At 43.4% G+C, this 143,207-nt stretch overlaps 5 protein-coding genes and 1 pseudogene across 11 annotated transcripts; 4 read left to right on the top strand and 2 right to left on the bottom strand.

Moving 5' to 3' along the window:
• Window positions 1-8,569: 8,569 nt before the first annotated feature.
• Window positions 8,570-52,977, top strand: Neurl4 (neuralized E3 ubiquitin protein ligase 4). Its single transcript, XM_084599199.1, has 26 exons — window positions 8,570-8,779; window positions 13,812-14,160; window positions 15,081-15,304; window positions 15,985-16,096; window positions 19,422-19,510; window positions 20,284-20,500; window positions 21,318-21,417; window positions 22,151-22,418; window positions 22,913-23,075; window positions 23,644-23,922; window positions 26,440-26,518; window positions 27,043-27,212; window positions 28,646-28,792; window positions 29,615-29,754; window positions 30,716-30,919; window positions 31,687-31,785; window positions 33,542-33,655; window positions 35,750-35,917; window positions 38,587-38,745; window positions 39,361-39,540; window positions 41,424-41,499; window positions 42,375-42,486; window positions 44,014-44,148; window positions 46,389-46,504; window positions 47,421-47,550; window positions 48,215-52,977. The coding sequence occupies exons 1-26, from the start codon at window positions 8,612-8,614 to the stop codon at window positions 48,468-48,470; spliced, it is 4,254 nt and encodes a 1,417-aa protein (XP_084455325.1). The 5' UTR covers window positions 8,570-8,611; the 3' UTR covers window positions 48,471-52,977.
• Window positions 52,978-53,139: 162 nt separating this feature from the next.
• LOC146197394 (GPN-loop GTPase 3) lies at window positions 53,140-54,618 on the bottom strand. Its single transcript, XM_084599198.1, has one exon. The coding sequence runs from the start codon at window positions 54,465-54,467 to the stop codon at window positions 53,637-53,639; it is 831 nt and encodes a 276-aa protein (XP_084455324.1). The 5' UTR covers window positions 54,468-54,618; the 3' UTR covers window positions 53,140-53,636.
• A 1,395-nt stretch (window positions 54,619-56,013) lies between these two features.
• On the top strand, window positions 56,014-73,254 carry DMAP1 (DNA methyltransferase 1 associated protein 1). Of its 2 annotated transcripts, none has more exons than XM_084599196.1 (12): window positions 56,014-56,186; window positions 56,926-57,023; window positions 58,206-58,303; window positions 59,425-59,545; window positions 62,392-62,466; window positions 65,058-65,267; window positions 65,981-66,100; window positions 66,539-66,730; window positions 67,803-67,871; window positions 69,317-69,389; window positions 72,301-72,644; window positions 73,119-73,254. In XM_084599196.1, exons 2-12 carry the CDS (start codon window positions 56,934-56,936, stop codon window positions 73,176-73,178), a joined length of 1,452 nt encoding a protein of 483 aa, XP_084455322.1. In that variant the 5' UTR covers window positions 56,014-56,186; window positions 56,926-56,933; the 3' UTR covers window positions 73,179-73,254. The 2 variants fall into 2 exon arrangements, with proteins under 2 accessions (XP_084455322.1, XP_084455323.1); XM_084599197.1 differs by having other exon boundaries at window positions 56,033-56,061.
• A 1,391-nt stretch (window positions 73,255-74,645) lies between these two features.
• On the bottom strand, window positions 74,646-91,936 carry LOC146197396 (solute carrier family 35 member E2A-like). 3 transcript variants are annotated; one of them, XM_084599201.1, is made up of 8 exons: window positions 91,716-91,936; window positions 91,390-91,418; window positions 89,649-89,969; window positions 88,109-88,232; window positions 85,332-85,580; window positions 84,145-84,198; window positions 83,351-83,554; window positions 74,646-80,952 (listed from the first exon to the last, which is right to left on the bottom strand). In XM_084599201.1, the coding sequence occupies exons 2-8, from the start codon at window positions 91,415-91,417 to the stop codon at window positions 80,748-80,750; spliced, it is 1,185 nt and encodes a 394-aa protein (XP_084455327.1). In that variant the 5' UTR covers window position 91,418; window positions 91,716-91,936; the 3' UTR covers window positions 74,646-80,747. The 3 variants fall into 3 exon arrangements, with proteins under 3 accessions (XP_084455327.1, XP_084455328.1, XP_084455326.1); XM_084599202.1 differs by lacking the exon at window positions 91,390-91,418 and having other exon boundaries at window positions 91,716-91,935; XM_084599200.1 differs by lacking the exon at window positions 91,716-91,936 and having other exon boundaries at window positions 91,390-91,692.
• A 197-nt stretch (window positions 91,937-92,133) lies between these two features.
• On the top strand, window positions 92,134-129,432 carry LOC146197397 (aminopeptidase NAALADL1-like). 3 transcript variants are annotated; one of them, XR_014706195.1, is made up of 21 exons: window positions 92,134-92,278; window positions 93,826-93,975; window positions 94,793-94,994; window positions 97,081-97,271; window positions 100,828-100,968; window positions 101,448-101,574; window positions 103,906-104,028; window positions 106,772-106,949; window positions 107,514-107,613; window positions 107,692-107,784; window positions 109,076-109,161; window positions 110,166-110,285; window positions 110,724-110,806; window positions 110,886-110,949; window positions 111,885-112,050; window positions 113,422-113,515; window positions 117,748-117,991; window positions 120,027-120,108; window positions 121,615-121,710; window positions 125,144-127,978; window positions 128,032-129,432. XR_014706195.1 is itself a non-coding variant. In XM_084599203.1 (20 exons), the coding sequence occupies exons 2-20, from the start codon at window positions 93,944-93,946 to the stop codon at window positions 125,352-125,354; spliced, it is 2,433 nt and encodes an 810-aa protein (XP_084455329.1). In that variant the 5' UTR covers window positions 92,134-92,278; window positions 93,826-93,943; the 3' UTR covers window positions 125,355-129,432. The 3 variants fall into 3 exon arrangements, 2 of the variants coding, with proteins under 2 accessions (XP_084455329.1, XP_084455330.1); XM_084599203.1 differs by having other exon boundaries at window positions 125,144-129,432; XM_084599204.1 differs by lacking the exon at window positions 93,826-93,975 and having other exon boundaries at window positions 125,144-129,432.
• A 4,093-nt stretch (window positions 129,433-133,525) lies between these two features.
• On the top strand, window positions 133,526-135,716 carry LOC146197398 (selenoprotein M-like; annotated as a pseudogene). The gene is made up of 4 exons (XR_014706196.1): window positions 133,526-133,784; window positions 133,907-133,977; window positions 134,084-134,162; window positions 134,808-135,716. The product of XR_014706196.1 is annotated as a selenoprotein M-like (transcript).
• Window positions 135,717-143,207: the final 7,491 nt, after the last annotated feature.

A 143,207-nucleotide genomic window follows, 5' to 3' on the forward strand; every position in this document is an offset into this window, starting at 1 on the left:
TAAAAAAAATGAAAACTAAGCGAAAAAAAAATAGTGCACCTCTAGCGCGATTCGAACTTGGTACCTCTTACTCCGTAGCTTTCTACGCTAACCACTCGGCCACTCGGGAACTGGTGACGTTGGTACCGTATTTGCTTCTTATGTCTGGACTGCATTCATAAGATTGAGACTTAATGTTTCGAAGCATGTTTCGAAGTGTACAGGCCATTGCGGCTGCTCTAACAATTACAACTTCTTGACCATTAGAACTTGCATCTAATGTTCTGGATACCTATGCGTACTATTTTGTCCACTGGAGTCATTTTAACATGTCGAGTTTGGCATCGCTGGCAAATTTATCAGCGCTGGCTCTTCGGTGGTTGCTACCTTGGGCGTAATTTTCGCTGAACACGGAGCTGTAGCACGAACCTTTAAGGAAAAAAAGTGCGACCAAGCTTCAATACCGGCAAGCGCAGCAGCGCCAACACTATTTTACTGGTAACTAAATCTTATTTGTATCTAAACATTTCGGGAAGCGATGCGATGACTGAGGGCTCGGCTAATCTATACGCAGAGCAAGAAAGGAGCTCGAAAGCTTAAGAAACACGCAAAATATCATGCATTATAAAGAAGGCATTGCTTCTCGTGCCCTGGTCGCGCACATGCTCCCAGGACGGTCCAGTTCCGAGTCAACGAACGGCTCGGGTTACGTCCGCGCGTCGTCGTCGGCGCAGGCCTCTCCAAAACGGCCTGCTCGCAGGTGCGAGGAGGCATTGGAAATGGAGCGGCCTTGCGTCCGTTTGCTTGGAGGCGGTGTGGCAGTGCGTCGGTTCGCGTACACAACAATATCCTTGCCCGTAACACCCTCAAGCATATTGTCCAACCACAGCACCCATTCGCTTGGCAAGAAGTGATTTGCAATGGCACAAACACCCAAGACTCCGGGTGTAAGCGTGTTTTGAATAAAACAAATGTCCAAAAAGTTGTTTTTGTTTTTACAGTGCATGCTAAACAGGAATGAAAACATCGTAAAAAATATACATTCGCTTAGTGATGTATAATTTCCCTCATTTGAGAAAGTCAATGCATTTCTACATTAGCTCCTATACAAAAATACTGTTGTGTTTTCCAAGTACAAAACTTCTTGCGTAATCTCAAATGAAAGTCTGTTGCGGATCTCATGTTAAAACACATAAAAATTGTTTCTTAGGCAACATCCTACATATGCTAATCAGAAATGAAAACATAGGGCTCTGAAAGTGTGCAGTTAACAAAGAAATAATATATATTCACTTAGTGATGTATACATTTCCTCATTTGAGAAAGTCAATGTATTTCCACATTAGATCCTACCCAAAAATACTGTTGCGTTTTCCAAGCGCAAAACTTCATGTGTGATCTCAAAGGAAAGTCTGCCGCGGATATGATGTTAAAACACATCTAATCTTGAATCTCCTTTGAGTGGTTGATGACTCATCAAAAACACATTACTTGGGTAACAGAAATTCAATATCCATTTTTGTAAGGGTAGAGGTAGTAGTGAAACTTTTTCACACCGAAAATTAGGGCGAGTGCCTCTTTCTCAATTTGGCTGTGGCTAGCCTCTGCCTTAGTCAATGTTCTTGATGCGTATGCTATTGGCTTGCACATACCATTTGGTAGGACGTGAGAGAGCACGGCTCCGATGCCGTATGCTGATGCGTCGCAAGACAGCTGTAGTGGCAATCCAGGCTCGTAGTGGGTAAGCACGGGTGGCATGGACAGCAACTTCTTAACTTCAACGAAGGCGTCCTCGCATTCCCTGCTCCACACCCAGGGCACATCACTGCGTAAAAGCCTGTTGAGCGGTGCGATTACACTGGATAGGTTCGGAATGAACTTTCCATAGTAGTTAACTAGGCCAAGCAGGGACCGCAGCTGATGCTTGTCATTTGGCCTCGGTGCCTTTGAAATAGCTGCCACTTTGTCATCGGCTGGACGCACGCCATCAGCGCTTACAATGTGACCGAGGTACTGAAGCTGGTCCTTAAAGAACCGACATTTAGGAGTCTTCACCTTGACGCCTCTTTCTGACAAGCGTTTCAGAACAGCTTCGAGGTTACGCAGGTGCTCTTCATCAGTCTTTCCCGTTACGAGGATATCATCAATGTAACATGCAACCCCTTCGAGTACTTTGAGCATGTTATCCATTATCCTTTGAAAGATAGCAGGAGCTGATGCTATGCCAAAAGGTAGGCGGTTGACGACGTACAACCCTTTGTGTGTATTTAGCGTCAAGTATTCTTTCGACCGTTCGTCCATTTCTACCTGCTGGTATCCTCTGTTGAGGTCAAGTTTCGAGAACTTCTTTCCTCCCGCAAGGATTGCAAAAAGCTCGTCTGCTCTTGGAAGCGGATAATGCTCAGTGTCTAGAATTGGATTCAGGGTGACCTTGTAGTCACCGCACAGTCTTATCGAGCCATCAGCTTTAATGACCGGCACAACCGGCGTAGCAAACTTGCTGCTAGCCACTGGTGAGATAACGCCAAGCTTTTCTAGCTTCACAAGTTCCTGTTCTACTGCCGGACGTAATGCGAATGGCACAGTCCTTGCCTTCAAAAATCTAGGCTCTTGATTGTCTCTGAAATAAAGAGTAGCTTTCTCACCATTTATCTTGCCCAAGTCTTCGCTGAACAGTTGCGTGTACTTTCGTAGCAAAGCCTGAAGTTTCTCCGACGACTCTTCGGTCGCACAAGGCAAACTCCTAACGGCGTTCAGCTCCCAGATACGGCTCCAGTCAAACCGAATCTTTTGTAGCCACTCCCGTCCCAGAAGTGAGTGTCCGTCTTGTGGCACCACGTAGAGCGGTAGGCGCTGCTTTTGGCCGTTCGTTTCCACGTTGACTTCAAGCACTCCAATGGGCTTGATTACTTCACCCGTGTACGTGCGTAGTCGAAGACTGGTTCGTTGCGGGTGCAAATCTGGAAAAAGCCTCCTGCAGTGGTTGCGTGAAATTATCGAGACAGCAGCTCCGGTGTCCAGCTCCATCTGTAACGGTACACTGTTAACTTTGACTGTCACCATAAAAGGCACTGCACGTGTGTCTAAAGTAACGTCATTCAGAGCAAGTTTTGTTTGCCTGTTGAATGAGCTTACTCTGAGCGTTTTCACACGTCGCGGACTACTTGTGCAAACTCGTTGAATGTGTCCCTTCTTTTGGCACTTATAACAAGTTGCTTGCGAATGCGGACAAGATGCTGCTCCGTGCTTGGGTGAACCACATCGATAGCATGCTACCGTCTTCGCTTCGGGAGTTGGCCTTGAGCTAGGCATTTTGTGTATATCGGCATTCCTTTCGTGCACTACGTGCGCTTCTGTCGCATTTCGCACTGCTGCTTCAAAAGACAAGGCACGCTCGACAGCTTTTTGGAAAGTTAGGGCATTATCTTCGGCAAATAAATGCCGTTGGATGTCGACGCGCTGCAACCCAGAGACAAATCGGTCGCGCAGTGACTGATCCAAGAACTCGTCAAAATCGCATGTCTGAGCAAGGTGTCTTATCTCGGCCACGAACTCTGATATGGTTTCAGTTTCTTTCTGTGACCGGCGGTGAAATTTTGCTCTTTCGCCGATGACCGACGGCTTCGGAGACAAGTGATTGCGAAGTAGCGTTATGAGCGTTGCATAGGGCTTAGACGAGGGCTTATCCGGAATAGTCAGTGACTTGAGAAGTGCGTAAGTTTGCGGTCCGATGAAACTCAGGAGCACGTCTACTTTTAAGTCTTCCGGAACCTTGTTAGCACGCAAATATGCTTCTAAACGCTCTTCATACGAAAGCCAATCAGTCGTAGAATCATCAAAATGCTCAACTTGCCCGAAAGTAGACATGGCGAAGGCGTTCCCGTTGCTCTAGATGCTACAGTTCTTGGTCTTGTGCCGAAAGTCTTCAGTGGGCGTAACACCGGCCCAGATTCGCCATCCTCGTCGCCATTATGTCGTGTTTTAGGCAAGACAACTGAGGGAGCATAGCTCAGACAGGAACGGCTTTATTCCGTCATAACGGAAGCGAAAGAAATGCGCTGCGGTGGCTGGCGCAGCATCTCTTTCTCTATGGGCGCAGCGCGCTTTAATAAGCCACCTTATCACAGTGGCAAGGGTGAGCGGAGAGAGCGTGGCTGAGGCGAGGTAGTTCCGCAGCTTTGATAACACTTCGCGATACCACAGCACCTTAACAGGCGCGTGACCCACGCGCCTGCAACTGCGTCATGTCACGTGGTCTCATGACGTCACGTGCACTCTCGGCCAATCGGCGAATTTTATGGCCGGACGCCACCGCTTTTCTCCGGTGCGATTTGTTATGATGCCAAACGCCGTTTGCCACGTCGGTGTGAAAAAGGCGGAGAATCCGGTCACCCGGTGCTTTCTGCACTCGTACAGAATCCCATCAAGCGATATCCAGAGTTAATTTCTTCTTGTAGCGTTCTGAGCAAGAATAATTACCTAAGTTGCAGCGCTCTAAAGCACGCATGTTGGTTAACCAGCTTCCGTGGTCCCGAAGCAATAAAGCCACAACAGCCGACACGTACATTGCTCGTGTGTATATGTGAGCAGCGGAATTTTACGCGTGCGCAGCACCGAGGCGGACGCGTCGCGCACGCCACATGGTGCCAGGCAGTACAGGCTCCAGGTCGTTCTATCACCTAAAGCGGATTATTATACTACATATAGCGTAAGGCGCCCTCAGTCCAGATTTCATGCACGGGAGCGCGAACACAGTTCCGCAAGAAGGCTCTACTCCGCACGCCTGTATGGCATGAACACAGTTACGCACGTGTGTATCCTCCGTATAAACCAACGCGCGAGAGCGGGAAGGGATTAAAGGCAATGCGTGGCTCACGCCAGCGAGGCATAAAACCTCCGTTATATGCATGCAGGGACTTGGGTACTCTTCTCCCTCAAAACGGTGCACCGTTGCGGAATATATAGTGTAATTCGCGCCACCAGGCCAGGAAGCATTCGCGCGTGTATACTATACGGCTCTTTACCGGCTATTTTTATACGAATTCGGCTCCTTAATGGTTGACGAAATCTCTGCTTTCTACAATTCTGCACATTATCTTACAGTCGATCAGGCCGAGTACTGCACGATCGAGCACGCTTCCATATCTTGTGTAATAGCTAACGTTTCAAAGCGTATGCTTTGCGTAAGCTCCGCAGAAAACCAAGGGGTTTCTTTCTTTGTTTATTTCTAGGATGTAGGAGGTCTAGGATGTATTGCAAATTGTCTGTAAAATTGTGACTTTATTACCCACTCCTGTATAAGCCTGTCAAAAGGCTTACAATATCAATAAATAAAATAAAATAAATTTGTTTGTTTGTTTGTTTCTTTGCTTGTTTGCTTGTTTGTTTAGACGACCGCTTCCTCTAAAGCTGAAGTTCTAGTCGGAGCGCAGGACTGCTACGATAATTCAAAAGAAAAAAAAAAAATCGGGGGATATTTGATGTATATTACAAGGGCATGAGGCGATAGCGTTAATATGGTTCCCTTCAGCCCCTCGGGCTATATCACTTAGCAAGCACGGATACCTTTTTTGTTTTTATTTTGTTTATCACAAGACACACAAGGACTAATTAAGCATGTGGAAACAGTGGAGGTAGTGTCCACGCGCTTAAGCACGGAGTGTCAGCAGGCACAATTCCTCGCACGCTCAAGGTTTTAATGGTTTTAAGGCGAAAGCCTGTCTAGGCTCATGGTCATAATCTCGCATTCGCGAGATTACACGAGATATGTCCAGAGATGCATGTTCAGGAGATTCCCCGAGGTGTGTCCGCGAGCCGTCGCAATAGGTTCTGACATCGAGATAATTTCTATTTTCGGCTGTTTAGGCCTGTAGTCCCTATAAAAATCCCCGTTTGGTCACGTGTAAGTCAATTCAGTCTCGCATTTCGAGGAGAGGAGTCCTGAGATGCCGCTGTAGCTGACAAGGAAACCAAAAAAAAAAAGAAAGAAATGAAATTATAACGAATATACAGTACACAGACACGCAGTATAGAGGAAGATGTAGGAAGAGAATAAGGAGGAAAGGCTTTCACCATTGAGCTCGTAAGCGAATTTATAGGCACGATCCTGTATATTTTCCTTTTTGTTTTTACATTTTTGGCCCCATTGTCGTACGCCTCGGTGCCTGATGATTTGGGCATGCAGGAGGAAACTGTGTTGCGAGGCGCACATAGAGGTAGCATCAGGCCAACAGTTTCAACCCTTCTTCGCACTCTCTATGCATGAACGAACACGTTTAAAATAAGTTTCAGAAGAATCTCGCAGACTACTGTCAACGCGTTCAAAGCTATCGGTATTATCCGCTAAGTCGTGCTGTTTGGTTCATGCTGGAAAGGAACGACGAACTTGAACAGTCCTGACAGACTGGACGGGAAAGAAGAGAGGGACTGAGTGACTGAATGATTGGTTCGGTTTGGTTCATGGAATTTAACGTCCCAAAGCGATTTAGCGAACGAATGATTGATCTATAATTATCATGCAAATTAAGGGAGTGAGCGAGTGGGCCAACGATGAGTTCCGGAATGTGCAGAAGAGTCTACGAGTGGACGAAGCGAAGCGCTTAGCTAACGAATGTACAGGGTGATCCACTTCTAGGTATAACACGGTCACTGCGTTCAAAGCAGCATTGCGTCGGATGGAGGCGCTTATCGAAGCAAAGCGATATATGAACATTGAGACGCGGAGGTGATACTTCGCATGGCCTGCCGACTAGCATTATGGAATGGCCGGGTCGGACGCAATGATGCTTTGAAAGCAGTAGCCGTGTTACAGCTAGAAGTGGATCACCCTGTACAAGAGTGAGAGATTGAGTGAATGTTTGGCTTAGCAAGTGTACCAAAGGGTAAATGAGCGATTTAATAACTTCGAATTTAGTTAGCGAGTACACAAGAGAGTGATCGAGTAGTTGGTGAGGGGGTGGGCGAACGAGTAATCGTGTCGCTGAGGAAGTGATCGCCTGATTGAGTCCTTATTTGAGCATGTCAGTGGCTGAACGAGCGTGAGAGCCACCGATCAACTACAGAGCATAAAACTTCGACAAACATGATTGAGCGGCCAGCAATTAAATGACCAGCCATGTCAGCCAATCCGGTGTGTCTGTAGATTATATATTGCTGCGAACCATTGGAAGCTTTATTTATTTCTTTCAACATCCGCCAGCACGCGGCCTTATCACTGTGATTGTAACGCATGAAACGACCTTAATTGTTTCCAGCTCCTGCCAACTGAGCCGCGGCTCCGACCGCGCCATGCCGACCGCTTGAGTTGGTAGCCCAGCTCTCACCCTATAGTGTCACGTGGGGTGTGACGTCACAGCATCACGTGGGTAAGACGTGGCTACCGCCGTGCTACGCTGAAGGCTCGGAACCTAGAGTAGTGTTGCTTTCGCAATAAAAGTATGTCGTTGCGAGACTGAAGAGCATGAAGGGTGATGCGAACGGGGCTCGATAAAGCTTCGCGTCAAACTCTTAAAGGCGAAGCTTAAGCGCTCTCAAATTTTTTTCTTTTAGAGTCTCAGTCCTGACCCTATTCGAGTAAAATAACCCCGCGCTATGCCTTTTTGTTCGGTGACAACCTCACGGGTTGTCGTAAAATTCTCATTTGAAATGTATTTCAACGTTCGAAAGATGAAGGGCACAACTATGCGCACTGAAAAGTGAGATGAAAACTCTCTACACACCTAGAATTGTTTGCAAGTGGCTGTGGCAGTCATGCCCGTATACAGGTGCCCTTGTAAAATGGAGCACGCAAGAGCGATTCAATAATTTATCAGCGCAACGCTCAGGCAACGGATGCTCATGAAAAATTCGGCGATGTTGCAAATGACGCATTCGACTTAAATCCCTTTGATAATCACCAAGGCTTAATCCGGCCTATCAGACTTTTGATATAAGGTAAGGATATATCAATTAAGGTAGCCAGAAATTGAAGCGAAGAGGGTGGGTGCTTTGAGGGTCGCGGTCGTTTTTGGTATCCATATCAGAATAAAAAAAAAAAAAAAGCACGAATTAAAGGGGTACTTTCAAAACACAAGCGGAAGTAAATGCCTCGTAGGATGTATTTAGGAAATCGCTGGAAGCGTAGCAAATTTTACACAGCTCGCAATTAAGCTCCGTTTTACACGTATATGGCACCTGTACAATTTCGTAGAACCGAAGACGGCACGTGTCTGAGGCTTGTTACTTCACTTACAACGAAGCAGAGATGATCGCATATTTTTAATTTTATATTTATAAAGTGCACAGACGATATAGAAACTATAGGCACTATAGCCGCTGTTGGCTGAAATCGCTGTTTGCTGCGCGGGAAAAAGTCTCCTGCTCATGCGTGTGTAAAATTTGAACGTTGACGACAAAGCCGGGAAGGCTATGTTGTTTAAAAAGAAAGAAGGCATCAGTCACTTTGACGGATGGACGATCTTGTGACCGACAGCCAGACAGCTTCCTCGAGCAGGCTTTAATGGTTTGACGTTTGACGTTGCCGCGCTTCCGCTTGTAGTTGCAGCGTGCGTCGTCAATGTTGTGATGGCAGCACCGACGTTACGCAGGCGTGCGCCATCTTGGGAGGAAAAAAGACGCCGATGGCAGCTACACTATGGCACCCAATTCATTTCACCAGAAAAAAGGCTATTTAGTAGTAACTAGCAACGAAAACCGCACTGCACAGCGGATCCATCCGCACCAGGAGTTCAATAATGGCATTGTTATGAGCGCTCAACCCCTCCGGGATAATCAGCTGTTCGAAGTCAGGATCGACAAGAAGGTAAGCGCCCCTCTCGAGTGTTGCTCTTCACAGCAGCAGCAGTCTGTCTACGGCGATGGCCTGTGAAGTAAATACCAAAAAGCTTGTAATTTATGTTGCGTTTGAGCCCGGCATTTCCTCCTAGCTACTTACAACGGCCTTAATGAGCAGAGGCGACCAAACAGGTAGTACCATTTGAAACTGCTTGCCGCTTCTTTTCCCCAGACTTGAGTAGGAAACTTCGCCTCGATCACATCACATTTCGTTAAACACTTTATTGTAATTTCTTGCAGTGGCATTCTTTTCTTTCTTTTCTTTTTTTGCGCTGTTGTCTGCCACATATCCTACGACATTACCCACACGATTAGGCATTGCCTGCTGCGCAGCGACCAACGAGACCTTGCTTTTCGAAACTAAAAGCGTTGATGGTGTTACCGGTTTCGATCGCGCCGGGTAATTTGTTTTACTGTATTTCGTTGTACATTTCACCTTGATACCGCTGCTTAAACGAAGCGGCTGTGATTAGGTAAAGAGACATAAGCTGCGTGTAGAGCGATTGGGATTTCGTTACGAGAATTTATTGTAGATGCGGTTTGGAAAAACCAGCGCGCTCTGCACTGTCGGCGGCGTCTTATCGCATGCCGCTTTTCAGCGTCAACAGCCGTGCTGTTTTTTTTTTTCTTTTTTTTTTCCAGGTCGGCGTCACATGTGCTCCTTTAGTTGTTTAATTTGCCTGTTAAGAGAGTTTTCAGCAGGAGAATAAATTGTACATCAACGTCGGCAGCGCCATTATTCGTTCTATCTGCATAGTTCGTAACCCAGGCGAAAATCCTAACTGGTCTAACTGGTTTAAGGAACAAATTTCCAGTTCATCCCAGTTGGTTCCCACAATGGATCCCCAACTAGAATTCAACTGAGAATTTGTTCCTTAAACCAGTTAGACCAGTTAAGATTTTCACCTGGGAAACGTTTAGAGGTGTTTGAATAAGTATTTGGTAAGAGTTGTTCGCATTCCGTAACAGCACATGGATTATGTCATGGCCACTACCGGGGTGAACATTGACAAGGGTAGCCACCAGTGGTGAAGAAATGTAGACAAAATTTTTTGATCAGGGCCTTTTCTTTTTTTCCTTTTTTTTTTTTTTGGGGGGGGGGGGGGGGATTTTACTTGAGATGGTGTAAACCTCCTATATATCAAAACTGTAAAGCTGTGCCCAACACTTTAGCCACTGGACAACCAGAGTGGTTTGCTGGCTAAACTGCTATTGAAGAAGCATTATATTGAGCATCTGCACCAGTGTGATGGTGCTCGTGATAAAAAATTTCAGATGTGGAACTAACGTATGGCTTGTAGAGTTTTTTCAAATATGCTGCTGTTATTCGTATAACGGTTAATGTAGCACTGCATATTGCACCCAACTTCATCAAGAGGATTGAAATGAAATATGTAGGAAGCAAATATAAATGTGTCGGCATATGCATAAAATTTGCAGTTACGGACCGGCGACTTTGTGAGTATGGTGGCCATCAGCCATAACATTTGCACCAATATTAATAGTAGTGGGAAGAAAGAAGGCATCTACTCGCTGAAACATGACTCAATAGATTACTTATTTTTGTTTTGTTCATTGAGCATTTGTGGCTTGTTTGTTTAGGTGAGTGAGTTAAAGAAACCGAGGACAAACTAGCTGAAGGTATTATAGATGCCTAACTAGGGCTCGTCCTGCATCAAGTCCCTCAGCAGTGCAATAGCAACATTTCTACAATTCTGCCTACAAGCCCTCAACAGTAAGAAGATAAAACAATGAAAAACATGAACTGCAAGTCAAAACTTGAAAAGATTACAGGGGATAATGATTCACAGGTATATGTGACATAATATAAAATAAACGATAGTCGACACAGAAGCAGATGTACGGCATTAATAAACTGTATGATGTACAACGATGAGTGAGGGGACTCATACAGCTAGAGACCAGAATAAATAGAAAAGAGAAGTGAATTTGTGTGTGAGAGAGGGTGAACTTTATTTAGTCCTTGAAATTTAGGTGGGTGGTTGGCCCAAGTCCAGGAAACCAGCATTGAAGAAGCAGCTCTCTGTAGTTTTGTCCTGTCAGCTGTTGCTGATAGGGAAGACCTGTGTGAGTCATCTTCTGGGTCACCTTCTCTTCTTATTATGCATGGCTGATTTCTACATATGAGTATCGTTCGAGTTGTTCGGAGCAGTTCCAGATCATGTGAAGCAGGTACTGTCAGTTTTGTTGTGCTTTTGGCGATGTGTCAGAAACTGCAGACCTGGAATTCAAGTCAGTTTACATTTTGTGTGTGTGTGTGTGCGTGCGTGCTTGTGTGTGCCTGTGCGTGCATTCATGCATGTTTTCAAGTGTTAATTCTAGGACTGAATGCTGAAAGTTTAATTAATAACATTGAAATTCTGGAACCACACACAAGCTATACTAAAATCGAGTGTTCTGACTGCCTATATACTGCTTATATGCATCGCTAATTTCTTCTTTTGCCTTTTCTGAATTGTGAACAATTTGTCAATAGAAAAGTTGGACAGGAGCTTACTATTAGATAGGTTTTTATGGCACGAAATGGTTCCCTCTGCTGCATATAAAGCTTTTTTCTGTTTTATGCTGGTCGTTGTCCTGCATGCTAGCAAGCTGTAATATGTAGACATAGTAAAAAAGGAAAGCAAGTTATTAATTTGTAATCTTATCTGTTCTGTTGAGAGAGGGCTAAATCTGTTAAATAATGCCACCGGTCAGGTGATCTTTGTACTGTTGTGTTGAGTAGATGAACAAAGATTTTTTTTCAGACAAAAATTCAGCATTCTTATTGAATATTCATGAGTAAGATGAGCACCATCATAAATAAAGGAATTTTTTTGCACCTTAATGTTTCTTGTCCTGAATAAAATGTACTTTTTTGCCACATGTACTGCATCCTTTGAAAAGCAAAATAAGAAATGAAGTGCACCACTCCTATTTTCTCAGGTTCAAATTTTTTTAAAATCATATTAGATTGAAAATACAGTCGTCCGTAGCTACCAAAATATTAGCTGCAGCAATGGCATTTAAAAAGTCACGCTGGTTTTGTCATTACTTGGATATGCTACAACGAGGAGCAAAGGTGTGAAAAATGCCCTTACTGCAAAAATAAATGTGATATGAAACAAGTAAATTATTTTCACAGTGAAAGCATGTAGTCATGTGCCTTCTGATAATTTAAATATTATGCTTCTTTATTGTGATACACTTCCTAGGCTTTGTAAAACTTAGCATGCCTGCATCAAAATCAAGACAGGTAATTGGTTCCAGTGTAGTCCAGTAACTTGGACTGGGTTATAATAATGATGCAACCAAGGCCTCACCATTCTGCTCTCTTATATGCTTGCATGTTGAATACTGTCATAAAAGCGAACTTAAGGAGCATTGTAGATATTTGAGGGGTACCTCTTACTGGAAAAAAAAAAAAATGGGGGGGGGGGGGGGGATTAGTACGCATGGCTTTAACTTGGTGATACAAACGAAAGCTCTGATAGTAGCCTCAATATCCCCATCAATACAACTTTTCAATTGCCTTTTTTTTTTTTTTTTCATATTGTATAAATTACAGGAATTGTGGGCACCTGAACGGGGCTCTAAGGGAAGGGAGAAAGGTGGTAGTGAAAGTGAAAAGAGAGAAAGTGCCTTAATGGTAGGGTTACACATCAAAGGACACCTCTCAGTTGCGCCTTCATCGAAAACACAGCCGCCAGCAATTGTATTCAAACCCGGGTACTCCGGAGCAGTAGTTTCGTGTCTTAACCATTGGTTTCTTCCTCCATGGCCACTGCAGCGGGGCACACATTTTTTTTCTCTAAGCTAGGTTTTGGGGAAACGAAGGCACAGTATACGTTTTGGTGAATACCTACACTATGGAGGGGAAACGGAGGCGTCCCTTTGCTGAAAGATCCCCAGGTGGTCGAAATTACTGAGAGACGCTGCATGAGAGTTGTGGCAGCCCTCTACTGGGGCACCCCTTTCTCTCTTTCCACTTTCATTCTCACCTTCCGCCCTTCCTCTACTGGGTGGTTCAGGGGTCCACAATACAAGTGTGACAGATACTATGCCTTTCCTTTCCTGTGAACCAATTATTATTATTATTATTATTATTATTAATAATAATAATAATAATCAGGTGAAGATCACGCAACCTTTCTGAAGGTCAATCAGCTGGTTGTTTTAGGGAAAGGAAGGCACAGCATATTTATAGCCACACTTTGTCCTGTGGCTCTTTCAAGGTCAGTGGCTATTCCAAGCTGACATTGTGTGTTGGTTTATAGGAATGGAAAGGCACAGTATTGGTCACATTTTTGTCCGAGGTCAAGCGGAAACCTATGCTGACCTTGACCAGAGATGGCGCTTTCGCTTCAAAATACAAAACAAGGAGGTGGCAGTATTGAGGAGGAGGGGGAAAGGGTTATAGATCGGCAGGGCTTAAATGAGAAAGCAAGGTGGGCTGCAGCAATCATACAGGTCAGAATCATGGATGTAACTGTACAAGATGTAATGGTGTGCGCTCATGATCCGCCACTTCTAATGATACAAGGCATCGTAAAATATGTTTATCTATTATAGTTCAGATTGCACTCGTGAATTCTTCTGCATCTGTGTTCTATCAAAAATCACCGTCATACTGCTAAATGTTCCTGTAGTTATTGAATTAACCCTTAGCAATCATTCTCAAACTGGGTTCAATCACCAAGTGCCAAATTTAGTGCATGCCGTAGCCTTCCCCCTTCCTGCCTTTCCCCGTTTTTCATCTGTTCACATTATTTTTGTCTTGACCATAATGTAGTTTTTCTATAGCAATCTGCTTTATTCTATAGCCATTAATTGTTATTGGATTTAGACATTTATGGAGAGTCTTTTCTTTTTGTTTCTTGTTCTTTTATTGTGTGCATGTTGGGGGAGGAAAAGACAGCCCTTTTTGAGAGTTGTTTAGACTCATCCAAGGCTAAAAATATTGAGGACCCTTAACCCATAATCTTGTGCTCTTCGCGCAGGTGTCAACATGGAGTGGCTCCATCGAGATTGGCGTGACAGCTCTGGACCCCGGCACGCTAACGTTTCCATCGAGTGCCACCAACCTGCGTGAGGGCTCCTGGGTCATGTCTGGCACGGGCGTGCTCCAGGATGGCAAGACACTGGTCGAAGAGTATGGCACCGACCTTGACCAGCTAGGCGAGGGTGACCGTGTTGGTGTCATGCGCACCTCGAGTGGCGAGCTCAAATTTTTTGTCAACGGCCGCAGCCAGGGCGTAGCTGCAAGCCAAATCCCTCCACAAGTGTATGCAGTGGTTGACCTGTATGGAAAGTGTGCCCAGGTGTCCATCGTAGATAGCATAGATTCACGTGAGTTGTCTGGAGAGCTCCATGTCGCACCTCTTATATTATTTTTTTTATTGCCTTTGGTGTTATTTCCTATAGCATGCCACTGATTCACTGAAATGAAACATGAACGCCACCTGTGAACAGAGTACGATTTTTTGCCTGTCTATGTTCACCTGTTGTGATTCATGCTTTTACAGAGAGGTTCTTAATTTTGTGTGTTTACAAGCTAGTCAAATGATAGTGTCATGCTACACACTGAGGGAACTGCAGACAACAGTGTTAGTGTTTGAATTCATCTTGGTAGAACGGTTGGCATTCAAGAAACTTTTTCATTTCCTCTATAAGGTAGCTAGATTCCAGGCCTCACATTACAGCTTAGAGTGAACAGCTTTATTTGGGTGTATAACCTCTTAAATTTTTCCATTGCTCAGCACGCTGGAGAAAGATGCAAGAGCACTGAATTTTGCAACATTTCGTGTGACGTTGCCACTTGGGTGTTTGTTTACTTTGCTTACTTGAACATTGGAGGGAAATCAAGTGAGATCTTGTAGAGCAGATGGTCTCAAGATGGTGAGGGTACTGCTGAAACCTGTTGTGTGAGTGCCTGCTGTTCCCTCTCCTGTACCGTCCTTGTGCTTAAAGTTAAGGTTATCTGTACGCTGTTGATTTTCACCGAAGGTGGCCAACCTGAAAACTGCCAAGCGTATAGTTGAGTGTAGGAAACTGACTGGAAACATTCATCTGGCTGTTTGGAACCTAACTGCAATCTTACCTGCTGTTGTGTCTGCACTGGTCAACTAAGCAACTGTAGAATAAATGCTCAACCTTGCCCTTGTACAAAGTTAGTTTTTGACATTCAGAAATGAAATCACACCAGCCTTACAATGTGGTGTCTACTTTGTCATAAATTTTCCTCCCTTCTCTTCTTTCCTTCCTTGTAGCTGAGCCAATCAGTGACAATATTAGTTGTGAAAACATAGCTAGTCTGGGAGCAGCTGCCCGGCCACCGCCAACAGACGATCCGCTCCGGTTTCACACACGGTGCGGAACATTGGTCGAGCTTTCCAATGGCAATCGAACAGCGGAACGGCGGCGGCCTGCTGATGAATTTAACAATGGGGTCGTCATGACTCACAGGTCACTGAGGGACGACGAGTGGTTTGAGGTAAGCTGGAGCATCTTCATATCTCTGAGCAGCATCCTTACTGGCCACCTCACGCAGTATTGTTAATCGCTACTTTCACCTGGGGGCCAATCATTATTCCTCTCAGTGTCACCAAGAGGGAGGAGTATGTTTAGTAAAAAAGGTAGATAGGTTAGGTTAAGTGATGCTGATCTGGCCTGCTACTCTGCACTGCATGCGGAAAGGGTTTTCTTCAGGTTTCTTTTATTTAATAGACCATCATTACTGTTGGTTATAGAAAAAACATAAATGTCATAAAATAGAGCAAACAAAATTAATTGGGTATGTAGCAACTAGCTTTATAGCCATGCTTGTGGGCTTCAAAGATTCCCAGTTTTTGTTTTAAAGCTGAAACTCAGTCTGTATACAGCGTATTGTTGTCTTCATATTAAAAACTGAAGTTTTCTTCCTTTTTCCTTGCACAAATAATGAAGGTTATTTTTGTCATTGTTTTCTTTACAGGTAAAATAATTTTATGCTTTAAGTGTGCCACCTGTTTTGATTTTTAAACTGTGAACCACCAAGTCCACCCCTACATACTTAGTATTTTTGTTGTGGGGTCTCTTGTCAACTGTAGCAGTGATCTTTCCTTTCCCTGATTTCGCTCGAAGGTCCTGTGTTTAAACATTTCTTACTTCAAGCAGTTGCTTTCTTCTGTGCAGCTTCGAATTGACGAGCTGGTGAACAAGTGGTCAGGCTCCATTGAGCTCGGCGTCACTACCCACAGTCCCGACACTCTCGAGTTCCCTGCAACTATGACAAACATGCGATCAGGTTAGGAGCAAAAATCTTAGAGCTTCTTGCTTAGATCTTACAAAAGAATTTATGGTTTGCTGATAAATTACTATTCTTGTCAATAAGGCACTGTGATCTGCAAAATTCAAGGAGTTAGTAATATAAAACCCAAGCGTGTGTTTAATCTGCAGCATGACTACCATATCATTCAGGGCTTTGTCATACAACTGTGCATGGAGGTACACAATAGTTGGGTTTTTAGTTGAGTAATTTATGCACCTTTTATGAAGCGATAGAGCGATGCACATTCTTTAATAATGCTTGAGTTGGTATTTCTTTGCAGCCTTCTGCTTATTAAGGCAAAAGCCTTTCTTGGCTCATTGGGGGGACGGGGATGGAAGTGTTGGCAGAAGCGTTTGCCGAGAATGTGGACAGCGCGCGTCTGCACGAACTGCCAATCATCTTATACCATATTTACTTGCATAATGCTCGCAGCCCCCACATTGGCTTTCAAAATTGTTTTTTTTTTTCCCTCCTGTAATCATCACATCAGCAAAATTACTGCCGCAAGAGTCTGCTAGTAGTAACAAGCGCCACCTTTGGAGCACTAAGCGACAACAGCGGGCTCAGGTATATCATCATCATCATAGGTTATTCTCGTTGAGTTGTTGTGTAATCTTTGTTCCGCCATTTTGGAAGGTATCTCCATGTCTTGAAAGTGCTTTAGCGATTCGTGCTTTTGGCGACCCTCTACTTTTATAACAAAGATAAGTCGTGCTTGAAGGTAATGTTTTGGTTGTATTTACAATAGCTGGCCTAAGAATCTCGATTCACACCTATTTACATTTGCTTTTAAGCTCCAAAAGATTTGCTTGAAAATTTTCCTCGCGTAATTATCGCATCCCCTAACTTCATCAATTTTCTGCAAAAAAAAAGGTGCGAGCATTATGCAAGTAAATACGGTAGTTAGTGTTAGAGATTGGGATGTAGGTGCAGTAATATTACACATACCGGATGTCCCAGCTGACTTCAGCCAAGGGTTAAAAAAGTATATATATATTTGTGGTAATGCAAGGAAAGTAGTTGTATGCAGCTGCCAGCTGTATTACACTTAAAAGGTAGCTTTTGTTTTGCAATTAATAAATTAGTTATATAGGTTAATGTTTTAATTGCTAAATGTTGACTTTAAACAATAAATGTGATTTGCAAAGTTAGAGAGCACTTTCAGAGGCCCTAATTCTATTATTTGGAATTAAAGAAAGTCTCACATGTATCTTTTTTTCCGAGCTCCAAAGAAAGCCCGCAAACACACACAAAAAAAAAAGAACAATCACCTGACTAGCACATTTGCACACCACAATTGTGCTGCTCTCAATCGTAGTTTGAGCTAACGAAATCAGTTGCGGCCGTGGCTTGACAGCCCCATTGCAGCGGTAGGCTGATATATTGGCGATGGTTGCAGTGAACTTGCTGCGATTGCTGCAGTCTGCTCCATCACTTGCACCAGCTGGCAGATGGGGGCAAAGAAACCATCACAGACATAATTCCCTGCCACTGCAGTGGGGCCATGGAGCCACAGCTACAGTTGATTTCATTCACTCAAACCACAGTTAAAAGCAGCACTATTGTGGCACGTGAATGCACTAGTCACATGGTTTTTTATTTTGTGGGCTTTCTTTTGAGCTCGGAACAAGAGATGCACATTAGATTTCTGTTATCGGGAATCATGGAAGGGGGGTTTCGGAAGATGCTCTCCCATTTTGTTAATCCTATTTATAGCCAAAAGTCAATATTTTAGTCATTAAAGAAAATTAACATAACTTATTATTTATTGCAAACCAAATACTTTCCTGCGCTGCACAAGACTGCTGGCAGCTGTATGCAACTGGCTTCCCTTGCCTGTCTCAAATATTTTATTTTGTAACCTTTGGCTAAAGTTCTCCGTCCATCTGTCTGTCTGTCTGTCTGTGTCTGTCTGTCTGTCTGTCCGTCTGTCTGTGCATGCGTGCGTGTTAATGACAGTTGGTGATAATGATAGGGGTAGTAAAAAATAAATCATAGTGATAATGATAGTTACTGACAGTATATGGTGATGCCATAGTTGGTGGTATAGTAGTGGTGATAATATGTAATGTAGTTAGCGATAACGGTAGCTGGTGATAGGGGTAGTTGATGACAGTGGATTCGGATATGTGGCTACCCCTTTGTAACGGATAATCTTGGAGAAAAAAACTTCTTCAAGTCTTTTGGCCGAATTACTTAGGTGTCTGTACAGTCTGCATTCTTTACGGAGATTTCTCTCTACAATGCAAGGAGGATGGTAGTGACGATGACGATGGTAGTTATAGTTGGTGTAGTTTCAGTTAGTGATAGTGATGATGATGACAATGGTGACAGTGATGATGAGAGCGGTGGAGACGATGGTAGTGAAGGTGATGCTGGTGGCAGTGACGATGTCAGTGATTGTGATGATAATGGTGGTGTCATTGCTAATAGTCATGATGATAGTGATAGAGTAACATCATGTGCTTGAGATGAAAGAGAAAGGTCTTTGCATTTCTGCTTTTAAGCAGACTTAAGCATAATGCTGTATAATTGTTAGAACTGTACATGCAACAAAATTTACAAGTAAATGTATTGATGTGTAGTAAAGTTACTGTGCTCGCTACAGTTTGGGGTCTGAATTTTTTTTTTTTCTTGGGGAGGGGATATTATTTTTGTTTTCCAATTTTCACCTTCATTGAACTTTGTACAAATAGGTTAAAGCTTATTTGTAGCCAAAAGTAAAGATGCTGAAATTAGCTTGCCGGAGCAGACAGTTTTTAAATGCTACGGAGAAAGCTAGGGGGCATGCTAATCCCATTCCAGAAAGGTTGGCTCTTTTAGGTGTTATTGACTGTAAGGCTTTGTTATGCCAGCCAACGCATTGTTCGACTTCAGGATGAACGTGAACAGTGTTTGTGAGAACCAGCTCCCTGTAATAGATGTTGACGTGGTGTAGTAAATTGTCAAGCAAAACCTTGACTAGTGAAGCTTTTTAAAAAATGGTATTTGTCCTCAAGGAAAGACAAAAATTCTTTGGATGCTGATCATGATCATGTGAAAAAATGATTGAAAGTGATGGAAAGGAAATAAAAAATAAAATAAGTGCATATAATTGATTCTTTCATCTGCACAAATACCTGAATGGGAAAAAAGCTGCAGTTTTATGTTTCCACAAAAACTTAATGTCTGCGTTTGAAGTAGGGCATTGTTTTATCCAGAAGATACCAAATAAGAAGAAAAAGCCATATAATATGAGGAGTTTTTCATTTACAGTGCTCTTGCATGTGGTTGAACTATTGCTTTTTGGTTCCTATGCCAGGTACAATAATGATGAGTGGCTCGGGAATTCTCACAAACGGCAAAGGCAGCAGACGAGAGTATGGCAACTACAACCTGGACGAACTCCATGTGAGTGGTCACTGCCTGGCCGTTTCACAAACTGATTTTGAATACTGCTAATATGCTTTTCTCTTATGCTACAGGGAATCTGTGAGCAGTCATTTTGTTTGTTTGTTTTTTCAGTTGTTTGGAGTGACTGAAAACAAATGGGGAATTCATATATTGGGCATTCATGAAGAGTGAAGTGCATACTGCACTGAAACTTTGATGTGGTCACATTCACGGTTTCATTCCTTTACATAATGTTGAAGACATGCTATCTGGGCTATCGTGACCTGCTGGGATAGCTCAGTAGTTAAGGCGCTCGACTACCGTGCCCAAGGATGTGGAACCAAATCATGACACCGCAGCTACTTTTCGATGGAGGCGAAAAGTAAGGTGCCCATGTACTATGCAATTCCAGTGCACGTCAAAGAATCCCAGGTGGTCTAAAATTTCTGAAGCCCTCCACTATGGTGTCCCTCTGTAGCCTGAGTCAATTTGAACATTAAGCCCTATGAACCAAACCAATCTAGACTGTTGCAAACTAAGTGGTCACTCGTTTAAGTGATCAGTACGGTTATGTGCAGATTGTCTTGGAAATGTCTGTTGCATTGTTCTATTGGTTGAAGGCGAACCTCAGCAACAAGGATCCATAACATATGCTTAGCTATTTCTTTGGCGTTGTTATAAATGAGCTACTGATAAATATTTTTGGCGGGGGCGTGTATATGGCATGATTTTGCTGGGTCAAGCATGGGATAGCAGGGTGCTGCCCCTGATTTCTTGTGGAATTTTTGCAGGAAGGAGACAGGATAGGGGTTGTGCGCAAGTCGAATGGTAATCTGCACTACTACATCAATGGCATGGACCAGGGCGTGGCATCGGGAAACGTGCCACCAGTCGTGTACGGAGTGGTTGACCTCTATGGTATGACCGTCAAGGTCACCCTGCTTGACCACACAGACAGCACCCACCGGCAGGTGGCATCTCCCAGTGACGAGAGCAAAGCCATCAAAGGTGACCATTTTTTGCTGCTTCCGCCAGCCTAACTTGGTGTGTCATCGTCAGCAGTGTCAGCTGACAGTTTGATGGCCACTTTATGCTCAACTGAACCAGTTGGCAATGTGTGAAGAGGTGTAGCTTTGATGCTTCTGTACTTGGAAGCTTTACAAAGACCACTGTCATTTTTCTCTAGGTCTTCACGGAGAAATAGCTGCTGTAAAAGAATCACTAGAGGAATGTAGCCCGAATTTATTGAAGTACTGATTAGGTGTGAACAAGCCTGGGACTTTGACTTCATGCAATGTTTTCAAATGCACTTATGGGAGGGGGGGGGGGGGGGGGGAGGCTTAGAAGGCACTTGTCGAGCAGCAGAGTTGGTGTTTTGACGAAATTTGGGGTTGCAAAGAATTTTTAAGGCTTGCCCTTGAAATTTTGCTAGTATGAAAAAGAAAAGCTTCTGATGCACTGTTCTTGTAAAAAAGTAACTAGTCAGCATGGCTTGCTTCTCGCTAATGCAACAGTGTTCTTAAGGCTTCCCTAAAGACCAAGAAAGAAGAGGACAAAGGTTCTACTTGCCTTACTGAGATTTGGAACTTGGGAGGCTGACAGTAGCGCTCCATTGTACGACCGAGAACCAAACCATGCTACCTGGTTACCTTTGGCAAAGGTTGGCACCTGTGGAACAGTTGTGGATACATTTTTCCTTTGTGGTTAAAGTAAGGTACTTTTAGGTACTTTTGTAAAGCTCTCCTTCTGACATCATATGGGATAAGCTGTAGCTATACAAATGCATAATGAGATTGTGTCAACCTGCTGTGGCAATGTCTCGCAGATGACACGAATGACCGAGAGACTGAGAGGTTGCTGTTTCACCCACGCTGTGGCGGACGAGCGGTGGTCGTAAACGACGGCCGTACTGCAAGGAGACCCAGGTAAGCTTACTCAGTTTGTGGGTGTTATTGTGTTACTAGGAGACCAGATGTGAACTGAGGCCATTATTTAGCAGAAGGCTCGCATAGTTGTTCCAGTTTTGGTCGTTGTATTTCATTTACAAAAAGCGTTTAATCCCAGTGATTTTTTCCCCAGTTGCAGCATATTTTTTAGGTGTTGTGTTGTAGAACCCCAGTCTTGCTAAAAAGCCCCTTGCAAGTTCTTCTTGCATTCCCATTTGGTAGATTGTTGTTCAGTAATTCTTATATGTGATGTTGAAATTTGCATACTGTGAAACAGGAAAGTGATGCATCATGGAGCGCCTTAGTGAATTACTATGAAAGAAAAGAAAAAGCTTTGCAGCTCTTAACGCCAGCACAATTTCTTGCCAATGCAGGTGTGCTAGAAAGAAAGCACTGACTGAATGGCCAGTCAGTGGTGTTCTTTGATGACAGATCTTTTTAAGAGTGAAGCTTTTGCTCTTCGAACATAACTTTGAAGGTCACGAAAGATGTCATTTGGCCTCTAAACTGAGGGCCTGATGTCATACCACGTGACTCGTCAGAGTTCGGCCGGCCGCTGCCTAGGGACAGAATGTTGCGTCACAGAAAGCAGGCAAAACTATGTGTAATCTTGCTTAACTAGAGCTTTCACTTGTCTTACTGTGTGTAACAGAGTTAAACCACTGCAGATTTTTTCATACAAACATTTTTACTCTCACACACCTTCCTTCAGTGCCCTGGACGGCTTCAACAATGCTGTTGTTCTGACCAACCGTGCGCTGCGGCCAGACGAGCTGTTCGAGGTGGTCTTGGAGCAGCAGGTGTCGAAGTGGACCGGTTCCATCGACATTGGGGTGACCATGTTCCCGCCACACCTTCTAGAGTTCCCCACCACCATGACCAATGTCCGGTCGGGCACTTGGGTCATGACCGGATGCGGTGTCATGCAGAATGGCATAGAGGTCATCAAGGACTACTGCCAGAATCTGGACACCCTGCAGGTACGGCACTGTTGCTTGTGACATCTTGGACTAAAATGCTTGTTTTAAATGGGGTTGCATATGGCAGTCCTTTACTTCAGTTGGAGACTAGTTTTACTCGAGGTGCTTGTGAGACCGTCTTCGGACGCAAGTGTGAATTATGAAAAGTGGTTATTTAGATTTTGCTAAGCTACCTTTCACTAAAATGTGTGAGGTACCTGTGGTTGGTACTAGTTTAACAGGTCATCTACTGTGTCATCTACCAGCTGTCTTGTCTTGTATAGTTGCAATCTGTGTGGCAAAGTCAGGTTGAAGAAGTGAGGGAAGTTTCCAAAAGCAGGCTCGAAGAATACATCTAGAGATGAGCAAGAATATGCAGGAGTTTCTGCACCTAGTATTAAGTGGCACTTGCTGTGTTGGTTAGTGACTTACATAGCTTGCTTACAAGTAACTTGTAACTGTTCGGCGGCCGGAACAAAGACAGAAGTCATGCACCAGCTGACCTGTGATCTCAGGTTGGTGACAAAGTGGGTGTGAAGCGAACTTCGGAGGGCAATCTTCATTTCTACATCAATGGCGTGGACCAAGGTGTGGCTGCCCGCAACGTGCCCGCCCGGGTGTACGGGGTCATCGATCTCTACGGGCAGGCTGCTCAGGCTTCTGTGGTTAACCATTCAGGTGAGGGCTGGCTTGAGATTGATGTGCTTTCAGAGCATGAAGCAATATGACCACTCTCTTAGTACCTTATGTGTGTAGGTGTAACTGGCTGACTGAGCAATTGTCTACTATAGTATTTGCAATAAACCATAGCTATCCCGTCCCTTTCGTTTTCAGTATCTAGCTCATTGGCATAAAGTAGTAGACATTCTTATTGTTTGTTCTAAATTATGCAGTCACTGAAACCATTAGCTTGCTTCATTATTGGACCACGACAGAACGGATACTAAAGTTTGGCAGTTTACTTGCTAACGCTACTTGTACTTCACTTTGTCCGCTTTTTTGCCTTCTGTAATCTGTGTTTTCATCTTGGACACTTGTGCTTGTTTTTTATATCTTTGCAAGACTCTATCTTAAACTTTTGTTGACTTCTTTCCCCTTCATTTACCTCATTTCTCACTGGTATGCTGTTTTATAGAGCAGTTCTGCCTTTCAGCTGCTACTCCCTCTAATGCTTTCGCATGAATCGGCAATGAAACCTACAACCAGATGAGCTGCAGGTGAATGTCGTCCCTTTCCTTGGCTGCAGTCCCAGAGATTGAACCCATACTGGAGCTCCTGTCGGCAGTGCCGTCTCCTTCCCTGGCCTTGGCAGCCGGCGAACCACTGGTCGCGGAGGTGCGCTTCAGCAAGAGACATGGGCGCAACGTTCGTGTGCTCAACAACGGCCTGACAGCAGTACGGCCTAATGCCCATGGCGAGTTCAACTTTGCCATTGTGGTTGGCAATCAGCCACTCACTGACAACCAGCTCTTCGAGGTGGTCATCGATCAGATGGTCGACCGGTGGTCAGGGTCCATTGAAGCCGGTGAGTCACCTACAGAGGGAGACTTCGGAGCACTTTCTGCAAATTCACCTGAAAGAAATGTAAATCCACGTCTGCTTGGAAGTTTTTAACGTTCAAGAATCAGGTTTCAAGAAACTGTACATTGTAAGGTACTGAAGTTAGAGCACTTTGTGCAAAAGCTTCGAATTTTCAGTCTTTATTACCATAAATATTCAAGTCGACATTCTCCAGTCACTTAATGCATGGCACAATAAATCATGCAAAAGGTTCATTAGCATTTATAGCCTTCTGAATGGCCACCACTCTTTTTTTTTTTCCTTATCTTTTTCCAGCAGAGAAGCACATTACAAAAACCACTTGTGCCAGAACAACATCTTCGGCTGGTTTGTTTTCATATCGAGGTGCAAAGCAATGAAGGGACAGGTGAAGCATTGACCATTGACATTCAACAACCTCAAGGCACGTTTGTGCTGGGATTATCAGAAGCATTCTTTGAGACTGCATTGTCCCCGTTTTGACGACTATCAGAAGAGGAAGGTGCTAATAAACTAGATTAATATGAAAGAATCCTGATGGTACGAATCTCAGCCGCTCACTAAAAATATTTGCATCATCCAAAATTTGCATCATCATTTTTTATATGCAGAAGTATGAAAAATGTATCCACTGTTTGTGGTGCATAATGCATAACTGGTGATCACTGTGACCATTACGAGGAGACAGCAATGCCATAATGGAGGGCTGTAAAGTAATTTCGACCAGCTGTGATATCTTTAGCGTGCACTCACATATCACAGCACATGGACACCCCGACAGTCGAGCCCAGTTATAATGAACCTGAAGACGCTTTCTCATCGTTGGGTCAACGCTTATGCTTGCACCTAAAATCTTGTCCTTGTCTTTGGTAATTGTCGAAATGGTCAACATTTAGAGATCGTATTTCTTCATCAAGTCGCAGTTCTTCTTTCCTTGACCAAGTTCATTAAGAATTGCTTTCTTTGTTGTGACGTCGACAGCCTTTCATTTCGCAGTCGAAGTTGGACCCAAAGCACAGTATGCCATCACACTCGTTGGATCTGCAGCCGTCGCAATCTTGTGACGAAAGCATCCAATTGCCCGCAAAACTCTAAAGATCCCGCGATGAGAGCAACGCAAACGCCATGCACTGAGAGCGTAACAGCTGTACAAAAGAAAAATGCGTCGAGCGCGCGCTGCCTGCTCGTGGTTGCAGCACACAAGGTGGAGCACTGATTAGGGAATCAACGCATGCCATGTGACCAGCCAGGCCAGTTAGCCATACCGCGTGACAGCGCCAAAGTGTGCGTCGGCGTGCGGTAGACCTGTTTTTTGCAGTTCCAGGGCTCTGTTTTTATCGCTTTCTGGATTGCCTGTTCTCTTTTTTTTTCTTCTTTTCTGCAGATAGAAAGCTATGCTGGAGAGTAGAGGAACAGGGGGAGGTCAACGTGCTGGCTGCGCTGACGATAGAGGGAATTTTTCGACAGTGGAGTCGAGTTTATGATGCCTTCTTGTTCACTCTAACAGAGTTGTGTGGCCACGGTTGCTCATTGCAAATTACGAGCGCTGCGACGGAGAACAACAACGAGAGAGTAATGACAAGGACAGGCGCTCACATATCACAGCACATGGACACCCCGACAGTCGAGCCCAGTTATAATGAACCTGAAGACGCTTTCTCATCGTTGGGTCAACGCCTGTCCTTGTCATTACTCTCTCGTTGTTGTTCTCCGTCGCAGCGCTCGTAATTTGCAATCATGTACCAACTAGCTCAACTTTCCGTATGGTTGCTCATTATATCGGTATGCAGTGTCATTATCGTAATGCATATTTTGACAGTATAATAACCGAGCATTCGTTATAACTGCGGCCGTTATAAGTGGGATTGACCGTATTTCTTGGTGCTTGTCTCGCTATTGGCAATTGTGATGTTGACAACGTATGAGCAGCGATTGATGCTATAGGGCAGGATCCCAGCTCGCGTTTTATCCCCCGTAGTATTGAGTATCACCATAGTATCACCCATAGTACTGAGAACATCCGGGATTTCGATTATTGTACACAATGCACTCTACCAACCAGGGAATATCGCACTGTCGTGCCATCCGCGATCACATCATGGAAACTCTATAGCATACTGACGTGTTGAGCCAGATTGAAAAGTTTATGGGCAACCGTTTTTAAATACTTCTTCTTGAAGTTTAGAGAATTGTTATTTTTTCCTCTTGTTTCTTATTTGCATTATGGGCAAAATATTTCTACAATAATGCTTTCTGTCCTTAGCAGCCATGCATGGTTAACACGAAATAGACGCTTTATTGTGTAACGTCAGTCGAGTTCGAAGTTACCCTATGCTGCCTCTCGTAGCTGCAGCTTAAAACTCCTTATTGTCTGTCTGTACAAAAGTTGAAGTTTTATGTTGGGACTGACTTTCACGTTTGGTTTTAAAACCTAATTGCAAACACTGTAGTGAGAGTGCAATTTTACTCTTACCTAATTATCCATTTTGTTTTAAACGTGTAGGTGTCACAGCCATTAGACCCGAGGACCTTGAATTCCCAAGCACAATGACTGATATCACTCATGATACATGGATGCTGAGGTAAGCAGACATTTCTGCAGAGTGTGCATACAGTCGTTTGCATATTTTATATGCTCGCTTTTGCTCAGGAAAGCGCTTGCCAGCTTGTAAACACACGTGTCCCAACCGTATTAAGCGGTCTTTTTGTGTGTACCCTGACACTGTGGCTCAGTTGTTGGGGCACTCAACTACTGGACCCAAGGATGCGGGTTGAATCCTGGCTGCGGCAGCTGCTTTTTGGTGGAGGTTAAACGCAAGGCGCCGATGTTCCAAATGGTCGACAATTCCGAAGGCCCCATACGCATTTTTACGATCACCCTCATAGCCTGCGTCACTTTGGCTCATCTAAGTTCTATAAACCAAACCTTCCTGCGTACATTAATTGGGCTTAGGCAGTCAGAGGTCAGCGAAAAGTGCAAGTCTTGTCATAGACATAGCTTAGCGTAATGGCAGTGATGGTACATCAGCGTTTTAACAGTGTGTGCTGTGTGGACATTTTTAAAGAACTGAAGCCTGCCACTGATTCTTCGCGGGAATTTGTGCAGCGGTTCGGCCATTATGCGCAACGGTAACACTGTCCGAAACGGCTACAAGTGCGACCTGGACCAGCTGGGAGTTGGAAGTCGGGTGGGAATGATGCGTGACTCCGACGGCTGCCTGCACTACTTCATCAACGGAGAGGACCAGGGAATTGCGTGCAGAAACATTCCACAACGTAAGCTGCGCTTCTGGATGCTTTCCATTTTAATATCTACAGTTCAGGTTGGGCAGCAGGAAACAATACCATACTGTCTACTCTCGTAATAGATACACTCACATAGTTAACACACACCACTACCTTTCCAGCAAAAAAGTTCTTTTTTTCTTTTCCTTGGCTTGTAATAAACGCACCCCTTTGCCTTTTGGCGCGCAATCGCCAGATGAAGATAGTAAATGCTAGCAGAAGCCTATTTCCTGAACAGTGGAAGTATTGCACAGTCTATGCCAAGCTGTCATCATGTAAGGACTGCTATTCTTTACCCTACAGGACAAGCAACCAATAAGAATGTTGCATGAAAAATTCAAGAACCAATAAGAAGCAGGCCAGTGTGTTCATAAAATGTTCCTTCAGCCATATAATGGATCGTAGAAACCAATTTTTTTCTCAATGTTGCAAAGTGTGCAACACAATTATGGGCCCCTGCAGAGGTTATGAGGGCACGTGCAAGTTGAGTTGTTGACTATGCTCTCAAATATGGCAGCTGTGCGAAGAGTGCATTTTGTTTCATTTAAGGCATTACTGGTACTTGATTAAGTATTTATTCCATTAATGTATTTCTTGCTCATTCTTACTGCTTAAAATTTTTTCTTGACATCTTAGTCCACTTCATGAATGCAGCTCCCAGATTTTCCGAGATATTTTAGGAAAACTTTGAATTCATTATGCGAGTGAATATCGTACATTGCAAAGAACGGAAGCCCTTGTGCTTGCTCATCTCTGGCTAAACTTATGTCGCAAAAGCAGCTCTGTCTTATATGTATTGTAAATATGCAATTTCTTTACAAGCATGTGAAATACTGGTTCGTTGAGGGCATATTAAAGGGCTAATCTTAGTAAATTGGAAGTGGTATAATAGCTGAAAGTTATGTTCTTTTAATTTCTTTGTTATTGGGGACAAGGAAGACAGGTTGCAGATACTCATTATCATCATCATCATTGGCCGGACTATACCCACTGCAGGGCGAAGGCCTCTCCCATATCACTCCAAATAACTCTGTCCTGTTCTAGCTGCATCCACTTGACCCCTGTGAATTTCTTAACCTCATCCACCCCCTTAACTTCCTGCCACCCCCTGCTGTGCTTTCCTTCCCTTGTAATCCAATATGTTACCTTCAGCAACCATTGGCTATCCTTTTTTCACACTACATGCCCTGCACATGCCCATTTCTTCGTCTTCTTGATTTGCACTAAAATGTCATTAACGCCACTTACTTCTCTCACCCACTTACACGTTTCCTATCTCCAAATTAAACTACCATTTTTCGTTCTATGATCCTCTGCGTTGTCCTCAACTTAGAGCCCGTTTCGTTAGCCTCCACGTTTTAGTCCAGATACTGTATTGAGGGAAAAGGAGGGGAATGTAGTTCCTTTACTTGCCTCTGGTGCAGGTGTGTGGGCTGTGGTAGACCTGTATGGCCAGTGTGCCCAGGTCTCTATTGTTCCCCAGCAGCGAATCTCACCACCATCAGCCTTGCCCGCCAAAGTTGCCAGTCCAGAGGTCACCAGAGCAAGTATCACACCAGCCCACAGTGTTGGTACGTAGCTGGATTGTTTGGGCTCCTTCTTGTCACCTTTTCTATAGCACAACAGCAATGGAAGTGCTTTGCACAAGCTTCCCATGTTTTTCTTCTTTTTCTTTTTTTTTTTGCAATTACTTTTCTGTCACCCTACCAAGAATGTTTGTGAATGAAGCTGTCGCTATTGTGGATGTTAGTGTGGTGTGAATGCCAAAGATGACCACGTGCTGTGCAATGTTGGTGCATTTAAGAACCCCAGGTGGTCGAAATAAATCCAGAGCCGTACTCCACACTGAGTCTTTCTCTCTTCCAACTTTCACTTCATCTTCAATCACTTTCCTCATGACGCAGTTGATGGACCACAGAGAGCAAGACAGTTACTATGCCTTTCATTCCCCATAATTTGTTTATTTGAGCTGCACAGCTTTGGTGCTTAATGTCGAATGCATACCGTACAGTCGTGCTTCACTAGGAAATCATCATTAACGTCGCAGCTGCTGCCAATTTATTGTCTACAGAGCACTGTGGGAGGCCAGGTGCCTATCTAAAGGGGCTATTTCTTTGGGCTCTACTCAGGAGAACAAAATGGCTACACACATGGCAACAAACTGGCGCCCATGTTGTCATGTGAATACTTCCTCTGCCATGTACTGGTTTCCCAATTGAAAGCTCTCCTTTTAGAAACACAGTGCCACTAGTTGGCTTGGAGCATACTTTGCACGTGTTTTTTTTTGCCACACAGATTTGCTTGTAAAGGATCCGTGCCATTGACAGTGCTTATGTTGAATTACAGTAATATTCAGTGCTTGCCCCCTTTTCCATCTTTTTTTTTTGTCATAGCTGTAAACCACCAGTTCAACACATGCTGTGGGAAAAATGTGCTTCTTCGGAATAACAACAAGGTGGCCTGCCGCTCTGCTGGCTTCAATCATGCCCTTGTGTTCAGCGCTGCTCCATTGGAACTGGAGGAACTCTTTGAGGTGTGTGATAATAAGGTTCACCCCTTGCTGGTTAAAAAAAAAAAAAAAAAAAAAAGACAAATTGAGTTATCGATCTTCTAGTGCTCTTTTTATGTGTAAGGCATCTAGAGGAGGTGCTACACAACTGATGATTAGAAAAACCTTGCGCGACAACATTTTATACTGTAAATCTCTATTTCCAAGGCTCTCAGAGTGACACAAAAAAATTTAGAGGTACACTCTGCCTTTAAGGGTATGGCTCGAAAGTGTTAATAGCACCCATTTCTTAACTCTCCTTGCAGATCCTTGTTTCGGTACATGGACTTCGCTACTTGCTTAATTGCTAATTCCTTGATTTGTTCCTCTAATATCTCATATATGCTCTTTAGCATGCAGTACATTGTATCTGTTGATAGGATATTGTATTTGTTCATTTGGTTGACCAGCTGTCATAGGTATAGAGCTCTGCTTAACCAAGTGATACGAATGTGCCTGTTTGGCCTAGGGGTGGCGTACTTGACATAACACAAGAGTCCTGGAAGGCCAATTCTGATCTCACCCTCCCATCTACAAGAAGAGACCCAAGTTGGTAGCTCCTGCCAAATTGGCCGTGTCATATGGTCGTGTGATGTCAGGAGACTTAATGATCAATCAGTGCCTGGCCATGCCAGCCACCCACTACCCCATATGCTTGTGATTTTTCACTCACAATGCCAACAGCGCTGGCGCCAGGTTTTCTAGAGAACGGGGCCTTTAATTTTATCACGTTAAAGGGGTTGGAGTTAAACACGTAGCCCATGGGTTAGAAGCTTAACATGAGCTTAACCAAAGAAAAATGCAGTTATAGGGGCTATGGTGGGAGTACATGTTAATGCAGTCGCACTCATAACAGCTCAATTCGAGACGGCTGTCATGAATCACTTTGTCATGTCTAGAACCGTACTGCTGCCACTGATGAGGTAGCCCTGCATTTTCTCCTCAGGTGCAAGTGGAGCAAGTGAGCTCCATCTGGGCCGGAGCACTGGTGCTGGGCTTGACGACATTTGCGCCCGAACCCGGCGTCCCACTGCCACCGACGGCGCTTCGTCTACCGGGTCATCAGTCGTGGCTGCTGGTTGGCTCGCGCGTCTTCCACAATGGGACCCTCCTCAAGGACAACTATGGGCCATCCCTGCACCGGCTGTCGGTGAGCTCTGTTCCTACTGCTTACTCGCACCTTAAGTATTGTTGGTCCCATATTTCCCACTGCACTCGAACATATGACAGCTAGGGCACATGGTGAAGCTTAGCTATATCGCAGTGCAGGGAATTATCTCACCCATGGGATGCATTTATGTGATAGGCGTTATTGACAAGTATTTTTGTTTCATTGTGTTATTACAGTGGTATTTCTCAGGCATAGTCATAGCATGAATAGCGCACACAAGCAGGTGACAAGGTTCAGACAAAGCACAGGCCAGCGGGTGCATTTTTTCCCCAAGTCAGAGAAACGCATATCTTTTGCATCTCTGCTAGGATCTATACTAATGCGGCGCACAGTAAAAATAGGAACCCGCGCTGTGTCGCCGCATGGTAGCGCAGCGACCACCATGATAGTATGATTGCTTTGTGTGGCTTCAAATTTTGTTACCACGGAGATGTATAGAATTGGAACCTGTCGGGATGGCATTGTGCTTGCGTTCATTCACTGCATTCTAATTCAGTTTGACTTAGAACCTTATAACTTATAGCTGATATAAAATGAGCCCCGTTTTATGTACTTGAGCTTGACATTACCTTTCTCACCTAGTTTGCTTCTCAGGTTCAGTGGCATAAACTCTTTCTCTCACTTCCTCAGCGTGAAGCTGTGTCCTACGGACATATGTCCACAAAGGATGTTTTAGTAAATATAGTATTACTCCTGAGGCTCCTGTAAGCATGGCAACTAAATAAAGTATTCTTTCTCTCTTCTAGGCTGGTGAACGAATTGGTGTGCAGCACTGCTTCGATGGCACCCTCCGTGTTCACCTCAATGGAGAGGACCTAGGTCCAGCGGCCTCCAACCTGCCAAAGGTTGATTTGGTTTTATTCCTTAAAGCCTTGAACCCAGCCCCTGTTTTGCACGCGGTGAACTGAGTAGTTGTCATGTTTCTAAGAAAGCGGGTGGCCCTGAGCTGCGTTAACAGTTGCCCTCCACCCCGTCATTATTTCCTCTTTTTGCTGTAGCAGCATTGTGTAAAGCAAAAAGGTTCAAGTAATGGAGTTCGTATTACTACTTTGCTAGCTTGATAATACACTGACAACAGTAGCACCACAACGCCATCGTGGTGCAAATGGTAGTTTTTTGTGTGTTTGTCTTTGTGGCTAAAATTTTTCACAACCTTGTGGGGTTACTGGGTATAAAAACGTTTTGGGGGGGACACTTGAGCTCCGCCTTTAAAGGACTATAGACACCTAATTTTTGCATTGGTGTTTTGTTATTTGTAATGATGCCTAGGACATTACTATACACAGATCACCACGTCACATTCGCCTACGACTGCTGAATAATTTATAATCGAACTTCTTTTCTCACCTGTTTCGGTTTCAACAGCTTGAGCGTTGGCTGTGATGTCACAGTCAGGTCTAGGTCACGCGAGGGGTGAAAACACAGCCACATAATCATTGCTGTGTCATTTGAATTCACTACAACGATAAACAGGAATCACTACAAGTGAAGAATGAGCGATTATATCGGTATTTTTTCATGCTGCACATCAAGACATGATTGTGACGCCACAGCCATCTCTCAGATGTCGAAACCAAAACTGGTGGGAAAAAAAAATTGAATTATAAATTATTTACCGGTCGTAGGTGAAAACTACATGCGGATCAATATACAGGAATGACTTATTCATCATTAACAAGAAGAAAAATGCCACCAAAATTTGGTGTCTATAAGTCCTTTAAAGGCCCACTGTCCACCCTCCGGTCGAAAATATTTTCTTCCCCGGTGACTGTGAGACTTCGCCCCCAGAACGCAAGGCCACAAAATGTTTTTGAAAAGAGTGTTACAGCCACCGCAATCACCCGATTCTGTCATGCTCCTCTCCTTCCGTTCCCTCGCAAAGGCTTTTCACTCTCCTCGAGGTCGTCTAGCCTCCACAAGACAAATTCCCCTTCTTCCTCCGCGTTTGGCGGGAGATGGGGCGTGGCACTCCTTGTGCGCGAAAAAGAAAAAAAAACAGGCGAGGGAGCGAGCGGTAGACACCCATCCTTCACCCTCAGACAGCAAGATGGACCAATGGACGTCGTTCTCGACAAGTACGTCATAGCTGCGGCTCGACGGGCCAGCGCAGGAAACAGGAAAGCATGAGAGAGCTTTGATTTATATTTTCGTTGGTTTGCGGCGCACATGTCTCTGTAGCATTTTGCACAGACTATCTCCGGTACCTGATCGAAACACTAGGCTCCTTCGCTTAAAAGATCCTTCCCTGGATAGTGGCCCTTTAAAGGTGTGGTGTGACAGCGTTAATGCTCCCGTCTGTAGCTTCCCTTGTGGGTCCTCTTTCGCATACGTGCACTTTGCCACTCATCTAATCATTAATCCCTTGATTTGTGCCTCTGTTATCTACCATATCACGTGAGACTCCCTGACATATTTATGACTCCCCGCTTAACAAAGTTGTACGAACATTCCTGCATGGCCTACGGGTAGCATTCCTGACTGGGAATGCAAGGATCTTGGAAGGTTTAGTTTCTCTCAGCCTCCTATCTGAATTGAGGAACCCAAATTGGAAGCTTCCTTAGTTTCACAGGGCCCTGGTGGCTTCCTGTGTTTCAATGACAGGTGCTGTATGCTGTGCTGGACCTGTACGGGATGCTGGAGTCCGTGTCCCTCTGCAGCAGCAGCATAGTCCCGGCCACTCACTCGGCGGCCACCAACTACTTTGACTGTGCTGAGGTTTGTGTAGTGTTGTCTTGTGGTGCATAAGCAACTAAGGCCAAGATCTCTTCCCACCATGTTTTTTTTTCTTCCCCACTGCAGCACTTTTTTGTGTTATGCATCTCTCATGCCAGTATCCATGTGTGTGCTAGTAGTTAAGGTTCTAGTTTTGCAAAAGGCATCATGCAACCATTTGATGCGATGTGCGGGGTCTTTTGTGAGACGTTTGTGCATGTGGACTTGTGCCTTCATTTCATGTGTGTGTCGGAGATACCAGGGACATAAGGCACATTTTAAAGGGACACCAGAGATAACTTGATGCAGTAATTTACCTCGGTAAGCTTTATCCTTTGGCAGTCTCTGTCTGGTAGCAAAAGACTCAATTATCACCAAGAAAATGGAATTTGAAAATCCTCCTACCCCTCGATTCAGACTCGTGATGTCCTTACCGAAAAGAACAGGTTCCCACTGTTTAGACTTGAAATAAAAGACAGTGCAATGCAGCCTATAGGATCCCTGCTAAATGGTCGGTGTCAGCACATGCTTTAAGCTTGTGGAATCAGCCGGTGAGGGGGCGATACCTGCCTTTTTTGGTCTTTTCTAGCTTATAAAAGTGTTGTTTTTTGATGAGATTGGTCTCTTTGTAGTTAAATCTCGTTACAAGAGACACTCAGTTATAAGAGACATTTGAAAATGGTTTGGTTGGTTTTCCTATGTCTGCCATGTTAACAGCATTGCATACAAGAGACATGGTTACAAAAGACACTCGGTTACTAAGGACAGCTTTTTCAGGTCCGTGGAGTAAAATCTTCACTATTTAGAAGACACACAACCCCGGTGTGCTCATGCAATGCATCTGGAACGTACCAACTCGTACATGATGCACTTCAGATTCCCTTAGCTGAATTCTGTTCCATATCAGTGTCCTTTTTGTTGTGTATGTCAGGAACTGAGGAGTGCTTCCCCATGATTGGAAAGTCAAAACATTACTGTTACCTACAAAGCAAATCAAAATGCATGAATGACATCCAGCATTTTTAACTCCTCACTGTTAAAATTTGATCACAAGATGAAAGCTTCGAATCGTGGTGTCTTTCTCTTTGTGAATCATCTGAGGGTGACGAGCCTGTAAGCATCTGAGGGTGACGAGCATGTAAGAGTGATTCAAAGGTATTAGAGCAACAGGAAGGCTTGCAAAGCGAAGTGCTTGACCTCCAGAATTTGGGAAGCAATACACTCTGCACTCACAAAAATACATATACTAGTATGAATAACATTTTTAAGCTTTTCTGAACAAGTTCCTGTTAATGCATGTGAATGCATTTATATACTGATGTGCAGTAAACTGATCAACACAGTGATTTTAGAATTTTTGGTTACAAGAGTTTTTTGGGTCCCTTAAGTGTCTCTTGTAACAAGGTTTTACTGTAATTGGTAAGCAGTACCCTGTCTAAACAGACCAACTGTACTATTCGTCCTCGGTGTCCCTTTAAAAAAGCCGATGGGAACCCCTGCAGCAGTGCTTAGGAACCTCTGCTCTAACCAATGTGATGTACACTGCTGGAGGTTTAGTCACCAGGTATAGTTATTATTTCGCATCAGCAGAAGTATGTACACATGCAGTACATATCTGCAGAACTTTTCCTCGCATGCGTCCTCTACAATAACGTGTGCATAATGCTCCGTCTTTTTTTTTTTTTTTTCATGCGTGTTTAAAGAAAATGTCTGCTTTTCATAAACACTGCCACATTTCAGTTTAGGTTTGAATATGTGAAACATACTTTTAGAAAATTATTTCAACCAATTCATGCAGTATAGAATGGTTGTGATGAATTTTTGACGTGAAATTGCAGTGGTTCTGGGTTACACATCAGCTGCACATTCTAGTATCCTGGAGCAGGTTGAGGACACCAGTGTTGTAGATGAAAAGAATTAGTGGTCAGATGTGCATTCAATGCACAGCAGGTGTTTTTTTACAGTGAATTTTGTAGAGTCTGTAGCACCTAGTTTGATCATTTCCTTAGAGTAACCGCTTAGTGGCATCCTAGATGTCTGCGTGTTGTCCTTCCTCAGCTGCTTTCCTCTCACCAGTTTGTTCTTTGCCCATTGCAGCCAAGCCAAGGTACGCCGAGCAAAGAGAGAGTGGGGCAGGAGTTCCACGAGCAGCATGGTCGCAATGTGCGTCTGCGTGCGGGCAGCTTGGGGGCTTGCCGCACAACTGGCTATGGCCACGGCCTTCTTCTCTCCACAAAGCCTCTGCCCCGATGCCAGCTCTTCCAGGTAGGTGCTTGGAGCCTGGGTGCTGTGCGCTTGTCACCTTGTGGTCACTGTCATTGACTTGTAGTGGCAGCGTTTTTCTTCTTTATTTCTGTACAGAAGACAAGATGTGTTGTATAATCTGACATCCTAGGCAAAGAAAAAATACCTCACTTCATTTTTCCCCACCCCTGCCGCTTTATTATACAGTACAACCTCGTTAATTCGAAGTCATTGGGACCGCGAGAAATCTTCGAATTAATCGAACACACCAAGAAATAAGACTTAGGCAAAAAAATTCGTTGCAGGAACGTGTTACCTTTATTCGGCATATTTTGAATTACTACTGAAAGTAATCAGAGATGCTGGTTTGTCGCGTCCGGTAGTTTGCGGCTCCTAAGGTCATGCTCTCGAGTTGGTCAAATAGACGAAACATCTCTGAACTTCCACCGCGGCACTCAACAAAACTGCGGATAACGTTCAGCGATCCGATAACTTCACCAAGAGCAGGTGCTCGGGGAGGCTCGTCGGTGTCGTCGTCGCTATCGTCGCTGTCATCGCGCATGTTCGTACCAGCAGTGATCTCACTCTCCAAGTCAGAGTAGCCAGTCTGCTCTTCGCTCTCAATGTTGATATACTTGGCGAAGCCGACTGCGTTGGACTCATCCTCTGCGCAGAGCGCATTGATGCGGTCGCAATACTCTGCTCCTTCTTCGTCAAGAGTAGTAGTACATGGGTGGTCTGCATCGGCATCAACAGTGCTTTCACTGGAAAAACCAGCGTGTTCAAAACACCGCCTGATCAATGTGGGCTCCACTTGTTTCCAAGCGTACACCATGAGGCATATGGCTCCGAGGAGGTCGATGGAGTACTCCTTGCCATTGTCGTAGCAAAGGAGCATGCGCTTGAGCAGGTGGTACCGATAAATCTTCCTAGTGTGGTGAATGACGCCTTGGTCCATCGGCTGTGAGATCGAAGTGGTGTTCGGAGGTAAAAATACCATCCTGATGGCCTGGAGATGTGGGATGTCGCCATGTGCCGGGCAGTTGTCGACGACAAATAGGACATTCCTGCCCGTGGCCGCGAACTTGCGGTCAAGTTGCTGCACGTACACTTCAAATATTGCACCTGTCATCCAGGCTTTCTTATTGTGCCTGTAGACGAGTTCATCCTTTGGCGGCAGCCGCGCATTTTTGAAGCAGCGAGGCTTCCCCGTCTTCCCGACGACCAGTAGCGGCAGCTTGTGTTTACCGCACATGTTTGCGCCGAACAGCACAGTAATCCTGTCCTTGGCCTGTTTCCTACCCTTGATGGCGGTGTTCTTCACTGCGAATGTTTTTGTTGGCAGCATCTTATAAAAAAGTGCAGCCTCGTCAAGGTTGTAAACGTCGTCTGCACCGTACTCACTAAGCAGCGGCGCCAATGTGTGGTTTCTCCAATCCTCGACAACGCTCTCGTTAGTGCTGCCGCTCTCACCACAGACGGTGAGAAAGGTTAAATTATTGCGTTCTTTAAAACGGCAAAACCATCCATTGCTGCACTTAAATTCCTCGTGCCCAAGTTGTAGAGCTAGGTCGTTGGCCTTCTCCCGCAGTAGCGTTCCATTGACGGGAAGGTGGGCAGCGTTTGCTTTCTGCAGCCAGCGAAGCAGAGCAGCTTCCACATCTTGATACGTGGGAGCCTGCACTTGTGACCGCTTTGAAGAATAGGTCTTGCCGTAAGCCTCTAGTATTTTTGACTTGTTGCTCAGTATTGTGGACAACGTCGAGAGGGGCACGCCATGCCTTTTGGCCAACTCGGTCTTCGAACAAGTGCTCTTGCCTGCTTTCTGGATCAAGCAGAACTTCTGCTGCAGCGTTAAAGTCTTGTACTTTGGCATTTCTGCACTGCTATGGTCACAAAGCTAGCACTTCTGCACAGTCCCGCCCAAAAAAACGGCACAGTAGCCGACCCCTAACCACAGCGCACAACACAAAGAAATGGCGCAGGCGAGACCGGCGCGGCGGTGGTGGTGGCGTACTTGCAGCGTCGGAGGCAAACCGGTATGCCCGCCGTGTTGCAGTGAAGCACGTCTTCTCCTCTGCAGGCGCGTGTTTCGGCGGTGCGCAAGACGCACTGTGGACCGATTTTTGTGCAGAGAGTGCTCCGGCTGGGGCGCTTCGCCTATAAATCATCACCATTACTATGTGGCTTTGCCTCGCGGCTCCGTAGGGCCGTCGTTTCGCCGGGTTTGCGGCGAAACATGGATCAGGCATTGCCACATAGCAGTCCAAATTTTCGAATTAACCGGGCTGGCGCAGGCCGCCTGTTCGAATTATCCTGCCAAATTTACATTGGAAAATACGGGACCGCAGAAAACCTTCGAATTATCCGGGATTTTGAATTAACCGAGTTCGAATTATCGAGGTTGTACTACCTGATTAGACTAAGCGCCTGCCTGTGAATTGCGACTCACCCAAGCCAATCGCTTTAACGCTGTAACTGCTGATTGTTTAAACTTTGTATACAAAATGTCACTGTTTCCACTTCAGCGCAGAAGTGAATGCTAGCTTTTCATTTCTTTGTTGAGTTGTTCAACTTTGTGTGGCTTGAAATGTTTTTGTTTTGTTTTTTTTTTTTTCTCTTCCAGTATCTGATAAGAGGAAACAAGAAAAACCTAGTGGGCACTGTATGCATTTCTTTCTTGCTCCCAGATTCGCATCGACCGACTGAACAGCAAGTGGTGTTCGTCCCTGCAAGTGGGTGTCGTCGGTGAAAACCCCGAGAAGCTTCAGTTCCCTCTGAGTGCCCTCGGCCTGCGGAGGCTAGCCTGGGTGATCTCTGGTGATTCCGTCTATCACAATGGAACCAAGGCAAGCACAACAAATGGATCACATAGCTTGCATAACTCGACCAGTTCTGCACCCACTTATCAATTTTGTTTGTTTCACTTTTGGTGCGCATCAGTTTGGGAGATTTTGTTAAACGTTCAAAGACCCCAGACAGCACTTGATCAGCTTGCAGATCATTGCTGTGTAGATTGAAATGCATCATTACTTGGGCTGACAGCAATGCATTCCTTTATTCTTTCAGATTAGTCGTATGTTATACTTACAGGATTTCATTTGCACTAGCATCTTATCTCTTGCCGCATGTTATTTTAATGAATGCTAATCATATTTGGGTCTTTAGGTCTTTATTTTAAATTTCTGTGCACACTATGAAAAGAAGGTTCAGCACACGAGGCACGTTGAAGTTTTTTTTTTTTTCTCCCTTCAGTGTCGAATGCTTGTCACTTTACTTTGTGCATGTCTTACCCTCTTTTTTTTTTTCCTTTTTTTTTTCTTTTCATTCCAGTTTCCTCACAAGTGAAAGAACTAACAAAGTTTGTGAACACTCTTATCAGGAGACAAACTAAAGCTCCCGCACACTTTTGTTTTTGGCATTCATTCCCTTCCCCGCCCCCCACTGAATGGCAATGCGTGCAGGTGAAGCTTGGCTATGGCCCGAACCTAGACCACCTGCAGCAGGGCCACACGGTGGGCGTGATGGTGGATCTGGAAGGTGGCCTTCACCTGTACGTTAACGGCATGGACCAAGGCGTGGCTGCCCGAGACTTGCCGCCTGTCTGTTATGCCCTGGTTGACCTGTACGGCCAGTGTGAGCAGGTAGCTAGACCCACTCAAGCCGTTCCTTTCACGTACTCTTTCAGCTCAGCTTTCACCTATGTTGTCTGAGGTCTTTTGTCCGCATCTAACACATGTGTGGTCATACGCGCACCATAGAATGCTTTGCCCAGGTAAACAACTGAATCCTTGAAGCTTGAATTTCGCACAGAAATGGCATTTGGTTATCGGCATTTTTTTTACCAAGTTTGTTGTGGTTAGTTGCCTCCAGTCGATCAAAAGATGTTGGATGTTTACATTGTCAGTGGAGGCGGCGAAGCAAAACAAGCTGCTGTTCCAGCAATGCCACTGGTGACGCCATCTCGTTTTGTTTGCAGCAACACTGCCATAGAAAAAAAAGGTTGGCGAGCAAAGTTGTTCTGTGGGAGGGTGGATGGGCTTTATCAACTGCTCTGTTAATGATAATGAACAAACTTAGTTTGGCCGAAACTGCACTAAATTTGATGGGGTTTGCTATTTTGCTTCACCGTCGCCACGTACAATGTGAACGTCCGACTTTTTTTGATCGAACCAGGCATGTAACGCAGACAGGTTCATAATAAAAAATACTGCTGAATAAATGCCACTGCACATTGCGCTGTAGAAAATTTATATTTTCTCAGATCCTTAGTTCACATTTAGACTTGATCCTTGATTTTTAAAAGCAGAGGTCTGGGCCACTTTCCAGACACTGATTGAGGCAAAAATTAAAACAACAATAAACCCCTAGCAGCCATTATTAATGAACCACGCTCATCATAATCCTAAGGTCATTTTTGGCTATGAAAAGTCTATCTCGTCATACCTTTTATGGCACTCTGTATTGAATTCCAGGCATGTAGGCCTCGTCCAGGGTCATTTTTTAGTATTGTTGAACTAATGATTTTTCTACTAAAAATAAAAAATTATGACCTTTTTTTGTACTTTAGATGAAGCGTATTGCCATTTCCTGGATTTTAAAAATAATCTGTTCTGGTATTAAAAGTTGCTTTCAGAACATGGGCACTGTTCGTAGTCGTGAAATGTGCCAGCAGAACACGCACGCGCAAAGAAAAAGGTTTGGGTTTAGTTTATGGCATTTAACATCTTAAAGTGACTCAGGCTATGAGAGACACCGTAGTGGAGGGCTACAAAGTAATTTCGACCACCTGGGGATCTTTAACGTGCACTGGCATCGCACAGCACACGGGCACCTAGCGTTTCTCCTCCATCGGAAAGCAGCCGCCGCGGCCGGGATGCGATTTCACATTCTTGGGCACAATCATCGAGTGCCCTAAACACTGCACCACCGCGGCAAGGAAGAAAAAGCACATGCACAAGAAGACGTGTTGACTACACTGCAACTCTTACATTGCGGCGTAGCTCATCCATACGTGTGTGCTTCTTTGACAGTAGTATCTTTCAGCAATAGGTAATGCCAACTTGACCAGCAGCAAGTCAGTATATGAACCACGCTGCATGTTTTCTTCAAATTATGCCAAAGCAGGCATTTGACTATGTGTCTGCAGTTTATGTGCTATCAGCAGCAAAAGTTTGTGTGTTCTCTTAGAAAAAAGAAATGTATTGCAGCCAGATTGCGCAGTATCGGGTATCAATACCATCAGCCAGAGGATGCCCATCTCTTCATAATACCTTGCTGCATATGGGCTGACTGGGTTGCATGATTGCACCGAAATACTACTACTTTCTTGGGTGTTTTTTTTTTGTGCGCGGGGTAGTGTTTTGTAAGCTTTAGGCACGCACAGTATAGTACGTACAGTGAATTTAAGAACTCTGGCAGCTAGGAGGCATGCACAAGACATCCTCTTCTCAACTGAACGAGCCTGTAATTTGTTGCGGTGCAGTTTTTAATCCTGACTGAGGTATTGTCTTGTATTGTCAACCAGGTGACAATTGTGGAGTCCCATGACCAGGACAGTGAACCAGATGTGGATTCAAGGGAAAAGGCAGACATTGACAATGGTATGTGGCGTTGACGTGCAGTGGTGTAGTTGGGACAGCTTATCATCATCATCATCAGGCTTGACCGTACTAAAAGAGGCCTGACAGGCATTCTTCTGGCTCGTGTTACGTTTTCGAATCGGGGTCTTCAGGCTCACCATGTCCACTTTTTTTTCGTTGCCATGAATACATTTCTTTTTGATGCAAGGATATGCAAGGGAGTCGACGAGACCAAGGCGAACAAATGGCCAGGGAAAGCGGAGTGATGGTGCACTCCCATGCAACCGGTATAGTTTAGTTTAATAAATTAACTCACTTTGTCCCATAGGCCTTGTCTTCCAGCTAAGCAATGTGGCAGTTTCAGCAGAGGGCAAAAGCTACAGTGAAGTTAAAAAAAATTTCTGCAAGGACAGTAAAGGGTTCAAAGATTTCCAGTGCGAAGCGCTGTTGTAAGAAGGACAGTTACCTATTTTCCTTTGTTCAGCCATCTTATGATATCATTTAGAGCAAAATGAAAACTAATTAAAAGGTTTTCTGAAATATCTAATATAAAACGCTAGATAACATTATTAGTTCTCAGAAGTGTAAAATTCATACTCTATGAAAAAAAAAAAATGTGAAACGAAGGGAAAGACATTTTTACTAAGCAGTGGGCTTTTGTACTGCTGCTGAAATATCGGTCCACAAGATGTCAAAAGATTACAAACTATGGAATCAATGCTGCAGGTAATCAGAACTTTATGTGCAAGTAGACTTTTCAATTAACATTTGTTTATTTAATAGAACTGTGCGCGGAATTGCTGTGCACTTTGTATTCAGGTGAGTTGCCTTTGCAGATTGAAGTGAGGCCTGTAGTACATGCTGTCCGTTGCCATTGACTGTTCTCTTGCTTTTAGGTATGAAAGAGAAGAAGGTGAAGAATCTGCACAACGACATCCATGCCATCAAGAACTGCGAGTACCAAAACCTGTGCCTGAGGTTCAAGGCCATGCTGGGAATTCCTGGCAAGTGCTTGTTGTTGTTTTGGGCTTCATTACTTGTTCTCAGAAGCTAAATAGTGCGGTGGGTACAACATAAAGGAAAGTTTTAGTGGCAGTCTGAAAAGCAAAAAAAAAATATTGTAGTGTGCTAATCTTCATTGTTATAGAAGGAGTTGGCCGCTCGCTTGGTGGTTGTCTATGCCTGATACTTTGCAATTTCATGCTGAGCAGCTAGATCCATCTGGGCTTCTTGAATAAACACACCCCTAAAATTGGTAGAGTACGTGCTGGGTACGTTCTCACCAGTAATCCTGGAACTCAGGAGCCGCACATTGCCCGCTGCATGTACTATGCCGGACGAGACCACCTCGAATTCGCCACCCGTCCCAACCACTGTCCTATGTTCTGGAGTTCTACGGCAGCGCAACCCATGCCTCTTCAATGGCTATAGCACTAAAGATTAGCACACTACAATAAGTATATAATATAATAATACAAATGGTATGGATTAGGGATGTGCGAAATATTCAGAATTTCAAATACAAATCGAATATGTTCGTGATTCGATTCGTATTCGAAAAACTGATGCTCGGAATTTCCGAATGTTCGAAAATTACAGAATGCACCAAAAATTTTCAAATTCACTGCAATTACCCTCGCACTGTGTGCTTCACCGCAATGTTGGACTGCGTGGACTGCAGTGAAAAGTCCTCAAAACGCAACAGGGTCGTTTTTTGAAGAGGGCCTTCCTGACAGTGTGCACAAAGCGAAGTACTTGATGGAACTGGGAATAAACATCATTCTCACTTCAGTTTTCATCTCAAATGCACACAACCATCATGCAGGTGTTCATCAGGTAAAATTACAGTGATGCAAATGGTATTCAGCCGTTTTTTCAGGGCCATTCGATACCTCGAGCTTTCAGTTAATTCGGATATTTTTTCTGCTCCCTTGTAGGCCGAGTTAATGAAAGGTTACCACCGTATTCAACAGCGATATGACAGCTGCAAGTGGTTTCATGCAGATCCTTCCTGTACAAAAAAGACTGGTATATATATGGAATCCTGTATAAAACTTAAACTGGATTTTTCGGTAGGGCGTACAGTTCTGTGCAATTCTAGTTTTATTTTATTTGCAAATACCTTGCGAGTTTTCAAATGAACAAGACGAACAATGTTTGCTCTTTTTAATTAATTTTTCTTTTTTCTTCTTTTTTTTTCCCCACTGATGAGATATTCGAAGGAATTTTTTTTTCCCATACACATATTCGATTCGTATTAGAAAATTTCAATATTTGCACGCCCCTACCAATTGTTTTGCAGTACAAATGCAAAGGAATCATGCAAAGGACAGGTATTTACAAAGTACCTTCAGGTTCTTCTTAAGGTTTCTTGTAGAAATGTTTGGTGCTTGGCTGAGGTGAATGGCCATTGTTGCCACTGTTTTTTTTTTTTTCTTTTTTTTTCTTTTTTTTTTTTTTTTTTTTTTTACGTGCTCAGTTGTACCTTAGGTCTTCGTGACTACATGCCGCGTCTGCCTGTCATCCCACAGAAAGCTACTTCATCCCTGACATGAACGTCTGCTACTGTGAGACGTGTCACAAGATTCGTGGGGACGAGCCCTACCTCAAAGTTGGCGAACCTCCGCGGGATTACGCAGTGCCCTTTGGCTGGTGCCGTTTCCCCCTCAGGTTGGCAACATTTCAGCCTTCCAAACAGTATGCTGATCATGAAAGCAGAGTGCTCCCATCTCCCATTGAACCTTATATTCTAGAATAGTTATCATATTTTATTTTTATCTATAACTTTCTCTGTTAGATAAGCCCCTGCCACACATTAACATTTTTTTCCAAAACATTTGCAGGTAAGTAACACGTTTGAGTAAGTTTCGCAGGGTTTTGAGTTGCGCTGGAACTCTGTGCAGCCACACATGTGGACAGTCATCCTCGAACATCGGTGAGCAGAAGTAACTACTAATGAACAATTGCATTTAAATTGGTTCCAGATATTAAGGAACTTATTATTTTTTTAGCAGCTATAGTTAGACCTGGTTATAGCAAAATTGTAAAATGTCCACAATTTTTCATTACAGACAGGTTTTCGTTATATGCAGCTTTTGCATAAAGGCTTGAGAGGACAATGCAGAATGGAAACCAGATTAAGAATTGAATGTAAGGGAAACCATCGTGAAAGTGTTTACAATAAATCCCGGTTACTCGAAGTGATAGAAGTGATGACATGTTTTGCGATCGCACCGAGGGTGTGGCGTGACTACGACAGCAACCTCCACCTCTGCCGTGTCTAGCACGACGCATCTGCAAGTGATGAGAGGAAAGGAGGTGACGAGGTCAGTCTGCCTGAAAGCGCCATGACCAGGCTGAGGGAGAGTGCACAGTTGTGCCGCCTCTGGGCGAGGAGGCGCCTGTGTCTTCATGCATGCTCCGCTCGCTTGCCACCATTGCCCCAAGAAACCGACTCTTTGTCTTGCATAGCTGGCACTCTTCAATGTTCCTGCTACCTACGCGCTAGAGTTACTGGCGTCGAAATCTTGTGAGCAACCACTTGGCGGAGAGTGCACACTGCTCGCCCCGTATATTTTTTTTGTCCAGTTATTTTTTCCTGCTTTTGAGCATAAACTATTGTAGTCCAACATTTCAAAAGCGAAAGCAGCGGCGACTGCTGTTTTTGCCACGTAGATGCGCCGTCGGCATTGAAACACAGCGCATTGTATCAAATGTGGGCGCTCGTTGCACTCTTAGGTGTTCCTCCCTTGTCAGTTGTTGTTTTATCGCCATGAAACTGTAGGCTTCTGCCAAATTTCCTGTAATTTAGCATTAGCTGAGGAGTTACCGGCACCACGAGTGTGTTATATCAAGGTCAACCACTGCAGCGTGTTCATTGCATGCAGTTTTCCGATACACATGCTTCAATAGCATCAGCTTCGGAGAATTGAAAAACTTCATAATATCGAAGATATCGCTAATGGGAATTTGTTACATAGAGGTTGAACTGTATTGGCCTTATTCATAAAGAAAGAGTGCATAGTTTCAGGCGAGGTTATAATAGTCGGAGCATTAAAGTTCTTGCCTCAGCACAAGTCACTTGTCCCAGTTCGATAGGCCTTTGAAGAACAGCGCCTGGTTTACTTAACAGTTGCCTCAGTTTCATGTAATAACTTTACTGCCAAATGTGATGCAAATGTTGTGTCAAAGCAAAGCATAAACTGAGTAATGTTTTTGGACAGTTCATATTGATGTTCAAGAACAAAGATATGCACATGAGCCACATCATTGTACTCTTAGGCAGGCTGGTCCAAATTGATATGATGAGCTTCTTGTGAAACATGGAAAAGAGAAGATTTAGGAAAGACTTCATCTTAAATTTTGTTGTCATCTTCAATTTTTGTTGTGACTTTAAAAGAACTATGTGCATAAGTTGCTCTAACTACAAATTTATAAGACAGGCAAGGGTTGGTGCACCAGAAAATATGGCTGGTCAGGTGTTTAGTGCTATTCTAATGCAGCAACAACTGCTACTGAGGGATACAGGCGTACTATTATTCTATAGCGAGAACTCTGTTTTCCTTGACTCTTTTCCTGTTTAGCCTGTACCATTTCATTCTTTCTTCTCGCAGACTTAAATAGTAGTATATAGCAGTAACAGCTCAGAAAGCTATAGTTGTCTTTCTTTATGGATGAACCTCCAACTGGCCACAGAGAGAATAAGCATCAAAATATGCGATTGGTTTAGGTTTGGTTTATAGACTTCAACGTCCCAAGGTAACTCAGGTTGTGAGGGGTACCACCTCAACCACTGAGCCACTGTGGTGAGGACAGGGACAGATTATACACAGCTTGTATCAGAAGCCACATAGCCAGCACGAAATGTGGCGGTAAAGTGGATGTCCGAGGTATCCCACTGCTGCCTCCAGGTTGCCACCAAGGCCTGACCACAATGCAGTTCAGCAAAAGTGGCATGTGGCGTACCATGGAGTGCCTGTTGCTGCTGTGCGGAAGACCTTGGACCATGGACAGCTGCTGTCACCAGGCAAGTTTGGTTCTCCTCCCTCTGTAGCGCACGCAGATACAATGGACTCTTCATAATCTTGGTCGCATAATCTCAGTTCAAACGCTTGGTTTATGTGATTTAGGGCCTTGGTACCGTCAATGTCAAGCATATTATAAAAGCTCCTCTCGATTTAAACTTTGCGTAATTTAAGCCAGTTTCTGGTCCCCTCAAAGCTCAAATTATTGAGAGTTGCCTGTAGAAATGCGCCACACGAATACTCTCATCTCTTGACTCGTTATTGCTAGAGTGAAAGCTACGAGATTTGAGGCGTTCAGATCGCTGCACAAAGAATGGTGTTCAGATTTGGAATTTTCTCATACTCCATGCTCTTCATTACTGGGCCTCTTCGGTATACAGAATATCGCTGATTTGTTACCCAGGCTGATTGATTTTTATAGTTGGCAGTGCTCTAGCATGCAAGGGAAGGCATAATTTATGCTCATGACCAGTGTTTGCTGCTGTACATATATATTTGTGCACATAGTGCCCATGTTAGTTTTCGAAACAACTGAAACACAAACTACCTAATAAGCGTGGCAGTAGAAAAATGAATCCATGAAATGAATGTTGTGCTCTACGCTTCCTAGTGTGACCATCATCTTGCACCCTAATAATAATATCAAGCTGTACCTTAGACCAGCCAGGAGAATCAGCTCTTTCGTGTGTATCCTGTGTTTTGAGAACTGCTGTGGGAACCTGTGCATATCCTCTAGTCTTCTCTGCCTGCTGTTGTTATGGAGCACGAGTGTGCTGGAAGGCACGCTGTACAGCTGGCAATTTACACTTGCTGCTTTGCCATCCCTCAGTGGCCATTGTACATAATTTTATGCGTGTGAAGTAAGAGCATAAGTAAATTTTTACCCTCTGATTTTTGTTTTTCACTCTTTCTGCACAGACAAGGTGTCGCTCTGTCAAATCCCCAAGTCAGGCCAAAGAAGCAAGTCGGAGAACTTTGAGAGCCACTCTCTCTGCTTGTCTCCAACACTGCGCTACGCTGGCTGCAGTGCCCTGTGCCCAAAGCACGAGTGAGTACTGGGAAGTCTCTTATATTTCACTGACCACTTCAGAGTCAAGTATTAATGTAAAATATAAGTTGCACAGAGGTCACGGTGGTGCCCTTTATGCGTTCGTTCATTTTACATCCCAAGTGGGCTGGATGAGTTTGGCGACCTGCAAATTTTCTGGCACAGGTACGTAGGTTTGTCGTAAAACTGTTTATCCTTGCATTCTCCTAGGCAGGGCACCTATTCCATAAAGTAAAGAGGTAATAGTAATGGAGCACCTGTATATGGTCGTGTTGTTCTGTGTATAATGCATCGTGCCAGATAGCGTAAATGCTGAACTAGCACAAGCTATAACAAGAGGACAATAATCAGCAAAATAGCACAATATCAAAAAAAAAAAATGAAGCAAATGGCCAATAGGACCCTTGAGAATAGGGGCTGAAGTAACTTTCTAGGAATTCTTTTCTTCACCACAAATTGCAGTGCATACATCACATTTTTCTAGAGCCATTTAATTGCTGGAAACCTAGACTTGTTGGAAGAAAGGTAATGCTAGGTACAGATTAGAAAGAGGAGCAGTAGCTTGCAACAAGAAACACTGTGATCAGTTCTTCTCAAAAGTGGTGTTTAGCATGGCTACTTTCCGCACGCGTGCATCAGTCTGAGTCCTGGAAATTTCCAACAGGTTTGTGGACCCGAAGAATGGTCGTCAGCTGTGGGCGAGGGCCGCCTTCCAAGTGCTGGTCCAGCCGGGATCCTACACAACGCACCCAGGACGTGTGGGCGCCACCAGCCCCACCAGTGGCAGCAGCGGTGGTGCCGTGGCAAGAGATCCGACGGAGGCATTTCTGGGCGCCTCGGAGCTGGAGTGGAGGACTAAGGAGCGGGGGGCCACCATCCTGCATGCATTGCTCGTCCGCCTCGAGTTCCCGCCTTCCTGATAGATTGCCACCTTAGGAACTCTGGCTTGTTCATCGCTGTCTCTTTATTTCTCTCGTTAGCTCTTTCTGTCTCATTTTTTTAGCGTGCTCTATCTTGCTGAATCCTTGCAGTGTGTTGCTCCTATTTGCAGGCATATTTCTGTGGCTAGTGTGAGTAGCTCCATCAATGCCGCCTCCAGAGTGCGGGCCGCTTGCAAATTATTCTTACTGTCAAACGCCGTTGCAGACTGGGCCCTTGTTCAAGTGACACCAGTTTTAGCTTCGGCAGAAATACACAACCTTAGTAAGACGAAGCATAAGCGTCCACTGCTGCCTACCCACCACATTTCAGGCTATTGTGCAATTGTCACTGAGTTATTTTCAACTCTACCCTACGCTGCTGCCATCATCACTTGCATCGATGAACATTTAATAGCGCCTTGTTCCTGCATCGCACCTTGTTTATGTGTGTTTCCTCCGTGCTAGTACTTTGTGGTGTGTACATAAGCATTGAGCCGCTGGCTGTGCTACAAGCGAAAGAGCTGTTGTTGTTTTTGTTGTACACATAGAGTTGCATTGTTGTTACTAGCTTTTTTTTTTTTCTTTTTCACGTGGCTGTGCCACTTGTTTATTGTGTGTTTGTAGTGTCCCTCAAGTAGGGCGTGCTGTCGTGCTGTCGTCGTATGTAATGTCGTCGTGTTCCTCCCGTTGTGATAGAAAAGTGTTCTTATCTTGATGCCATCGTGCTGAAGCCTAAACAGCAGTGGACACAGCGTGTGTGGCACACGGCCAAAAACACTCTTCCTTTTTCTTACGCCGTTTTCGTTGTTGCCAAATGTGTTCCTTTGACATCCAAAACCTAGATGCTTTCCGACTGGCGTGCATCATCTCCTGCTGAGAGATTTCAGTGACTTTGAACTTGATTGCAGAAGTGTTAGCTTCAACTGAAAGCCCCTCATTAACTGTTGCAGTTTCTCTTACAAGACATGTTCATACATGACATGGTTTGCATTGTAGGTGTCATGGTTGTTTCAGGATCATATTTGCCATTTAAACATTTCTTGGACAGCGATTGTGATAGTCCATTGCATGGCTCCATGACTGTTTTTCATGTGAACAGATGGGGACGTATTTTTGGCGGCTGCGGCACCGTCCATCCTCTTGAAGACGTTAGACCTGAATATAGTATCAAGGGAGAGACCGAAAAAAGAAAGAAGTGCATATTGTCATTTGTCACACCCTCTAGCACCCATAAATAGGCCTGGATGGGGTAGCTTGAAAGAATGTCTGGCAGATTATTTTAAAAAATGAGTAACAAAATTAATGAAGAACTTTTGTTATCGTTTTTCAGCTCCTGTCTCCCTACTATATTGTAAACACTTGTAAACAAGAGGAGTACCAGAAGAAGGGGCCGATAGCGAGTGATTTAAGGCTTCTTTTAAAAATGCAGCACAGCTGTGTCCTTTCATTATGAGGATATGAAGAAGGTCGCATCCATGTAAGCAGGCTTTTAAATCTTGACGCTGTTCAGGGTGCGAGCGTGAAAGTCTGGCGTCTTTTGCAGTTAGTTGGCTTAGACTTTTGATGTTCAGCGAATCCACTTGCCTAAGCCATGTTTGTGTAACCAAAGAAGGCTGCCCAGGGAAACCAGAAAATTTGAACTGTGCATTGTTAAGCACCTTGACGTCACAGGATGGCTCATTTGTTTTGTTAGCGGAAGTTTTGATGCACTATACAAAGTGTGTCACCTCAGTGAGATAAGTGACATATAGCGGATTACTGCTTGTACCAATGTGATATGTATAATGTCCCAGGCAGCACACTTACGACGTTGGCCCAGTAGTACGCTGAATATATGTGTGTCTTCGGAACAATTTTAAGGTTGCAGAAACAACCCACGCTGAACTCTATTTTGAACACGAAGAGTCCCTATATGAACACTACATCCTTTTCATTGAATTGTGGCAGTGTAAATGTATTTGGCACCAAGTGCTGGTTTTCGCTCATGTTTCATCCCTCGTTTCATGTAGTTGCTTACTGCTTTGTCAGAACATGCACTAGAAATGTAAACCTCTCCTGTTTGCTCTAGCATGTGCCATTTTTTTTGTCCACTTCTGAGGAACAGTTTCTTATGCCTTCCCCTGCTATCCCTGGTCCTTGGAATGGCATAATTCACATTGAACTGCACATATGATTGATGCTAATTCCGACCAAAGTGTGAGTGACCGATGAAATAGCAACGCGTAGCACTGACAGGATAGGAGACTGATTAAATGAGTGCTCACATAGAGATAGTGTATTAAAATTACACTAATTCAGAAATAATGGTTGTGCAAGCTCATGCGAGTAGTGCTGGAATAAGGATTTACCGTGTGTGAATCTGACCGTCCTGACAGACTAAACCACTTTTCTGCAGTATGCAGTAAGCCTTCCATGTCAGTGTCTGGAAAGCATCGCCGGTTCTGTGTAGGTTAGAAGATACCTTGTTGAGGTACGAGACCCAGACCGTTTATAAAGTATCTGTGCCTAAAAGGCCATATTAACTTTTTTGAGTAGTAATGCATCTGTACTTGCTTTGGAGCATTTGATTCCTGTTACAGTATTCTCTTGTGGCTATTTTTGTATGCATTGAGCAAAGGCTTATAAGTTCTCTAACTTCATAGCTTGCAAAATTTATTTTCATGTGAATGAAAGCTAACTAGCAAAAGTTTTAAAAGCTACCAATTTTTCCCCACTTAAATGGTATTTATGTAAGCAGCTTCATTGACAACACGCACACACACACACACACACACACACACTGCTGCTTCTGCATCGACTCTTCATATCGAGAGATGTGTATGTAATTGCCAATTCACTAACAGCGGGAGCCTGCTATTTTGGCAGCTACCATGCAGGCATGCGAGATACAGTGTGGGCTGTCCCAGCTGTCGCCTTTCTGGTCTTGGTGACATCTGCCTGTTGTGTCATTGCTCATGGTTTGAAGCTGACAGGGGAAGCCACATTCTGGTTCCAAGTATTTTTGTAACATTTCAGCATTGCGCAGAAAACATGCTAGCTATTGTTCTCAGCATCACAGTAAAAGAGAGAGAGAGGGGAGAGGGAGAGAACCTGAGTGATGCAGCAAAGCGCATGGGAAAGACTCGTCGCTGATGATCCCTTTCTTATTGGCTCGCAGAGGCATTCTATGCTTCGTGTAATATATTTTGTACATATACATGATAGAAAAAAGTAACTGTATTGAGTGTATCAGTGTTTGAATTTTCGTGTGTATTTTATTTGACAGTGCACTCTGTACAGTGTATATTGCATGTTTGATAGTCACATTTGGGAGGCCTAAGGAAGAAAAACGGTCTCTCTACTTCATTCGTGGAAAATATTTTGTTTTCGCCAAGAAAATAGAAAAGGCCTGTTCAACCATATCACTGAAATGGCAAGCGCATTCACAAACAGTGCTCAGGTTTACTGTAAGATTTCCCTTTGGGTCACAGGAGGTCATGTTTTTCTATAGCGCATGGTAACTGTAAACCAAATTCAGTGGTCTAATATTGCTAACAGTAAGGAGCACCCAGAAAGTTATAAGGAAAATTAAAAAAAAAAAATGAAATATTAACTACTGCGAATGCTTCCCAGATCATAAACACACCATCCAAAAGCTGCCTCAATATGAAGTGCAGAAGCTCACCAAGTTCGGTTCTTGTTTTAATGTGAAGCTATAACCTGTTTGAAAAAAAAATTATCTAGCGCTGTAAAATTTTATAAGACAGATGTGACCTCAGTCATCTATTATTACATATTACATGTACTGGAAGCTGCAGCACGGCCAACCCACTACAGCCTTAGTAGTTGAGCTGCTTAAATGTTGTAGGGCTTTTGTTGTATGCATTGTGCTTGGAAACTGATTTCGATGTCATGGAACTTTTGTTGTATGCACTGTGTTTGGAAACCGATTTTGGTGTCATGGAACTGCATTGCTTTATTGCCCGTGTGATGGCGACATCTCCTCCAGCCGAAGCTAAGTTTATGTATATATTTAAAATTATGTGCAGATGGAGAGGTGGCATTAAGCACTTTGCCCCTGTTGGTCACTCTGAACTGCACAAAGTCGTGTGAACTGAATATTTTGGGTGCTGCATTTTAGAGCGTTGTTCATGCTAATCTAGTCGCAAGTGCTGCTTACATGCTGGAAGAAGTTGCGTAATAGCTTCCCAGGGTGGGCAGCCTTCGTAAATTCTGTTTTGTAATGTTTTAGTGATGGTCACCTGCTTTTGCCATCTTCCCGTTCATGTTACAGCATCTGTGATGACTGTGTCCAACTTTATGTACAGCAGAAATGAAGGAAGGAAGTAACTGTACATTGTTCCATTCTTGTTTCAGCAGTACACAAGCCGCGTGTGCATCTTCTACTCTCTCGGCTAAGAATGTGAATTTCAGCGGTAAGCGTGGGCTGACATTTTCTGGAAAACATGTTTCAGTCATTGCCTTCAGTGTCCTTTCAGAGTCAAAATAAATCCACCATTAAAGTCAAGCAATGCGTGCTTTTCTTTGCCATCACAAGTGCGGGCACTTCCGCAGATGCCAATGCATACCATGTGCGGACATCAGTGCACTTCAATGAAGGTGTTGCAATGTTCGCTGATGTAACTTCACAAGTAATACATGCACACAGAATGATGAGGATGACACAGTGTTTTGTAGACTAATTTCATAAACGGCAAACTGAGCTGGCGAGCCTTTCAGGTTGGTACAGCAAGTTTGACAACGTGAACCAAAAGCCCAGTGAATAAAATGGCCCAAATGTGAATTCCCAAACTAATTTGGGCATCGATCTAAAGAGTAAAGTTTCGTTTTGACGCTAAAATTAGCTCAAATGAATGCAAGCGTCGATAAGTTGGCACTTGGAGAATGCAAAAAGTACAGCTTATGTTCAAGTGATTTGAATAATTTTAAATGTGCAGAAATATTTTCCTGTTTATGTTTATGAAAAACATGAAACTTATGCCTTTGCGATGAAAATGCGCACCTTCTGGCAATGTGTTTGGGAGTGATTTCTCGACATCTCGAACACTGTCATTGGCAATAACGTGATTATCGAACATTTCAGGGTCAAATTTAGTCACTCCTGTCCCTAGGCAGCAGCCAAAATTTTAGCAGCAATTCTACTTTCAGACCTTGTAAGGCGGCGTGTTAATCTTCCATACCGTAGGGCAAATCATCTCCATCTCGGTCCGCATCGAAATCGTGCGTTTTGACATCGAGATCTTCACCATACTGGATAGCATTGTCTATGACAAGGAGCAGGTCAGCAATACTTTCTTCTACCTTGATATTCAACGGCATGAACTTGACCAAGCTGAACTCTTCGACAACTCTGGCGATAGCTTCAGACAGTCTGGAGTGCCTCTCGTCCAGTCTGGAGTCTTCAAGCAGCAAGCTGCTGTCGGGTTCGAGGAAGCGGCTTATTTTTCTGCGGCCTGCCTTGTTCAGAAGGTCCATCTTGGCAATGACGTTTACGTGCGGGATTTCAAAGTTGACCATAGCTGCCAGCGCGGACAAGACGCCCGAGAAAAACTTAGAAGTGTCCACCAGAAACTGCGAGTCGATGAGAAACACGCCACAGATTCGGAAGTCCCACGACTCCAGTGTCTGGACAAGTCTCTTCATGACATCAAGATGGGTGTAGAGTTCGATTTGGCCCGGGCAGTCAAACAAGTAGTAGTCATCACTGTCTTCGCCGACTTGTTCTTGCAGCCACTCCACGTTCTCGGCCAGATATTCGAAGCAGAAAACAAGTCCTCCGTTAGGCCCAAACCGAAGATCCTCATCTTGCATAACGTCGTCGACGCTGATAAGAGTACGAATGTCAAAGGAAACGTTGTAGTCGAAGTACTCGGCTGCCGGATCTAAATTCACAATGTGGACCACGCGCCCTATGGCTTCACAGTGCTTTGCTATAGTGCTGCAGTAAGTGCTCTTTCCACTTCCCGCGGGGCCCATCACAAGCTGACCGTACCTCATTTTGGAAACTTAAGAAGCCTAACTGCTTAAGTAGCCTGTTGCTCAAAATTCTATGCAACGAAACACATGAGCCGCGAACTCAACAAGCATTATTGTTCATCGTTGGTTGCTTATACAATTGATGGGCGCTGCCATGACAGTAGTGATGACGGTAGGAGCAAGGTCATGGTAGGAGGGTAGGGGGTAGGAGCTCCTAGGCAGCTTTAAAAGTTCAACGAATTAATATATATATTTTTTTTAAAGAGGGTTACAAGCTCAGTTGAAGTTTGAGATAAAATATATAAACAGGACTTCTTAGTTTTTGAAAACTTTATGTAGCCAAACAAATCTGCAACCATAGCCATACATACCATTGGGATTTGGGGGTGCGTTCCAATTCTTAGACGTCTAGCAAGACTGCTTCGTAGACGTCTACGTAGACGTCTACAGGTTCGCGTATTGGAACGCGTCTACCTGTTTACGCCTAGCGTCACCTCGCGGCATAAAGGTTGAACTAAACCGTTTTAAGAACTATTATAACGTTGTTTTCTTTAAAGATTTACGACAATACAGGTGAAAATCACGTTTTTAACGGTTCGCAGATTTTTTGCAGCAACAATATTACATGTGTAATCGCCACAACGTAGATAGACTATTAATAGGTTAACTTGTTGCAGACCGACTTATCACGCAATGAGTCCTATCACGAATTGACGGAAGAGAACGTTAGTCTTTTTCCTTTTTTATTACTGATGCTGAAGTGTACATGCTTCTCAGATGTCTCATTCACACAGCTGTAAGAATGAAAACATGCAAAATACTGTTAACTTGAAGAGATTAAGGACGAAAGGTGATAACCGGCTACAGCAAACGAAAAACTGTGCCGTTACACCACTAGACGAGGAAACCAAAGACAACTCGTTTTAATAATGTACAGCCACAAAAAAATCTATGCGCAACAAGTCGGCATCGTCAGGCGAGTTCGTTCTTCCGAGATTAACGTCTGAAAATCCGCGGAAGAGTTTGCCACGGCTACTACAGCAAGATAGAAACATACACGTGCGCCGTACAGCAGCCGTCCTGACTCCCGGCGAGGTGCCCAGAAAGCGACGAGTTCGTCGATAACATCACGACTGACGAAACTCGTCAAGTTAAAAAAGAAGACCAACAGCATCCAACGCACGCTTTCCTCTTAAGCGCGGTAAAACAATCTGCAGTGCTATGAATCTTACGACCATAAAGACAGCTAAATTAGCCTCTAGCTAGCGCATACATTGACGTAACAACTCACGTTTGAAAGATCGTTCATATGCATATACGCCGGCGTTCGCAAAGAGCACGACCACCGTGCAACTACTGCAACAACCGCACGCACGACTCGCTCAGCGCGAAACGCGCTCTGTCCGCCATATTTAGACAGCAAAGTAGTCTGCATCGATGTTGACTTCGGCGAAGCCGTCTTCGCGAGACTGCTTCGCGAGAATTGGAACGCGTCCCAAGATGGCGGCTGCTCGCGTAGCCGTCTAAGTAGACGTCTACGAGGGGGTATTGGAACGCACCCTGGGATTCGGGAAGCAAAAGTGTTTTGATCGGAGGTGCCGCGGTGCCGTCTGAAGTATGTTTTTTTAGTTTTTATGGAAGTTTGTTTTTACACTTTCGGCGGCTTTGAAACCGTGACTCCAACTTAAAGCCATCTCCATCCCTTTGTTTTCGTAACATCGTTTGGAAAATAACAGAAAGGTGAGCTTCAAAAGCAGCCTTTTGTGCTATTTGCATTTACCCCGAGACTACCGGATCCGCATTTTGAAGTAATGTTTTCTTAGGATGAAAAAGGCGTTAATGCTGATTGTAGCCAGATGAATACTCTACGACTCTACTGTGACAGAAGGACTTGCATGCATAGGAGAACAAATGCGCACAAGATGCTGGCGATCGGAACTTAGGTAACGTTGCGTACCTTGCCATGGCGGTAGAAAGTGCGCATCTAGTTTTTTATTTTGCTCACTGCTGCTCCCCTTGCTGCATAGAACATATCTTAAAGGAACATTTTGTGCCCTGCTGCAGTGTTGCATGCATTAAGCACAGTTCAAACTGTTGAAGGGTTCGCGAGCATCAACGCTGTAGAACCGGCTTTGCCGGTCTCTCTCGTAGATTCGCTTCGAAAAGGCGTTAAATTAAGGTAAAGAGTTATTTGCGGCACTTCAAACACGGGAGTCATTGTTTCATCCAGCTCAGTCATCTACTTTAATGTTGTCCAATGGTATAACATAGGAAACCATATGGATAAAAAGCTAGTAGTGTGACTGAAGTTGACCAGAGATCAATAAAAAAAATGTCGCATTTGTGTTGGGATGCAATTATGTTTTTAACTTCTACTTTGTATCATATTTCTTTTTCCTGCCAAACCCCACCCCAAATGTCATAACTGACCGCCACTCTTCGCAACCCCATAACCGTGTGACTGATTCCATCCCTTCAGGCTTCAAGATGAGTGACGTCTTGGACATACTGGACGTGGAGCGTCCCAGCACCCCTGAAGTCAGCAAGGAGACCATTCTGGGCACAGATGCTCGGAAAGTATGTGCAGCCCACGGTTTTTTACTTCACCCAGTGGACTAAATAAATTGCTTCCGTATTAAAACATTCATTCCAGCTTAGGGATCCACTGAAATATATTGGAGTGGATTTAATTCTCTTTTTTTTTTTCTTGGGGAGTCATTGAAATAAACCTAAATTTAAACAGTTGCGAAAAAAAGCAGCCAGCTATGAAAAAAAGAAAATGTATATAGGGATGACATTACAAAATGAAAAGAGACTAGACTAGGTGAGGAAATTATCATGACTCCTTGACATCCTCACTAAAATTAAGCATTGTAAATAGGCATGGGCTGGGCACGTAATGTGAAGGCTGATTCTTAAGGGCAGAGATGCAAAAATTTTTTCCTCATGTAATTTTGCCTTGAAACTATTCACGTGACCTTAATTAGACATATTTGTCAGCAGACAGTAAATAATTTGTATAATTGAATTCTTTTATTCTGCAGTTTCAGTTTTAGGTTGCCAAACAAACGTTCTCATGTCAAGTGATCACATGTCCCATACAATAGCTGTAATATGTTCACTGCTTTGTAGTTTTAATTCATGAAAACTCTTACACTAAGCTGTTTCAGAAGCAGAGATGATAGCGACTGGGCAAAGAATTATTATATTGCCATTTTCATGGCCTTACGTGATCTTATAACTCGTGTCGTCGCAACCACCGTTGGGCAACCTGACACTGAAACTGCGTAGCAGAAGAAATTCAGTTATAAATTATTTAGCGGGCCTAGGCAAATTTCATAGGGTGATTCATGTTTACTAGCGCTTTACGCTTAATTCCTAAGCAGAAATACATTAAGAAAAATTTGGCGTTTCTACCCCTTCAAGTTTGTAAAGCAAATTCCCAGAGAAGATAACCTTCAGCAATAGGAGAGAAGGGAGTAAAGTGGGCAGATGAGATTACATACAAAGTTTTTTGGGGATTGGGGTCAATAACTGGAGGCTCAAGACAGGATTGATTGGATGGGGTTCTGTGGCAGAGGCCTTTGCCTGTTGTGGATGCAACTTGGCTGTTAGTGACGGAATCCTTTCTTAATGTTTTAGTCTTCCCACGTGCTCATTTTGACTGGAAATATTTTGTTAAAATTATTTTTTTTTTGTTAATTTCTCTGTATTAGAAATTCATCTGTCTTGGTCTTTCCCACTGTCTTTGTGGCACAGAACAAGCTGATGCAGAAGCGGAAGCTCATAGAGGCCACCTTCAAGCGACCTGAGGGGATGCACCGGGAGCTCTACGCCTTGCTGTTCTCAGATGCTCGGTAAAAATATGTCTCCGTACCATGCAAATCCTTGTGCTCTGCTTTTGCGAGGATTCTGGCTAGAATGGACCTTCAGCGAGAAAAAGGTACCAGCCACTAGACTTAGTATTCCATCAGAAATCCAGGCAACAAGTATAATTTGTAGTAGTTGTTCTATTATTTTTCATCTATTTTTATTCTTATAGCAGTGGTTTCCTATACTTTTTTTGTCGAGGTTCTGAATCAATGTTTGGGAACTGCATAGGATAAGAAGATGTGAAATGGGATTGCGCGCAGGTATTTGATCGTGTGCTGTTGCAGTTCATCCTATCAAGATGCAAATGAATCGATGTAGAAACTGCGCCACTGTGATGGCTCAATAGTTAGGGGTCTCAGCAGCTCAAGGTGGCGTCTCTCAGAGCCTGAATCGCTTTGGGACATTAAACCCCACAAACCAAACCTGACCTCTAGGATGCGGGTGGAATCATGGCCGTTGCAGCTGCTGAGGCACTTGCATACTGTGTGATGTCAGTGCAGTAAAGGACTTCAGGTGGTCAAAATTTCCGGTGCCCCCCCCCCCCACTACAGCATCCCTCATAGCCTGAGTCACTTTGTTGCCTTAAACCTCGCATAGCATAATGACACGTTGTTAATGCAGCGCAGGAACCATTTTTATACTACTATTATATCTGTGCAACACTAGCGCAGTTGTTTCTCTTCCAAGATATTAGCGACTCCTCTTCATGAATAAACCGATGGCTGTTATGTTTATGATTAGCCTGCCTGATAGACATGCTACTCATGTGCAGGTGTGTATTCTGGTGCTTAATGTTCTGCAGCATAAGCAACTGACCCCTCCCTGTTAGCTTTGTGTTGGTAGTGTTTAAATGGCATACAGGAAACTATAGAGCGCTGTATGCTTGCAGTTAATGATATCAATGTTTGAAACGGCCTGTTCACACAAGCAGTCACCCGAAGCTTAATTTTTGTTCCACTATTGCATCAGCTGTGCTCTCGCTTTTGCTGGTATTCGCATTTAAAAATGCCCAGCTAGAGCAATGCCTAGCACCCACAAGCTACATTTTTTGTTCCGTGTAACCATCGGTTGACGTATGTATGCTCCTCGCATGTTCTGTGTACAGCGACAATCCTCCCCTGCTGCCAACAGACAGCAGCCAGGGCTACAAGCGCAACAAGGCCAAACTTGGCATCCGTCGAGTGCGGCCATGGCGCTGGATGCCATTCACCAATCCTGCCCGCAAGGTGTGCTGCCTACTTTCCGTACAAGTGACATTGCGTTTTTTATAAAGGAGATGGCATGTGAAAAGAGAGAGACAGCACTTTTATTTTTCTCTGGCTTCCTCAGAGTTTTTGCAAGTCCAGTTCATCATGAAGCGCAGTTTTTATATAGAACCTTTCCTGGTTTTGACTTGGTGGATAATGAAGAGGAGAAATTTGTACATTTTATTTTATATTGCTCTTAACGAGACTTGCAAATGTTTGTGAGAGCACACGAGTTGAAGTGTGTCCTTTTGGGAGAAGAGAGCAGATACTCCTTTCTTGCTGTTCGTGTTCCATCTTCCCTCTTAATACAGTATAGTAGAACCCCGCTATAGTAAACTCTGATACAGTAAAGTGAAACTGAAGTCCCAGTTCATCTTCCATAGACAACTGTACATTTTTCCCCCTTTATAGCAAAGACATTTTCAGTAAAAATCGGTTATAGTAAAGTGCATCTGGCTGCGGCGACGACGCCTCCCGCGATATGACATCACCGCCCGTGCACTACCTAGAATCGCGAGGAAAATATTTTTTGTATTTGAAAACAGAAAAATAACATCGGGTGTCATTTTAAGTGGCTTTACCACCAGACTTAGGAGCATTCAGGAGAAACCTACTTTCTGGATGCCTTGGAGCCGTGAGGGAAAGCACGCAGCGCGTAGGAAAAAAAAAAAGTAAAGCTATCTACAAACAAGAGGAGGAGGCGACGCGGTCCGTTCAGAAAGTAAGGGAGAGTAAAAGTGCAGCAAGAAATATGAAAGGGGGAGAAACGGGTGAACATTCACATCACTGTGCAGCACGAAGCATGAGGCAGCAGAGGCAAGAAGTGGAGGTGCAGCGTGTGCTGTCTTGCAGCACTTTACTGCCATGCGCATTTATCATTTTTTGCCTTTTAAAAGACAGAAACGGCAAAAAAGTTTGCTGACGATTACGTTACTTCCTAATACGAAATTTGAACGCAGCTCATCAGCTGTTTTACCTTTTCGATAGACTGAGGCAAAGATTTCGAGCAAGACATGTATGTACAATTACAGACAACTTTTTTCATTTGTTCACACACATTCCTTCAATAAAAACTCCACTAACAGTTCTTGACTGTCATGAAAAAAGCTTTGTGGTCGGAGAAATGAAGAGAGCAATTAAGTTATTGGGAGTTTGCAGGAGGCAGCGCGTGGGCCCATAGAAACGTTGCGCGGCGAAAAGATAGCAGCGACTGACTGATGCCGCTGACGCCGCTAGCTCGCTAAGATGACAACGTGGCTCTGCGTTTCGGCTTGGGATGCACACACCGTGATCCACTGATAGTGAGCCAGCGCCTCGGCAACCGGCGAACTGAACGCTGCCGCCGCCACGCAGGATAAAGGGAGGGGGGTTATACGCAACGGCGTACGGGGGCAGCAGGAGTGAGTGGAGCAGTCGGATAACACGCGCGGTCGCCACCACGGAGGAAGTGGGGGGCTAAAAGGGGGGCGGAGCTGGCTACAAGGCCGACGACAACTCAAAACGCAGGAACAGGTGCCTAAGAGCTGTGCTCTAAAAGTAACCCCGTGTTCATGCAAGGCTTTGGTTTTCACATGAAATCAAACTTGGCTGTATTCGTAGCCACAGTGTCCTCATGCTTAAGAGGAACTTCCCACAAGATAAGAAATTTTTATAACTGAAAAAAATTACGCTAAGAGATGATAAGAGAGAGATGCAAGGTATTTCGGAGTGTTTTTTTTTTTCATTAAGCAATAACACGTGTTCGGAAAGTGCCTATTTAACTGCCAGACAGCATCTTCAGGACCTTATCATCACTAACAACCGATATAGTAAAAAATTTTGCTGGTCCCAGTGACTTTACTATAAAGGGGTTCTTATATGTACGTGCACTTGTAATCGACTTGATAAGCCTAGCTTAATTATGAAAGAATAGTACTTTGTAAATATATAATTACAGTATGCACTTTGCAACTGGCAAAATATTGTTTTTTAAATGCACCGACAGGCAGATGACTGCTGAATGGTCTGTATCGAGGCATATGAGTTCTCAGTTCCAGAGCTTGTTGCTTTGATTTGTGCTTTTTTTTTTTCTGGGGTGTTTTTGGTATCCATTATCATATGTATAATTACAGGGTATTCAGCACAACAGAAACACACACAAGCGCCCGTGGTGTCCTCTTCCTTGTTTGTGTTTGTGTTGCGCTGAATATCCTGCAATTATGTCTGACAACCAAATAGCTCATCAGTTAACTCTCTTGAATTATCATATGTAACCTACATGGTTAGTGGTGTAGTATAGCACTAAGACGAAAACCCATGTGCAGAAGGAAAGAGAAGTGCTCTAGTTGTAGCAATGAACAAAGCCATACTGCTAGTTATTTGTTATTTGTCATTTATTTGCCCAAAGATGCTGGAAAGAAGAGCTGCTGAATAGGAGTCTACACCTAGACAAGCTGCAACACAATGACAGTGCTGACTTCAAACTAATGAGTGCTACTCAAGAAAGTTACCAATGTTCAATTGGCTTTGCACACTGATCTTATGCAGAAGGAAAATTCTTTTGTATAGAAGACTGTGTTATGTCTAAGAGCAATGTGCTGTGAAACACCTTAATTCAGGCTCACTTAATCTGACCTTACTAAAAGGCTTGCTTTAATTTGAGTTCCGCATTATTCAGACATATTTATGGTTTTCTTCCAAGTTCAGATTATATTGTTATAGTTGACGATAACCAAGTTCTTGTGTATCAAAGACTGCCTGGGTCACCTTGATCTGTGTTTCTTGCTCTGGTCAGTTATCAGTATTGCTAAAGGTTGGCTAAAGGTTAAAGCGTAAATTTTGTGCAGGATGGAGTGATGCTGTGCCACTGGCGAAGGTTAGCCGACGAGGGCAAGGAATACCCTTTTGCCAAGTTCAACAAAGTAAGCGCTGCCTTATTATGCCTTGTTTTTTGTTCTGTTTGACTTCTCAACTTTGCAGCGATTTTCATCTCTTGCTTTTTGCTAGCCCCTGAATACTAGCTAGTAGTTAAGTCAGTTTGTTTGTGAGCCTGAGCTTTGGGAAAATAGGCAGAAACATTTACCATAGCTTTTGCTCATTAGTAATGCCAATCTGATGGAGGGAATTTTAAATTTGTGAGATTCTCCTTTGTCATCTGTAGCTTACTTGTGTTTTTCATTGGCTATGTGTGTGAGAGAAATATCTCTACTAATCATCGCTGCAGAGAAGGGCTGCTTCTTTATCAGGCCCCGGTTTGATCAGCAAAGCTTCTCTGGATCGCTGAAGAAAAAATTAGTGGATCAGCCTGCCCGTGTTGGGTTTGGAAGTGACTGCTGAAAAGGCTCCGCCAATGGTTCTTATGAATTTTGTGTTATATTACGTAATGAGATGTTACTTGTGCACATTTACTGCCTTTCTTTTCATTAACCACAAAATAAGGAAAACTGCACAGCCATCATCGTCTGGATTTCCTCTTAAAGCTTTCCTGTCCCCGCCTATTCCCATCGATAGCCCGCTATCGATGGTTTCACGATTCGAATTTTTCCGCTTTCGAAGTGCTCCTTGACACATGGCGTCCTCCAATGGGAAATAAAGGAACCTCCTCTTTTTAGTTTTGCTTTTGATTTAATTTTTCCGCCGTGCCGCTCCCGTCCAGATGGTCTCCGGAGTCAGGTGATCAGCGCTCCTGTTGCGCGGAAACTGGCGTTTCCGCGGAAGTTGACGCATCGGAGAGCTCGTTTTTGGATGCGAACAGTGGCATTGATGACTCAGAAGACGAATTGAGCTCTTCAGACTTTAGCACTGACAGCGAAACTACGTCAAATCAACCCGGAATGTCAACAGTCAGGCCTCGATAAAATTCGCGCTCGCTCCCCAAAAATTCCCGCTTTTGCTGCGTGCTGATCGGAAGAGATCACTATTATGAAGGTGACAACTGTTATCTGCAGGGTGACAACATCTTTCGGGTAGTATTACTTGCCGCCGGCAGCGCAGGGAGTTGTGTGTTCGGCTAGAGGACAGCCAGGGGTCGACCTCGGTATAGTCGACCTCGACTACTGTTTTCTTTCCTAACTCAGCGAATACTGCACACAGAAAGCTAGAATTTCCTTTTCCTGTAATATTGCATTGGTCCCTATTGTAAAAAACGTATATTTTGAATTTTTTTGTTTTATTTGTGTCAAGACACTCTGATGCTTTTGTGTTTTTTTTTTAACTACAATTTCTGGCTGGTAGTTCTTTTTTTTTTTTTTCATGACTTATTCAATAAATATGTTTATTGCCACTAATGCCATTGTGAAGAGGAATTCTTCCTCTATAATTTGATACTAAACACTCTTGTACCAAGCCAGCTCTGTTAAAGAAAAAAAAACATTAATGACACCACCCAAAAACTACCCTTTTTCTCATGGACTGGAAAGTGAACAGTGTTGCATGTTACTGTGGTGCAGTTTGAGTGAGCTGACTGGAGGGATGTCCATTTCATTGTGGCTTTATGTGCTGTGAGAGTTCTTGCAGCTTGCTGAAAATCGGCCGCTCCCAGGTCGGTGTGCATAGGGCATGGAATGGTTTTGTCCCACTGGTAAAGACTAGCCAATGATACAGCAGATAATGCAGGCATAATTTACAAAATCAAATATTAAGCAAATGTCAAGCTAACACTGGTAGAGTTGTGCGAATATTCGTAAAACTGATATTTGGAATTTTTGAATTCACCAGTTTCACCACACTGTGCCCTTCACCACAATGCTTGATACAAAGCATCATCATGCAGGTATTCAGCAAATAAACTTTAACACAAATAATTTTTGGCAGTTGTTTTTTTTTCTCCAGGTACATACGAGCTTTTGGTTAATTTGGCCATTTTTTCTGCTGCCTTGAATGCCAAATTAACTAAAGCTAACTGTACTCAGCAGCGATATGACAGATCCACCCAGTTTCATGAAGGTCCTTCTTGTGCAAGAAACTGGTATAGAAAACCCTGTATAAAATTTATACTACTGGATTTTTCAGTAGAGTATACACTTCAGTGCAATTCTGGTTAATTTTATTTGCAAACACCACATGAATTCATTTGCAAACACTACTCAAAATGTAGAAAGGAAACTTGCATGTATAGGAAAGGGGCACAAATACATAACAAATAAAAGTGTTCATTAAGCTGGAGGCAGCATATACTAAAGACAAAAGTTTAAACATGCAAGACATGATTAAAGGAGAGAACTGGAGCTTTAAAAGAGGTCTATAAGGAAAAATGTGTGTATAGTGCGTGTCATACAATACTATACTATTATGGGATGATATAACACGTCTTGCCTGAAAGAGTTTCTGAATGACGGTATAGAACATGATGCTTTAATACAAAATGGAAGTTTTTTCCGTGTTTTAGTCATGGACTTGCTTTTGTTCTGGCCAAGTGCTGTGTGTTCTGATGCTTGTACTGATTTCTCGCACTTCCCAATTTACAAAATGGCGCTTTATCCTCACGTGGTGGAAAAATAACGTGGTCGAGCAGCAAGTTCCTGTGCCAACATACACGGAAGCAGAGTACCAGCAGCACCTGGCGAGCTCCCAGTGGAGTCGTGCCGAAACGGACCACCTGCTTGACCTGTGCCGTCGTTTCGATCAGCGCTTCCTCATCGTTCGAGATCGCTGGGACACTACCCGCTTCCCCACGGGACGTTCTGTGGAAGACCTGAAGGAGCGCTACTATGGCATCTGCCAGGTAAGCGTCCTGGTTTCAGTTCATTTCTAGTGGGCCACTTCTACACTTTGGTTGGTTGCTCAGATGCTTAAGGCAGAAATTGCACTCACAATCCCCTGGAAGAGCGTTAAATGCCTAGTTGGCTTCCTTGTGGCACGGAAAGGTTTGCAGTTTCCCTCATGTTGAGTCATAGCTACCCAACCAAAGTTCGAAGTTAGGCTGAATTAGGAGTCGAAGTCTGCAGCTGCTTTTTGTCATCATACTCGCTTCTTGTTTTAATTGTTAATATTTTTCAGCCCGGTGAGCTACTGCAATGCATTTACTTCCTTGTTTACTCAGCTTTCTTACAGACCTCAGGGTAAGGCCTGTTAAAAAAGCTCTTTTTGTGGAGCCGATACTAAAAAGAGGATGTTCAAAGTCGTCACGTGAAATTACACTCTGGATGGTTTTTATCTCACTATGCTTGGTATTTGAAATATGTACTACCTTTTCTAGCAAACCTTCAGTTAAGTGGCTTAGTGTAGAATCAATGGCCGCATTTGGTAGCTGCATGTCAGTCACATGTGACTACCAATTGTGTGAAGTGGAGTTTCAGAATACAATTGTAAATGTGAAGCTTTCATGTCTGAAGCTCTTGTTGTATTGTAGCTGTGGTACTGGAGTTTTCCTCGTTTTGATTGTGCGTGGTTATCCCCCCCCCCCCTCCCCCTTTTTTTTTTTTTTTCAAAATCAAGACCCTGGCTCGCATCAGGGCTCCCCCTGGACAGGAACCCAAAGGGCGTGCTTTCGATGCTGACCATGAGCGTCGTCGCAAGGAACAGCTGCTAAAGCTGTACGATCGCACCACAGAACAGGTGAGACCAGCTATTGTATACTATTTAAGCTTGACCCATGGTTGCTGCATTACTATTTACTCTGCACGTCCCATACCTCGGCACATATAGTATGTGCACGTGCACAGCATAATTATGACTGGGCTGTATGTCAGTATGGTTTCTATATGTAGGATTTTTTCGTAGCTACGGATAGGCCTCCACACATAATGCAAAGTGAAATTGCAGTGCACACAAAAAAGATCACAGTGTTCTAACGTAAGGCGTAATTTTTTAGTTGCGTTATTTCTTATAGGCCACACAACAGTGTTGAAACATGATTGTACTAACTATCAAACATTCTTTTTTGTTTCTTTGTTTACTTGCTTGTTTGCTTATTTAAGTGGTGATGGTCTAACTGGTAGCGGATAGTGTAAGCATGCTAGACTACTGAGTCTGTCTCCTCGTGAACCCATGCAGGTGGAAGAGGAGCAGACACTGCTGGGTGAGCTGCGCAAGATCGAACTGCGAAAGAAAGAACGCGAGAAGAAGACACAGGATTTGCAGAAGCTGATCACGGCGGCAGACAACAGTGCCGAGGCACGACGCGTCGAGCGCAAGGGCCCAAAAAAGAAGCTCAGTGTGCAGAAGAGTAGCCGCGCCGAGCCAGGGGTGAGTCCTCCTCATCTCCGCTCACCTGCTGGCTACAAAGAGCTCTGGCTTTGGTTGATAGGCTTGGCCATCAAGCGAAGTGCATTGTGCCACTCGGTGTGTTGGTCTGCTCTGGTTGTGCCTCTCAGTGCTTCAACCTGTGTGGAACTCAACATTCATTCAATGTTTTAAGTCATGACCGAAGTAAGGTGCAGGGGCCAGCTCTGTCTGTAGCAAAAAAGTCCAAACTCTCTGCGTTTGTTGATATGTTTGACCAGTTTCTTCCCTTGGTGCCGCTTGTGTTTAGCATGAATGATGGCCCCCAGGATGAAAGAGTGCAATGCAGTGACACATCTGCACTTGGTTGAATATTAATGTCATTTCATAGATCGCGACGCTTATGCTGCAGCTCGTCCCTTGCTTGTTGCAGCTCATTGTTATGCAGTGGGTGTTGTTCCCCTTTTTTTTCTTCTCTGTTCTTATGGTGTGTTTGCTTTGGAATGAGCTAGGTTGCAGTAACGCAGAGAGAAGGAGCAATGCATTTTTGGTGACAGCGGAGTGAGCAGTCAGGTGACCTGCATATTGCAGCTGCTCTGAGAGAGAGGTAGCAAGCCAGAGTTTGACCCAGGAGCTTTAAGGCATTCAAAGCACGCAAGGAATGTCGAGTCTGATACTTTGAAGCATTGTCAAGTCTGTGTTTGGTACTAAGGCACGGAGAGGTGTGCGACAGTTGTCTGAACGTGTGTGACTGCTTAGGTCAATGCTGTTGTCGTCAGTCTGGCTGAATTCTGAAGCACTGCTTTTATTACTGCCACTGTATACTCATTAGATTATGTAAGAAAAAAAGAAAAGTATGATTGCCATCTTTCCTACTCTCTCTCTCTTTTTCCTTGTGCATGCATTGCCTATTGCAGTCCTAATAACTGTGCAGGGCTCATTGGAGATGGTTTGAAGGAATTTTTCATGCAGTGGATGGAATCGGCTGATGGTGGTGGGAATTTTCACTGATGCATGACTTGCGATTCATGGTAATGGTTTCGTATACTATGAACCTTCTTTCTTTCTTTTTTTTTTCCCCTGCTTCTTGTGGCAGGCAGTGGAATCGGCAGGCATTCGGTTCCCGGACTTCAAGGCCTGTGGGGTGTCTCTGCGAAGCCATAGGGTGAGTGTAGAATGTGGTCGATTGTCTGTTTGTTGTGTGCCGCCTTATGAGACATAGTTTAACAGTGCGAACAACGCGGAGAAAGAAGTGAGACAACACGGCACTTGTTGTCTCACTTCTTCTTTGTCCATGTTGTGTTGTTCGCGCTGTTAAACCATGTCTTATTTCAACGCAAACGAACTCGTCCAGTTTTTGCCCTCCAGGGGTGGATGTATTTTGTGTGCTATTGCTTCTTAGCAGTGGTAAAATGTGGCAGTGCTGCTAATGGTGGTGTGTTACATACTCTGTGGGGACTGCAGAGTAGTGTGGAGTTTTAACATGACAGCATTTAGGTTGTCGTCTTGCAAAAAAAATGTCTGGTTTCTCTGACAAAATTCCGTGATTGGTTGAGAGGGTGACACTGTCATTAAGGTCACATACTCCCCCCCCCCCCCCCCCCCCCCCCTCCCAGGAAAGCAATTTGAAGGCGCTGTCAAATTTGAAAATGCCGAGAGCCTCCTTGACTGGTTGTTAGAAGGGCGACATTATCAAGGTCACATGCCCCCCATAAGGACCCACTCATAGGGGGCGCTGCCAAATTCAGAAACGCCGAGGACCCCCCAAAATTCGGCAGGGGTAGGTCAATTGCTAGATTACTGTACGCATGAAACGCTTTTGTAATTTTAGAACAGTGTCGCATTATATACCTGGTCTAGTAAAGAAAAATATTGTTATTTAAAGCTATGTTGAAACATAGACCAGGCATTGTATTTGCCTGCTGTCAAAAGTGAAATAAATAAAATAAATAAATTCTAGTCCAACCCACTAGTCTTTCTTAATCCATATCAGTGGATTGTCTATATGGATTAAGGTGGATTAGTGGGTGGATTAAGATATATGAATGGGTCAGCTTAGTGTAGTCCAGTGCGGTAATCTAGTGGACGTTGCTCTGAACAATTTGAAAGGGAGATGACTCGCATATACCATTCTAAGAAATGTGGAACTGGGTCTAACAGGAAAATTGGCAGGAAAAAATGCCTAATGTATGCTACGTCCCCGCATGATTCAGACCTGCCGAAAACAGCATGTGGTCTGGCCACGGGTGTAGCCAGAATATTGTGCAAGCAAAGACAAAGTTGAAGAGAGGACACAATTTAATGGTAGGAAAGACTTCACTTCACTTCACTTCACTTCACTTTATTTCCTTAAAGGCCTCTCTTGGAGGCATTTGATTCACAATGCAGGTATCTAAACCGACAATCTAATGCTTTCGCACTTACTTCGTTAAGGATGTAGTTAAGAAAGTCCTCAAGTTCTTTGTTTGTTTGTTTATTTGACCTGTTGAATTTATTGCAAGGAGCATTGTATACATACATAGCTGGTTTTGCCACATGCTTTTGCCGGAAGAACTGCACAGTGCACCCTTGTGTTGTAATAACCTCATTTGTTGTTCGCAATTCTATCAGATGAAGCTGCCGGCATCAGTGGGCCAAAAGAAGACCAAGGCCATTGAACAGCTGCTTCAGGAACTGGGTGTCGGTGAGTGTGATATTCTAGTTCATAATTGTGGCATTTTCGTGGAAGCAAAATACTAGTGAAGAAGGCTGTGCAGTGTCCTCTTTTGCTTGGCTTCCCTGGCAGCTGTCTTTCCTGCGTATTTGCTATTACTGTAGTGCCAAAAAGAGCTTTATCACCTCTGAACTTGCTTGTGCTTATTGTAAAAGAAAGCCTCTTAATTTGCACTTTGCAAGCCCTGTATACATGAACTCGACAGAGACGGGTCAAGTTAGCGTGTCAAGTAAAACTAGCTGTCGGGTTCATGTATACGTGGTCAGGCTGAGTGAAGCAGGCAGCGGAGAGCGAGTTGAGTTTATTCACCTGCAGGGGGTAACTTAAGGGGGGACATGGGTCTTAAAATTGGTATTGTTATTTATTACCCAAATTTTATGAAACCTCACAGAATTGTTCAGTTTTTTCTACTGATTTCAAAAATGCAAACATTTCTCTTCTAGGGCAATTAGTTCCAAAGGTATTAGAAAATTATTGTATTGTCTGCTTAAACAATAGGAAAAAAAATGCTCATCAGAAATTAATTTTTAATATACAGATAGATACTATAAAGTGTAAGGAGTGCAATGTTGGAAGCAGTTTTGTAATTGAGCTAATAATAGAGATTTAGCAGCCCACTGAACTTCGCACTCACAAGCATGGCAACTGTGTAAGGATTTCAAGTTAAGATATAAAGTTTTACAAGTGAAAATAAAAAATGTGCTTCCAACATTGCATTCCTTATACTTTATAGTATCTACCTGTATATTAAAAATTAATTTCTAATGAGCATTTTTTCCTCTATTGTTTGAGCAGACAATAGCAATAATTCTCTAATACCTTTAGAACTAATTGCCCCAGAAGAGAACTTTTTGCATATTTGAAATCAGCAGAAAAAACTGAACATTTCTGTGAGGTTTCATCACATTTGGGCGGTAAATAATAAAGTTAGTTTTAAGACCGATGTCCCCCCTTAACTCACTTGACCCACTTGTCTAAAAGCATGTAGACACCATCGAGTCAGGGGTTCAAGTCGTGGAAACTCTGAGATCGAAAAGCTTCCAGCGTGGTCAGGAATGTCAGTGAAATTAAATGCTTTCTAGCCCTCATAAACGACAAAAAATAACAAGCGAAGCTTTCAATAGTAAAAGGCAGTGGAATAAAACGCGAAGAGGAAGCTTGCACACAAAGTGCAAATAGAGACTCTAAGCGCCGCTGCTGTACTTACTCGGACCCCAAGCGGGTTGAGTAAGGGTGACCTTGCCTACCCGACACTGACTTAAACCGGCGCTGTCGAGTCCATGTATACAGGGCTATAGGGCCAGAGGAAAAGTTCAGATCCGAATGTTCGAATGTTTGGGGGACCAATAATAAAGTGTCTCCCACTGACATAACCTTTATTCCTTGAAGGGGCGGGGACAAAAAGCTAATCTCGCATACGTACAAATGGCACCACATTTACTTGAGAACCCCGACAGCTCGGACTGCGACGCATGGTTAACAAAATAAAGGAAGAGAGAAAGAATGGCCGAGCACAGAACCAACAAAAAGAAAGTGTCCTACCTTTCTTTAATGATGATTATACGTATGATTACAGCATCTTTGCATTTCGATTGGACACCAGCGCTGCTTGTGTCCACTAGCCAAGTTTCTCAGCTGCTTTCTCACCGTCGTCACCACCCAGTCACCCATTCTCCAAATCTTGTGCATGTGCAGCTACTCTGAATGCCTGAATTGATCAAAGCACTGCCAAATTTCTCCAAATTACTTTTTTTGTCGCATTGCATGTTTGATGGGACTGAATAGGGAGTTCAAATTGCCTTGGTTTCCGAAACGTTGAGCGTCGAATTAACAAGCTTCTGCTGTATGTATTATGGGAGTTACTCTTGAAATCACGCTCCAAAGGAGGGGGCTAGACGTAGAAGTCGTCCTCTAGCTAGCTGTCAGCAGAGCTGTGACCTCCAACCTGCAGGAGTTGCACACTCGAAACAGGCTTTATTCTGCCCGAGTACACGACAAAACACGGCACTCAAGAAGCAACCACCGTAGCAAGTGAACGTCCCGCTCGTGTGTGGGGGTGAAATAAAAACAACCGAAAAGAGGGAAAGCACATGCGGCGGCGTCTCTGCGGGAGACTGGTAAGCAGTGGGGAGTGGCCAGTGTGACCTCCCCTCACCATCCACCCTAACAGCACACGTGCGTAAACTCACGTGATAATTGTGAACGGCGGTTATAATGAGACAGGGGATTCATGTGTATCTCTACGGTGTATGCACCTCGAAATAGCGGAAAATGAGAAATGGAGAAAACTGGCCCACACTAATCAGTGCACAAGGGTAGACAATAGGGCTTGGTGTGGGGTCAACAAGACGAGTGGTTGATAGCGCTCGTCCTGCTGTCTCTATTGTGCCGTCCTTTGCGCTCTTTGATAAGATGGCATTGAGTGTAGTGTGCTGTCATTGCCTTGTGCTGCTTATCGCAGCTCATGCCTTTTTTTAGTAAATATTGTGAATTCGTTTGAGAGTCTAGGGAGCCCCGATGAGTACCGGGGAACCCTGTGTATCTTGGCTCCCATTTACTATTTCTATCGAACATGCATGCTAAAGCATGCTTGCACATGGCACCTACAAAAAAAAATGCTTTATTTGAATTTATGGTGACTGGCTGTCTTGTAAATAAGCGTGCTACAAGCTGTTTTACACTGTTGTCACTCCCGAAACGAGGTTAGTGAAAAAAAAGGGATTTTGAGGTGTGTACAGGCCTTTAGGTGCTCCAGGAGCCCACAAAGCTTTGAAATGAACCCTAGAAATCCTAGTCTGAGGACTGCTGCTTTTTTAATTAGTAAACTACCTGGCCAAAGCAGCTGCCACAAGTGACCTCTCTCTTACCGGTGTCCGTGCAGAGCTGAATCCAACGCCAAGCGACGAAGTGTGCCAGAACTTCAATGAGCTGCGCAGTGACATGGTGCTTCTATACGAGCTGAAGCTGGCGCTGGCTACCTGCGAGTACGAGCTGCAGACCCTGCGGCACCAGTTCGAGGTGCTGGCTCCCGACCGGGCCGCTGCCACTGCTGCAGCCGTCGGCGTCCCACCACCTGGTGGGGCCACAACACTCAGTGGCACCAGCAGCATCGGCATTGGCAGCACTCTGGGCGCCAGCACAACAGAGCCGGGCTCCATTTCGGACACTCCAGCACGGGGAATCTCGGAGATCCTCGATGTTGGTGCGACGCCCGGAACACCCAATGTGAGTACCGCCGGAAACAATTCAGTGCCGACTCTAGCACGGAACTGGAACTAGGCCTATTAATTAATTTGGGCAGCTGGTAGACAAAGCTTACTAAACTTGGAAGCCATCTAAAGACGGGATGTTCTCAATCCTTGAGTGCACAGCATAAGGTTCAGAGTGGACTGCAGTAGCTGCAGACTGCACATTTTTTCCAAATCGCATGCTTGGGCTGTAAGGAATTTTTTTTTTTTCTTGTAAACTCCTACACACCATAAGCATTTGCTACGAATATTTTGTCACAAATAGAGGCTTTGGTTGGGCGACGAGACTATGACAGCTGTTGGCACGATGACATCAATAAAACATACTGGTTGTGGTTGTCATCATGAATGCTATACCATTGGTTGTGGTATAGGTATTTATAGGCTGAAAAATGCACCAGTTCTGATCAAGTGGAAAGCTGTCTTGACACATTTTATCTCTGCCTTGCAGCGCAAGAGGCGGGCCGCCATTGAACAGAGCAATATTTTGAAGAAGTTCAAGAAATCCTGAATTCATAACCTGAAGAATGCACACACGAACATGTAGCAAAATATGTTGAAATAAACATTTCTTGCTCATGTGGCTACTCATTGGTTTTCGTTATTGTGGACTGAAGCATGTTACGAGTTTGAGGTTAAGAATTGAGCGTAATGCTTGGTGTTCCACTGCAAAACCTTAGCCTGACATGTTCCACAAGCACCAACAAATGCCCGCATGATATAACCACAGGTGTTGGGCTGGAGGGATTTGACTCTAGCATTGTTTGTAAACAAGCACTCGCTTAAAGGAAGTAGACGACCTAAAATACTGTACATAAGTTTACTGACCTATGGCCATCAAGCTTTCTCGGAGAGCAGCAGCTAGTGCTTTCATTTTCCGCACTCGAATATTCTGCAAACTGCCACTCTTGTTGTAGCCACACAATGCAAATGGTGCTTCAGTATAAAGTTTTGGAGGATTTCTTGTCCTACTTGTGAATTAATGTGCTGTTGACAGCTTGCTGGATATTATGTTTAGGTTTTATATACAACGCTTGGAGTGGGAATTTCACTCTCTCGGACAACACATTATTGCTGAATGTGCCTTTACTCTTATCAACCGAATCACTCTCCCACAGAAGCCCTTATAGCAAGGGTCTCAAACAAAAAAAACAAGTGCCAGTTTCATGGGTTGGATTTACTACCACTACACTAGTTTTCCACCTAAATCAACTAAAAGGCCTCACCCCCAGAGGCTACACACTCGTCGTGGGAATGAAAAGAGGCATTAGCCCGTGAAAGTTGTATACACATCAGCTGCCTTCAAGAGGAAAGCGCTGAACGTCCGGCCTTCTCTTTCATTTCGAAGTCTACTTTTTCTTTCTTCCGATTATGGGTGACCGTGCTTTTATTAACTGCTGTGCCCTTTCAGTACCACTCTCCAAGCCATCCTGAAGTAACGCTCGTCCAGAGTTTAGCAAAACCGAGCACGCCCTGCTTCTCTTTCCCACTAAGCATGGGAGGGCGTGGCCTGGGAACAAGGAATTTGGGGGATTTTTATTTGTTGCAGCGATATTTATTGCTGTGGAATGTTCTGTAGTATTTGTATTTAATGTCTTAATTTTTTCCCCGGCTCCTAGCTCGTGAGAAATGAAATTTTCAATGTGGCCCACATATCAGTATATGAGTTACAGATCCTCGCCATATAGCATTATACATCTGGAGTTTTGGACATGTCTTTTGCTTCAGTTGAAGATCTTATATAACTGACTAGTGCCAGTAAAATGCTTTAAAAAATGTTGTTCCCAGGTGCATAAAACATGGGTATCAACGTAGTAATATGCAGAATACTCGGCTTTCCTTGTTTCCAGGTTTTCTACCATTCTATACAAACCAATATGTATTTCATACAGCAGTATATTCTGCATTTACATATTGTATTAAAGCCAAAACATCCATCCAGTTAAGCCCAAAGGGCACAACCACCACAAAGCACACGTTTGGTTGTCATATAGTATTTTTATTTATGTGCCCACCAATCCTCTACAGAGACACGGTGACAATGCACATCTGGAATAAATATGTAATGCCCGATTTTCCAGGAAGTGTTGTCTCAATCAATCAATCTCAACATCCTGAATTACATATGAAAGCCATAGGGACATGGAAATATCAACACCCAATTTGCAAGAACATCCCTATTTGGCCTTCAGTTGTAAAAAACACAATTGCCTTGCAAATATGACCCCATTTTATTTATTTTCATTTTGATAAACATAGACCAGCTACAGCTTCAAAGATAACGTTAAGCATGCAGAATGCCGGGAAGATTAAAGAGAAACTGGACAAATAAGGAAAGAGTACTGATCAGACATTCTAGAGCACACGATACAGAAACATGCATAGAAATTAAGCTTAACAAAACACTTTACTGGGCTAGTTGGTGAAACATGGTTTCGTAAAAAGATATTCAGTGCTACATAAAAGACAGACACTGGAAGAAAACACAGGACTGGCGCTGTACTTTGTTTTCTTCCAGTGTCCGTGTGGTTTTATGTAGCGCTGAATATCTTTTTACAAAACCAGAAGTTAAGCTCCAGCGTTGAAAGCAAGCATGCCTAACTGCTATGTGTCCACAGTTTGACAACACTCTTCGGAATGGTACCAAATCAGAACACACGTGTGCTTTCTTCTCGTTATCACAGATGCTCAAGCCAGCTCACAGGGCTTACATCACAGTAATAAGGGTGGTAAACAAGGGACCAATTAATCCCATCATAAGCCCAAAAGAAATGTCAAGAAATATGAATAACAAAATAAACCTTCGTGTCAAGAAATTTGAGTTGTGTCTATGATTGTTCTTTACTGAACACCCTGTTGTCCTTCAAACATTTTGGACCACTACATTTAATGAACTGCATCGCATGTGCATTTCCAACAGTTCAAGCGGAGAGGGTGATGTGGGGAATAGTTGAATGGACTTTGTCCCTAACATACACATGGGCAGCTCTGAAGAAAAAAAGAAGCACAATTAGGCAGTGCCAATATTAGAATGCACTGTTGGACCAAGACAGCTTACTTTTTCCTATTAGTTCTCTGCTGAGCTTACTACTTTATCGAAGGTCGAACTTTCCTGCGAAAATGAGGCTAGAGGCCAATATGAGGGGCCATTAAGAAAAATGACTGAAAAAAAAATTCAAAAACTGAACTTGGCAACTGTATTTCAGTTTAAAATCACCATTACAACTAGGCAACCACCAACGGTGCAAGTATTTCTCTGCCAAATGCAACTCCCAGTTTGAAAGTGGGAAAAATGCTTGACCCTTGCTGCCCAATGCCCAATATGCAGTGAATAAGAGCTTTAAATGAGGCTGATCACTTCTGAAACAAAGTTTCTGCAAACTGTTGCTCACAAATGCACCTGTTTACAGCAGTTTAAGGGGTCATTAGGGACAACTGCATATGACAGCAAAGGCGGACAGTTCTTGTTTTTGATACCTTTAATGCTTTTGCATTTTAAAAGATACGGCAGCAAAGGCAGACAGTTCTTGCTTTTGATACCTTGAATGCTATTGCATTTAAAAAAAATGCGTATGCAACTGATCCCGGATATACCGAGCCCGAATATATTTCATTACTGTTTATAGCGCAAAGCCAGAACATCACTAAAAATATCATGTAAAAGTACTGCACTATTGTTTGCATTTATCAAACTCATATTCAACGAAAAAGTTGATATATTAAATGGCACGCTGTGCCCTTGAAATGAAGCTTCTCTTAATGACGCTCTTATGACCACTTTTTGCACACAAAGTCACACCGGCAGGAAGCGCTAGGCATATGTAAATATGTTGCAAGACCCTGTGACGAAGGGAACATGGGGCATGGTTGTGGAGATGCACTTCAGTTCAGTGTACCCACTCAATGTGGCACTCCTGACATCCGGGACAACTTTCAGTGCACTGCTTGCTATGTAGCAAGGTTAGCCCGGGCAACCATAGGCTTGTGGTGGGTCACACGCGGCACGCTTCCCACTTTCTATAAAGGGTTAACGCTTTATAGGACAATGGGACATATACGTCCCACCTATGGCCGAGAATGAGATCGGCGTTTCAACACCTGGGAGCATTTTTGCAATACTATTTTGTGGATGCATCTAAAAGTACTCAATGTAAACATTTTACTTGGTGGGGTTTACTTCTGGAAGGATGTGGTTTGGAAGGTCTGGGAGGAGACACAATATCTGTCACACTTCTCGGTGGATTCCTGAACTACTCAGTAAGGGAAAGAAGAAAGGTGGAACTGAAAGAATAAAGAGAGAAAGAGATGCCGCAATAGAGAGCTCTGGAATGTTTTCGATCACCTGGTGATCTTTAACTTGCACTAACATTGCACAGCACATGAACGCCTTTGCATTTCGCCTTCATCCCTGGTGATCTTTAACTTGCACTGACATTGCACAGCATATGGACGCCTTCGCATTTCACCTTCATCGAAACACAGCCGCCTCTTCTAGAAAGTAGAAATGAAAGCACTGTTTCCTTTTCTTGAAGACTGATCCCAGATGTCAATTGTGGAATAAAGCTGGCAAATTCTCTGAATTTTTAACAATTTGTACCTTGTGCTCCACATGCTCCAGTTGTAGTTGGCAGAATGTGTGCAAATGTTTGGCATTTTTCAGTATAACAATTCGAACTTTGTAAATGATAATTTGGTTGGCAGGGCTGAATGTGTCAGGTTTACCAGTAACGTTTGTTTACGCAGCCATTGTTGCTTTCTTCTTTCGCCTTTGTCAGAGAGATACATGGCAGTATTTTCAAATACAAAAATGCATGCTTACTACCAAGGAGGCCCTAGACTTATTTCTTCGCCTCTAAGACGACTCGTGAAGTAAAACTCCTGATGTCCGACAGGACAATTTTCGAGTGCTGTCAACTTCTGCCTTAGCTCTAGTGAACTGTGATGATGCTATGAATGAGGCAAAACCTAGTTCAAATATATATAAGCAGAAAAATGTTGCAAAAGAACAGATGCATGGTCTGCTGCTGACACAGCCTAGAATGAAGAGAACGAAGGACTTGCCAAAAATGAGAGGGCATGTGCAAAACCGACAGATGTAGCAGCAAGCCCATCAGAAACCTCCCCCGGTATACTATACTGGCCAAAAGTTCTCACCTGCAGTGTGTTCACACTCTACATTGATGAAGTATGGAGCACGGTTGCCACTGTACAGGAAGGCATATCAAACTCTGCATCACTCACTGACATTTATGTGAAAGCTTACACAGGTATTATTCTAACGAGCATTCATCATTTGCCTCAAGTGCACTTTTACTGAAGCTCAGCTAAACAACTATGTTAAGCTGCAAGTCAATTTGTTCCCCCGAGTGCCCCCTGTCTTGGGTGTTTTGTTACGTTTCATGCAGGCAACTACGGTCCACTGATGCTGGCTGAGTGATCTTTCCACCTTCTCAATGTCAGCGAGTCACACCCTGTCCCACCACAGTGTAGAGCTACACAATGGTATTGGGACAGGTGTTGTCCTACCTTTTATGCGACACAGTAAGAGCACAATCGAAATGGAGTTGCTCACATATCTTGGGACTGAACAGACTATACATGTGTGCCTAGAAATGGTTTTCTCATTTCATTCTTGCACCAGTTAAAGGGTTGAGTTGGTTGATAGCAGATATCAACTGTACCTTGATTTTAACGAAGAAGTATTGTGTTCATTCTGCGTACTAGTGACAACCTACTGCTTTCAAAGCACCGGCCACACCAACTTTGATGCGAACTAAGCTAAGCTAGCAACCTGCTGTACAGCCAGAGCTTTAGCAGGTGACACGTTGTTGCAAACAGTGACGTGCCATATGGTGAACCATATAATTGCTTACAAATAAGCATATATAATAATACATATATATATTTGATTACCGCTATACTAAACTGTTCCTCTGAATTCCTTTAGCGTGCAGTAAAACCTTGTTGATACATTCCTAGTTCACACGCCTAGAATTGCGCGTAACGAAAATTCTCCGCACAACTGCACAATTCTTGCGGTTAATATGTTTCAGGACAACACAATTTCTCGGCTACTATGTTCAGAGTCTTTACCAATTCTTGCTGTAGAAAATATCTGGTGACTAGCTGCACAAGTGCCAATAGAGGAGTAGACCAAGCTAAAATGCGGCAGCCTCTCCTTGGAGAGATAGGTGCAAAAGGGCGAAGCACGAAAAAATTTTGAAGCACAGCAGCATTTTTGCTGCGCACAAGCGCAAGGGGAGAGCATCTGAAAGCTACAGCGATGAGTCTGCCCGGACTGGAGGTTGTAGCATGAATAGCAAAAAGGTTGAAACAGTCATTTGCCACAGACTTTCCCACAGTGCACCGATGCAAGCAGGCGAAGCATCCATAAACAATGCGATGATAGACCGGATGTGTTGCAAAGTTTTCTCTGTGCTAGCAACAAAAGTGCGGACTGAATTCTATGAGCCCTAGAAAAGCAACTATGTCCACACGAAGAAATGCTAATCGACATTTTTATGAAGCGAAATGGTCAATAAATATGCTTGTACTCCACTCGGCACTTGTTTTCAAATTTAGGTAGTTTGGATCGCACATTCTCCCTGATAACACGTTTTCTTTTTTGACATTTTTTAAGAAAACATATCAGTGAAGGTCTGCTGCATATCCAGAATCAACTGTAGTAATCCTACAATCCCTCCACTGCTCATGTGGCAAATCATGGAGTTTCAAAGTTACAATTTTCAATCACTTTGTAAATGCCTGTAGAAAATTAACAGCTCATATTCTGCGCTGAAAAGTCAATCGGCCTTCCTGAGGACTGCGTTAACTAATCAGGCGATTTTCTTCTTAAATTGCATCTTGAATAGAAATGGTGAGAAGCATTTGAAAAATTTGAAGGTCTCTAGGAAAGGAAACATGAACACAAACCATAGATAAAATAAAGAATACGTGAGCAGAGTTCTTTCTCGTGTTTTTGCAATGATGTTGATGGGTCAGAAAACCCCACAAGGTCAGGATGGTGCCACTACAAGAAGCCAGAACACAGGCAACGAGAAACAGACTGTAAATAAAAGCAGAAAATTTCCAGACGAATGCAATCACATGCACATATTCAATATATCATCCGTAGCTAAAAGAACCATTATTAGCACAAATAGTAAAAACAAAAATGAACAAAGGGCCAGCAAACAGTCCAGTTTGCAAACAAGAACAGTGTTCACCACTTTTTAACAAATCAAACTTGCATTTCCCGCCGGCAAAAACAGGCCATCATTCAGAAAACTGTCTGTACAGCATGAAGGAAGGTAAAATTGGGATGTTAAATAAGGAATGATAATTTACAGACTGAGATTTGTTTCACACATTATATACACATGTCGTTACAGTTTTCCAAAAGCCATAAATAAAATAGTACAGCGTGCTGCTTCATTTGGGCTTCTGAAGACTGCTAGATTCATTACAGATAATTCTTGCCTACCTCATGCGCATGCTATTTCAGTGACATAGTACAGTATATACGTGAACTTCACAACAGTTAGCTACGACAAAATCATCAAGGAAGCTTTGTGTTCAATGTGGCGGAAATCTAGCTACAGGCAGCATCCATATTTTTGTACGACATTTCCTACATGATAACACAAGGACAATCATAGTGTCGATGTCAAAACAGGCATTCCCAAGACAGAGCCCTCTATTTGAGTCTGAACTGCGGTAATGCATCTACATCAGCTATCCACGTCACTTTCATGAGTCACTTTGGTTACAGCTGTGCATCTAAAGAAACCACTTTGAACCATTGACACACTACCAAAAGGATTCCTTCTACCTTCAAAATGCCCCACACTATTCCTAGCCTGCATTGAAAATGTAACAGGCAAGGAACAGGTATAATGCACCGGATGCAGCCTAGGTCAAATTAGGCAGGCAGACTGCTCAATACTTACTACGGACTACTGGCTACGGCACACTCGATCTGCTTTTAAAGGGATCTAAAACATCTGCTTCCGAGGATACTAATACCTCTCTAAAAAGAATGCAGCATGACTTTTCTCCTTTTCTGTAAAAACCGTACTCGTCAGACATCGTGGTCAGTGACCTTGACTGTGCCGAGCGTCACATCGTACTGATACAGGCTGGCAGCAACATTGCGTGCGTGGTTGTAGAGGAACACGCCCGCGATGACGATGAGTGTCCCGAGCCCGCTGAGGAAGGTGACCTGGTTGCCAAACACCAGGACGGACAGCCAGATCATGAGGGCTCGCTTGACCGTGTTTGCGACACTGGAGGGCAAGAGGTGGGTGAACGACTAAATGAGAAAAACCGATAAATGCAAGATCACATCTCGCGCAGTATCCAGAAGCAGGCGCAGTAGCTCTTTGAAAGACAGAATTACTGTTATCATTTGTTTGCTCAAGAGTAGGGCTCGCCTCCATTAATGCTTCCGTAACAGTCTGATTTTAGGCTTCATAGTTTCTGAAAACCTGGGTGGCATTTTTTTTCGGCGCTACCTTAAACCAAAATAGGGTGCTGTTTCTTCTCTAATGAGTCAGAATCAGCAATAACTCGGAAATACTGAAAGAACAGAAAATGACAGCACTAAGAACTAAGCATTTGCAACTTGTGAATCTGTAAAACAAACGCAATGAAGCGAAATAAAGCAATTAAAGGCACCTGATGGGTAAACTGTCAAGTATTCTAGGCATTGAGGCAAACGGCATGAGCCATAAGAAGCAAATTGGAACAACTTGTTAACTAGCAAATTTCAAGCACTCGGAATGACAGATGATAGTAGCCTCCAAAAGGACTAATCTGTGGGACTAAAAAAAATAAATCTTGCAACCGCTCTGAAAATTTTACCGTCGTTACATGGACAACTGAGCTTGATATACCATTAGTGCAAGTCTCTCAGCAAGCACTGGATAGCAAGATCACATTCCAATAACATAAGACAAACCATAAAAACATACATCGAGCAAAGCTTTGTAACAGGTACCAACTCGAATTTCGAACTTTCGAAGTACAGTTAAACCTTGTTATAACGAATTTGTAAAATGTCCGCGATTTTTCGTTACATCAAGGTTTTTATTATATGCAGTTTTCGCGTGAGGATTCCAAAGGACCATGCATCGCGAAAACCAGATTAAGAATTCATTGTAAGGAAAACCACCTTGAAAGTGTTTATAGTAAATTAGAATTATTCAGTCATAGAAGCGGCGGAGGTAGAGTCGGCGGCGGCCGACTCTACCTCCGCCGCGACTCGCGTGACGTGTCTACGAGGGAGTGGGGAAAGGGGTGAAGGGGGAATCAGTCTAGCGGGAGAACGTGTGTTTGCTCCATCACCGAGCGAGGAGGCGCCTGTGCCTTCAAGTATGTCCCCACTCGCCCACCACCGTTGCCCTAGGAAAACCTCCATTGCCGGCGCGCTACGCTATTCCCGCTATCAACGCACGGGAGCCCGTGAGCAACCGCGTGGCAGTGATGGACGCACACTGCTCGCCCCGTGTCTTTTTCTTTTGTTCTGTTAATTTTCGTTACTTCTGAGCTTGAACTAACATTCTTAGATAAGAGTCTGTCATCTAAGAACTACTGTAGTGTAGTGCCACGTTCTGACAGCAAAAGCAACAGAGACTGCTGCGTTTTCAACGTAAAAGCGTTGTCGGCGCTGAAATACGGCACGTATCGACTGTGGTCACTCATTACTATTGCAGACGTTCCTCCCACGTCATTTCGTGTTTTACAGTCCTAAAGCTAGCGGGGCTCTGCCAAATTTCCAGTAATTCAGCACTAGCTAAAAGACAGCACGGCGAATTTGTTATATCAAGGTCAACAGCCACGACATGTTCATTACATGGAGTTTTGAAGTACACTCACTTCAGTGGGGGCGGCATTGGGGAATTGAGAAAGTTTGTAATACCGAGGAATTCGCTATATAGAGGTTCATTACATCGAGGTTTAACTGTACCATGAGCATGCTGCAATAAGCACAGTATGTAGCAACGTCAACAGGATGTGCAGCAGCATACTCTGAGGTTCGTCAACTTTCAAAAGCAAAACTGCCAGTGGAAGCTGTTGCATCTATATTTCGCATGACTTGCCAGTTGACCCACCAGAAGTTATACAAATCAATTGTGCGCTGAAAGCACTTTAACATTACAGCATAAAAAACCAACTGTGCCATCACAGTATCACAAACTTGCAATTAAATTCTCGTGCAAGAGCAGCAAGCGTTGTAACTGCCAGATTGGCATAGCATCATCATCATTGCAATGATACCTAGTTGCAGTCCCAACTGCAAGTCAGTAACAGAATGCATGTCACGTGGTCATCAGCCCTCCAGTCATTCTAGACTACACGCTATTAAAACAGCAAATTGATTATATTTGTTCCCCACAGAGCTGTAGGAAAGATAACTGATAATCTTCTGCAGAGAGAGAGCAAAGTTCAAAGGAATCAAAACACAGCAGAGGGCAGCTGAAAGCCAAATGAGGAGGAAAGATCAAGAAGTCTGTTGAGATGACGAATGAGACAGGGATACTGATGAGCACCAGGAAAAGCTTTTCTCCTGCAGTGGCCACATGATGCTTCTGGTAATGACGACGAAAAAAGCAAAAGCTCTGCTGAGCTGCCTAAATGAAATGCAACATCCCCATGTTTCACCTAAGCGAATGCCCAACCAACCTGTGGGTGACAGGCGAGATATACCCGAGCAGGATGTACTCGGTAAAGCTTTGGCAGTGGAAGGAGAGGCCCCCGAGCACCAGCGTCCCCACAGTGGTCCATGACGAGTTCTCCCACACCTTGGAGAAGTCTACCAGGCCCAGCATGGTGGGCACCAAGATGAACACTGAGCTCAGGCTGGTGTAGCATTGCAGCTCCACAGGTCTGCACACAAGGAAAAGTGTGCGAGCGAAACAGAGTGGAATAGGTTTGATGTGAAACATAGTGAACATTACAGCAAAAAATATCTGAATTTGCTTCACAAGCTGTGAGTGGAAGCAAAAAAATAATAATAATAATTATAAAACAAGATATACAGTATATGTAAGTTAGGTATCCACACCCGTAACTGTAAACAGAACATTTCATTTATCTCGCTGTTCTGGGCTGCTCTCCCATTCTAGATTGCACAACCTCACAATAGCAAAGTTTTTCAAAGTCGACTCGATTATGCAAAGTAACCAGACTCAAAACTATGACCACAGTGCAGGCTGGTTTAGCTAGATTACGCATTTCTTGTTGAAGTGAAACCCCAACAGGAAACTTGCCTTAGCATAGGCTTTGCTGAGACAACTACTAGCACATTAATAACCGTATAACTGTAACTGTCCGTATAACTGTCCTCAACCAAGAAGGCTAGCCATTACATTATACAGCAAGGTGTCAACTGTGCATTCTCAAAATTGGCACACAACTGAACTACCGGGTATGTCAAGCAAACAGGAATGTGTGGGAAAACTGGAAGCATAACTCACAGGAGCTTGACCTTTTCATCGGTGAGCAGGCGCTTGGAGAAGACATTCTGAAAACTGAGTGCGCAAAAACATTTAGCCCATCAGACCCATTTGGAGCACGGAAGATGCATAAGTGAGAACTAGTGATCCACATATGTGGCATAGGAACTGTTTTCTCTAAATCTTCCTTCAGTGCAATACCAACAATTATAGCTCTTGCTGTCGTGCTTTGATAAACTGTAGCTCACATGACCTGTAAGCTATACTTTAGCATGCAGCTAAGCAAGCTCTTAATCCAAAATGCCAGCTCTGAGGCTGCTCCTATAAGACAGCAAGAAACCCCCATTAAGCAGCTTAATTATCTACATGACACACTGTATCAGTTAAAAGTATTCTCAAGAAGAAAGAGCAGATTTATCGGGAAAAAGCTTACAGATAAGTCACACTGATGAAGCCCTGGCCTGCTTCTTTACAAAGGTGCTTTTTACAAAGCTTTTACAAAGGTGCCCACACTGATAGACACCAAGATACTGGAAATAAAACCCTTCTAGAACAGTGCTCAGTAGTGGTAGACAGGTCCCCTTCTCTGCAAGCAAAGCTTTAGATTGCTGTGCTGAAAGGAGGCTAAATCACTTCATTAACTTCCAATGCACGGAAGGCAGCTGTAACTAATTTTTTCACAAAGCAGGCCACATGACGACATAATTTCCCACTCCAATGCTTTGGGAATGCTGAATGTCTCTGGCTTGGAAAAGACGACACATTAAGAAAGAGGCAACCGTGAAGTAATAACAGAAAGCTACTGTATTCTCCCATCATTTTTACTGGCACAGAACATTACTGCTGGCACTATGACTTGCATGTTCACTTAATAACAGGCCTTCAGAAGCTTGGCGCAGTAATCCAGTCCTCATATTTGTCCCCTGCATAAACTTCTTGGTAAATGAAACAAAGCCGCGAGACAACAGACAGTAGAAAAAAAAAAATTAAATGCAAGGTGAATGCTGCCTCTCGAATGAAGCTTACCCCAATGACAGCAGGAAAATATACATGTAAATATTGCACAAACAAAAATAAGAAATGAACCAAACATGAAAAACAGAGGACAAAATACAAAAGAGCGCAGTAGTACAAGCAACCCAAGAAAACACCAAGTCTTCAAAGCTGGTCAAGGAAAGCAACACTGGTGAGAAAGCAACATTGCTCACCACTCTGAGAGGTTTGTAGAAAGTGAGGCAACGAAGCCTGGGAGGTTGAAGCTGAGCTCATTAGCGCTGCACAGAGCCAGACCCCCCATCACGGGGAAGAGGCTCATGTTGATCAACCAGGTGGTTGTCTCGCCAAGGACCAGCCGCGAGATCACCACCGTGAACACCGGCGCTGAGCTCTTCACTGTCTCGGCAAATGACACCGGCACATACCACAGGGCCACCAGACCTAGGAACACCGTGCTGAACCTGTAATGCACATAAACCGCAGTCAGCACGGTCCACTTACTGACAACATATGCAGATGCAAAACAGTTATGTATACATGAATCGTGTCTCGTCACTCTCATGGCCAGGAAACAAAAATTTTCCATTGCAAGTTTAGTATTAGCAATGATGTCAAAGGCATTATGAAATGAAGTGACACATGAAATTTACCCTTGCCCTGTGAATGATTTGATTAAATTTCTATTCTCGTCTAAGTTGACTCCAGGTCAAGTGAGGCATTTAAAGACTGTGATATTCTAGCTGCTTGTATATTTATTTACATTCAGGACCTGGAGAGTGACTGGCATAGGCGTGGGAGAAATTATATCGCAGTTCCTTAAGTCCCACACGTCCCATTTGACCCAAAGTCAACTGTAATGTCATAGCCACTATTCAAAAGTTAAAACGAAAACTAAAACAACGTGAAAGGAGGACTATTCTGTCTGCCTTTTGCATGAGGACAGCTTGAATAATGAATGCATGTGAAAAGAAACAGGTTTAAAAAAGAAAGACAGGGCGAAGCAAGTAGCATCATCTCCTACACTACGGCTATTACTTGCCGTTGCTTTGCCAAGCAACTAACACACCTGAGAGCTTTTCCTGTCACTCAGCTCTTTGCAAAGCATCTATCAGCGCTCACACGTTGGCCCCTCTTAAGTTCACATAGGTGGCACTGCTTGGCGACTTTCTATGTGTTTCCTATGGGAGTGGTGCGGAGCAACACTGTACAGGTTACTCGCATCACATGCCGCAAGGGTACGTTTTGTGCGTGTGCAGGCAACTTGCACAGAAGGCAAATTATAAACTACTTACTGGGTGCAGGTGGATTCAACACACGCATATAATCCCTCTATGCACTATTCTAAAGAACAAAAATATGCAACCATAATCTTTAGCTCTCTACATAGAATTTAGGTCACAAAAAAATGTTTTAATTTTGAACTTGTATTCGTGGAGTGAAAACACACAGGCATTACTAGAAGGGACATAGCCACAGCATACTGCTACTGAGTAGAATGTTGGATAGTATAATATCAACCAGCAATAAATTCTTGTTCATGTATTCTAGAAAATAGGTATATTGAAGTACCAGGAAAATAGGCTTGTTAAAAGCTATTATGTCCTAAACACTTAATCTGTTCAGTTCAGGTCAGCTTTTCAGCTTTGCTACCTTAAAGACACAAGGGGTTCCACTGTTTCCATGCTAAACACAGCAAACCTGCAGAGTAGTTTTCCAGTAGCAACTCAGACTATGAGGCACACTACAGTGGAGTGCTCCCGATAATTTTGACAACCTCAAGTTCTTTAATGTGCACTGTCATCGCACAGTACACGGGCACCATGCTTTTCGCCTCCATCAAAAAGCGGCCACCATGGCCAGGATTTGACCCCAAGTCCATAGGTCCAGTAGTCTAGCGCCCTAGCCACTCATCCACCATGGTGGGGGCGATTCAAAAGTGCTAAGACCACATAATGTTACATGACAGTGATGCCACACTGCAGGGTTTGAAAGTCAAAGAAAAAAAAAAATCTTCAAATAAAAATGGCAGTAGCATTAGCAACAAACACAACTGGAACTTACAGTACCGTGGTTACAAATACAAGGCTTCATTATACATTCTGGTAAATTCAGCAGCAATTTCAATGGTTTGTGGAGAGACTGCAATTATCATAGCAAAAGAGCAACCTACCACCCTGATCATGGCAACACCCAGCGTAATGCCTGTGTGACACAAAGCGAACAGCCATAATCCAGATGCCGTTGTGTGCCAAATGAAACTTTCAGGTTCCTTGGTCCATTTTTTCATGCCCTTCATCTTATGCAGTTTACCATATCCCGGCTGTATAACAGCCCCAACGAAACAATATGGATTATGCACTACACTTCAACAGCAGAGAGGTCCCTCAAGCAACTTCCCTAATGACTATTTCCTGAGAATGAACTGTGGCACTAGACAGCTTAGGCAAACAGAAAAAAACGCAATTGATATTTGCCATAAATGAACCCACCCAATCTTACAGCCACAACAGCCTCAGATATACTGCCATCATATGGAGCAAATAATTAGAGAAATTTCTACAATAAAAATCAGCTTCTACACTGTAATGGTAGTGGTATCTGGGTTTTAACATCCCATCTAGACAATGAGAGGTCCAGTAAGAGGGCTCCGAATCAATTAAACCACCTGGGGATCTTTAACATGAAACATAATTAGTCAGCAGTAGTTACACAGTCTTATATGTATGCAGAAAAAGACGACAAAGCCTCAGAAGGAATAATAATATGTTACACTAGCAATAATCACACAGGATAGAAAGATGCAGTTCACAGAGTTAAAGCTTTTGAAACTGAATTCGTAGTAATATGTAGAAGAAAAAAAAAAAAGAGGGTGAAATATTCCTAAGATACATTCAGATAATTTTATTCAGCTCTAACCATGCAACCTACTTTTCTGGAAAAATCAAGTTTATTCCCTGACATTCTGCACAGCTAAACGTGATAGTCTCACCTTAGTGACCCAACGAGGATGACGTTACGCATCTTCGGAGAGTTCTCTTGGACCAGTTTTCGCCTCGCTGTCATCTGCATCTGAACGTAGCCACAGATAAAGCAGCACAGCATCTGGACAGCACCTGAAAGAATTTGCAAGACAAGAGTGAAACATCCTCCAAACTATAAAGAGGCTAACGACAATGAAGAACCAAACAGAGTCGGAGTAGACAGGCACATAAGCAGCAAGCAGTCAGAGTAGTTTGTGACCACTTGTTCACTTTATGAAAATACATATGAAAATATATCCTTAATTTTCCTACCTGGTAAGCAAACCAACAAATTTTCTGATGCTGTAACGATCATCGAAACAGTTTCATCTTTATCACTTTGTAAGATTTGGGATGACATAGTTCATTCTTTCAATCTATTAGGCTGCAGCATCATCAAAACACTAACACACACACAAAAAAAAAAACTGAACGTTAGTTCAAAAAAATGTTGACCCACTGAGAGCTTGAAAGCGTAAACAGCAGCAGTGGATAGATGCACCAGCACTAAATGATCAAATTTTACCCCATTGAAATAAAGAGCACACAGTAACAAATGCAACATTACATAAATAGCATCTTCAACTGCTAAATTTTAATCATACTGGAATGATTTTGCATGCCACTTCTGAGTTCCTTATGTTAGCTAAGGCACATGTGCAATCACTGCAGCCACTCTCTGGTCCCTACACTTTGTTTTGACTCATGACCAGCTGGAAAGAAAAAAAAAAAAATGTTTTTCTCGTATTTGACTTACAGGAGCCCATTTAATTACACAGAGGCTACAATGACCAATTCAACAATCATTATATACCTTAGTAAATGATGCATGAGGGTACGATTTTCACCAAATGTAAGCTTCCTAACCAGTTCTCTTGACATCTGTACTTTGCTCCGTAATAACAACATGAGAGCAGCAATGCCTGCCAACATTGGCAGAAATCATGTTTTGAGTCATTTACCTCTTGTCTTGCAATCAATGTTGTCTGCAATTCAACAATGAGTTCTACACCCCAACCACATGGTCAAGGTACTCACTCATGTTGTGGCCAGCCCAGTGCAGTATGTTATGTGTAGGGTTTGAACAGTTTGAACCTTCCAAAGCTACATGTGTGCTATGCGAGATATCACAGTGGCGTGCTCTCAATTAATTACAATTACCTGAAGTTTTTTAACATGCACCAACATTGCACAGCACACAAGCCTCTTTGAATTTTGATGGCACTGAAAAATGGTTACATCAATGGGAATCAAACCTGCAACCTTGGCATCAGCAACAGAATGCCAAAGCCCTTAGGCACAGCAGCCCATATATGGCTTGCATGCCTTATGAAGAAACAGCTGTAGTCGGGTGTAGTGCTAATCTTCAACAGAGTCTTCAGGAGATTTTGCTAGGCCAGATTATAATAGTAGACATTTTCAAGATCAAAGCTTGGCCTGCACATTGTCTCTGATAAATAAGCCTTCATCTATGCAAATGGAAGTTGCGGTTCAGCCCATGTTACATACCCAGCACCACAGGGTCCCCAGCCTGGTACGAGAGGATGCATTTGTTCAGCACCAGCGTGGTAAAGCTGAAGATGTACCAGATGACAAGCACAACCAGAGCTCCACTGCTGTACAGTCCACTGCGTCTCTCCAGGACTGGCACACTGGCCAGCTCCACCTCTCGTGACGAAGGTCCATGAAAGGGGAGGCCACTCATGGCATCTTCCTTACGGCCTGTGCTGCCGCGGTGATGCCTGCTCAAGTGGTCACCGTACACAGATCCCTTTACCACACAGTCATCCTCAGCTCGGTTGGCTTGGTCGCCAACCATGTCGCTATCTTCTGCATGTGGAAAGGGAAGTTTCATTCAACATTCTGTGGTTGTGACTTTCCCAACAAGGATGGTTGATTTGTTTTCTAACGAAAATCTACCCGAGGAAAACAGCATGTACAAACAAGGAGAGAGCGAAGTGTCGTACATAGGAGATAGCCTTACAGTTTAACGTGTTAAAAAAATCATTACTAAAAATACAGAATAAAAGCCAGAAATATAAGTGCTTCCAGATGGCCTTTACGGCATTAAATGTCCCTTTCTGCAGATGCATTGCCACTGATGAACCATATGGTATCATCTTGCTTCTTTTGATGCCAGAAATGATTCCTTCGCGATCACCTTCCTCACGCTGTACTCTTGCTCAGTAAGAAAAATGGGTGGAATATTCTGCCTCATGTCGAGACAGCACTTCAAAAAGAAAGTAAGGAGACCAGGTTACTGTGAGCACATTTTTTCCTTTCCACATTTTTGCGATCACCCTTCAGAAACAGGGTATGCTTTTATGCGGCAAAATTGGAGACTATCACAAACACATCAAACGAACAAAGATACAACTACGCAAACAAAGAACAAGATGAGCTAAATCTAGCTAGATGGCAGTAGCAATACTTGACACTTGGTTACACTCTCATAAGTGCGCCACTTAAAGCACAGTGATTAAACTTACGTAATTTGACTTCACAAGATGTGCATGAAAGCCTCAATTACATCTGCCTAGTTACCAAAGGCAGCAGTACTGCACAGCCTATGGCTCACAATAGCTGCCCCTAAACAGTACACATCTTGGCCATACATAAACATGGTTTGTGAAATCATCTGCATCAGGACACTGTGGATCAACAGGAGCCCGTGCTAAAGCGCAGCATATACTAGACTGCCCCTTCACATCACATAAGGCGCATACCAATCTTTACCATTAAGTGTCAGAAAAAGGAATGACAGCAAATATATGTCAATTCTGCTGTGTTAAGTGCAAATTAATCTACATGTACAGGCACTGCAAGTGTCAGAGCCAATGTGAGAGACCGTCAGTTTACTGCTATAACGGTTCTTCACTACCTAATAAGACATACTCTTTCACTTACAGCTGTTTGTCAATAATTTGCATTGGTTACAAATCTGGTCTTAGATTTTGTTTATAATGCTTTGTTGTTCACCTTGTACAAACGTCACACTTCACTGACAGTTATGTCACATAAAGTAATAACAATTTTTTTCATTTGGTTTTCAAATTCATGAACGTCTCTCAGTCACATTTGTTCCAAAAGCGCGCAAAGCAGATTTCGTTTAGTTTAGCCCAGACAAAACGAATTTGCACATTTCTGCAGAAAGCAGCTGCATGCCGACAGATCTAGACTTTACGTTTCTCCGCAAGCGCTGGGTTTCGAAATAAAAAAAGTAGAAATTTCACAAAATTGCGTAGCGTACCCTGATGGCATGGTGCAGTCCCATTCATTCTACGTGGAAAAATGAAAAACGAAGCGCAGTAAATTGGACGGTGTACACGTGAACACGCTGAAAACAGACTTGCTACGCGTACGTATTATACACGTGGAAAAAAATGTAGACGTTTCCGGACATCGTCAGTTGTGCCACTTGTTTCGCGTACAACAGGTGAATGCCAGGAAAAAAAAAAAAGCAGTAAGAGCAACATAGATAGCGCTACATGGCAAACGTCAGTGGTGTTTTAAAGCGACCCATCTGTATATGATGACGTGCAAGTAAGAAATGCTTCGCGGTCTACGACTACGTACAGTTTTTGCCCCTCGGCGTACGGTTATCGAGTCCATTATCGCTCTGATAAGGGGACATCGTGAAGCGATCACAACAGCTAACAATGTAGCACTTCGCTCATCTTTACAGTTATACACCAAGCACAACGTCGAGTACGTTAACGAAATAACGAAATTCCGAAACTAAAAAAAAAAATGGCTTGCAAGTCGCCATATTTGCACCTTGTTGCTAACGTGTGAACAGTAATCGGCTGTAAACAACAACCTAAAAAATAAAACACAAGAACTATATACTTATAATATATATATACATAGGAATGTTTATTTAAGGCAAGATAATATTTAAAATTAATATTGTGGGCAGGTATGAGAGAATTAGCAAAATTAGGTTCTATTATTTGATGTCACGTGACGGACGTTTTTTCGTTCTCTCGTTCTCCTCGTATTCGTGATCTCGTGAATCTTGAATGACGGAAGGCTTGAGTTGTTAACGGCAGCGGTCGGCAGCTTTCGTCGGCCGCGAATTCGACGAGGCCGACGAGATAAAAAGTCCGCTGTTATCGCACCAGGACAGCAAAATAAAGGTATCGTTGCATCGAGTAACCGGTGGCTCGGTTTCACGCTATCTGTTAGCATCGTCGCACTCAACGTGAAAGAGGCCGCATCGAAACCTTCCGGCAGTTTTGGCGTGCTGTTATCGGATTTCCCTCATATCATTTGTTCCAGTTGCAAGCTGTAGTCGCGATAACATGAGAGAATTTGCTAAATCTCTGCAGGCGCAGTGGAATGAATATTTGGATATGCTAACCTCGTGCCTTTTGCCCGATACGAAGCTTGTTCGCGGCAGTGATTGCTCGCGGTGTTTACATTTTCTTTTCTTGTAAACATTCGATTACGTTTTTACAAGCTTTTTGTTATGCATTCGAACGATAAAAATGTACCTTTTGAAGGTAATAATAAATTAAATCCATTTTCTCTGCGCTGGAAGTCTGGCGCACGGAAAGTATGAAAGCTAAACAAACGATCGTGTTAATTATTGCCTTGGGGAAAATACCCATGCCGGCTCTCGACGCGGAATAAATATGTGACCTCGATCGCCTTTGGAAGTAATTACAAACCAGCTTTTCGAATGGGTTGATGGAACGAATTCTGGGAGCTTGAGTGAGCAAAAATTCATCAAAACGAAATTAGGCGAAATCCGGTTGCTTGCATTTGATTCATTGCATGCCGAAAGTTTATATTTTCGTTTTTGCAGTATGTTACCTGCCTTGATGCTGTTAGTTTAGCAGGCGATTTTTTTTTTTTTTTCTGCTTTTACTCATATGCATTGCACCGTCCGTTTAGCACCGTTATTATTATTTTGTTTGCTTGCTTTGCTTGCATGTGCGATCGAGCTGCCTGTGATAGACGGCCGGCATGATAGTAGACGTGCTCCGGCCAGGAAATTCAAGTGTGTCTGTATGAAGCTGTGAAGCCAGAAATGTAGCATTGAAAATCAAAATTAAAGGGGTCATTTGCTTTCACTTGCATGCGAATGATCTAATCTCGGACGTACGTACGTTTTGATTTACATGTAAAGAAGGCGTGTAGTTAGCCGTGTGATGTATGTACGAACGAGATGCTTGGTTGGTTGGTTGGTTTGTGGGGTTTTACGTCCCAAAGCAACTCAGGCTATGAGAGACGCCGTAGTGAAGGACTCCGGAAATTTCGACCACCTGGGGTTCTTTAACGTGCACTGACATCGCACAGCACACGGGCGCCTTGCTTTTCGCCTCCATCGAAAAGCTGCCGCCGAGGCCGGGATTCGATCCCGCGTCTTTGGGAACAGTAGTCGAGCGCCGTAACCACTGCGCCACCCCGGCGGGGTACGAGATGCTTGTGTTAGTCCCGGCTTGCTAGAGCACGCTTATGTAGTACAGTCAACGACAGCAGCCACTTTTCACATGGGTCCGAAACGACCCAACATTTTAGTGAACGTGGGCTCGCCCTACGGACACGGAAGCAAGGAGGGATAACCAGCTTTACATCTCACGTCGGTGTCCTTTCGCGCCGTGCGGGTTTTCTTTTCCCTCCGCTTTGAACGGGCGCGATTGGACTCTCTTTCTTCCTCGATTCCCTGTTGTCATTGTAGGTACGCTAAGCAGACTTGAAACAGGCCCCTGCTGAAGGAAGGTAGAGGAGAGGTAACCGAGATATATGCTATCTCGATCTAGACCCACGACACTGCACTGAAAACCACCTCCACAAACATGAGTAGGAGCGAAGCATTGAGGTATCGCATGTAAGTCGTTTTATTGAGTTTGTTTTTATTTATGTTGTGTTTGTCTGTTTGAATAATTTATTGCACACTGTTCTGTATGAACACATATCTCACTATATCACGAACCGAATCAAGCAGCTGAGATAAATTTTATGCCGTAGGTGATGAACACAGTTTTGTGCTGTTCGTACTTTTGTTGTTTATAGCTGCAGCTCACACATCCAATATGGCATTGCCACCTAGAGTCAATGACACGAATGCCGCTTGCACATTGTCCTCTTTTTAGTATTTCCTTTCGAAAGGAAGCAGTGCCCGACCTTAAGTTATCTTTATCAGCGCTGCCAGTATAGTCAGAATTGCTGAATCAGTACTGCATCTTTTTGCTTTTATTGGTATTATTTATAACACTCTTGTTAACACAGTGCCACATATGGTCTTCCTTGCATAACATGTTCAACTCTTCTCAGGGCACACATAAGGTTCCTCAGCACGAGTGCATTTGTGTGGTCAATATGTGAAACTCATAATAAGAAAAGGCTCACTGTTTGCATCAAAAACCCTTGCATGATTTTTCTTGCTATACACTGTAGGCAGTTTCACTCCGTGTAAGTCATTCGCATGATGTCACCTCTGTGCATGTTCTACAGATTTACTGTACCATTTCTCTCTTGATTTAGATCTTGATGCTGATACAGTTGGCAAAACATTTAGCCTTTGGTGGGGATAACCCATGCATGAATAGTAGACTCTCTCTGTTGGTGCTGTCTGTATGACATTCAACTGGCACACAGATAACACAAGTGCATTCTCTTGTGCTTATCCATACTACCTATCGCAGGGATTCGTGTGGCAGCAGTGGTGAAGAGGCAGAGGGGAGGAGCACCTCCACAATGGCAGACTACATCAGGGGCAAGAAGACATACACAAAGTGGGATGCTGACACCGACAATGTGGACATGGATTTGTCGCCTGAGGCACCGCGCGTCCAGGTGGCATCCAGTCCTGGCTGGTTCTCGGGCACCAAGGGAAGAGTTCTTCGTGTGAGTCTCCAACTTTTCTTTTATTAAAACGAAAGCCTTTCTAGGTGCATGGTGATGTTCATGTCCGTCTGCTGGATGTGTTTTCTCGGGTGTATCCGCCGCATGAAATTATAAGAAAAAAAATTAACTCTACCGGGAATCAAACCACTACCCCTCCGATTCTCAGCCGAGCGCGCTAGCCACTACTCTGTGCCGGGCTCGTGAGAAACTGATTGTGATTCTCCTTGTCTGGCATAAGGATGGTAGAAGCAGTGAGAATGAATGAGAATGATGCTGCAGTTGGTGGTTATGATGATGATGGTTGTAGCAATGACAATGGGTGCATTCCAATACTCCCTAATGGACATCTACTTGACGGCTGGCCCCCATTTTGGGGCACATTCCTGTTCTCACGAAGCCACCAAGAAGACTGCTTCACTGAAGTCAACACCGATGCAGGCTACTTTGCTGTCTAAACATGGAGGACAGCGTGTGGATCGCGCTGAGCGATTCGAGCTCTTTGCGAGCGCTGGAGAATGCACAATGCATGCACGATCTTTCAAATACGAATCATTACGTCAATGCGCACGCTAGCTATATTCAGCTGCCTTCATGGGCGTGAAATTCATGGCACTGCAGATTCTTGAACTGCGAAATTAAGAGGAAAGAAGTGCATGGTGTGAGAGCTTTGCTAATGTGTTGGATGTTGTTGGTCTGTTTACGTGATCACTTTTTAATTTGACGATGACTGTTCCTTGAGTCTTAATTTTATTGACAAGCTTGTCGCTCTTTGGACACCATACCGGTGTCAGGAGGGCTGGTGTAAGGCACGCAGGTGTTTCTCTTTTGCTGTAGTAAATGTCGCCACGAACTCTTTCATGTGTTTTCAGTTAATCTCAGAAGAAAAAGTCTCACTTGATGATGCCAGCTGGTTGCAAATTGATTTCAGCCTGCCTGTATGTTATTCAAACTTGTTGCTGTCCGGTTTCCTTGCCTAGTGACTGCAGCTAGTTGGGATAACGGCACAAAGTTTTCCTTTTGCTGTAATAGCTGGATATCACCCTTTGTAAGTGTACAGCTTCGTCCACGAAGCCATCATGCTAGACATCTAGAGAAATGGAACGCACCCAATGTTGGTGCATTTGGTTGATAAGGATGATAGTAAAGATGAAATTGACGATGCAGTTAGTAAAAACTGTCCTGTAAACTGGCTTTCACCATTTCCACTCTTAAGCAGACTTGAGCGCAGTCTTGTAATTTTTCTTTTTTCCTTTGTCAGATGGTTGGTTTGGTTTGGCTTGTAGGGTTTAATGTCCCAAAGTGACTCATGCTATGAGAGACGCCTTAGTGGAGGACCTTCCTATGCCAGGTGGATTGCTTTGCTCAAGTTGCATGATCCATCTACACTTGAAGTGAACTTGAACTGAGAGCATTTAAGCCTTGAAGTCCCATTAAGTGCACCAGGACAGAATGTGTATCCTAAATGCAGTTAAGGGCAGATGAATGGCACAACTCTTCTAGAGTACACTTTGCCACCTCATTGGTCTACGGTAATGCGCAGAAAAGCTTGTTCGTGGATTTTCATGGCTAGATCTTCCTTTGAAGTCCTTTGAAGTCTTAACTGATGAAGTTTTACAGTCCATCATGTTACTTGTAAATGTTGTCAGTCTTACTTTCCTGGACTTCATTCATAGACTTCATTTCTTTACTTATTTTGCATGGCCGCATTGTAGATTTCATGCTGTTTCTCACTCTAATCGAACATAAGATATATTTATTTCCACATTATGTTTATATATTGTGCTGAGGAAGTCTAGATTTCTATACATCTACTGCAAAGATCACACATTATTTTGAAAAAGAATAAGTTCAACATTTGCCTATTTATATTCTAAGATTTTTTTCATTCTGAACAGTATTCAGTATACACACTTTTTGTACATAGTCTATACATAGTCAATTTGATATTGAAAGGCTTTCCTTGTTGTTGTTTTTTTCATATTCATATTCCATTCATATTTTAAATTTTTGTTATTGCACAACCCTACTTTTTTTCTTCTTTTCAACTATATGTAGTTGATGGTGTTTATACTGCCGGCTACTGCAGGTGCTTCTGGTGGGAGTCATCTTCCTGGTGGGGCTGATGTGTGGCTACGTGGCACGCAAGAACATGCGGGATCTGGGCCAGCCAACGCAGGCGTCCTGCCCAGTGCCGGGGGGAATCTACTCCTTCAAGGAGGGCTTTGCAGAGCAGCTACTGACCAGCGTCGACAAGAAGAACCTCGACAGTTGGCTGCAGTTAGTCCTTGTCTCTCCCATCATGCCAGGCGCCTAATTATCTTGCTGGTTTTGTCAACGTCCTTCTAGCTGTGGTGTCATGGGTATAATATCTGCACCTTTTATTCAGCAATGAAGTTGTTTTGGTTGAGTTCCTTAACTCTTTTCTTATCCCGAAAAAAAATGGGCATTTTTCATAGATCTAGGAAGATATTTTTTTTGCCAGTACAAATAATGCAACAGAACACATTGCAGCATAACAGAATTGGACATAATGGAATGCTCTTTACAAAACCATAAGTTACAAAGCAAAAACTTTATTTGAGAACCCACAAAAATTAGAAATTTGCCATTGTTGTGATTTCAATTTTTATGCTCCACGCTATAAGCATTGTTTCTTTTGATCTTTTTGAAGATTTGTGCAAGATGGCGATGCAGATGTGATGAAAACCTTTGTTATTATGTGACCTTCCAAAAAATCCGTGCAAGTTTGGAAAGGCCTGTCGTTGTCCTAACGTGTTAACTGAGACACTCGTCTGTTTTGACGAGAGCAAGCAGAAACAATGCATGTAGTTGAATTCCTTTATAAGGGGCATGCACTGGGGAGCAGTTTTTGTCTCTTATATGAGAGGTCCCTTATAAGCATGGTACCATGTTTACATTTTCTAGCCACACCTTATTTCGGCGCAGGCATCCTACGGCTAAAATACGCAAAAAAGAAGGGTACATCATGTCACAAAAGTGTTATTATAGCTTTCATTTACATATTGCATTTGTTTGGTGGACCACCACACTGACAACACCTCGCAACTTTCTTACATTTATTTACTGCTGAAATAGTTGTAAATCATGGTCTGCTTCATGGCTGCATTGATGCTGTTCAACATAGCCTCTCCCAGCTTGAAAATCAGGCCAAGAGCCTCATGGCCGATGTGCCAAAGCTGTATATGTTGGCAAACTAGGTATGTTTGCAGCGATTGCAAAGTGCGATCACGATGTGACTTGGCACTGCAACTAGCGATTCGCAACTATGCTATGTGTTTGGTAACACTACAAGAATTATAGTGAAAAAAGCGTCACGAAATCATAGCCAGCTTACCACCAAGGTGCTAGAAGTGGCCAAAACTATAAAACATCACCAGCAGAAATATCCCTCAGAAATGTATGCTTGTTTGACAAAGGGTAACAACGGCTGTGAGTAACAAGTCTGTGAATGTCGCTACCCAGACGAAAAATAAATGAAAAGCAAAAGAGGCATTTCTGAGTGAAGTTGAAACTGGTTGAATAGCAAACAGAGCAGTTTATTTGTCCTTGCCAAAGCAGACCACTTGTGTTTTTATGTCATTTGTTTTGGTCTTGGCTTGGCCATGTCCCGCCTTCTAGGCACAATGACTTGTATATGTCAGCGGCACCAGCTGAGCACTTTCTTTGCATTTACCAAATATATTTGTCGCTCATACTGAAATGCAACGTAACAGACAATTTTCGCTATATTCTTCAGACTAGTGGACATGACACCTACACTAATTCGTGACAGGAAGCTTCACTAATTGGAGAACCCTGAAGTTTATAATTAATAATGATGGCACAGGTGTGTGCCTCTCTTCTTTTAGTTTCACCGTAGCTGCTACTAAACCTAGCGATAGATGGTGCCACATGTAATGTGAAAATGTCGGTCATAAGCAAGACTGAGTACCAAACTTTAAGGCTAATTTCAATAGTCAATTATCTTCTACATCCAATGTCTGGTAAAAAAGAGGTCCAATTAATGAGTCATAGAGCGGCCAACCATTTGAGTGAAAGGTGTCTCTTATAATGGGGTTCAGCTGTATAGGCAGAGGTATGCGCACATTTTGTGACTATTTGAATTGGTGAAAAAATTGCGCCATGCACACCACAAGAAAAAAGACGGGACACAGGCGCTAGGCAGACTATTGCTGCATCGATATATCCATCCAAAAGTAAATAATAAATAGTAAATATGTATCTAGCATATTGCAAAATTAAACTTCAAGAATTTCAGTTCACAATAACTTACAAATCTGGCAAGAAGCACCTCGATGCCGATGCCCTCTCTCGCTGCCCCCTTGTCTCCCAATCATCTGGCACTGCTCAGAGTAATTCTTTTCCCGCACATGAAAATTAAAATTAGTTGCCCGATCAGGATGTGCATACCGTGCCGATTACCGCCTTGTCCGACATCCAGCATGATCTGGCTTCTGCTCAGCAAGTGGACTCGTACTGCCGCACGCTAATCGATCTGCTCAACGGTACTTCCCTACCCCCGAATTCTCAACTGCGCCGTCAACTTGCCAACTTTAAAATGCAGAATGGACTCCTTTACTGGCATAATCACAACTCTTTCGGCCAACCGTGGGTGCCCGTTGTTCCCCGTTCTCTTCGCCATCAGATCTTGCACGCCTTCTACGGCAACCCCACTGCTGGTCACCTTGGCTACCATAAGACCTACGATAGAATCAAGAGAAAAAACTTTGCCGGTGAACTGTCGCGTAGCCCCAGCGTCTCCTCTCGACCGTCGCGGTCGTGGAACTGAGATTGTACTGCATGTGTCTCGACTTAAGCCCTTTGCCTGCCGTCCTTTTTAATTCCGACGAACAGGATGGTCGCTTTCGTCAGGGGGAAAAGTGTGAGAACTTCTGAACTTCATCCACATCTGTGTTTACTCATCATCGCCCTTTGTTTCATGGAACTTCATCCTCTTTTGTGAATCGTAATCATCAACGTGCTGTGTGTCCATTCTTCAACGCCATTTTTGGCTGTGCCATTAAGCTCGGTCTCCAAGCTCTCAATATTTTTTTTTCACTTATTTGTTGTGACTTGCGGTAACTCAAGTGGCCCCTTTTGCATTTTTACCCCCACTGAGCCCTGATGTCCCATTTTGACACCATGACTCTAAATCCGGAAATACTTGCACAGTGAGCAAAAAACTTTAATGCGTGGTTATGGGGCCATATTTATAAAAATCCCACCCAAGGAAAATAAATCTGGTCAAAATAAAAAAGTCCAGGGCCGAGAGGGTTAAAGCTTTTCTTTGTGGCTAAGTAGATACAGGCATTATTTGGGCGCTAAAAGCCTAATGGTACCACTTCATGTGTGTCAAAGAGATGCAAAAATTTTTAAAATTTAAACCTAGTACAGTGTTTTCAGGACACGATTGTGATGATTTTTTTTTTTTTTTTTTTCGTGATGGGTAAATTCACCAAAGTCATCTTCTTAGTAAAATTTAAAACCTGCTTATCTTAAGGGACGAGGTGGTGAGACCCTCAAGCCCCTATGAGGATATTTATATTCTGATTAGGCAATTTGTTTGCAGAGCAGAATATCATTTTATATGTTCGAGTCCTGGAGAGGCAAACTGTAATGCTCTATGGCACCATATTGATGGCAAGTAATATAATGCAGGCCAGTTTCTTTTCCTTGTGCCACTTCGTGACAAGCCACCCACAGCTGTCCGTTTTCTCTGCGATCTGATGTCGACTGGTAGCTCTCTTTTCATTCCAATTGATTTCATGCTCACCCTGCTTGCTTGCACAGCCATTATCCCCTCACATTGCAGAGTGATGAATGTGGAGCACCACATGGCTGGCAGTGAACGAGGACAGCAGCTGGCTATGCGCATTGAGCAGGCGTGGAAGCTTTATGGTGTGGACAACACACGCACCGAGACCTTCAAGCCTCTGCTCTCCTTCCCTGACAAGTAAGCGCGCATGGACCACAAACTATGACCTGAATTAAGGGCTTCGCCACCAATCAGTCAGCACCATTCCCTGGGCTTGCACTGCACCCCCTGCAAGTGCTTTGTGAGGCTTCAGGAAGGAAATTCTTGGAAGATGTCTTTCTTGCTTTTAAGGCATGTGTCTGAATGGAATTAAAGTACAAAATTGCTTTAAGTCTCAAACATGTTTGACCTCGTTGCTGTGAGAGCTGTGCAGGAGCTTCCAGAGTGTACGAAAGGTTCAGAGCAATCGATGGCCTAAGAAGCAGAAGCTTGTTAGACAATGCAGCTTCACTGCAATTGCGGAAGTTGTAATAGCATTATAGCAATGGCACAGCAACGCTGAACCAAATGAGTTCTAGTGACTCGTCCAATGCACTCGTTCACTTGTGATTCGCAGTGATATCAGTTCAGCCGTGGTGGTTTATTATTCATGGGCAGCTTTTGTCGTTTCTGTTCAGGGAACACCCCAACGAGGTGCGAATCATGCATGGCACCAATGTTCTCTTCAACACTTCTGAGACAGGCGCAGAGGCGGCCATGACTGTGAAACCATTTTCCGCCTATTCACCAGATGGGATTGTCAAGGTAATACATGCTGGCTTCCCTACTTCACTCATTTCACTAAAGCAACTCTCTCGTCAAATGTGCAGGTAAAAATTGGTATTTCATGGGAGGTTTTAATTCTGGCACTCATTGTTGAGGGCACAGCATGGAGCCTGTGTAGCATAGAAGTGCATTCGGCTTGCATGTACAGACTACTGCACTTGAATTCTGGTTTCTTTGGGAGCAGGGCAGTTCTCTTAATGCATATGAGAGTCTTTCACTCTAGTACGTAATTTGTTTTTCAAAGCATGAAGTGCCCGTAAAAAGTACCGTCTAGTTTCTGGGACTGTATGTCCATCTTGTATTTTTCAAAAATTTTCCCGGCAAAAAGTAGCTGAGCAGCCAGCCGAAAATCCTTTTATACTATGCTTATTGAAAAAAGCCCATCAAGTGCAGTGACTGTTGGGTTTTAAGCCAGTACTTTATGCACCTGAGGCTAGGTTCTCTGGCACCTCTTCCTTCTATTTACGCAACAGCTTTAGATGCCCCATTTATAAAAAAATCCAGAATCAATGTTGGGAGCAAAAAATCACGAGCATGGTGCTGGGAGGTGGCAGTTGACATGACCGCGCACTGAATGCACGTTGGGTTGCCTGACGTTGCGCTTGGCAGAAGCTGCCAACACGGGTCTCTCCTTTTATATGGGAGGGAGATCAGTCTGCCAGAACCCTTGCATTCACATTGCAACCCTAGACCACACAGGCACATTCATATGGCTTGGTTAAAGCGGGGCATTATATGTGGTGTGGTAGCCTACGCAATACCCTTAAAGGCAGAGCTTAAGTTTTCCCTATAGCCATATGTTATAGCTATACTGTGAATAGGTACATTTCACATCAGAAGTTAACAGACTCTGTGGATTAGGAAAAAATGTATCTGCAGTCTTGGCATGCACCTTACATGTGGATGATGAAGCACTGCAATGTGCCAATCACTTTTGTGTGTGGTTCTTCAATTTTTGGCACTTCGTGTACAACTTAATTCTGCCTGGAGCTTTTGTAGATTTCCCAGATAGGAAAACTTTATGGATATCACATTTTTTAGATCAACATTAAAGCCAAGTTTAATGTCGTGCTGAGCCTTGACCTTCAGTCGGCCTCAAGGTCAGGTCTTCAGAGTCCAACCACAGCAACAGTGGTTGGACTCTTTGAGCGACCTTAACATAGTTCTGGCATATGGTGGATGGCAGTTGACATGGCCGAGCACCCATTCGTTAATAGGTTATGTGATGTAATGATACCACATGCTTTCACAAAGTTGGTAGGAGCTACCAGCTTGGGTTTCTCATTTGAGGTGGAACAATAGGTAAGAATCAACCTTCCAGGCCTCTCTGGTGCCTAGTAAGGCCTGCTACTCCTAGGCCATAAAGGCTTATTTGTACATCATAGTTCAAATAGTTTAAGCGAGGCTTTATGTCCATTTAAGCTGGCCAATTATAACCGGAAGCTTAATAACATGGTAGCTTTGTGCTGTATGCTAATTATAGTTTGTAAGGCATTGCAGGGCACGTGTTAAGGGATTGGTAACTAATTAAGTTGAAACTACATGCACACGAGCGATGAACCATAAGGGAAGCTGCAAACGGAAGCAATTATTGCTATTATGTCAAACCCTTAGACCTTCAGTCAACCTCAAGGTCAAACCTTCAAAGTCAGACCACCGTTGCATCAGTATTGACCGTTGACCTCTGACCTCAAGTGAAGTAATCTGGAAAAACACTACATCAAGGGATCATATGATTCCTGACGTCAGAGATTGCATGATCACTTTGTGTGAAGAGGCTGCCTCGCCTCCGCCCTGCCGGTCATGAATCAGGAGCCAAGAACATCAGATCACGAAGCTCGCAATGCTGCTAAATGTCAGTGTCACCAACTAATGGCTGAATCAGATCACCCATCTGATATGTAGTTCGGTGAGAAAAGTAATTGGCAAAGCAACAACAGTAAAAGCAAGCCAGATGAGACAGGGAAGCTCCAGAACGATAAGACACCTGTGAACGAAAGTGTGCAAGGTGCTCTGCAGAAGCCGTAGCTCAAGCTAGCACCCAAGCTTACAGACTACACCATTCTTCTTAGCGGAACGTGCATTGGCTGCCGCACGGGTGAAGTGAGGCTTTACAAACAACCTGTTTCGTTACCGCTATCAAGTGTGTAACTGACTATGGCACTTGAATGACCTGAGTTCGTCACGAAGAGCTATTGCTTGACCATCATTTTAGCCAAACTAAACCAGTAGTATCCTTTTCCTGTTGTGGACACTTGTATGGTGTGCCTGGTGTGCCTTATGCACTCATTACAATTGTTTCTTATTCAGGGCAAGCCCGTGTATGCCCACTATGGAACAGAAGCAGACTTTGCTCTGCTCAAGAGCAAAAATATTGACCTCAACAATACCATTGCCATCATCAGATATGGCAAGATACACAGAGGCTATAAGGTCAGTATGAGACACAGTATTGTTGTTTGTTGCTCCCACATCTGATCAGAGGTATAAGCACAGTCATACTTTGAAGTAGTTGTGTGCTAAAGCATCATTGTGAAGAATATTTGTGGCTTTCTAACAGTTGCATACTAAAGTGTTTTACATAACAGCAGAGAAGCAACCCTTGCTTCGGCTTGATTTTCATGGTTGGGTGGCATACGGGGCTAGTTGGTGCCGAATCATCAAAGAAAAAACAGTGCGAGTCCTCTTTGCTTCTGTCTCCTTGTCTTCATCTGTTAATGCAGCAAAAATTTTCAGTGATAATTTGTGTACTTTACTTATGTTAGCAATGTGTTCCTGCGTAGCTTCATGTGAATGAGCTTGCTTGGCTAAGAATAAGACAAATATAGGCCAAGCATACAATTATTAAGACACATTCATTATAGGCAGTGCTTATTGTTCTTAGTGATGTCAAGTGATAGTGCTAAGGTAAGAAGCCTACTTTGGGAGGCCATTAGTGTGGAGTATGTGAGTGGCTTATTCTGCAAATCTTCACTGGCATTTGAGCGCTGTGAGGTGATGGATTTGAAATTGAAAAGGTCATGGCACCAATTTTAGAACATAAACTGTTTATTGTATCTTATTCCCGATGTGCCAAGCAGCTAAACCTCAAAGTTTCAGCTGCATCGGAGCTGCAGATATTTTTAAAACTAGTATTTTCGTTCCTTCGTGAACAGCTTGCTGATCTGGCAACCGGCCAGTGACAACATAGGTCACTGCCGCGTTGTCTGCTTCATTTTCTGTACACAAGCAGCGTCAACCGCGGTTACGCGAAGCCGCGGTAATGTTGACCAAACTGAGCTTGTCGTCGATCCCTGTTAGCGCATTTAACCTAAGAAATAGCGGCGTTTGTGGGCGGGATTCAGATGCACATCGGCGCTCGAGTACGAAAGCCGCACAAACTGACCCGCTCGGACAGCGTACATTTTGTACACTGAAAGACGTCTCAAAAGCAACACATAAAATACGCAAAGTATCGGCCCTTTTGTACAATCTTCAGGTACCGCAGACAGTGCAGCGGCATATGTATAGGGCGCGGCACACTACATCAAGGCACCTAATACCCTGGCCGTTCCATTTTAGCAGCATCGTTTAAGCTTCTCGTTGACAGGCCCAAGTCTGGCCCTAGCCGCATCATGGAAGTAGATGATAAGCTCATGAGGCTTACAGCACCGGATGCCACAAGGTTACGGCGACCGCGAGCGCAAAGGACTACGGCGCTCTGCTGTCTGTTTCTCCCTTATCGTTACTAGGCCTAAATTACTACCGCCGAAGCCACAGCGGGCGGCACTTTGTAATAGATCAACAAGGCATTTTAGTAAATGGACCACTTTATCATGAAACTTCTTTACTCTCAACCCCACTGTTTCGTAGTAAAGGAAATTATTATTTTCGACGCCTTAGCAGTTAGCATACAGGAACACTGGCACCGCACCGGCCGTGAGCAAAAACTCCCATCGTGTGGGTCGGCATTTCACAAGAAACATTAATTTTTGAAATTCCTTTTTCGAGGGCCTATTATTATTACGAGAAAAATAAATTTTAGCATGCTTTTTTGGTGCTGATGCATGGGATCTGCCGCATATATTGGTGGCGCGGACGGCTTGAGCGGAAGGCACGACTGGCACGGCATTATTTACAGTGGTGGGGGCAGTACGATGGTGAAGGTAGCGCTGAAGATGGATGCCTGGGCAAGAACTAAATTGCACTTCACTGCAGTCTGTGTTCTGTTTTCAGAAACATGCTGGGTACACTTATTTGGGAGTCATGTTAGCAAGTGCGAACACAGTACAGTGCATCGGCAGCTTATCGGCGCCGGCACAGCAGCAGACGATGCGGTGGCCAGCGTCGCTCTGTGACATCACCAAGTGTTCCAACATGGCGACCAGTAAGAGGAGCTTCGCGGTGTCAACTTCAGGCACTTATTTCGAAACAAGGAATGCGTCTAGACTGTAGGGTGCCCAAAGTTCGGAAATAGAATAATAAGGTCCGGTATTATCTGCGAGGCTACAAAACTGTAATATATTGAACGACCGTGGCATGACCCCTTTAATGGAGAAACACAGCTTCGTGTAACCCTCTTTTATCTCTGTAGCAGTATGAAAAAGATAGCCTTTTCCCAGGGATAAGGGAATTTGGGTAAGGCCGTTTCCTTCACCGTAAAGAATAGCCATTTTTGTGAGGCTGGCAGGGCGGAGTGCACAGAGTGATGGCTCAGTCATCTGCTCTGAATTTGGTGATCATCTTCTGCTGGAATCGTCCTGCTGTTATGTCCTGAGTGTTTACCTTGATGCCCAGTGACTTTGTGACAACCTTTACTCTGGCCCTGTTTCGTGAAGAGATTACCCTTCCACTTCATGCTTTTGCGTTCATCCATATAATGAGCACGTTTGCCAGTGCGTAGAAAAACACTGCGTAAATGAACGTGGACTGATGTGGAATCAGGTACTGGCATGCGCATCACCAAAAGACAGACAAACCCCTGTTCCTTAGTGTCCTGTAGGCAACATATACAATGACATAACTCATGCTGTTAATCTGGCCAAACGTGTGGTATTCCATAAGGAGTTATCGACTATGTGTAGCACACTTAAGTAAACTGCAAAGCGGAGTTTGCAGCAGTTTCATTTTTGCTTGGACAAATTCACTGACTGCATTTCATAGGCTTCATGTCGGCACCTGAACATAAATGGTGCAGGTGAAACTGGCTGAGGAGAATGGTGTGGCGGCAGTACTGCTCTACTCGGACCCCTTCGACAGCCCCGCTGACAGGGCCGGCCTCCCTGCGGAGCTGCGGCTGCAGGGAGATGGCGTGGAGCGGGGGAACCTCAAAAGCTACCCGGGTGATCCTGGCACTCCGTATCTCCCAGCCACAGGTTGGTGCCCTCCTCGCATTTCACAGCATGCCTTTATGCTTTTATGACGTTCTGTTATGCTGAAATGATATGCTTTGTTTCTTGATCAGAACAACTTCACTGATACTGTTCAGTTTTTAGCATTATAGTAAGACAATATATGTTCCTACAGTTGGCACTGTGCCGTGTGCATGCCTGCTGTTAGTGGTGGCAGCACTTCTTATGTGACTGCAACCTTTTAGTTGTGGGGTGCCACGAACATTTTTTACAGAACCTTTGACTCATTAATAAAAAAATCTTGTGTGGCCAAAGTGTTTATGCACTTTGGCAAAAAAATTGAACAAGACATCTTGAGTGGACATAGAGTTTAAATGCAGTGAGACCTTTCCCCTTTAGCTTCCTGAAATTTGTTTTGCAATCCCTGTACATTCCTAAGAGCAGTTGGCACAAGCCTATATGCATGGTTGGTTACTTATACTTCTTGAAACATTTGTGTGAGCCTACTTTTGTGCTGGCTTATAACATTTACTCATCTCCTGACTATGTTTCTCTTCTTCCTTATGTTGTTCATTCTCCTTTCTCTAGACGATGTGTACATGCCTCCAAGGAGTGACCGAAAGTCCCTGGGTCTCCCCTCAATTCCCGTGCAGCCTGTGAGCTACAATGATGCCCGCCGATTGCTCAAGTAATTTCTTGCTCTTCAACGACTCTTGTTGCTGTGTTCTGGTTTGAGTCTGATCTGACTGCATATTGTACATTGCAGCAACATGTCTGGCAGCATGGCTCCTGTGGAATGGCAGGGAAGGTTGAACATCACGTACAACCTGGGCCCTGGCTACAAAAATGGAGACGACGTGTGAGTCTACTGGGAGATGAGCTGGGATGTGGCTCTGGGGCATAAACGGGTGTAGCTAGCAGAGCAAGGTTAAGCTTTAAAAAATATAAGGAGGTTGAAGGGGGGGGGGGGGGGGGACGACGTTTGAGCTCTGAATTAAGGGCATGATGCAATAGCAGCCTGTGGTCCTCTCTGCAATTACACGCATACTCGTTAGCGTACAGTCTTAGCACACCACTTTACTTGGAACACCACATGACATGCACATAAACCCCACTTGTTCCCAAGCTGTACAGTGCATTTAGTGTGGCCTGGTCAGTGGCGTGTCTGGCTTGCAAACAGACGGTCGTGGATCTGAATCCCACCTAGAATTCCTTGACATTTTCTTAAACGATATCAATTACTTTACAAGATTAAACCTTTTTAGATGCAACATCCTTTAATTCGAATTACATGTGATGTTTTAATCACTTTTATTCCACGCATGATGTCTCGTTGAGCTTTGTTGGGCATGTGAAATTCAAGCATGAGGTCATGTGGTTGTGATATTATGACTCTCGTCAATAAACCTATATCCGGCATGGTCAACTGCGGTGTTGGCAATGAAATTGGCCTTTCTGCAACATGGGGTGTTTAGTGCCAGTGGGTTGAAAGAACATGCAGTTTATATTTTTTAATTCGTTGTGAACACCTTGGGTGGATGTAGCATGTCTGAGTCAGCATCCAAGGGTTTCAGAGAGCTAGATTCTTACCTCACCCTCCCATCTCAAAGCAAACCCGAGTTGGCGGCTTTTGGCAGCTGGCACTGTCATGTTGCCTTGTGGCATCTTACAGCCTGACTAGTCAATGTCTGACATTTTATCTGCCGATTACCACTTGCTGAAGCCATTTACCGCGGTTTTTCGCTTGCAACGCTAATTGTTAACCGTAACTATGCAGACGCCAGATTTCTGGAAAATGGGCCCTTTAATATGGTCAGTTTAAAAGAATTCATTAAAGGAGTCATAAATTTTTTACAGCAGAGCACAAATTATACCAAGATGTTTACCCATCTCTCAGTGGTATATACTAGTCAAGTCTGAGCACCAATGCTGCCACTGCATCTTGAGTGAGGCCTTCTTTATTTCACTCAGCGAAGGCACTTGAAATACAATAACCTAGGCCTAGTAAAACTGCTTGCTTAGCATTGAGACTTCTGATTGCAATGGCAAAGGCTATGGGAAATTCACACTGCTGATTATGTTAAACCATTTGAGCCTTAGCTGGTGCCGCAACATGTACAGTTTTTGCATCTGTCTTTCCTCCCATGCAGCCAGGTGGAGCTGTCGGTGCACAACATTCTGCAGCGGGCCAATATCTACAATGTTATTGGTGTCATGATGGGCAACTTTGAGCCAGGTTGGTTTTCATACCTGCTTATGTCCACGAAAACTCAAATTATATATTTGCTCTTACTTGTGCCTAATGCTACATTGCAGTAAGGTTCTTGCTCATCAAAATTTACTGATGATTGAGCCCCCTGAAGGAGATTCCAGTGGCAGTAAAGGCAGTTAGCTGAAATTAAAACCTCTTGTCCTTTAGCTTTCTCTCCAGCAGTGTTGTATCATAAGGTTGGACTAAACACAAGGTAAGATGTAATGGAAGCAGAAGATTCTCTGCAGCATTTTAGTGAAGTTGTTCTTCATCTTGAAGCAAAAGCATAACATATAGCAAAATGTAGACAGGATGTATGGTGTTTGAATTTGATAGCAGTGTGTCATATAGACTGCTACCGTATTTATTATATCTGACAGTGAAAATGGCAGCCTTTTGTCAAAGAAAAGAAAATTCTAAATATGAGAAGAAGTGAAATAAATAAATTAAAAAAAAAACTAATTTCTTGAAGCAGAAGGCCTACCTACATGTCCTTCATTTCTGGTTCTTTCACTTCTAGGGAGAGGACAGCTGCAGGCTGTAGTTGGTTCTCAGTCAAAGCAAAGATAATGCGTATTCAACTTTCCATAATGATTCACCTTGGCACCTATAAGCATTGATTGGGGATACTGTTCTCTGCGTGCTGTTGTCATTGACGTTGTAAATTTCATCTAAATACTATGATGCGACTATCACCAGGTGCCGTATTATTCAACATCACATATCGAGCCTGTCACAAAATCTGCCACAAGCGCGTCATTTAGTCCTATACCTGATGTGGCCACTGGCAAGAATTGACCAGTGGGAGCAGAGCTAATTGGTCTAATTGGCTAATTGGACAGTTTTTGTGAGCGACCGTTGTGTAGTTTGGCCCCAGGAGTACTTATGTCAAATGTAACACTTATTTTGATCATCGTGATGACCTTTGCCATCGTTATTTTTCATGTGGTTAGTGGTGCAATGAGTATGGGATACTAATACCTGTGCAGGCAGGTACGTAATTGTGGGCTGCCACCACGACTCGTGGACCAGGGGTGCTGGGGACCCTGGCACTGGTATGGCCGCCCTTATGGAGCTGGTGCGACTGTTTGGGAACCTCCGAAAGAATGGTGCGTGCTGCCTTGGTTGCTCTGGTCATGTTCAAACACAAATGGGCTTGCGTCATAATAGGGGGTCAGCCAAACCAGTGAATGTCGATAAACTAGTCCTAGTGAAGGCTGGCTGCTTCTATGATCTTCAGATTTGTGAGCTTCAAGGGCTTTTTCTCTGCAGTCCTTTTCCTTAACAAATACTAGTTGTATGTGAATTATGTATGTGTTGAGGTCCAGCTGTAGTGTGGTGTAATGTAAGTGCTGCTTGATGGGAAAGCCAGCTGCCCTCCCGAAGTGCCACACAGCAGCACCTTCCCACCCAGTAAAACTCATTGGAATTAAAGCATCAAAGTAATCATAAAGAGTAAATCCATCTGATAGCGGCTTTCTTGCGTTGGGACTTATGGCCGTCCTATCAATTTCTTTATTTTTTTTTCTGCTATCTTCTGTCTGTAGGTTGGTCCCCCGGGCGAACACTGGTGTTTGCAAGCTGGGATGCAGAGGAATTTGGCATGGTGGGCTCCACTGAGTGGATTCAGGTAGATTCATATTTCTAACCCCGAGTCATCCTTATTGCGCATTCCTGCAAACGCCCACACATTCTCTTATTGCTCATAGGCACATCAGCAAGAGCTGTATTTCCGCACTGTGACGTACATCAACTTGGACCAGGCAGTTTCTGGTGAGGCCGCTCAATGCTATGAATGCACTTCTCGCGTTTCTTTTTCTTCTTTATTTGAAGTGCGGGGGGGAAGAGAAATGTGCAGGGAAAAATTTCCATATTGTTGATTCATGCAGAAAGTCTGCAGATGCCATTATTTGTAAAGTTGAAGAGTATGCTACTGACAGTAGGATCTTTGCTGCGACAATAATGTCACATTCGTCTGCTGATCATGAGATTGTGGATTCGATCTGTTTCACAGCAACCATATTTCGATGAAGGGAAAAGCAAAAACACCGTTGTGTTACGTGATGTCAGTGAGTAACTGTTAGCTTACTGCGGAAAAACAGGCAATATTGGAGTGGCGTTTGTAAAAGTTTTTTTTTTAACCGTTGAATTAAAATATTGACATACTCATGACGTACATCTCGATTGAGAACAGTTTCAATGACCACCACTGCGCGCTGACTAAACAGCCTATAAATTTAAGAAACGTGGTTTTTTAGAATCATTAATAAATCATTGGCTCCATTCTTAGTAGTTATACTTTCGGTTAATAATCAAAAATATTCGTTCTAGAGATTAAATGCATTTACGAGCAACCTTCAAACCCATTTCCTGGCGCCTTTAAAGAACCCCTTGTGATGTAAACTAATCCAGAGCGCTCCACTATGGCATCCATTATAGTTTCTTCAGGATGTTGAGCTGGACAAATTACATTTCATTAATTCGGGCCATTTGGGGTCACATCAGTGTTAGCAACAACAGTGCCTTGCATGCTCACAGAGCATATATGTGTCACTGGCACTTTTGCTGTCACATTTATTTCTTTGGCAACATGCATCTCCTCGCAGCTTCATTCATTTGAAAGCTGCGGAGTTAAGAGCGCATTAGACAGTCTTGTACGGTGCAGCCTAACATATATTTTTCTCGCGCCACTTGCACCGTGTGTGCAGGGAACAGCTCACTTTATGCACTGGCAAGTCCGTTGCTGCGCCAGGCACTGAAGGAAGCCACGGAGCTGGTGCCCTGTCATGAGGGGTCGCACTCGGACATGAGCGTCTACGACATGTGGAGAATGCGGAAACCCCGCGTCCCCAACGATGCACATGCACCGCCCCTGTGAGTCCTGTCTGCCTGCTTCAGGCTCTTTTCTTCTCAGTCATCAACAAAAACATTGTTTTTGTTTTTCTTTCTGAGCTGTTCACTTTAAAAACATTGTTTTTGCTTCCCTTTTTGAGCTGTTCACTTTAGTGGCATTTCATAAAACGATGCTTATTGTGTGCCTAAAGTGTGCACGTAGTGAAATACGAAATGTTACGAGAAACTAGACTAAAGAATTGGCAAGGTCTATTTGGAAATTTACAAAGCAGCACGTATCTGCATTGAAGGGTGCGTAGGCTGGCCAGTGGTTGGTCATCTTCTCAGTTATTTTCTCCCACAATGCATGTTTAAATTTAATGTTTGAATAATCAATGTTTGAATAATCGTTAAGAGATGTGGCCCTAAGGATGGGGAATTGTTCCACAAGATTAATTTAAAGAGTACTAAGTCGTCACGCCAAGTCATGCCGTACACTTGGGCCGGCAGCAGTTCAAATATGTCAGAGACAACTCTGCATATGCATACGCATCCACGTGTTTCATCTGCATTTGTCAACTACAGTGACGGTGACTCCCATCTGGCTGCCTCAAAAGATGAAAGGAAAAGTATCAAGGTGGCCAGACATTACAAATTTCACTCTGAATTTGTGTTAGCTCACTGTCAGAATCATGTCTGCGAGCACAAGTTTGTTGCCCCAAATTCGTGACATCAAGTCATGTCACACGCAATTCATCCTCGTGATCTGCGATTCGGTCCGTCATATGAATGCAACATGCAACTTAAGCGATCATTTGTATGCCGTTCTGTCGTTCTCAATCTGAAGGCCTTAGTGTATTTCTGTCTCTCTTAAATCCGCTGTCAAATGCATTGAATGACTAAGAAAAACTGGAAGGAAAAAAAAAAAAAGAGACACTACCTTTTTTTAGAATTGAACCTATGTCTGCTGATGCTAAGCTTGGCATCTTGTCACAACTAAATTACTATTTAGAGGCAAGGGCTTGTTTGCATAACTACTTTTGTGCCTTGCCTTCCAATGGCAATCTGCATATTTTGGACCCCTAGAAGAACGATGCTGTCATGTTAATATCTCAGAATGTCATGCATTTCGACATTTCAACAGGCAACAAGTCAAGCTGAATTTGGAGTTTTCTGTATTTCAAGCTGGAGGTTTAAGCCAAAATCCTCAACAAGAAGTAATCCTTTCCTCCTATCTTTTTTTGCCGAAAGCAAAGCCTAGCGCACACATCTCGAAGGGTATAGCAATGACATGTTTCTTCTTTTTTTTTATGTGACGTGAATAACAGCACTAGACAGTTCACGGTCCGGTCCAGTGTAACTGACCTTGTGTTTAAGCTTTCAGGTCTTTTTATTTTTTTCCTTTTTGTCCAGAATAATGCCTCCAGCATCAGGCTCGGATTTTGCTTCCTTCCTTCTGGGTCTTGGAGTGGCTTCTGCACACCTTCAGTTCGTGGGAAAAGACCCGGTGAGCGATAATCATACTCATTCTAAAAGCTAAGTTTTATTGCAGCCTGGCTACTGAAACGGCGCAGGTTCCTAGTTGTTTGTGCCCGTTATTTCACTGCATATTAAGAAAGCAGTTCTGAGCCTTTGAATAGCCTTGTTAGTGTTGGGCAGTCTTGAGGTTGTGGGTTGTTTTACTGTCATGGCCTATATTTTTTATGCAACATCAGTTTACGAAGTGTATTTTGTACTACCATTTACAGGGACATATGGCCTGGGGTTTGCTTTTTTATGCAAATGTAGCGACTTCCTAAATGCTACTATTAATGCTGGTTTGAGCATGTTTAAACTAGCAGAGCATTGCATGTGTATTCTTTTTTGCAACACTCAAACCTTTGATATCAGCTTGTGATTAAATAGCTTCCTGTGGCATCATGTGCAGAGAGGCATACCATTCAAAGATAAAATCAATTGTACACCACTTTAATAGAACTGAGATAAGGCTCACTCCAGCCATTGTATTTACATATGTGATGATCTGTTAAAGCTGACTATTGCTGCTTTAACAACATTGTTTTAATGCAGTCGGAACAATGTTGTTGTTTTTTTTTGCATGCTTGCAGTCATTCAGTTAATACATACTTGCAGACATTTGCCCTTAGCATCATATGTAGACCATTTGAAGTTAATGAGTGAGTCATGTGAAGCGAACTCCGTCGCAAGTTCCTGGAGCCTTTCACCATTTCGCTGCATGTTAAGAAAACAGTTCTGAGCCTTTTGGATAGTCCTGTGCAGTGCAGCTCACTTAGTTCACGCTCCGTTTCATTCCTGTGTGCTGAAAGCATAAATCAACCTGTGCAGCAGATTCAGTTCAATTTTGCACACACACACACACAGGCCTCTCCAGGTGCTTCGCACTGACATTGAATCAAGTTCATATTCACCCGCACTTGTGAGTGCTCCCGCAGCTTGTGTGGCCAGGCTTGTTCTGGTATGTCATCAATACAGCATGCCGGTGCATTTCAGCTGCTCACAGTAATGGCCAATTTTCAGACTGAAATTCTTGTGTATTCTATATAGACATGCATATATGCGCGCGCGCGCACACGCGCGCACACACACACACACACACACACACACACACACACACACACACACACACACACACACACTGCATTTTAAGTGCCCCGTGTAGTGCTGCCAAAGCTATGAAGTGTGCACGTGCAATATTCTTGCACTGTGGAACGTAGCACCAGTAATATAATTTCCATTCTTGATTTGCTGAATCAATTATGCAATGTAACTCTAACTTTTATATAACTCACATAATGCCCATTACCTGGGGACTTTGGGTAAAAATAAAGAGATACAGTGCAGTCCACTTATAACGATATTGAGAAAACCAGGAAATCTGAATGTTATAACATATTATTGTTATACCTGGATCGGCAAAAAAATGAGAAGGGTGTGGAGTAAAACCGAATGTGGAGTAAAAGCATTCTTCTTCTTCTTTGTCTTCTTCGTTTTCCACGGTGCCACGCCAACAGCTTGAAAACCTAGCGCAGTGTAGCTTTCGCGACAAAAAAGGAATAAATGAATGCACACACCCACATATTTTCCCCTGCATGTAGGCTGCCTACTTACTAGCGATGAGTAAATCGGATTGAACAACATTAGTCGCCTTAAAGAGCACTAAACCCTTTATACAGGATTTCATCATTAGCCATAAAATAACTTAAGCATACCTAAAAAAATGTCAGAAATTTGCACTCGCTTAAGCAGCAGCTGAAGCTTGACAATCACTGTGAGCATCGCTTCCAGTAACGCATACGCTGGTAGCAGTCCTTTTTGCATGTGCGAAACCGATCGGTGACTGGATGAACTGCAGGACATCCCCAGCCTTGATGGTCGTTAAAATCGTAGAGTGTGAATGCCCATATTTTTTCACGAGGCTTCCAAACTTGAAACACTGCCAAAAATCCTTATGAATCTGCTGTTTCATCTCAAGAGCTATTGCGCCGTCAATGTGGTCGGCGCAATCTTCCACGGACGCACATTTGGCAATGGCGATGGTGATAGTGCTCATTTCATAATCGCATGCAATTGCACTCTTCGATTTCTCCACGACAGTTCTTTTTCGCCACTAATGTCAAGTTTTCACGTCATTCCCTTCTTAATATCTTATTTTTTTTTAAACATTCAGACACATTCTGATGGTAATCATTTACCAAGCGGCGATAAAGCTATCGTTGTATCCGATGTACCAGCGATAATCGATCATTATATCTGGCTTATTTTTACATTGGGCCAATGGGAAAACTGATAAATTGCAAGAATTTGATCGTTATAAGCGATATATCGTTACATCTAGTATCGCTGTAAGTGGACTGCACCGTACGCATGGCTTCTACAGTGATAACAGCGGTAGGGAACGGAATGTCAACACAAAGTTCTCAACTTTCTTCCACACATCTCACTGAGCAGTATGGTAAGATGCACATTATTAATATTCAGCCTAGTGTTTAGATATCATAATAACAAAATTTAATGCACATTTAAATTAAAATGACTAGCGAGTACTTGGAACACAGCAGGTAAACTTAGGAGGGTACTGTCATATTTACTGCGAAAACGGCATTGGCTTGAATATATAGAAGCTCACTTGGCTTATGTTGTAAGATAGCTTTTAACACCTGCATGAACCATTTCACTGTTCTAAATGGCTGCACTCATGTTGACCTAACAAACTTTTACCCTAGCTCATCTCCCCTTGTAGTTTCATGGTGCTGATGGATGCTTCTGACATAAGGCTTTCACTGTCATGCCAATGATGCCTGGACGTTTCCTTATGGCCCATAGGCAAATTTGTTTTGTCCTGCAAGTTCCATGGCAAACACGTACTAGATGCATTTGTTAGTGGAATTTTTTAAGTGTCATAAGCAGGTGACAATGTGCCGGAGGAATGTCGGAGCGCATTTTGAGATCTGCTTGCTTTCCTGATTGGCTGAGATGGTCTGCTTCTAGCGTTAAGATGCGTTATTGTTATCATTATGGGCTTTATGCTGAAACAGCTTGCTTTAGCACTAAATGCTTTCAGATGGAATTTAATATGTTCCCAAGAAATAATTTAATCATACCTAAGGTAATTACATAACAAAACTCTCTCTGTTGGGAGAATTCAAAGTCGTGCTGGGAAAGGCAGCAGTGGTGTAGAGACTGATCACCCGCAAATTTGAAACCATGGGAGGCCTATGAAGAATTTAAATAAAATAATGCAGTAAAATTATTTTTGTGCGTCTAAATCCAAATGACTGCTGACCTATTTTGCTGCTCAGCATTTCATATTTGGATGTACTAGTACTTTCACCCAGAAGGTAAGCTCATGGTGTAGAGCAATGAAATCAGTGCATGGAATACCTACTGCTCGTTAATGATTACTATTGACAAGGGGAGTACGAATATTCATATTTGAAAGCCGATATTTGGAATTTTCGAATATTCGAAAATTACTGAATACACAGGAAAATTTTTGAATTCGTTGCGGTTTCACCTCACTGTGCACTTCACTGCAATGGCTGACTGCGTGGACAGTGCAGAGAAGCATCCTCAAAACTCGACGGGGCTGTTTTGTGAAGGAGGACCACTGCTACCACATTGTACTGCAAAAAGAGTAGCAGAAGCATTGTCGACAGAGTGCGCAAAGTGAAGCACTTGACAAGGCCGAGAAAAAACATCATTCTAATTTTCGCTTCATCTCAAATGGACTCAACCATCTTGCTCGTATTCATCAGATAAATTTACTGTGATGCAAACTGTTTCTGGCTGTTTTTTCAGATTAATTTGATAATTCGAGCTTTCAGTCAACTCAGACATTTTTTTCTGGGCCTTTTAAAGCCGAATTAATGAGAGTTTACTGCATTCAGCAGCATTATGACAGCTCCACCCAGTTTTATGCAGGTCCTTCTTGTAAAACAAAAAACAAAAGTGTATGTAATTCTGTATAAAATTTATGCTAGATTTTTCAGTAGTGTATAACATCTCTGCAGTTCTAGTTAAATTTTACTTGCAAATACCATGTGAACTCAGAAATAAACAGGAAAAAGTTAGATGTTTTTTAATCCTATGTTGTTTTTTTTTGTCACTGATCAAATGTTTGATATTCGAATGCATTTTTTTTTTTTTTCATATTTGATTCGTATTTGAAGATTTCAATATTTGTACACCCCTACTATCAACCCGTTTGGTTACTCACAGGCTTCGGACTACCCGCCATATCACACAGCCTACGACACATACCAGATGGTGGTGAACCAGACAGATCCAGGTTTGCGGTCACTGGCCACTCTGGTGCGAGTGGTCGGAGTGTTGTTGCTAAAGCTGGTGGACTCTCTTCAGCTGCCCATGCATGCAGCCGACTATGCTGAGCAGATACGCCTCGATTACACAGCCTTTGAGAAGACCTACTCCCAGCTTCTCAGGGACCACAACATCGACCTTGGTCAGTAGTTTGTGCTGCTTTAATCCACCGTGACAGCACTGTGCATGTACTGACCACTCCGTAGATAAGTCATGTATGGGGAGGTCATGCAAGCAAAGGGGTTGTCAGTGTCATTTGACTGCCTTATTGTGCATGCTTGTTTTTCTCCTTCGTATCCCTCTGCTGCTGCTACCTGCACTCTTGTTGCCAGATGTTGATTGGGATGGGTAGAAGTCTCGGAAAATTGTGCTGGTCTCTTTAGGAGTGCACAGGGTGGGTCAGTGGACTGCTGTGTTAATTGTATCTGTGGTGCATAACCGTCAAATTTATTCATATGCATAATTCATATACACCCACAATCCAGCCTGTTCCATTCCCTAGTATAGTTTCAGAATGACATTGGCAGCAGTAGACTAAAAAAAAATGAAGTTATTCTTTTTGCACTAACAAAAAGTCCACATTCACAAAACCGGGCGCCCTGTGAGGTGGGGCGGGTGTCACCGGCTTTCCAACATCTTATGTGAAGTTGGCAAGTGCATGCTTGATGCCTGCCACGATCTATCACTTGCACCTGTCACCAGCATGGCTTGTGCGTGTGCACTAGAACCTGGCAGTTTGCCTTCAGCCAGTGAAGCTCGGTTGAGGGCAGGTGATGATGGAACGTAGATGCACGAAATGACGATGTGGAGGGGAGGAATCCTTTGCTGAACTGCTTGCTAAGTGATCATTATGCACACTGTCTCATCATTAAGATTTCAGATTGCTCATCCTTTCAGTTAGACAATGCTGCCAGCGTAATATTAAAATTTCTTTTTATTTACCTGTACAGTGTGGCAGCAGCAGGGCAGGAAAAGCAGAAATGCAAATTGGGTTTTTGTCCCGAGGAATCATTGTCCTTATTCCGTTAGGATAACAAAAAACCTAGTGACAGAGCTTCACCTACAGCTTCCATAAACGACATTCATCTGCGAAAACATTATGATAAAATTTTGCTCTGACATCACTTTATGCACTCTGCCTAAGCTTTGTAGGGCTGCACTTGAGAATAACATTGAAGTGTTCAGTATTAATCATCAGTGAGAAAGTTTTAGCCTTTGCATGTTGGCATGTATGCATTAACAAAAACCCAACTCTTGCTATTTAATTTTAGTTGCAATTTTATCCATGGCTTTAATACTGCTGAAGTGTTCTGGTTCATTTGTGTAGGCACGTTTACATGCTGCTTGTTTGATATGCAGCTTTGTGTTCCGGGAACGCTTTGAATTTTGACGGCAAACATAGTTATGAAGCTTAAGCAGCCCGGTTCAGTGGGTTGCCTTGCTGGTGGGCATACGTGGATGGACTTTGTGGATCTATCTGAGCTTTTAAGACATTAAACAATTGCATTTGTGTCTGAAGTATTAATTATGAAGTGTCATTCACATGAAAGAACAGTGGCTAAATGCTATAACTGCATTTGGTGCCATCAGAAAAGTATGTTTATGGTTAATATCCATGCTTATATCTGAGAATTAGATTTTTTCAGGTCTATGTTTGATAATATTTGAATTATGCCATACTTTACACTATCTGCTGTAAATATAAATTACGAAATCATGAGCATTAACAGAAAAAGAAGAAATCAGAAACACAGTCACTAGGTGTGCTATTTTGTTACTGATAACTGAGCACTCAAAGGGTTAAAAAATCAGTTGACAGGGCCCTGTAGGTGCTAATGTTTAAATTAGCAGATATATTTTGCATGTTCTCTAGTTTTTTGCTGAGGGTTTTGGCATTATTCTAAGAACCTTTACTTGAATTTGAATCTATTTCAAGGTTTTCTCTGGGCTTTTTTTTTTTTTTTTTTTCTTTCTTTCTTCAATGGTTCATACGAAATGCTAGACTTTGGGCTGCCCAGCTTGATTTTAGCACATGTGAAGTGATTGGACCCATCGCTTAAACTTTATATAAGGACCTTCACCGTGCCACATTGTATAGTAGTATTATAACTTCTTACTTTTTTACTTACTCTTGTTGTGAGGGGCAAGGTGTCAGTCTTTTCTTGTGTTCTTTACAGAGCCACTGTCCAAAGCGCTGGTTCGGTTTGAGCAAGCAGCCTTGAATTTTCATGACAACTATGAAGAGATGAACAAGAACAAGTAAGAGCTCTTCTAGCTTTTACATAGAACGCATACTGAAGCGTTTTTCAGTTCTATGGTAACCAAGAAGCAAAGTAGGTGCATTTTAAGGCAAAAGCCTTTAATGCTTCATCGTTGTCGACAGAAGGTTGTCAGCAGAGGTGTCACGTTTTCCAGAGCGAGAGTTACAAAATAAATTAATAAGCCTTGTCTCCATCGGGAATCATACCTCCATCCCTTGGATCCCTAGCCAAGCGCTTTACCAATTGCGTCACATCCTGGATTGTGAAATGCTCTTCATAGTTCCCCTTGTCTATCGTGAGGATGATAGCGAGATCCCACAAGTGACAAATACTGTGCCTTTCCTTTCCTGTCAATGAATTATAGAATGCTGGTGAACTTCGATGCATTCAGTGAAATGCTGGTTGTGTTCGACAAGGGGCGCGCGATGTACCGTCACGACAGGTCATAAGGTCACTAGGCGATTTATGCATATGCGAAGCTGACACCGCTGGGCGTCCTATCTAGGCGTCCGTGCGGCACCTTTCATTTGCCGCTTCTTCGAACACTGCACTGCACAGCAAACAGAAGCAGACCCAGATGTCTAGGAGGCGTTAGTACAGCAGGCATCTGCGGCGTTGGAAATTGATTTACAGGATAGAAAAGGCGCAGTATCTGTCACAAATCTCCGCGGACACATGCAGTAAAGGAAGGGAGGAAGGTGAGAGTGAAAGAAGAGAGGGAGATAGAGGTGCCATAGTGGAGGGCTACGATCCACCGCGCTATAATGGCTTTCGCCTCATCACACTTTAGTGGTCCAAAGTGCCCTCTAGGATGTTATAAAAGAGAGAGAGGGAGAAAGAAAGTGATCTGTAGGGATCTGCTATGAATGTTATTATAAGCCCTGATTACACAGTCGGCATCTAATAATGGATACAATAGGTGTAATATCGGCAGAAAGATATAAATAAGAAAAATCAAGGGTCTAAGCACTGTACCTTTGGGAAAACCTAAAATAGCCAGAGACTTAGGCGAAGGATACTTGTTAGAACAGACAAATACCTCTCTGTAAAAGTTCAAGGCCATTCGATTACTTAATGGTTTCGACGTGAGGGCTTTAGCAGCAGTCTTTTATGTGATACATTTAAAAACCTTTTTCAAGCCAAAGACGAGAGCATCAGTATAGGGATGTTTAGGTCAAGGTTAGAGCTGAGATTGTCAGTAGAGAGAGAGGCAGTGGAGAATTACAATCTTTTCAAGAAGCCATTTGGTTAAGAGCAAAAAAATAAATGTTTACCAAGAGAAATGATGTGTGAGAGCCTTTTTTTGTGTGTGTATGCAAATGCTGTAGTGGTCTCTTGCACAGGGGTGAGCTGTCATGTAGACATAGCATTCCAGAAATGTAGTCAGATTATTGTTATTATTGGCCCTACTTGTCAGTGCATGTAACCGCTACTTTTCCTCACGATATAGTTGTGCATCGTCCTGTTATTCACTTTGCTGACTCTCGCATTTGCCGCTGCACAGCCTGCTCCTGGCCCTTCAGGAGTACAACGACCGCTTGATGCAGCTGGAGAGGGCATTTCTGCTTCCAGCAGCCTATCCACACCACCCACACTTCAGGTGAATGCTCTCAGTTGGGCTACACTGGTTGCTTGCGGGGGGCTCTTGCTGTGCAGCAGTCCAGTTCAGCCATTGAGTCGAATGCTTTAGCTTTCATGTTGACACATCAGCGCCACCTGATATACAAGTACCACCTTTCATGCAAAACCTTCCTGCTTCACTTAACATGCTATTGAACAGTTTACAAGAAGGCATCGTTGTGGCACACCACTTACTCTAAACGCTTTATAGTGGAGAGAGTCTCAGCTAGAGGGCACTGCTGTGCCCATAATCATGCATGTTTATGAGATAACAGAATTTCTACAGGAAATATACAGGGATAGCAAAGTAGAAATTACATGGGAAGGGATAAGAAGTATGGAAGCTGTCAAGGTATGCAAAGGATTAAGACAAGGTTGTCCTCTATCACCGCTGCTGTTCATGCTTTATATGATAAACCTCGAACGGAGGATACAAGAAAGTAACCTAGATTTTAACCTGTCATATAGATTAGATGGAAAGGCGGTAGAGCAGCGCCTCCCCGGTTTAATGTATGCAGACGATATTGTGCTGCTAGCTGAGAGTCTGGAAGAATTGCAAACTCTAGTTAAGTATTGCGGAGATGAAGGGGACGCTCTAGGCTTCAGTTTTAGCGCAGTTAAGTCGGGTCTGATGATTTTCAACGGCTCAACTGATCAGGGTCTTAAAATACAAGGCCATGAAATACCTAGAGTAGCAGAATATAAATATCTCGGGGTATGGGTAAACGAAGGATTGGCATATATTGGAAAGCATGAGCAATCACTTAAAGCCAAAGGGCGAAGAAATGCCGGGATAATGAAGCATAGGGCACTATGGGGATACAACAGGTATGAGGTTTTGAGAGGTATTTGGAAAGGAATTATGATGCCCGGGCTTACTTTCGGAAATGTGGTTTTGTGCCTAAAATCAGAGGTACAGTCGACATTAGAAATAAATCAGAGAGCCGTTGGACGATTAGCACTAGGGGCCCGCGGCAAAACCACAAATGAGGCGGTACAGGGAGATATGGGCTGGGCATCTTTCGAAGTACGGGAAGCTCAGAGTAAAGTATTTCATGAGGAACGCCTGAGGAAATTGGACAGTAACAGATGGGCAGCTAAAGTATTTAAATACCTATACCTAAAAAGCGTTGACTCGCAATGGAGGAAAAGAACTAGGAAACTAACTAGTAAGTATGCTAGTCACAAGGATGGAGTAATAAAGAGCATCAAGCAACAGGTTAAAAACACAGAAGGTAAAAATTGGATAAATTCAATGGAAAAGAAACAGTGTGGAATTATACCGAAAGTGGAAAATGCAGATCAGGAAGGAAGATTTCTTTGATAACTCAAAAGGCAGTGCCCTACTTTTTGAAGCTAGATCAGGGTGCCTTAGAACACGCAGCTGCAAAAAGAAATTTAACAATGAAGATGACGCATGTGCTGTATGTGGTAACTCCAGTGAAACAATTATCCATCTGGAAGTCAATGCAGGCGCAGTCACTGCTCCTGAAGCTCTGGGGTTAGAGATACCAGTGGCCGGGTGAATAAACTGGCGGTGGAAGCTAGCAAAAAAAGACTGGAAGATTGGTGGCTTAAAGGCAGAAAAGTGACATAATGTTAGTAATGTAGAAACAAAAATTCAGTAAATAGAATGATGGTATAGTTAACCAATCTAAAACAATAATTAAGATATAGGGAGAAAAATGAGCATGATAGCTACTGCTACCACCCTGTTTCAAAGGGGACGCTCCTATATTCCATCCATCCATCCATCCATCCACCAGCCCGCTTGGTGGAGATGACCGAAACGAATACAGCATGGCACGTAGCAGTGCAGTCTGCTCTGTACAGCTTTGCATTGTTTTTTAATGTGCGCTCAATGTGTTTGTCTCTTTTTTTTACTCAAGTCCTCTCTCTGCCTCCACAAATGCCACTTCAAGACCCCCCACCACCACCACCACCACCAAGAAAAAAAAATTTTATAACCTTTTACAACAATGGAACCAACACAGTAGAGTGAACGGAACACTCCTGTGTCCTTCACTCTTGTGCATCCATTTCGCTGAATTTATTGTTGTAACTATATACCAACTCACCCAGCTTTTTACTGAACTGTAACTCTATCTCCAATCTTGAGCAGAATTCTACAGAAAGAAAAAAAATAAACATCTTTTGAAGTGCTTGCTCAACTTTACTGAGAAACCCCAATTTCGAGATGCTTTTTAACAAATTTGGCAAATGTGTATTCGTTCTGGTAAGTAGTTATGCACCCTCAGAGGTAAAGGTGACTGCGGTTACTTAGGCAAACTATTGTTTTGTAGCAGGAGATGAATCTCTACTCAGTCCGTGTGATGCTGTTAGAAATACCAACAGCAAGAAGGCTGCATAGTCACGTTCCCATGTTTCAAAGTTCTTCTAGAAAAAACATTGCTTACGCATTCTTGCTCCTTCCCTTGTTTTCTTCATAGTACCCTTAAAAATTTGAAATCTTCAGAAGAATGATAAATATAGCACAATATAATTCATAGCTCCCTTCCCCATAAAATTTCACACACCAGAAAAGCTCCACTGAGTGCATCTTTTTCTGTTCCTGTTTTTGGTTAAAAAGATGACATTTTTCAGTAAAACATACACATGCGATGCTGCACAGCTATCAAGACACGTCCAAGGAGGAGGACAAGCAGATAACATGGCAAGGAAAATACTTGAGTGGCGGCATGTTGAAGTTTGTCCTAACTAGCTACCTCAAGTTTTGTTTTTGGCATCAATGAAGCCCCGCTGTTCCTGAAATTGAATGTTTATGATGATACAAGTGTCTTGCAGTGCTTGTGACAAAACAGACCAACGAACCATGTGAATTACAAAAGCAAACAATGACCTTTCCAGTGAGAACCTGCATGTCGTGCTAGCTTCATTCTACCCACATTTAAAGTGGTGTTCACGGCTCATTATTCAGCACCTGAAGCAGTGCACACTAGCCGCGAGCTCTAGAATTATCACTATTGCTCGCTTTCTAGTGCACAGATGAAAGCATGTATAAGTCTAGGAATAAAAAAAGATGGAAAAATGAGAGACCACACATTTCGAGTGAGAAGTGCTGGTTTTGCACTTACCTGTAGGACTTGCCTGTACAGAATCCCATCCCAAGTGTTGAGGATTATGAACTGCATTGGTGCAAGCATTTAGTGGCTGCTGACATAGTGCAAGCACTCTCCCGTACCAGTGGGGTCCTCATCTTCTTCTATTCTCTCATGCTATGGCCACTCAGCAACCGTCTTGACTGCGAACTGAGATTGGTGCTGACAGTTGGATGCAGGACATGATGATCAGTGCAATAAAGTGGCTGCACAGAGAGCAGTCTATCATGATGCGTTTATGCTGCAGTATACACCTGTGAGTCCATTCTTAGATCATGCACTCGTATGATGCAGGCATGTGATCTACGGGCCGGACGTCGACAGCGGTTACCAAAGTGTGCTGTTCCCGCACCTGACGGCGGCCATTGCGAGCGCACGTCAGGACAACCACTCGCCCAGCTGGAACCGGGTGCGCGAGTGCCTCTCCTACGTGGTGCATGCGCTCCGGTCGGCCACCAACGTGCTCAGCAGCGCCGTCCTCACCAGGCACAGCAACGACCTCTGAGCCCTCGTGTCCCCTACACCCCTTTCTGGTCACCAACTATGAGTTGTCATTTATCCTTCCCCTTTCATGTCTCCTCCACTACTTCTTCCTGCCCTGGCACCATCAGCACACAAGAACTACGCAACTTTGCAGCTTGAATGCGTTCCATTCTGAAAGTCATACTTAATGTCAGAGGCAAGTCAGAGAACCTCTTTCACTGGGCTTCTCTCTATGCTGTTAGTTTGGCATTTCAGAATGCTCGTCAAAGTTGCCATTGCAAAAGGATGAGTGAATCATGAAATGTGGCTACCAAAGATGTGTTCTTGGCAAGAACTGCTGGAAGATTAGTCTCCCCTCTCTCCTTTTAGTTTTTCTCAACGTTGGTTTTAGTGAACTACATCCCTATTTCTTCTTCAGATGCTGGCCAAAGACAGATGGAGACGGAATGGATCTGCATTTGTGGCACACCAGTGTTGTGGTTGGTGCACTGGTGGTATTTAGGATTGAATGCCTTTCTTGACGTTTCCTTTGCACATTGCTTTGCTTTTTTGCTTGCGTCTAAGCCGAGTTGAGGCAGCATTTGGAGTGCATTTTTGTTATTGTGCTGGCAGGTTTGCCTGACACCGTGAAGTCATGCTTACTGGTTTATACCTGTTCATCTTAACTCTGCGCTGGAAGCACAGAATAATAGAGAAAGGCATGCGCATGGACTATAAAATGGAATAATCATTAAGACATGGAATGGTATGGCAGTTGATGACATAAATGCTTTCATTATGCGCCATGCTGTGCTATCAGAAAATTTTAGCTTGGCAGGTCTGGTCAAAACCAATTTTAAACATCACAATATGGTCAATAACCTTGTCCAGTGAAATTTTGCTTCAGTTCAGGCGTTAGTGACAGTTGGACAACTTTTGGCCCGAACGATCTCATGATGTTAGGACAGTCAGACAACTTGCCGAAAGCTTTTAAACAAAAAAAAAAAAAAAGAGGACAGCGTGGTATTTCCTTTCAGCCTGCTGTTGTAGAGCCTGGAAGCCAAAGTCTGGCTGTGATGCGTGCTTTCATTGTGTTTTGCACTCTACCAGGGGTCTGTGTTTCTGCTTTTCTTTCTACCCTGTTGATTGCTCAAGTTTTACAAGGTTATATATAGATATATATATACCCTGTGTTTTTTTCGAAGCTCGTGATCATATTTGTGCTGTCTGAAGGCCATTGACTATTTCAAAAGTTTGCCTTCATATCTTTTTTTTTATCACCCAAGAAAAACTATTTCTTTTCACGTTGTACATAAATATTTTCATGTATGCTGTAAGGTTTGGAAAGGGCAAGATGAGGTGCATGGGCCAGTCCCTCAAACCTTTTAAATGTTGCTGTTGTGAGAGATGTCTGGGACTTGTCATCAGTTCTTTTTTTTTTTTTTTTTTCTCCTTGTATTTTAGAGCAATGAGCCACACTTAAAAAGTACAGTAGACTCCTGTTAAGACAAACTTGGTTAAGAAAAAAATTTGGATAAGGTGAGCAGTGTGAAACCATTCTATTGGTTTTTCATACAACTCAGTGGCATTGTTTGGGATACTTGGGAACTTAAGAACCACAGCAACAGCGTGCAGCAGCATTCATGAGGCATCCACGTTGCTTTTTCAGAGAAAGAAAAACTGTGTGATACTAAAGAAGTGAGACAAGAAGGCGCTATTCCACAAGGCTGTTTCCGCAAACCTTTGCTCAAAATTGCTAGGAAGGTTTCTTGCAGGAGCACGGTTTCTTGCCTGTATGGAAAAGATGGAGTATCCATGCCTGTTTGCACTCAACACAGAGATCAAATATAGTCAAATGTCAGCATTGCGAGCACATGTGTCCTGCTTTGCCCTTGGCAGATAAAGAAAACGTGGAGTCACTGAGTGCATCCACTCGTTGATTTGGAACTGAAGATTTTTGATTGATTGGCATGGCGTCACAACTTGCAGCAAATCTCTCGTCCTGCATAAAATTCAGCGGTGACGGCACTGTGAGTGAAAAATCACGAGCATGCTTTTGGCATGGGGTAGTTGGTAGGTGGCATGGCTAGACTCTGATTGGCCAGCGGATTTTGTGATGCCACGAGACCTTATGATACAGCACAGAGCTCTTTTGAGCTCTTTTGAATTCAATTTGATTTTGATTCATATAGCTTGATTAAAGAGGGGCCTTGTATCTCAGCTAGTCTTGCACATAACGTTGTAGCTTGCAACTAAATGCTAATGATTATAATTAAGGGATTAGTGACTAAGCTAGTAGCAAAGTGCATATATGTGAACAAGGATTCGCAAGGGGAGCTGGCAGATGGAAGTCATTAGCACTGTTATGTCATGCCCTTAAATACAGAAAGTTAGTGTCCTTCAGAATTTTCTCATTGTGTGGCGATATCATTAACTCTTTTCCTATAACATATATTTAGGCTCCTAGCTTGCTCACATACCTTTTTCCAGTGGAATTTGTGGTAAGATCTTCAGATAAACCAGGTGCATTTTCACAGTCTAATTGAGTTCATCTAACATATTTTAACGGTAGTGTGTTAAAGGTCTTGTTACTCAGAAAATCTGGTGTTGGGTGTCGGTTTTGCCTTCAGTGTTGTGAGCGGAAGGTTACGGACATGGCGTTGGCAGGTGGTAGCTGGTAGTTGGCATAGCCGGACATGTTACGGGCATGGCGTTGGCAGGTGGTAGCTGGTAGTTGGCATAGCCAGACATTGATCGATTCTTTTAAAGTTTGAAAGTATGTGTGAGGTCGGAGGGTGGAATAAGATTCAACCTTTCAGTGCTCTTGAATACCGAGTCAGGCACGCTACACCTAGGCCACACAGGCACGTTCATATGGTTGAGAGCAGGTCTTTCTACATTGGGTGGTCGCCTACGCTATCACTTCATACCCTTCAAGGTGGAGCTTAAGTGCCCCCCTGGTTGTGTTTTTTTGCTTCCGAAAGACGGACACTTTCAGCTAGTGTATGTCAAATCTCTTCCACCCATAAATTTACAAATTTTCTTTTATTGCATCTTATCAGATTGTAGTTAATAGAACTCTTCTTTAGGGACAAAGAAGGGAGTGTATATGTTTCTTACGGAGGGAAGAAAAATCTGATTGGAAAAATTTCAGATTCGCATAAAAATTAAAAAAACTATTTAAAGCTGTCTAGTCGGGAAATAAGAATAAAAAGTTTAAAATATATATATTTGGCATTGTCGTGTTAGAAATTAGTATTCCAGGTAACATAACTCTTCAGGCTAACCTTTCCGGTGAGTGAAAAACCTATAAACATATATTGTTACAAGGTTTATTTGCAAATGCGACTACATTTGAGCCTAGCATGTCAGTGCAAAGGTACTGAACTTATTCTTTCGCTGCCTCCACTTCTTTTTTTTTCCTTCCTTCAACATCATTCGGTAGTGTGTAACATTTCCCCCTTTTACAAATGAAGCCCTTTAGACAAGTCGGCAGAGTTCGTGAGAGTGGAAGAGCTTCAAACGAATGACATGCTTGGCTTGGGTTTTCCTTTAGTTTTGACCTTGCGTAGATTGGCTATATATATATATATATATATATATATATATATATATATATATATATATTTCTTGCACACAGTGCTTTGGGGATGCTGCAAAACGGTGAGAACATCACTTCCAAGCACGATCAATGCTTGACAAGGATGCCAAGTTTGGCATCATACTTGCTGCGATTATTTCATATTGGCGGCTTTGTGCAAAGTTGAAAATTTTCCCTTATGTGACTACCATGGCTAGGCACGGATATATACATGGAAAAGAAGAAAAATTTAGCACCCATTTAGCTAAATTTTGCTTTGTTTAGCTTTGCTTTGCCATGCATTGGTCTGTTTAGCTGAGTACTTACTGGATATTTGAGGCTCTTATGTGTGAAGAAGGCCTTATAGATGATGGCTTATCTGCAAAGCGTGTCATGAAAGCCTGGCAGGTTAGCATTTGAAGGCATTGGCTATCGAGATGACGCATTGGTCGAATGCACTTGCTAGTGATGCTGAGATCTTTGGCTCTGCACAGGTTCAAAACCCACTGGCGGCAAGCTTTCTTTTTTTTTTTTTTTTCAAGTGGTCACTCGAAAGAGGCGTCAGAGTCGCCCCGGTGAAATCTAAGAATGTGAGCAGTAATGCTTTTGCATTAATAACCAATTTTGAATTAAGAGTGTAATTGTTTTGCAACACACTGAATTGCATTTATAGAAGCAGCATGGATTGCTCTGAATCTTCAACAATTTGAATAGGCACAAAAAGGAAATATTTAAAAGGAGTCTACTGTACTGTATATTTTTATGTATAAGTTCTCTTACTTTACGACAATGGTTCCTTCACTACCAACTGCTAAGGAATCTATGTGGAGAGAATCGACCATAATTTCTGTTGACTGCTCCGATTCCTCATATTTCATGTAAGCTGTGCGCCATTCATTTGTGCAAAGCAAGTTTTAAGCTGCTTCTTGCATGATGTTTCATGACATATATCCTGCATAAAAATACAATTGGAATTTGATTGTAGTTGATCTTGTGGTTTTCACATTCTTGTTGCAGCAATGTGTCACTGCTGTGGTTAACATGTTTATGCTGGTACTGATATCATTTAATTACTAAGGAGAGCTCTCTCTGGGAAAGTGTGCATGACAGCTATCAAAAAGAATGTCTTGTCTTGAGTCGCAGAACATCCAGTTTTTTGTTCTTCAGATCACCGTTGTACTGTTTAGCTACTTCTCTTGACAAGTTTGGTCACTGTCACTACCATCCACTGTTTAGGGATTTATGGACAAATATACAAACGGGAATTCACTTTGCAGCTATTTGGTGCCTGTCATATATATGTGCGGAGCTTTATCAATTGAGCAGGTGTTCACAGCACCACATCCTCTATCATTATGTATTTCATTCTTACACATTATGCGTGCCTTCCTTTGCCCTTTGAACACTAAATCAAAACATCACTTGTATGTTCATTACTGTTTCACTGGACAGCTTTTATTTCCACGAACATTGTGCAAGCTCTTTATCACACCGATCTACTTCTCTTCATTCACTCCTTTCGTTGTATGCTTGTCATATTTATTAGTTTTTCTTTTTCTCTTCCAATTTGCCTGCATTCCTTGAAATAAGTGTGTTTAGCATATATGCCCTAGCACTTTTAGCAATACCAAGTTGTTAAACAGTTTGACTGCCTTCACCCATGTGACTAGTATTGATGGCAGCAACTATGCCAACTGGCATGTTGGAATGCATAGACTATCAAGTTCTCCCTCCTGGTGTGAACTAACATGCCACTAGCAATCGTTTGACAAGTTCAGAGGTCGTCTTTCTGTGTTTTGTGATGGCAGCTAGCAGATGGTACATTTGCCTGCCACAAGTCTTTCACCAGTTTATGCAACCGCATAAAAATCCCCAAGAAGTGGGCAGTGAGTGCCAAAGATGGTCACTCTTTCAATGATCGAACCTGATCCTTTCATTTTTTTAACTCTGATTTTTATGCAACCTTTATGGGTGTTTGAGATTTTTGGCAGCTTTTTCGTCAGCAAAGTCTGGCAACAATGCCAGCTAATTATCGATTATATTTCAAACTAGGCCATGTCAAGCAAATCACTGTCACTAAGGTGGTGGCTGCCACTCTGTCTGGTTTATTAGGGATGAATATGAAAATCTTTATTTATTGTATTGATCCGCTTATTGTAGTGAACGTAAGCTAGTGTGTGAAGAACTTTTCTAGCATGGCTCCCAATTTAATGTTGCGGGATCGGGCCCCAGCCATAGCAGTCGCATCTTTAGGGAGGTAAAATGTAAAGACACGTTCGACAACTCACAGCAGCCAAAATTAGAATGAAGCCCTTCATTAGGATACCCCTCATAAATAATGCACAGCTTTGGGACCCATACCACTAAATACCGCTCTTATTTGATTCAATGAGCAGTACCTTTCACTCCAGTGGCATTGAAATGCGAGACAAAGTATAGAATGTGAGAGACGTTTTTGCTGGCGCTTAGTTGTTAGTAACATTCCATTAGCAGATCCTGTAGTACCTGTATGAAGTGTCATTCACTTGTAGAGGAGAAAAGATCAAAACTTGTTTTGCTAGAATCCCATGTAGCATCTTCAATGTATATGGTTGTGAAGCATGTGCACAGCACCGAATATACTGTTGGCGTTTCATGGCCAGGTGTATGCTATCTTCTGGTTCTGGAGCATTGCATGTACCAAGCATGTGCAGTTCCAAAGATGCAGACTCTACATAAGCAACGACTGCAAGGATGATGGCTTTTTTTTAACAGAATTTATTTCAAGACTTCTTCTGCTTTTTTGTTTATAATGCTGTACCTAACATGTATTGTTACTGTTTCCAGGTTATTTTGGAGAGTTGCAAGTGATCTTCTGTGGCTTATTTTATTTTATCTCAGAAGGGGGGCGTTTGTGATTCACACTTCAGTCATGGTTTATTGTTGGGTTAAAATGCTGCAGTATCCAATTAGGAGCGTGTGTCATGTTTTTCTTGCCAGAGATGGGAGGCCCGAAAGGGTTCAAGCAAGAAACTACTGTTTATGAATCCTTCCTGTCTTATGTGATATGTCGTGAGATATTTATGCAGTCAGCTTTCAGTTATAACTACGGTTTTGGTCTCTTTATAACTGCTCCTTGTTGTGAACCGTTTTGGAGGTAGCCTGGGAGCAAATTTAAGTCCTCACAATCTTTTGAAAGCAGAACTTTGCACAAAATATTTCCCACCTACACAGAGACAATTCTGTCCTGTTATTTTATTTCAAGGCAAAGGACTGTTACCTGTGATACTTCACTTAAAGAGAGCTGACTTATCTAAAATTATGATGCTCTAACCATTTTTGTTGACATATTTCCAGAAATTTTTCTCACATGTGTTTGGTGTGGTGCACCGTTTTAGTTGTGTAAAGCTGCAATCTTTCAGAAATGTCATGGTTGTACTGTTGCTGTGCTGATTTCTGCAAAGTGTGTATTTGTTAGTTTGACCAAACATGTTCTCATGTTGATCTGAAAGTCGTAGATCAATTGTCTGGTGCGAGGAATTTGTTTTGCTGGAAAAAAAATGCAGCGGTTAACGTGTAGTATAAGAAGATGTAGAGCATTTTACTAAATTTACCAAGGTTTTATCATTTTTGTTATCACATGTAGTTTTTGAAAAGTTTCCTTTTTGTCTAGTCGTATACACATATATTAGTGTTCACAAAATGATTGAGAGTGCTGTCTTTATTTAAATAACTCTCACTTTATTGTCATCCTATTCAATGGTCTTCAGCTTCTGTTTGGTATTTCCATTCATACTTATTAAGAATGGTGATGGTTGTGCAGGTTGATGTTCTGTACATGTTGCAAATAAAAGCCATTCTCTTTACACAAAACTTGTTACATTTGCACCTCATTTACACTGGTTTTCAGTGCTGTTCGAACACTGAATTGCTTTCACTAAAGAGAAAAATGCTAATGGTCATCATGTGCCATTATATTGCTTCTGAATTGGGACAAGAATATATGTAGTGATTAGTGAATGAAGAAATGTTGCATAGTTAGAAGGCATTTTCCTTTTCTGTTTGTAGTGATGCATGATAATATAGCATAGGGCAGCATACTTACTCCTTTGTGGACAGTGCGAGAAATTCGACCTGTGCTCAATGAAATTCCTCTTTACCCAGGCCAAGCTGATGACATGGGGTCCACAGATTCAACTTATATAGCCGTGGTGAGAAGCAAATATGATTTCAAGTACACAGGAAAACACTTAAAAAAAACAGTTTTAGATTTGGAGATGGAGCTCTGCATGAAGTTTTGCAGCGCGAAGCGCTGTTCTGCCTATTTACCTGGTATGTCGTTCTACGTGCCATAAGGCTTGCTGTATTCCTTAATTGTTTCCACCGTCTCACAAAATGTTTCAGAACGTTAGGGTTCTTCTTTGATGTATCTATCAAACGTTCCTTTTTTTGCAAGCGTTCGGTATTCCTAATTGTCAGTATGACGAAGGGTTGCCGCTTCGTTGCGCGTTTGTTTTGCGCGCGGTTTGTAGTCATTTTTTGTTGCTGCATTTTGCAGCGTTGGCGCGTTGGCGTGTAGTGATTGGCTTAGCCAGGCGTAGCGTCACAGCTGGCGCCGATACGCAGCCAACCCGACGCCGGTCCTCTAGCTTTGGCCCTCTGGCGCTCTAGTCGAGTAGAGCTAATGGTTGAGCCGATCCCTTAAGCGTCGCCGGTATTCTCGCACCTCGCCGGCTCACAAAGCATTCAGGCGGACCCGCCACCGGACCTACAATCCTTTAAAGCGTTAGCGCGACGCTGGTCACGATGGTGCGCGGCCTTGTAGCTGTTATTCTATGCGCCAGCCTGGTTTTAGGTGAAGAGGCGGTACATGAGAAACCTGAGGACACTGTGATCACCCACGCTCGTGTCGAGGTACGCACTTGTTTTCTTTTCGGAACTGTGGCGGCTGTCTGCACTCGTGCGTTGCGAACGCAATGTGTGCGCCAGTGTCGGCCATAAAAAAATTGTCTACGTGGAACCCTCTTCCGTTTCAGAGCTGCGGTGGATGACGACTGAATTCCTATCCCGAAGTGAGAGCGTTTGTCTACGAAGACATCCCTCAGTAGTATCCTTTTTGTGCTTTCGGATTTAGCTCGTATTCAGACTTCTGTATTTTTAGTTATACTGTCGAAGTTAAAATTCATTCAAGGATCCTTGACGGCCACCACCAGTCACAACGCGGAGTTTAAAAGGCTTCCTGGGCACCCGCCTGTGATCCTTTTCTTAAATGCCAACGGCGAAGTAGTTGAGGTATGTATCACCGTTTGAACGAATAATTTTGGTATGTTCAGTTTTCCCCCCGCATACAGCTCCACGAAGCGTCGTCATTCTAGGTCGGCCCTTTGAGTATTTTACGGCGGTCACAGGCATGCAACCATAGAGCTAATACACACTTTTTTATCGCGATTCTTCTTGGAGGAGGAGGAAGGGCTAAATCTTGTATGAATTATAAATTACACATTCAACCACGAAAGTGAGTAATCGTTATAATTTTTTGTTTGCAATTAATATTTTCAATGATATTATTAAACTATTAAAACGATCAAAACAGCCATTCATTGCGAGCAATTTAACAGTGCCATCTCATCCACCATGGCCTAGCAGTAGGGCGAGGAAAATGAATAGCAAAATTTGTTTGATTTAACATTTAGCATAATGAGCTCTGCTGAGTCAACGCTCGCCCTGTCCCTTCAGTGCTCCTTTGTGCATTCTTTTGCGCTGGTCTCTTGTGCTTAAATTTTTATCTGCAAACATATCTGGTAATCAGGCAATCAGAACAGTTTAGTGAAGATTTTATGGAATAGTGAGGATGAGGAAGCATGTTTGCCACTAGCTAGAAAACTGGACTACACTGAACATGAGACAGACTAGACTACAAACTAATTTTATTTCCAGAACCTGAACATGGAGAAAATGACCCGTGAGCAGTGCAACCAGATGATGCTCGAACGTGGCTTCCGCAAGAAGGAAAAGGAGGCAGAAAAAGACGAGTCCGAGGAGGAACTTGGTGTCAAGGGCGAACTTTAGGTTCAGCTGGAGTGCAGAGCTCAACATGCATGTTTCGCACTTGTGCCTGCCACGCAGCTGTTCAATATGAGACACAGTTGTCTACATTGCAGTATAAAGAGGGTTGAGTACGCAGCAGCTGTGCATGCAAGAAGTGTTGTTTGCAACAAAGCAAAAAAGAAGCAAAGGCAGCCTGTTTTGATGGAGTGAGCAAGCTTAGTTGAAGCCAGTGCTCATGTTTGCCTTTGGCATTTTCGAATTCAACATAACAGCCTTGCTAGAAAGTGCAAAATTTCAATTTTTCTGTTTCTTCTGTTCTAGAAGTGGGGACGTAATCAATATGACCGTTTAAGAAGCTGAACCAATGCTGTGCACCTTTTGTTTGTTGAGATGAATACTAGGTAGAGTTTTTGTCACTAGATGAATAAAGTAAGTTCTCTGTGTTACGCACAGGACAAGTATTGTTCAAATTGGAAAATGCACTTGGCAAGTTCAGACTATATTTCATGCAAGTGGATGACTGTGAAGCATATTGTGAGGCTGCGTTGCAAGTTTTGTCTGTGTTCCTGCTTGTTGAGATTATTTTGACTGAGCTTTTACACTCTGAATGCAATCCTTTTATATGTTGGCCACCATATGCCAGCTTGTGAGCTTCTTTGCAGTCACTAATCTGGTAGCCTAGATGAAGTTACTGCCGGAAATTTTCTTAATCGGCTGTGATGGATGCCATGCATCTGGTTCTTGGTTGTACTGGAGCTCTGGCTGGTGTTGATGTACAAAATAAAAGGTTTGGACTAATCTCTCTGTGACATGAATGCTTTTTATGAAGAAATAAGAATAACTGGTTTCTTTAAGAAAGTGGGCTGAAAATATTCTTATATTAGCAGTTAATAGCTTTGTCTAGAATATATTGGCAGCTTTTTTGTTGTACAGTCGTCCACGCACCTGTTTTGAGCACCCAAACTGTGTACAGTTTGACAGCTGTTTAGGGCTCGAAGCAAGACTTTATGCTGCTTGCACATTCTCATTGATAGTGGTAAAATTCCTCACGACTGAAAGCTATATTGGACCCGCCAGGCAGCAGCGATTGTCATAAATGTACAACAGGTTGTCCCCCTCATGCATTGGACAAGTATGTGGGCGATATCACTGGTACTCCTTTCTGTGATGGCAGAACAGTTTCTGCAGTGTAAGTAAAAAAGGCCAATCTGGTTAGATCGAATTCAGATGACAGCAGTGCATTCCCTCTCTGCAGAGAGGGAAAGGATTAGCTTCATTGATAGACTTGTAACACTATACTTTTGTGAACCGCTCCATGTTTTGTGGTCGCGGATTTGAATCGCTGAAGCATGCGCTGAGGTATTCTGAGCACACAAGCGGCATTATGGGATGAGAAGCAAGGATTAAAATGTGCAAGACATTCTGCGCAGTGGTAACTGTGTGCTATTGAAGCCTCGCAAAATTGCGTGGATTGGGGCATTTCATGTGATAAATTAAGCCACTGTTTTTGTGTTGTAGGGAAATCTGAATGTTAATGGTATGTACCTCACTGCACTCTATTTTATTACTTAGAGCACTAACATAGCGAAGCACACAGGCAGGTGCTTCTATCGAAATGTGGCTGCTGCAACAGTTGCAGGAGTGTAGACATGGTCCTTGTAAATAGTGCAGCCGCCATTCAGAGCTGATCGAAGGATGCAGAAAATATGCAGCCTTGATACTCGTGCAAATTGCAACAAATCACGCTCATGCAAGATCACTGAGCAAGTGCTTCGGTTAAGGAATCGAATACCCTCCTATTTGGTTTGCTGAATGAATCAAGCAGTAAATGTTCAAAATTATTTGGCACATAACCAGATATGTTCATGTTTTTGAATATACATCCAGAGTAAAATGGTCAAGTTGAAGACTAGTTATTGGGATTCAAACTGACTACATATACCACACCTGCAATTTCTCAACACACACCACATGGTCTAGCACAGTGGAAGCCAACAGGAGAGGAGGATGAGTGGAAGTAGTGATTCGAACCGACTGCATATACCATACCTCTAATTTCATGCCTTAATCACTTCAACACACACCACACGATCTAGCACAGTGGGAGCCATCAGGAGAGGGGGGTGAGTGGAGATGTTGATTTGAACCGACTGCATATACCATACCTCTAATTTTATGCCTAATCCTCGACACACACCACATGATGTAGCACAGTGGGAGCCAACAGGAGAGGAGATGAGTGGAGGTAGTGATTCGAACCGACTGCATATACCATACCTCCAATTTCATGCCTTAATCACTTCAACACACACCACATGATCTAGCACAGTGGGAGCCATTAGGAGAGGAGGGTGAGTGGAGATAGTGATTCGAACTGCATATACCATACCTCCAATTTCATGCCTTAATCACCTCAATACACACATGATCTAGCACATTTTGAGCCATTAGGAGAGGAGGGTGAGTGGAGGTAGTGATTCAAACCAACTGCATATGCCATACATCAATTTCATGCCCTATCACCTCAACACACGCATGATCTAGCCATTAGCGGATGAGGATGAGTGGAGGTATGAGCGCTGTCGAAAAAGTAGAAACAGTGCAAGACTATAAACAAAATTGACTGCAATTGGTAGCAATTCAATAATTTCCAATCGTAAATAAGTTCGTACATAACAGGACTGGTTTTAGTTCGATCAATTGAAACTCTCCCGATTCCTCCCAGTATAGGTTCATGCAGGTAATATCACACCCTGCAGACATTCAGAAAATGTAGTACCTCTATAAAATGTGTAAGTGCTCAGTATGAGAAATAATGAGATGCACACAAACACAAAAGCAGATTTGGGGATGACACTCCATACTTAATGTTGCAACATTTTTACAAACGAGTCTACAAATACACACTTTCATAGAAATCAGGCCACATAAGCAACCATGCATACATTTCATATAGAACACGTATGCATTTGCTCCCACTTATATATTGCACATATCTGGCTCTCGTAGTGGGACTAGTGGAGCCTGTCATTTCAGAACAGCTATTAACAGCTGTGGATGAAGTGGAAATGTTAGCGGATCAAAGTTTTGAAAGCTGTTATAAAAACCATTTATTACGCTGTTTGTCAAATATGCAATGTCGCATGGGTTAACTGAGTAGTCTTTCTCTCCCCGAATACCTTTCCCATGCAAAACCAATTGATTTTGTCAAATGGTTCCAATTTACAAGTACCATACAGTTGGATTCAATGTTACTCATAGCCAATTGTGTCCAGTTTATTCCTATCAGATTCAGTTGGCTACCCCAGACTCGGTCGTAATCAGTTGGAATCGGATTTTTCAATTGATTCCAGTTGATTCTTATTGATAAAACCAATTGGAGTATCTTACTACTGGTCACGGTGCCATGCATGGGAAGAGGCAGTCGCACGGCAGCACATCGCGCAACCCAGCTTTCGCTTCCATACATGTATACGTAGGCGGTCCTAAGTGACTCTGCTGAATTTTTTTCATTTTTTAGGTGTTGATCAGTGTGAAATACATGTATACCCATCTTACCTCGCAACAAGAGAACCGGTGCGCCGCAGCTTGACCAATCGGAGTGCTGCGTGCACCAGTTGGATCGCCGGCGCTCGCTCTCCGAGTGGACGGATTTATGGTCGATCCCTTAAACTTTTTGCTTGAAGGGCTTTAAGGCGGTCATTAGGTTCGCCACCGCCCGATCGCCCGCTGGACCAATGGAGAGCTGAATGCAAATGCGCATATGTAGAGTCTGTTCACCGCGGCCCTTGTGCGAAATGAGATTGGGCCTCGCAAGTGGTCACCACCTATACAGAAAAGGAGCATTTTCAAGAGGAAATGACGCAGCTGCCGAAGTCGTCATGAAACTAGCAGTAACGTTGAAAGCATATGTATGTCTTTGTCTCGAGTTGCGTCAACGTATCATGTCGATATATTCTCGTACTTCATAGAGTGGTTTATGCAACATTTTTGTTCAACGATTGGAAGAAAGTTGCTGCATTGCCGGTACCCCGCCACAAATTTATGGCTTGTGCATGGTGTAAGATGAAAACACACAACTACAGGACTGTCTTCTTTTAAAACGGCTAGTTGATTAAAACCCCATAGCATTACTTTACCTTAATCAGTTCAAGTGGATTTCCAATGTAAAACAAAATTGTCCCACTTTTTTTTTTTTTTTTTCGCACCTAACCCAAACACCACCCGGGAGGACTGGGAGGCGACCCTACTCGCCTGCTCCGACCTGAATTAAAGCCCAAAAGGCTTTGGTCAAACGAGCAATGACAGCAGCGGAAGCCACTGGGGTCCCGTACTAGGGACTCCACCTAGTGTTTGTGAGGGGAAGGGCACTAAGCCTTACCCCAGAGCAACCTTTATGTAACTCTATATTTTTGTTAAACGTTTTCACCACCACCACCACCACCTAATGCAAGGCAATATTGTGATTACTGAAGCCTCGATCTCAGTTTGTTCTGTGCAGCCCAAAGGTTCCCTTTCTTACACCAAAGTTTCAGGTCCTCGAAAATCAGAGCCTTCACCTCACAACCTCAATATATCTTGCTCATACTCATGAGCGGGTAACGGCAATTGGTTCCTGCAGCCAAAAAGTTCCCTTGAAGCATGTACGCCATTCCCCAGAAGTGTTAATGGTCGAATTCCAGAGCCTTCTATTAAGCCGTCCCTTTCTCTCTTCCTTTCCTTACAATGTGGTTGAGATGTTTTATGCCCCGCCGGGGTGGCGCAATGGTAAGACGCCCTACCACTGTGCCGGAGTACCCGGGTTCAAACCCGACCTCGGCGGCTGCGTTTCGATGGAGGCGAAACGAAGAGGCGTCCGTGTGCTGTGCGATGTCAGCGCACGTTAAAGATCCCCAGGTGGTCGTTACTCCGTAGCCCTTCACTACGGCTCCTCTTTCTCTCTTTCCACTTTCACTCCCACCTTCCTCCCTTCCCTTACGGCGCGGTTGCGGTGTCCACAGAAAACAAGTGAGACAGTTACCGTGCCTTTCCCTTCCTATAAATAAATATAAATAAATCGGAGATGTTTTTATGCGCCCCGCCGGGGTGGTGCAGTGGTAAGACGCCCGACCACTGTCCGGAGTTCCCGGGTTCGAACCCGACCACGGCGGCTGCGTTTCGATGGAGGCGAAACGAAGTGGCGTCCGTGTGCTGTGCGATGTCAGCGCACGTTAAAGATCCCCAGGTGGTCGAAATTACTCCGTAGCCCTCCACTACGGCTCCCCTTTCTCTCTTTCCACTTTCACTCCCACCTTCCCTTCCCTTACGGCACGGTTCAGGTGTCCACAGAGCAAGTGTGACAGATACTGCGCCTTTCCCATCCTGTAAACCAATTATTTATGTTTTTATGAAACTATCATGCAAGTTTGGAGTTTGCTGAGGAGCTGGCTGACATGGTACCCTAAGTCTTGTGCTCAAAAAGAAGTGAAATTTAGGAAAAGAGCACAACAAGAGTATTAAAATTTAAATATATTTCGCAGTGTAAGAACAACGATGCATCGCTACTTAGCCTTCGACGCTCCTTTTTAGTCCCTCTTGGTATGAATTGGCAGCTCACTCCATGCAGTATTGCTGGAACAGCTGCAGATAAAGCTTCTTTTTGGGCGAGTTGGTATATTTTGAAATTAGGGAACGTAACAGCTCAAAGGCATACAAGCACAAGACACATGAAAACGCGACGAGCGCTCGTGTCACGTTCTCTTTTTGTGCTTGATTGCCTTTACGCTGTTACGTTCCCCAATTTCTAGAGCTCAGTTGGCCTTATTTTATGTTGCCTTTAACCATAACTCAAGGATGCAGTAATGGAGGAAGACTACCAGGGGTTCGTTAATATGCACCAACAGTGCACAGCGCGCGATCATGTTTCACATTCCACCTTCATTGAAACAGAATAGTACTAGATTATTGCCATGTTCATACGTCTTCACAAGCGACGTTACTCGCCGCGAGATCGACCTAGAGGTGGCGCCACCGTCACTCCGGTAGTGTGGATCGGCAGCCGGCGGCGCTCGCAGAAACGCACGCTGCGTAGGTCTGCTTCCGAGTTTACGGCGGGTTTGTTGGCGATGAAAACGTGTCTTCTGCAGTATTTCTGCAATATTGCAGAAAAAAATCCAAGGATTTCGCCAATGCAGCAGAAGAAGAGCGGATTTTAGGAAAACAAAGCACGCAACCACCAGTCTTCTAGATTTACTTGCACGTTTCTTGCGCTGTACCGCGCTCACGCGCCTAATGCTTGGGCCTGCCTAATGACAGCTTTGTTTTTCTTATCGACTTTTAAACAGTTTGCGCGTGTCTCATGCGAGTGAGACCGGCGAATTTAGCGTCAAGCACACGCAGGTACAAGGTTCGTGCTCCAACCTGCAGTAATTTAGATTGAATCGAGAAAGCCTAGTTCATTATACCGTACTTGACTCGAGGATTAAGCAGGTTAAATGTAGCATTGGCAGCGCACTGCATGGCGAGTTGCTTTAGACTGAGTGCACATCAACTCTGGCCCAGACAACCACGCACAAGTACTCCCCAAAAATGAGATCACGCCGACACTATACAGGAAACCTCGCCGCACAGGAAAGCTGATTGTTCACGTGTACAGTGCTGAGTGGATTGAATTTGCCGATATGCTTTTTGCGGCCACTGTCATAGAATGCGATAGTGTATTAATGCATGCGCCACTAACTGTAAATGATTTCCTGAAACTGAGGAAAGTATAAGGGATTTCTGATGTCTGTGATGGTAATAATATAATGGTAAATTAGCAGTGTAACTATTTTGTTTTGCAATGCGAATAAATTTCACCGTGTGAGAGAACTTTTACACGCTTGACAGAATTTACAATAATCAGCTATTAATTTTCAGTGACGTTAAAGTGCAAGCTACGAATTATTCGCTGCGAAGACATCGTTATAAACTGCGCATGGCACTGTCATGTTCTGGGAAGCGATTTTACAGGCTGAAAATTTCTTTATCACTAATTATTTAGCAGTGACTAAATCTTATGCGAAGTAAAGTATTAGGGTTGCTTCCAAAACAGATGCCGGATATAAAACTATTCCGAAAGAAATGGAGGTCATCTTATCATATGCGACTATAAAAATGTATTTATTCCCGAACTAAACACTGATATTGAAGCTGTTTTACTCCCCTTGTCAGAAATGGCGAGTTTTGTCGGAAGATAGCACTTGGACGAAAAGGGATTATAATGATTATAATAGGCTACCAGTAAAGTACATTGATCTAGGTGTATTATGTAATATTTAGGGTAACAATTAGGTGCAGCTGGGAATATATGTTTCCCAAACATTCGAGCATTTCTCTAGAGCAAAATGTGCTCATTAAAACTTTTACGGATGCACAGAAGCCTTCAACAACAAAAAAAAAAAAAAAAAAAAAATGTATATAATAATAATAATAATAATAATAATGTTTTGCCGGGTTGGCCCCCGGGTTTAATAATATTGGCCCGGGTTTAACGCATGAAAGTGGCATCGGCTATGACGGATGATTGCAGAGGCTGGTTTTGGTGTCGTTTTTTTTTTTTTTTTGCATGATTAACGCCACATTTACGACGTGGGATTGTTTATTGTGCAGTCAAATCCCACTGCAGGGGAACGCCTTTCGAAACGGTTGTGATTGAATCCCCCGTTCTCGAAATCAGCAGTCGAGCGCCCTTGTACCATTGAGACATCGCGACAGAGGCTTAAAAGCAAAAAAAAAAAAAGAAAAAAAGTACTCACACAACTATATCGTGCATACAGACGGCATAGTAGGCATAGAGTGGTCTGTTCAAACTGCGTTCTGCTATATGAAGCAGTCTGCGGTGGCATATGTTTTAGTAGCTGCGGTATTCCAAACAGAAACGGGAATATGCGATTTCTGAGCGTTTGCATTAACTTTTATTGACGGCAACGACCTGCTTTGCTTTGACACGGCAGTAACGACAGTACTACTTCGTTTGAGACATTGCATGTCAAAGGATTTCAAGTGCCGAAGACCGCGATGGATGATGTCCTTATCCAAGCATGACATGCTCGATATACGGACAAGTATATATTTTTTTTTAATGAAGCGTGGGGTTACAGACTGTTCATATGTATTTTTCAAGAGGCATCTAGGTAAGCAAAAGCGCACAGGAACCGCGAAACAAACAAAACAATCCTGTACACGCCGCATGCGCGCGCCTAAATCACTGCGGGCTGGCACGCGGCGCAAAAACGCATCCACACAGAGTAGGTTTCGCCGCTGAGCCGC

Source organism: Amblyomma maculatum, chromosome 3 (assembly GCF_055883805.1).
Source record: "Amblyomma maculatum isolate TAMU_Amacu chromosome 3, ASM5588380v1, whole genome shotgun sequence".
NCBI classification, from domain to species: domain Eukaryota; kingdom Metazoa; phylum Arthropoda; class Arachnida; order Ixodida; family Ixodidae; genus Amblyomma; species Amblyomma maculatum.

What these genes read in the sequence shown, in the direction of transcription:
- LOC146197396 (XM_084599201.1), bottom strand. Translation starts at nt 91,417, where the DNA reads ATGAATGGGACTGCACCATGCCATCAGG. An exon ending in ATCCTCGTTGGGTCACTAAG is followed by an intron (nt 85,581 to 88,108) that starts GTGAGACTATCA and finishes TGTGCATTACAG; the next exon opens with GTTCAGCACGGTGTTCCTAG. An exon ending in TCTACAAACCTCTCAGAGTG is followed by an intron (nt 84,199 to 85,331) that starts GTGAGCAATGTT and finishes TTGCGCACTCAG; the next exon opens with TTTTCAGAATGTCTTCTCCA.
- LOC146197394 (XM_084599198.1), bottom strand. Translation starts at nt 54,467, where the DNA reads ATGAGGTACGGTCAGCTTGTGATGGGCCCCGCGGGAAGTGGAAAGAGC.
- DMAP1 (XM_084599196.1), top strand. Translation starts at nt 56,934, where the DNA reads ATGAGTGACGTCTTGGACATACTGGACGTGGAGCGTCCCAGCACCCCT. An exon ending in ACGATCGCACCACAGAACAG is followed by an intron (nt 66,101 to 66,538) that starts GTGAGACCAGCT and finishes GAACCCATGCAG; the next exon opens with GTGGAAGAGGAGCAGACACT. An exon ending in CGACGCCCGGAACACCCAAT is followed by an intron (nt 72,645 to 73,118) that starts GTGAGTACCGCC and finishes TCTGCCTTGCAG; the next exon opens with CGCAAGAGGCGGGCCGCCAT.
- Neurl4 (XM_084599199.1), top strand. Translation starts at nt 8,612, where the DNA reads ATGGCACCCAATTCATTTCACCAGAAAAAAGGCTATTTAGTAGTAACT. An exon ending in AACTGGAGGAACTCTTTGAG is followed by an intron (nt 29,755 to 30,715) that starts GTGTGTGATAAT and finishes TTTTCTCCTCAG; the next exon opens with GTGCAAGTGGAGCAAGTGAG. An exon ending in GCCCTGTGCCCAAAGCACGA is followed by an intron (nt 47,551 to 48,214) that starts GTGAGTACTGGG and finishes AATTTCCAACAG; the next exon opens with GTTTGTGGACCCGAAGAATG.
- LOC146197397 (XM_084599203.1), top strand. Translation starts at nt 93,944, where the DNA reads ATGAGTAGGAGCGAAGCATTGAGGTATCGCAT. An exon ending in CACCAGATGGGATTGTCAAG is followed by an intron (nt 101,575 to 103,905) that starts GTAATACATGCT and finishes TTTCTTATTCAG; the next exon opens with GGCAAGCCCGTGTATGCCCA. An exon ending in GATGGGCAACTTTGAGCCAG is followed by an intron (nt 109,162 to 110,165) that starts GTTGGTTTTCAT and finishes ATACCTGTGCAG; the next exon opens with GCAGGTACGTAATTGTGGGC.